The 126,384-nt window shown below is 47.3% G+C and overlaps 2 protein-coding genes across 3 annotated transcripts in view; both read right to left on the bottom strand.

Annotated features, from left to right (window-relative positions):
- LOC119396496 (protein FAM107B) overlaps positions 1-9,913 on the bottom strand; it is a 197,052-nt gene extending 187,139 nt beyond the window's left edge. Inside the window, exon 1 of the mRNA XM_037663742.2 lies at positions 9,524-9,913. The gene's annotated coding sequence lies outside the window, so the exon portion shown is untranslated. The remainder of the gene's footprint in view (positions 1-9,523) is intronic.
- A 22,948-nt stretch (positions 9,914-32,861) lies between these two features.
- LOC119396497 (intersectin-1) lies at positions 32,862-121,557 on the bottom strand. 2 transcript variants are annotated; one of them, XM_049417122.1, is made up of 39 exons: positions 121,320-121,557; positions 119,816-119,955; positions 119,041-119,104; positions 118,254-118,432; positions 117,399-117,534; positions 115,722-115,943; positions 111,285-111,454; positions 110,441-110,654; positions 109,146-109,257; positions 108,537-108,686; positions 107,084-107,224; positions 106,758-106,836; positions 106,529-106,665; positions 105,554-105,722; positions 103,554-103,666; positions 102,481-102,683; positions 101,266-101,416; positions 95,516-95,662; positions 94,748-94,809; positions 94,523-94,587; positions 93,700-93,887; positions 92,413-92,505; positions 88,544-88,585; positions 85,201-85,347; positions 84,204-84,330; positions 82,740-82,922; positions 59,184-59,311; positions 58,561-58,667; positions 57,896-57,968; positions 56,847-56,954; positions 56,651-56,749; positions 55,750-55,989; positions 55,024-55,164; positions 54,467-54,597; positions 53,597-53,673; positions 50,801-50,884; positions 49,031-49,108; positions 45,870-46,043; positions 32,862-38,381 (listed from the first exon to the last, which is right to left on the bottom strand). In XM_049417122.1, the coding sequence occupies exons 2-39, from the start codon at positions 119,910-119,912 to the stop codon at positions 38,233-38,235; spliced, it is 4,980 nt and encodes a 1,659-aa protein (XP_049273079.1). In that variant the 5' UTR covers positions 119,913-119,955; positions 121,320-121,557; the 3' UTR covers positions 32,862-38,232. The 2 variants fall into 2 exon arrangements, with proteins under 2 accessions (XP_049273079.1, XP_049273080.1); XM_049417123.1 differs by lacking the exon at positions 49,031-49,108.
- Positions 121,558-126,384: the final 4,827 nt, after the last annotated feature.

Raw genomic sequence — 126,384 nt, forward strand, 5'->3', positions numbered from 1 at the left:
CAAACAAGCAGATAGTGCACTCCTTTTGTACGATGCAAAATCGGGAATAAAAAAAAATATTGTTAGGTCGACTGGTAGAGTCACCATTCCGAAAAAAGCATCGGTCCCGGTTCGAACCCCGGACAGGGATAAATTTTTCCTGAACAGGGGAGGCTTTCTGTCTGAGCAATATTTATTAGCTCCCGGTTACATTCTTGCATCTCCGTCTTCCACCTCGATCTTGCATGCTTCCGCACAGATAATTTGCCAATTTCGTAAACTATCATAGGTCCCGACTACGACGTTTCTCGCGACCCACTGAGCAGTTCCGGGACTTGAAGCCCCGCAATTCGATTCGGTTACAGGGAAAATACACGTAATTTAATGCTCTCGCGAGCGCACGCTTTCTCCGCGCATCAGAGCACGAGATTGAGACGCCTGACAGCTGTATACGCAGCCAAGCTTCCTCGCCGCGTTTAGTTGACACACTTATAGCTCTAACGTCTATACTGTGACGCACCGCAATGGACCGGCGAAAATTGGTTGCCGTTGCGGCAAACAACGGCTCTTAGTGCGGGCAGGGGGGTGTCTCGGCCTATAAATGGAAGCGCGTATTAGGCGCGGTGCCGTATTATCGCCGGTGTTCAATTTCCTACCCTGCGAACGCGGCTGTATGAGAACCAAGTGGCACATACCGCTTGTGCAACGAGAGTTTGTTAAAGGCGTAATCGCACGGTCCGCGGTAGTTGTGATAATTTCCTCGACTCTTTCTATTTTTCTTAATTACACTTAACATTTTCCTTTCCATCGCTCGCTTTACGGGGTCCTTACGAGATATTTGTTAACCTCCAAAATTTTCATCGTATATCTCGGAATCGATGGATTGCAACCATTGGGCGTATATGTTCTCTCCAAGAGAACACAGCGATGAGCTGCCGATGGATTGCAACCACTGTACGTATGTTCTCTCCAAGAGAACACAGCGGTAAGCTGCCGGTCATGATTTGGTATTACCCGCCGTACGCGTACCAACCCATTTTAATTAATGCGCCTTCCCCCTTTCCTAATCACCGACGGAGTTGTCATAATCAACTGCGTAGTCATAACACTGCTCATTAAACATTTACGGGTCAAGTCCGACTGAGTCAAAGTCTGCCCCGTACTTTGACTCAGTCGGACTTGACCCGTCAATGTTTAATGAGCAGAGTCATGACTACGCAGGTTTTTCACGATAGTGGCGGCCGAAGGCCCCTGATGTTGCATTCAAACAATCGCTTACTTCCCATTTTCACTCCCGGACAGCAAGGGACCAAAGGCGGGCCATTTTGAGAAGCACGTTATTGCTTCATTTTCATTTTTTCGTGCATTATGAAGCATGTTTCCTTTTGGACTCGACCACAGGCGGTGGGAGACACCGCAGTGAAACTTTGGCCCCCTTAATGCGGAACTCTGTGCACGCATATGTGCTAGACGCATACTAGATTTGTCTTGGCACGCATTCCGGTTCATCTGGTAAGACGGAGCACCGCCAATGGCGGCAGCTGTTGAGCTACGAAGTAACAGTGGCAGGCCGTATAAGACAAGAGACAGAGTATTGGCACAAGGCGGCACGCGCGCTGCATGTTTACTACACACAGTCCGGGTTGCAAGAGCCACAAGAGCGGCTCCCTGTGCAAGTAAGTAAACACGGACAAGCAGCTTCTGCAGCCTCACGTACGGGACGCGGCTTCGTCAGATGCGGCGCGTGCTCTACGCCACATTGGGATGCGCTTTGCCGAAACGCGGCCCCAATTTCTTCCGTCGTTACTTCCTCAGCGCACGTTCCGACGCCGAAGCGCGCGTTGCGCCGCCTTTTAACCCGCTATTTCTCTGAATGAATGTTTTTTTCCTTCGTTGTCTGATAGGCCCGCTAGCCTTCCCTCGTCTACGCTGCCGAATCCGGGCTCTGTACGAAGTGCAAACACCTTCCATCGCCTATTCTCTCCTCCGGCTTCCCTCCTTGGACGTTGCACTACTGACGTAAGTGCCTTGTGCACGTTCAGTTAGGGCCGCTGCTTCTGGTTCTATGTTGCCGCAGCTCAAGAGGAGCATTGCTAAGCTAATCGGGAGCAAATTTTACAAAGCTGTTCGCAACTAATTGGTACAGGATACACAGCTGCAGTGGAGGTACAAATGAGGAAGCTTGTGGTGACATGTGGTGCAAAATACATCGGTCAAACAAGCGCATGTATAAGTGACCGCCTAAGAGAATAAAACGGTGCACGACGCAGGGATGGGCACCTGTAGATTCACTGCAATGACTGTGGTTGCTTACCCGTGTTTTCAAATTGCCGCATAACCAGCCACCTTAAAGATAGAAGCACGGGAGAGAGGGATTGTACAATCTACTGAGAAGAATATAGAGAAAATGGCTTTCGCTTTTGGGTCGTCTTAGGCAAGTGCATAAGGAATCCTGTGGCTCTTTATTTATTTATTATTTATTTATTTATTTATTTATTTATTTATTTATTTATTTATTTATTTATTTATTTATTTGCACTTCGCCCTCGCTAAACGCTTCCGCCGATGCCGTTAACGAAACCGCGATTTCGAGCTCAGCAGCGCACTGCCACGTCGATTTGTCTGCGACGGCGGTTTCAAATGTACACTACACACCAGCGCGAAGCTTTCAATAAAACAAACAGGCGCCCTTCCTTTCTTCTGCAGCGTCCTCTCCTTCCGGACGCGAGCACTGCCGTCATGCGCCCTAAACGAATCGTCCGCGCCACCGTGACCTCGACGCTCTCGCGTTTCCTCTCGGCATAATAGCCCCGATTCGCAAACTGAGACTCCGTTCGCGCCGGCCGAAGCGGCTGCTGCTAAATCGTTCGTACCTCCTCGAGACCGCATCCGTCATCGTACAGCCTGTTTCACATGCGAGCGACCGAGCGGCGGGGCCCGCGGCGATCGAGCGGCAGCAGGACGCTCGGACGCGGCTTCGTTTCACATGCACCGCTTTTGCGCGGCGCGCGCCTCTGCGAAGCGCAGTGATGGTTGTGGGAAGCGCCCGTTATCCGCGGGTTTCCTTTCTCCGGGCTCGCTTGTTTTGGTGCGCTTAGGTTGCAAGTTTCACCAGCCTTCTACTTCGGTGATCGATTTTCACGCGCCTAGACCTTGAATGATGAAAATGTGCAGTGTATCAGAGTGCAATTAAACAACTTCAGTAGTCACGTTTATTTCTGTTCCAGCTTTCTTTTTTTACCACGCAAGTCATGTTGCACGCACATACACTTGGCCATGGAAAAGCAAAAGAAAGAATTGGCTTTTGTGTTTTTAAGCTTTCACGGGGCTTTCGGTGGCTTTTGCTCTCGAATGCCGCGAGGCGTTGGTGCGCCGTCTGGGCCGGCAACCAGATGCAAGCGGCCCAGTCGACGATATTGTGTGTTTGTGAAGGAGCTCGTCCCTCTTTTTGCCCATGGGCATTCCAGTAAAGAGGCGGCGGCACTTGTCGTCATCGGGGTCCGTGACCATTCAAAAAAAGAAAACAGCAAACTTTTCGAACGTGCTGGGCCAGAGTGGTAAACAAGAAAAAACAGCAGCATGTGCTGCGAGCTACAAGTGCGGAGTGCCGTAGGGTCCCCCTGACCGGACCTATGTTGGTGCCACGATTCGATAAAAATGCAAAAGAACAAAATGACACGTGCAAACGATTTGTCTGCTTTGACGGAAGCGCCGTAGAGGACAACAAAAGGAAAAGAACGGCACTTCTACACTGCCAGCTCGTTGCTGCGGATGTCGTCTGCTAGCAAACCGAGTTCCTCCCGGCGCGCGCGCGCCCGTTCCTCAACTCCACCCCTGCAGTCACGTGCTCCGCACGTCAGTGCTCTCCCATTGGTTTATCATTGGTTGACCTTGGGCAGACGCGCTGCCGCTGCTGCCGCTAGCGAATTTTTCCAACTCCGGCGATTTCGATCGCTGGCGTTGCGAGCGTCCACTGGTCGCTCTGAAAAACCTGTTTTTGGGCTTCCGCGACGGCAGCCGCTCCGCTCTTGGAGCAAAATCGCTGCATGTGAAACAGGCTTACGGCACAGATATAACCCTCCGCGACACGCAGTGTCATCGACATTCTATGAATGCGTGAAATTTACACAATTTTATGCCAAAGATCTGGAGACCAAATTTAAAGGAAGCGGAAGGAAGGAAGACAGGAGAAAGAGGAAATGGAAAGAGGTTAACCGGTTTAGAATAACCGGTATGCTACCCTGCACAGGGGAAAGGGATGGGGGATATTGAAGTAGGAGTAAAGAGAGAGAGAGAGAAAGAGAGGGGGAGGACACACACAACGTCACAGACCGGCAGTCTTGTGCGGTATACGGCATCACTATCAGTCCACAGCCGCTCGCGCAAGCCTGTTGTCCTTACAAATTTTAACAATGCCTTCGTTGCTTTAATTCTCGATGACTTTTGGGGACGACATTCGAGGATAGTCGCTATAGCCACATCGGTCTGTGGTCAAGGCGAGCGATTGTGAGTGATCGTCTCTGCACAGCGTAGCGAGGACAGTCGCAGAAGATATGCCGCAAAGTTTCCTCAATACCCCAGACGTCGCAAAGACAGTCGGAAGTGGAAGTGTTAGAATAAATTATGGTTTAATTTACATAGATTAATTGCGATTACAACGTAAATAATGATCTAATTATTGTACAGTCAGTCATGGTACATTTCTTCATAAACAGAATTCAACGACGCGCTAACATTACATGAAATAGTTATCTGCTGGCAGCGAGCATTTCTAAAAAAAGGTAAAAAAAATATTTCCAAATTCCTGCCGAAACACCTCACGTCCAACGTGTAGACAAACACGGTACTGCCTTCATCAAAGCGATAGTGTGCAGAAAAGTATTTCAACCAGAAGTGATATAAAGGAACTTTAGGCAACAAGAATGCTTAGTTTACCATTAGCTCAGTGTTCGTCGTCTCCTCCTTGGCAACAGTGCACAGAAATGGCAAAAGTAAGTCGCGTCTCCAAATGAGGACGCCGTGTCGCAAAGGACCGACGCTCGCGCCCGCATCGGCAGATCACCGCATATTCAGGCGAGGCGCAGCCATTGCGCTTCGGACGTATAAGACCGCTCCTCAAGGTTCTCCACAGTACGCACCATTCGTCCACAGATATAGAACCCACAAGTAAACCTGCTTGTTCGCGATCTCGTACCTGTATAATTGAGCACTTCCATTACATCAATGTACGCCCGCTTCTTTCCTCATGTACAACTTCCTATTTTCTTTCTTTAATATTCAAACCTATTCATGATAGAGTGTTCAGCACACGGTAATCGGCCGTCTCGCTTCGTAGGTGAGAACATAGCTTTAGCCTAGAATTATCAGCGACGTATTTGATGCAGCGCAAATAGCTTTGCACATAAGGGTGGCTGCATTGGTTGACAAGGTGTGGTTGGATCAGTATGCAAATCACCAGTTTGCGCGAGGCAGGAAGCACTGTCTAGTCGGAGCACACGATTTGGGAACTTATAGATAGAGGAGGAGGAGGAGAAGAAGAAAAACGGAAAGACAGGGAGGTTAGCCAGTTCTCAGACCGGCTGGCTACCCTGTGCTGGGGAAAGGGGAAGGGGGAGTGAAAGATGATAGAAAAGGGATGTTACAAAAAGAAGAAAAAAAAAGAACAATAGTACGATAAACGACACTGCTTAAAGTCTGTCTATGAGATTAGTTTTGCGCAAAAAGCGCAATAACGCTTTCAAAGCTTTCCGTGCCGAGGATGGTTTCGGCCAGTGTCCTAAGATCTTTTCCTCCGACAGTTGACGATTGTCAAGTCTATTTAACGCTTTGGACAGTTCTTCTCTTTGTGCACTGAAGCGAGGACACTCACAGAGAAGATGGGCGATTGTCTCCTCGCAGCTACAGTTATCACATGTCGGGCTGCTGGCCATTCCAATTCGAAATGAGTAGGCCTTCGTGAAGGCCACCCCGAGCCACAGGCGGCACAGGAGCGTCTCCTCAGCTCTAGTTATTCCCGACGGAAGACGGAGCTGTAGATTCGGGTCCAAGTTGTGAAGACGGGCGTTGGTAAATTCCGTCGAGTTCCACTGTGCCAGTGTCAGTTCACGTGCATGGGAACGAAGCCTTGTTGCGGCGTCCGTTCTTGACAGCGGTATAGCTGCACAATGGAGAGCATCATGGGCAGATCGGGCAGCCTCATCAGCACGGTCATTTCCGTAGATACCGCAATGGCCCGGTATCCACTGATAGATTAGGCTGTGGCGCTTCTCAATGGCGCGGTGATGAAGCAGTCTTATGTCAACGACTAACTGTTCATTTGGTCCATGACGATATGGGGACATAATGCACTGGAGCGCTGCTTTGGAGTCAGAGAAGACTGACCATGCCTGTGGCGTTTCTTCCACTACGAACTCTAGAGCAGCACGGATGGCGGTGAGTTCTGCAGCCGTCGATGATGTCAAGTGCGACGTCTTGAACTTTATGGTGACGGATTTCTCGGGTATGACCACTGCCCCTGCTGAGCTTGTAGGAGAAACTGAACCGTCAGTATAAATGTGAAGGCGTCCACTGTGTTTTTCATGCAGAAACAATAGAGTGGCTTGCTGTAGGGCCAGATATGACGAGTGTTTTTTCTTTTGTATACCGGGAATGGTTATCAGAGCTTCCAGTGGATGTTCCAGCGATGCTTCAACTGTATACTGCACTTTTCCTCGGCTTCATGCGCTACAGTTTACCTGTACTGGGCAGGACCCGAAGAACAAACTTACGCGTACTCCAGTCGATTCAAGCTCAAGCACTGGGGATATGCCTTGGGCTTCCCAGATGCGCGTCCTCAGCGGGAACTTATAGATAGATATAGGTACTGCCCACAGGAAGGAGGTATTTGCTGTGCGGTATATAGTGCCTGTCTAATGAGGAAGAGGAGGTGATGACGATTGTGGTGGTGAGGAGGAGAAGGAGGGATCTGACTCTTTCCAATGAAACTAAGAAACACTGACCGGGCCCCTTTAGTACACTCACAGTGAGAGGCGGCTCAGGACCCAATACACCTCACACATACTGACAGAACATCTATAATTATGTTTCCATCACCATCGCTACGACAGTTGTGGTCGACAGACATTCACATTGGTGAACGCTCCATCCTGGAACGACACTTTCGACATTAGATTATAATGAACGCGATTGTTGCAGCAAGAGACTCTATTAGCACATTTTAGAAACACTTACAACAATAATTTACCAGCACTGACTGTACTACTCGTATCAAGCATCCATACGTACGACCCTGTATTTTCCCGAAAACGGTGGCTTTTTCTAGGTCCTTTCTATGAAATGCGACGTGAAACATTATATAAACCGACTGAAACACGAACGACCACACAAGCTCATTCACGGATGTACACACGATCAAGTGCATCTATATTGGACAGGGCGTTGCGTGAAACTGCTTTCCTATAAAAATAAACACGGAGAAGATAATTTCTACAATGTCTCAGCCATATCGGAGATCACGTCGCAGATCAAAGACCGTTCTCCAAACAAGGCACGGTTGCTGAACTCGGGCTATATCTCGCTCACTTCTACGCAGGTCCTCCTCAATTGATTCTTTCGTTCCGAAAAGGCCTCGCACTTATGAATAGCGGGCGCACGACATCCGCAATCGTAGTCGTAGCAATGAATGCGAGCGTGCCGCTGCGTCAAGCATTGGGTACTGTGTACGAATGTCCCCTCACAGGCGGCAATTTGCAGCAAGCACTACGACTAGATGCATCCCGCGGGGCTGTGTTTATGCCCAATTTGATACGAGTGGTGGGATGTGCCCCGCGTTGATGACCCGAAAAAATAAACGTTGTTGCTGGAAGTATACCCTTGCGTTTATGCGTGCGCGTGCACACAAAGCCCGTAGGCGGATTCACAATATCGCGGTGTGCTAGGACTGTCCTATATACACTTTTCCCCTGCTCAAACCCTGGCACTAGGACGCGAGATCTTTTTTTTTTCTTTTATTGTTCGATGTGGTGGCATCGTTCCTGCCGATGTCCAGGCAAATTACAACTGTTTGGAAAAATCAATACTTCGAAAAGAAAAAAATTGTACAGGTCTAGTCGACTCCATGGGAGCCACTTATACATAAAGACGCTCTTTTCTCAGATCGCTTCCCCATACGCTCTAAAAGTAACTTAATGTAGTTGAAAAATTTAGATCAAAACCGTCTTGATTGAATTAAAATTTTTTGAGCATCGGAGTGTTCGTGGTCCTCCTCTTTGTGTATGGGTACGTTGCCGTTTCAAAGTGTCTTACTGTGTCATTAAAACGCTCATCCGAGCGCCAGTAAATTTAATATTATAGAGTCTTTTAGCAAGTTACGGAAATACGCTGCTCCTTTCTCGCTCGTTGTTCTTCTGACGCTCCCAATTCCAGTGAAGGCACCCAAATACCACAAATGCATTTTTTTTTCAAAAATTACCATGAGTTTGTCACGCCTCATTGTTGCCTCTCAGTCTACGCATTGTTAAGGAACCTGTCGTTCGGGGGACGCACTGTCATTGGAACTCGGAACGGCTAAAGCACAACGAGCGAGAAAGAAGGAGCGGTGTACAGTAATACCGTACCGTTTTTCCGTAACTTGTTAATAGACTCTTTTATCATTGATAGTACACATTGGTGCAATAATCATCATTAGTCACCATTCCTTTTTCAAAAAGAAAAAGACACGGATCATCATATGCTAGATGTTCCAAGTATGCTCGATTAAATTCTTGTAAGCAATTGCCAGAGTGCGCCGTAGCCTAATCCAACGAGCCGGAATCCGCGAAAGAGGATCGGGCTTATTGGTGCAACGGGCGAAACGGTTCTAATAACGCACCACCTGGCCCGATCCCGCGGTCACGGGACGGGCGCTCATGAGCGAAGGAACTTCCAAGGTCCTGTCGGCCTTGTTTCTGTCCGTTTAAAGTTTTGGGCCAGCTTGGCCACGGCTTCAAACAGCGCACACTTTCCGCAATATTTACTGGAGCGGAGAAAGAGCTTCGTGCATCCCCGACCGTGGGTATATAAAGCGAACACCCCGAAAAATTCGAGCCTATCCGCTTCCCGCGCGAGAGGCTCACTTTCCTAATCTGAAAGGAGTCGTTCCGCCAAGAAAAAAAAAATAAAAGAAGACGAAACGAGAAGCGCGGAAAACAATCGCATGCCCTTTTACGGCGCTTTATAATACGCTCCGGGAACCTCAAGGAGCATGAGCCCCAGGAACAAAGCGATTTCGAGCGAGAATACGCGAGAGGTCCATGCGGCGATGAAAGAACGATAACCAGAGGAGTAAAAGAAGAAGACGAACGGCCTCATGAGGAATAAGAAAAGAAAGAAACGTACACAAGAAACAAAAAAGACAAACACGCTTAGCCACGAGGCAGTCAGTGGCCGCGTCGGAGGCGTGCAGAGGGCGGCCTCATGAGCGGGCCGCGCAATCAGGAAGACAGACGGATCGCGCTGAGACTGCTGGCCAGGCACGCTGCAGCCTCCCTGTGTGTGTATACCTTACCTGTCGTCTTCCCGGCCAAGGAGCCAGCGGAGAGCGGGAGCCAGGTTTGTCCGTCGGCGCCGACGCGCAGCTTGTAATCCCGGCAAGATCACCTCCTCCCCCGTCGTCGTCGTCAAAGGAGCAGACGTCGGCGGTGCAAGGCCGACGTCGAGGGAAGGCTCGTCAGGAAGCAACAACGGGCCGATGCCGTCTGCCTCCCTTGTTTGCTTTAGAAGCTTCAGTGCCGGTAGTGGCTGGGCAGGCGAGCGAGCGCCTTGTAACGGGACCGGCTGCTCGGAGAAGACGCTGCGGACAATGACGGTTCTTCCTCCTACTGAAGCAGTATCAGTCGTCCAAAGCGGGCACCGCTGCTGGACTGACGTCGACAGTGCAGCAGTATGTCGGGATTGGCGTCTTAGGCGCGAGACTCACTTGGTCCGGTAGTTGGGGACAGCGGTTGTGAACCGTTTTGTTGGCCGGTTTCCGCGTGTACTTGCGACGAAACTTCTTTTGATGAACGATGGCCGGCTATTTATAATGTCTCCTCTTCCCGTCGATGACAGTTACAGAGCGGCAGTCACAGTAAACAAGGCGTCTCGTTGGACCACGCACGGATAGAAGCAAGTGACTGTATCGTTTAATTTAGGCGTTCCACGCTCGAACTTCTTGAGCCGTTGAAAAATTTGGACACTTTCAATCCAATTATGGAGCGCCCGAAGACCTTTCGATACGGGGTTGTTTCGGACTGCGCTTCGATTGCTTGACCACAGTTCACACACCGGTAGTGTCCAGAGACGTCGTGGCTGTACCGACCAGAAGGTTCGGCGAAAGGCGATTTTGGTCAAAAATCGTGCCGACACACACAGTCAGTACAGTTTCGCCCACACTCTAAGAACACACGCGCACTCGAGGTCAGCAATGAAGCCAGACAAATGTGCTCCCCTGACAATAACACTGCCGGCACGGTGTAAGTCTGTTTCCCTAATTGCACGAATAACACTCACTCGTATTCACGGATGTGGCTCTTCCCTATCGCCGAAGAGGTGTTCTAGCCGAAAGTGCACGGCGATACCACTTGCGAAGGAGCACTGTCCGCTTGGAACGGTTCCTACGGGTCGCCGGTCCGCGCGGAATCATTCGACGAAATCCCGTCGCTGTCGCGTCGCAGGTGCCGGGCGCCCGATGTTCAACACTCAACGTCGCAACCTTCAGTCGATCCCCAAACTCCGAAGGATACCACCACTGTTGAAGGAACCACGTCGAGCTCACACCGACACGCACAACGTGACGCTATACCTTATCGGCGTGACCCGACTCGATTGGATGCTGGCTCATCGAGCGCTGAGCGAGCAAGACCTGCCGCAGACCTGCTGCCCGGCTGACTGGCACTGGGAGCACGAGCGCGTAACCGAAAGGAACGAGTACACCGCTGCGATGGGCCGGACTGGCCGGGAGAGGAGGGTCGGACGTTAACGTCGCTCCGTGTGCTTCTTTTTTCCGCCGCCGCGAGCGAGGATGGGGAAGGGAACCGCTGGAGGGATGCGCCAGACGAACAGGCCTCGCTCCGGCGCCCATCTAGCGGGTATGCATGGCTAGTGGCCGGCCGCTGGCCCGCGCACGACCGCTGTGTGTGCGTGGGTCGTGTATGTATATGTACGCGTACTGCGTGTGTTTGCATATGTTACGTACGTGTGTGAGCAAAGAGTTGCCTTTTGGACGCCTGCGTGTGTACCAGTACTTGTGGGATAAGTATGTGCGTGCGTATCTACACGGCGTGTGTAGCTTATGTCGTCTGTATGTGCCTGGGTTGCCTATTCATTCACATTCATTCATACATTGCAGTAGCGTAGCCAGAAATTTTTTCGAGGGAGGGGGAGGGGGTTTATCCATAGTTTATGTATGTTCATGCGCGCGTTTATATATATATATATATATATATATATATATATATATATATATACACACACACACGCAAAATTGAAAAATATCCTCCCCAACCCCCCTGGCTACGCCACTCATTCATTGTACTGTTGGCAAATCCTCGTTGTTAAAGGGCCCCTAAACCACTCCGAGTTCAAAGACGAGAGGTTTATTGCTCGCCTCTATACCATTCCTACAGGCGCTCTCTCCTTCTCGCCACTTATTTCTTCATAAAACACGTGGACAATGTTAGCGATAAGCGTTCAGCCTATGATGATTTCGCGCTTTTCGGCTACAAGCTGTTATCTGCGCTTTCGCAGTCGAAAACGCTCAAAACAAAGTGAAATCAGTTGATCGCGCGCGACAGTAATGCGAGACAATTAAGGATGAACGGGCGCGTGACTGCATTGGCAGAGCGCGGTAGGAGACAATTCACAACCGATATCCTTCATATATGGACCAATCGGGAGCTTATTTCCTCATAAAGTCACGTGAACAGGCTGCTGGCGTCACGAATTGTGCCGAACTTCGGGAAACGCCGGGACAGAATAACGAACTTGTTCTTTGTATTTTCAGAGGTTGTCTCGGGACCCTTTAATCCCAAAAATGGCCTTCAGGACTTGATCAACGGAAACTTCAGGGCTCGAATTCGGTAACCAGGGAAAGTCAGCGCTCAGATACCCCAAAATACATTTATGTATAAATAAGAAAATTTCAACTGATCATGCCGTCAGTCATCCTCGATTTGAATAATTGCACTGCGACTGCAATACAATCGGAACAGCGCATATGACATTTCATGAAGTACTGTACTGGGCTATGGTTTGACTTAGTGAGTAAAGGCTAATTTCGTTCTTTCAGATAAATGCAGTATAAGCCGGTGCAAGTCGGTAGTGCACAGTATCGGTGACGTATTATTATTATACAGGTAACGGGCGTTTGATGAGTCGGTGACGCTTTCGCAAGTGTTTTATACCATCCTGCTGTTGCCTTACATAGAACGCAATACCAATGAATGAATGAATGAATGAATGAATGAATGAATGAATGAATGAATGAATGAATGAATGAATGAATGAATAAAGTTGGAGGATATCTACATGATAGCAATCTATAAGCAGCATCGGTAAAGTATACGAGATGGGGCTGCTGACGCATAAAGCGTTCCACATTTGGCAAAACGATCACCAAGTTCGTATTTAGCCACCATCAGAGACGACATGCCATGCCAACTTTTCGCGATAATGTTAAAACGGGTGTTTTCTGCATGATCGCTTCATTACTGCTTCAATGATTCCCTTCAAGAGAGGACGTTCAACTGTCCACGCGTTGACAAAATTTACAGCGCCGCATGCGTTGGAGGCCGGATTCGTAGACGCGGCTTCCCTGTAAAGCTTTAGCCGATCAGTCAGGAGTGCACTTGTTGCATGTTGTTGTTGTTGTTGTACCAGTCAGTCACTGTCGGCTCATGGTTACCCCATTAGTACACGAACGCCGGTGAGATAAGCCTCAGAGGCCACTGACTGCTGGGCTAGATGGTTGTTCAGAATCAGTATGTATTCATTTTCCAAACACGTTTGTTGGGGGTCCTCCAGGCGGAAAAGCTGCGACATGCAACTTGAATGTGCATGAAGGCCCTCACGTATTATCAGTGCGTTATCATTTCATGGCATCGGTCATGAGTTATCATTTAAACGACAACGCACTGATTGAGACAGACGCACGCGAAAATAGCGCGGAGCGCAAAGACGGACGCTTATAAACGTCATCATCTATAAGTTAGGTGCTCTTCAAGCGTGGATATAATAAGAGTGTCTCGCAACAGTGTCCGGCGAACGATCTATATACAGACACCCGCGAAGTGACTTCAAAACTTTCCACAAAAGCTGTCTACCGGTTCCGGAAAGCAAGACGTCGCTCGTGCCGGACTTCCGCGGGACAATTGCACTGCGCGAGACGGCGAAAGTGATGAGGGAGGCCTTTTTCCATTCAAGGGAACACTCCTCCGGTACAAACTGCTTTCAATGACGGCGGGGGTAGGGGAAGCCGGCAGATGGGTGTGCACGAAGCGGTCTCGAGATAGGCTGCTGCCTCCGCTACTGTTGTCTAAAAAAAAAAAAAAGAAAGGAAACGGATAAAAAACGGAGGCTTCGTCTGTAAAAATCGCCGCTCTTCTATTCCGGCCCCAGCCGCCGACTCGGAGGAGGAATCCTTTCCCCATGAATAGCAGGGATGCCGCCGCCCAATCTACTCGCTGCCGCGGAGCTGCCGGCCGTTCCATCCTTCATGCGTTCTTTGGGCTTGAAGCTGGCAGCCGCGGTAGCCGAGCGGTAGGTAGGAGCATCGCATCCGCCGCGTCGCTTCCTAGTCCTCTCTGTGCGTGCTCGGCGGCTAAGCTCTGCTGCACGCCTTACTTTATGTTTTTCGCGGAGAATGCCCTGCGAACACGGAAGAAAGGGAAGCGGCAATGCACGCCGCGCGGCTCTGACTGCTTGCTACTGCCTTACCTGCAGCCACTACAGTCGCATCATCAGCAAGCGAGAACGGAGGCCTCCGGGCATTATATCTTCACTCCCCCCCGACTCTTCTAGCTCTTCGAAAAAAAAAAAAACAAAAAACGAAAAGACATATATACCTTCTTTCTCGCAATCTTGAAATCCTTTCCAGCGGCGCACTTGAACCTCGTCGAGAAGATTAAAATAGCCTCGCTGACAGCTCTCCGCATGTAGCAAAACAAGGAAAAACAAAAACAACACGATAACTGCGCTACCTGCAAGTGATTCGAAACTTGATGGTGCCTGGTGTGTGCGCGAGGCGTATCTGTATCGAAGCCGGTTGCGGTGGTAAGCAGTGCGGCGACCCCGAATGCTTCGATGAGATATTTCGTTGCGCAATGGATCGCTCGCAGCGGCGACGGTCGTTACGGCGTGTTCGAATGAAATGGGTGAAAACGTCGTGGGCGCTGCCAAAGCTGCAATAAAACGACGCAGGCGCCTCCAGCCTATGCTGTTCCACTGGTATCGGTGGTGCTTCGGGCGGTTTAAATGGGTAGCGACACGAATATTCTCAGTTGTCGCTTTCTTTTTTTTATTTTTTGGCGTCAAATGAAAGTCCAAACCCTGAAAAGGCGAGAAAATGTAGTGTTGAAGGGCCCCCAAACCACTCCGAGTTCAAAGACGAGAGAGTGGTTTCTTTCACGCCTTCACTACCCTTCCTACAGGCGCCATCTCCTCCATGCCACTTATCTCTTCATAAAACACGTGACAATATCAGCACTAAGCGTTGCGCCTATCAGGATTTCGCACTTTTCGGCTACACGCTGTTACCTCCTCTTGCGCACTCGAAAACCCGCAAAACGAAGGGAAATCAGTTAATCGAGCACGATAGTCATGCGAGACAAGACAGAACTGGCGTGCGACTGCATGGCAAAGCAGACTAGGAGACAATTCACAACTGATTCACAACTCGTACATGAACCAATCGAGAGCTCATTTCCTCATGACGTCCCGTGAACAGAGTGCTGGCGTCACGAATTGTGCTGAAAGGACGGGAAACGCCAGGAGAGGATGGGACGCTCGTTCTTCGTATTTTCAGAGGCTGTTTAGGGTCTCTTTAAACGTGAGTGCGCCCTGAAAAATGAATTACAACGTGTTTTTGAAAGCTAGTCTCGGTTTCTATTGTACCCTCGTCACGTGCTCGCGTGAGATATTGTGACGTTTCCACGGCCGCACCGCTCCGTGGCTTTGTTGGTGGCGCACAAGTGGTCATTTTGTATGTTTTGGTATTTGAAGTTATCACAACTATCCATACTGGTGCGTGAAGACACCAGGATTGATACAGTAGCCTGCCGTCACGCTAGTGTCGGTGTCAGAAGGTGCGTCATGCGAAAATTGACATTAATGTCAAAATGAAATCTGCATACAGGAGATTTGTATAGCGGAGTGAACTAAGCTTCGAAAAATGGTGTCAATTTCCTTTTAATTGCGGCACTGAGCTTGATACAGGCCCTGAATGCTCAGAACAGTAAAGAACGCACATACACCTCTCCAACATTCATTTCAGCATGGTTGATGATAGAGATTACAGCAGTGCACAGGTCGGGCCGGGATGGGCTCGGGCAATTGTCGGATCGTAGGTCACCGCAAAAGTCGGCCTGTGCAGTGCTATCCCCTACAGTGTGCTTCATTCCTGTTGAATATCACGGCGTACACTATATGACGAATATCTCTGCTTCGTCTCGGTACCAATGTCATCTGATACAAGCCGCCTTACGCAACATTACGCAACCTTACGCAAGCCGCCTTACGCAACAGCTCGCGTGATGGTAAGTGATCCATTAGGCTAGTAAGCCTGGTAGACCACCACGGTGGTTTAGTGGTTCTGATCCGAAGGACGTGGGTTCGGCCCCGGCCGCGGCGGTCGCATTTCGATGGAGACGAAATGCTATATGCCCGTGTATTTATGTCATGTCAGTGCACGTTCCATGTGGACGAAATTTCCGCAGCCCTCCTCTACGGCGTGCCTCGAAATCATATCGTGGTTTAAACCCGGAAATTATTATCAGTAGTAAACCTAGCAGGCACGCTTCCAAGGAAGCATCATGCAATGACTACTCAGATTTTTGGAAGTTGCAGCAGTTTACAAATAAATTTGATATCTCTCCCTTGCTGCTGGAAGTCACTGTCCCGTAGTAAACTTAAAACGGTTTATAAATAACGATGATCATATCAGCAACAGCCCGCACAGAGCTTCGTCGCACCTTCAGAAGCCATCGGCTTAGAGACCTTTCCATCGGAGGGAGGAAATTAATTTCTCCCTTTACGGTTGAACTGGAGCACAAAGGCTGACGTCGCTGCCCCGGCGGTGCATTTCTGGGGGGTCACGCATATTCACAACATCTCAGAGGAGATTACGGCGGCGTCCAGGAAGCTCTCGTTTGCAAATGTCATAAACCGCTGAAGAGTGCCTGCCCGCACACACCGCTTCGGTAGCAGACCAGCGCCGTGTATATACAAACCGGCAGAAAACAAAGCGTTCTTCCTGTTACGTCGCGTCCTTAATTGCAAGCGGGACAGATAGAAGGGGGCACCGGGAGAGGAGGAAGGACAAGTTATTCGTCGTTTAAGAAGAAACACGGTGACCCTCGTTCGGAGGTGCCGCATGGTGCTCGCAGGACGCTGGCAGCTGCGCGGTATTATACCATGCGATGCTGCGCCGCTGTAATAGCGGGTCACTTGACCAGCGGTACGCATCCCCCCCTCTCTCTCTCTTCTCTAGAACCGGCGGCGCACCCGTAATTGGCCCTGACCTAGAGAACACGGCGTGTCCACTAAAACTAAAGGGGGGGGGGGGGCGGTTGGAGGCCCGAACAGGAAGGCATTTATACGGTGTGGCCCACGCCGTTCACCGCGTGTATACACGCCAACATGCAGACAGCCAGGCACTCGGTGGCACACTCCGATGACCTTCATATATCAAAGAGCGCACCCCCTTCCAGCCGGCTCCTCCCCCCGTGCCTCTTTTCTCTTTGGGCTCCCAGTCCGCCGGCCCGCTAGAAAGAACATCCAGGAAGTTGTCCCTGGCGAAGCGGATGATACGCACGGGACCATCCCACTCCGACGTTGCCGGCATCCGATGCGCGCCCGGTTCCCATTCTCTGATCTGTTTAGCTCGCGTGCTGTACTTTTTTTCTTTCTCGTATTCTTCTCGACGGCGTGTAAGACAATGAGCCTATAAAGGTCGCGGCTCTCTTTTTGGGGCCCGGCCTGCCGGCCGGTCGGCGCTCTATAACGTGCGCGGGATCGCCTCTTGTTGCATCACATTGTGGTTCTCACCGCCGTTGATAACGACGAAACCGCTACATACACTCTGCACGCGTGAAAGGTGCACATCTGGAAGGCGCGTACAATGCAGGGACGAACATGATTTGTGGTCCGCTGGCAACGAGCGGCGGCAGAGGGCTGGAGCAAGCCGTATAACCATGGCGGCGCGAGGCCTTGAAAAGAAGTTTTCACGAGCTGACCCGTTGTGCGCCTGATAAGAAAAGATCGTACATAACGCATCGCGCCCTGACGCAGCGCAGGAGCTAGCCATTGCGAAGCGGCAGGGGGCCTGAATAATATTGGGAGCTCTGCAGAGAGATGGGAAAGATAGTGACTGCATTCTGAGCAGTATAGGGCAGTTACTCGGGTTAGCACGGCAGTGGAGTACGGTTATTACGAGCTCCCAAAGGTCACGAGTTCGAACCCGGCCACGGCGGTCGAATTTAGATGGTGGCGAAATTCTAGGGGCCCGTGTACTTAGATTTAACTGCACGATAAGGAACCTCAAGTGGTCGAAATTTCTAGAGCCCTTCACTGCGGCGTCGTGATTTTGGCTCCAGATATTACGAACTCGGATACAACAAAATACGACCTATATGGAAATATAGGCATATTTTGTTTGCGCATTACGGGAAAAAGCTGCATTTATGCAGCTTTTTTTCCGTCATACTCAACCACAAATGCTCATTTTTTCTTGCACTACGTGGTTAAATAACCCAAACCCAATCATACTAGTAACGAGCTTGACGTGGGATTGTTTCGAACACTGAACTGTGATCGTGTGACCAAAAGATCCCACAATGGTAGCTCAGCAGTTGGTAGCTCAAAGGATCGCGCCGCTAAACTCGAGGGCGGAGGTTCGATTGCCGGCTACGACGTCTTCTTTATACGATGGTGACGAAATCCAAGAACACGCTCGTACTTATAGACTCAGCTGTGCGTGAAAGAGTCCCAAATGATCAAACTTAATACGGAGTCCTCCGCTACAGATTGCCTCATAATCATATCGTGATTTATAGCACGTAGAACCCCCTATAATTACATTACATTACACTAAGACCAATAGAGATTCCCGCATGCCGCGTTGGTTGTGCTCGCAAGTTATCGTAGAGCGAGAGAGAAGCGTTCCGTGGTGTGGGCAAATAAAAATGCGCATCCTGATTGTCTGTTCAAGCGCATTTCACGTAAAATTAACTTCTGTGAGTGCGCAAACCACGGCGCCGTCATTGTCAATATAATGTCAACATATTTCCCCGTTAATATGAGAAGGAGAATATCGCGACCAGACCGCGTGAGACATTTCTTGCTGCGCAGTTGCGTGTCTTGTCGAGCGCATTTCTTATTTGATAGGTGTAACGATAATACTAATTGTTGGGATTTGACGTCCCAAAACCACGATATGATTATGAGGGACGTCGTCGAGGAGGACTCCGGAAATTTCGACCACCTGGTGTTCTTTAACGTGCATCTAAATATAAGTACGCGGGCCTCAAGCATTTTCGCCTCCATCGTAAATGCGGCCGCCGCAGCCGGGATTCGATCCCGTGACCTTCGGGTGGCGTAACGATACTAGTTGAGGGGAAGACCATGCCTACTTCCCTCCCCTCCCACCAATCCTTCGGTCCACCCGTACCTCAGACCAGTGGGAAGGCACACTTCGCGACGGCGCACCCGAGGTCTGTCGGGCGCTCGTCCGGCGGGCCCGGTCTATCGCAGAGGTCGTCATAGGAGTCCCGGAACCCTCCCTGTTTTCCTTGCACTTCAATAAAGAAATGTTTTCATCATCATCGTCTTAAGTGCCAGAATGGTCACGTGACCCGACTCTGCTCCTGCGTGACGCCGGACGGCGAAGGGTTGACTTAGAACACTGTTAAAGGGGCAGGCTTTTTTCCAAGATCGATCCCCAGAGCAGTTCGCCGCGCCCTTGCACCACGCCTGGCGCTCGGAGGCTGCAGAGTATCAGCAGCAATGGCCAACCGGCGGATGGTTCGGGGTAGCTTATGTCGCACAGAGGCCCAGCGCCCCAGGAGACACGCTACCTCGCGCGCGGACTGGTTACGAAACGTTTTTCAGTGAACGTGCAGTGCGCACAGATTAACACGCAACATCGAAACTTCGAGCATAACGACTGGTATGCGCAATTGCTCGAGATAGCCGCGTCAGGTTGGCCGCTAAACCGAAATGGCCGAATATGGCCATATTCGGTTAATCGAATATGGTCATATTAAGATGATATTTAGTTAATCGGCCATATTCAGATAACCGAATATGACCGCTGAAGGTAACGATAGCTCTGATGTGAGCGTTAGAGGTAAAAAATAATAATAATTGTTGGCGTTTAACATCCCAAAACCACATGATTATGAGGGACGCCGTGATAGAGGGCTCCGAAGATTTCGACCCCCTGGGATTCTTTAACGTGCACTTAAATCTAAGTACGCGGGCCTCAAGCATTTTTGTCTCGATCGAAAATGCGGCCGCCGAGGCCGGGATTCGATACCGCGACCTTCGGGTCAGCAGTCGGTCGAGCACCATAACCACTACAGACCACCATGGCGGGTGAGGTAAAGTTGCGCCTTTATGACATGAACTGAAGATGGTAGTAACTAAAGTACGCGCAACACTTAGCCCTAAATTGTCACGTTCTCAATCCGTGAGCACAGTACATAAGCTCTGTGTGGCTCCTCTCTTTACTTCACTCGTGGCTCGCTGACAGCACACAACACACGCCAATGGGAGTCACCGCTCCGTCTCAAACGATCAGGCTATACGCCGTCACACACACACACACACCTCCCTCAACAACGGCGGCCGCTCGGAGGACTCGCCGTTCTCACGGGCTCCGGCGCAGGCGCGTACAGCAGCGGCACAGATTACGTCGGAGAGACAATGCAGCACACGTCATCAACCGTCGCCCGCAACGGGGGCGTCGGACGATCAGCCCATAGATGCATACTTACAACGGGTTTTGGGCGGCACGCTTTGCCTGCTGCTACACGATGCAGAGCAAGACGGAAGGCCATCCGTTTCGCGAACAAGGCGTGCTGACGGCTGCCCCCCCCCCCTCCCCCCTCCCTTCTACATCTAGTTTCCCCCGCCGCTACTAGTCGCTGGTTTGCCGGCCTGTCCTTCAAAGACGCAATGAGCCGATTGTGATGACTGTGGCCAGCGAGGCCTTCTTTCGGTACTGCGCTGCGTCTTGGATACCATCCATTGTTCCAAGGTCAGCATATACCGTTGCAAGTCATTCAGGGGGCGAGATATGAGGATAGGAGGGAGGGGGAATGCGTTTTGCCCGCTATATACGCATGCACTTTTTCGAGAGGACCAGAAGGGAGTCCCAGAGGATGCTTTGTCATCGCTTACGGCAATGGGCCCAAGCAGTACTGCATATAGCACCGGTTTACGGCCGTTTACGGCCGTTTACGAACGAATGGGAATGATGGCGTTGCGCAAAGGGGCGGATAAAATCTTGGACACGACAAGTGACCTGTACGTACTACAACATCAGTGAAGAGTTGTACTATATATAGTACAACTCGTCTCCCATACGTGTGCAGAAAGTTATACGCTCCCGGCAGCCCGAATGATGTTAAGACGCCCAGTAAAGCGTCGAACTGAAAAAAAAAAAGAAAAATCGTTTCCACGAAGTTCAAGCGTTACACCGTCCACCTCGGCAAGTGCGAAGTGCTTCGGTAGCTTCTTAAAGAGAATCGAATAGCCGAATTCATATAGTAATACGGTGGATATTGAAGTAAACAAAAAGAAAGGAGCAGAGGCTCCTTACGAAAGCTCCGTGTAGGTGCAATTCAGCGTTTGGCGTTACTCGAGGCGGGTAACCCAAATGACTGATTTATGGAATTGGCAACTGATAGTATATACTGAAGCATCTTTTGATACTGATTGAAGTACACTTGCCAACCAAAGACAGAGGGGTGGTCACTACAAACATCTTAACTATGGAAAAGCGTTCACGTCGGTCAAAAAGAAAAAAAAAAGAGAGAAAGTGTCCGTATGCCTTTCTGAAGGATTCGCACAAAGAAGAGAAAAGGCAACCACGGAAACGTGACGCCAGGTATGGACGACGCGTGATGAACCATTTAAGAATGACCCGCAGATGCTATGCATCCACTAAATAAACAAGGGAAATGCATGCTCTCGAGCACATAGAAGCTGCACACCTTTGCCCAAGGACGAAAAGATACAAAAAGTGTGGTTGTTCGCTGGCCTCGTTGCTCTACTGCCGTGAAGCTCAGACCGAAGTGCCCGGTAGTGCACCTGTGGAAGCTAATGTATTCTCAATAGTGTGTACTCAGTTCGCCTCATTATAGTCCTGAGATATAGCGTGTCACGTTCACACAGCGGGGACTTCGCAACGAAAGGGAGCTTCATATTCTGTTCGTAACGGATGTCAAGAACTCTAAGCTATGGTCCTGGGGCAGGAGTTGCAGAGGTGCGCTATGTCACGAAAAAGGACTACCGTATTTTCCGCGGTCCTTATCGCCTCCGATTGTAACGCGCAGGTAATTTTACATCACGAGAACCTAGTAGTGTTACCCTATCTAACTTACTGAAAGAAAAACAAAATTATGTCAACTTGGCACTAGTGGTGCCAAGCCTAAAGGAAGTTGGGAGCTGGGCGGCCTTCTTTGTTTCTCTTTATCTTTCTTTCTTCATCTTTCTTATTTTTCTCTCTTCTCTATTTTTTTCTTTGTCTTCTTCGTCTCTGTTTATTTATATCTCTTTCGCTCTCTATATATTTCACTACATTTCTCGCTTCTTTTACATTTCTACCATTTCTCTCTCTCTCTCTATCTATTTATCGATTCCTCTTTCTTTCTATCTCTTTTTGTCTATATATTTCTTTTTTACTCTGATTCTCTCTCTTTCTGTCTTTCTTCCCTTTCTTTCTCTCTTTCTCCTCCCTTGTATGCTCTGCTTTACTATCTCCCCTCCTCCTCACCACCTTGTTATACAATACTACACAAGGCTATGTTATGCTCTGCTAGCATGCCTGGATAGCCGAGTGGTTACGATGCTCTCCTTCGGATCGCGGGTACGTGGGTTGCCTCATCAAGAAATTTTTCACAGCCAAGCTGTATACCTCTCGTTGGTCGGAAAATTTCGTGGCGTAAACACAAAACGCCAGGTTAAAGGGCCCCTAAACCACCAACAGATGCTCGCGTGCTCCTCGGCTATCAGATGCGCGCGCTCCTTGCGTTTTCACCTCGGTCGCTGAGAAAGGGCATTCGGAGAGGTGGACAGACGAGCCGACGAACGCGCTCGCTGTCGACTCGTGCACAACTGTAAAGCCACAACTAAATTTCGACGTCTGGGTGGTTTAGGGGCCCTTTAATAATTGAAGGCAAACGACATATCTTTCTTTGCGATCAGACATACAGCATAGAGCTCAGTATTCGTTTCAATAAAGAAAACCACAAAACGAGCATCAAAACCGCATGATGGATGATAAGGCGTCTGTGAACAACGGGAACACCATCCGACGCGTTCCCGGTAAAGATTAGGTTGCAGCTGCTTTGCACTTAACACGAGGGTCTTGAACGACGTCAAACACGGCACTTCCTTCTCCCCGCGCGTGTTTTCCGCTTTCGTATATAAAAGGAAGAACCATCTAGCAAATCATTCAGTTTATTCTAAGACTGCCATGGGTAGACCACGGAAATTAAAGACACCAGAAGAACAGCGTGCATACAATGCTCGACGAAAGAAACAAATTCGTCTTGCTGCAAATGGTCGCGGAACCAATCACGGTCTACCCCAGCGACCACAAAATGACTATCACTACCATTACTCTAATGTAATAAAGCATAACCCCCCCCCCTACAGCATGTGGTGTTTGATAGAACTTCGCTGGACATTCACGTTCGCAAGGCGTGATGGCAGCCAATCTTTTCGCTAAAAAATTATCTTTCTATCTCTTTCTTTTACTGCACTCGTTCTCTCACTTATAAGGGCTATTGCATTCCACGCAGGACAAATAGGCGCACGTGTTCTGCGAGCGAAGCAGAACATGATGAAGATAGCACGTGCCGATTCACGATGATGATAGTTTTCTGTTCGCGGATTCCAACCGACGGCGGGCATAAAGAGTTCTGCTGTTAAAAACCCATTCTCCACTCGGCCAATGCCCTGTACTGGGTATGAGCTATTGCCAAAGTACAAGAAGAAGAAGACCCACGTGCGCAATGTACACGTGCCCCAAAAGTAAAACGGAGCACGCGAGCTGTGGCCAAACTCGGGAAAACTGCGTGCCCTATCAGGAGTTGCGCTGCAGATATCGAGAGTGCGTCGGCACATCTGGCTGACCCATCCCTATATTCTCATGTTCGCCTTATCGCCGGCTCGAGCGAAGCCGCGCTGCTACCACCACGGCTCGTCAGGGGCAAAAGTGGTGGCATTCCTGGCGAAGCAGAAAGCGCACGCGTCCGAAGTTTTCTTCACGACGCGGGCAAACAAATGCATAAAGCGTTCAAGGCGCCCCTGACGAGCAGTGATGGTAGCAGCGCGGCTTCGCTCGAGTCGGCGATAAGGCGAACATGAGAATATAGGGATGGGTCAGCCAGATGTGCTGACGCACTCTCGATATCTGCAGCACATCTGCTGATAGAGCGCACTGGCATGCAGGTTTGCCGAGTTGGGCCACAGCTCGTGTGCTCCGTATTACTTTTGGGGCATCTGTACTTATCTTCAGTGCTTCGGCTCTAGGCTTCAGCTACAGGAAAGCTTTTGATGCCGTTTGTAGTTACCTTCATAAAACAAAACGAATACGACTTTAAATTCCTACTTGTACAAGCAGTCTTATAGTAAAGATTTAGTTAAAAACAAAAGCGGTGTTATTTTTTTATTTCATTATTCTAATTGCTACTCGGTATAACGATTTAAGTGTCTGATCTGAACGTCCAAATAAACAATTACTGCACTCTTTCCTTTTTACGTAGGTTTCTTTTTTCTGTTTGTCAAAAATCAATACCCAAAGTACTTTTTTAAAATATCGACGCATCTCCACGAAGTGAATCATGACGAGTGGGCGAAGCTCTGGGTATGTGGGTATGGTGTGCGTGAGTAGCCGTACGTTACCCGAGCGTTGCCCCATATAATGTATATTGAGTGACATAAGTGACATAACGAGTCGACGACAAAGCTCGGTCATAAAGTCCATAATGTGTACGCTTAAGTCGCCGACTAGTATAAAGGGTCTGTGCTTGTAGGTGTCTTACATTGTTCTGTCACAATTATGATTGCTGTTCGTCTATTGTAAACCTTTTTTATTCACAGACACACATATGTTTCGACTATAGCAATGGTTTTCTGTATACCGAGACAGCGGACAGTGAGAGTCGACGACAAAGCTAGGTCATAAGGTCCATAACGTGTACGTTGAAGTCGCCGACTAGTACAAAGAGCTCGTGCTTATAGGCATTTTATATTGTTTTGTCACAATTATGAGTTATATTAGCTCGTTAAACCTGATGTTTCGATTTTACACGGTGCTGTGCCGTGCGCACGGACGCCAAAGCCTCGGCCTTAATGTGCTTCACCCCTAAAAATTCATATAATCAATTCTTGGCCGATCCCCCAATGTAGGTAGGTATGAGCCATGGTAGAGGGCACAACAACAACAGCTGTGCGCGTTCTGCGAGCGCGCGCAGCTGTGAACAAGACACGGCCATGCCACTATGCGCTTATGCGCCATCGTTCGAATTTTGAGAGGGTGGTTTCGACACCTGCAATGTCCCGTAGCCTCCGCAACGGTGGCCGTCCCTCCGCGAGGGGTCGCCCATCGAACCCCTCTCACGAAGCTGAGGCTCGTCGCCTTCACCGCCGCCTTCCTCGTCGTGGCCATGGTTGCCCTAACCTTGCTCCTGATAGCCGTGATGAGCGTGCCGCGGATGGCCGAAAAAACCCTGGGCTGGCGACCTCTGTACAGAATCGAGGCTCTCGTCGCAAGGATCAACATGCTAAGCAGGCTAGTGCAGAGCCACACCACACTCGTGTGCACCGTGGGCGCCGGCGTCGTCGTCCAGAGGAAGACCTACCCTCCTGACGGCGTCTGCCACTACACCGTGTTCACCCACGTCGCGTACGACCAGCGGGCCGACGACTTCCGAGCACTCGGTGCAGCGTCGACGTCGCAGGGGGCAACGAGCTGGCGAAATTTCCTCAGGGAGGCGTCCGGCTGTAGACGGACGCGACTGCTACCGTCGCACGGCGACTGGGAGGCGTTCGTAAGCGACCTCGAGCCGTCACGGGCGCGCCGTCTCAACGCCAGCCTCGTCCGCCACCGTCTGCACGGCCTGGCGCTCTTCCACGTCCGCCTGAGGCCGTCGCAGCTTCCGGTCGTCGCGAGAGCCTTGAGGCTGCTGGCAGAGCACAACCCCGGCATGTTCATCGCCCTCGGCGTCAGTTTCGAGGGCGTAAACGACGCGAACGCCTTGAGAGCGTTCCCTCCGGGCGTGTTGGACAGAGCCGTGACGCCACTGTCCCTTCTGGTGCTGGAGACGCACGTGCCGCCGCTGGACCACAGAGGTCGCTGCCGTGCGACCCTCCCGTCGATAACGGATGTCGACGAATACGAGGGCCACATGCGGCTCTCGCTCAGCGGCGCCGTTAGGATCCTCGGCCAGCACCCGGACCTGAGGCACGTGGCTGGCACGCCCGGGCTGGCCGGCTGTTTCTCGATGTTCCTCGGCGCGCTCGTCTTCAACACGAGCGGCCACGAAGCGAAGCTCGGCGCGGCCTGCACGTCTTGGTCCACTGACAAAGTTAGCGAGGTACGAGATGATCAACTCGACGAAAAAGATAGCCTATAAGCGTGTGCTATATACGCGGTAGAACTCATGGAGCGTCTAGGTCGCCGATAGTGTGCCTCAATGCGCAACTTAGATAGACTTGGATGGTGGTGCCATCCGCACCTACTCTACAAATGAGACGTGTAATCTGTCTGAGTATACATTCTGTTTATATTGTAGGATATGTGAGGTACAGTGCTTTGATTCGACGTCCGTTTGTCAGTACGCGAGTACGACGGCGATACAGACTCGAAGGAGGCACCGGTGAAATCTCGCACGTGTCACGGCGTCTCATCATCGCAGGTCTGCGAGCACCCGAGCGTGCGCTTGGACGAGCGGGCGGTCGCGGCGTACGGCCAAGACGGACAGCGCTTCTTCAGCTTCGAGAGCGTGCGCTTGCTGGTGCCGAAGCTAACCCCGCTATTGAACGGGACGCTTCAGAGCGACCGCACTCCCTGTCTGGCGCTCTACAACATCGAGCTGGACTGCCGCGTCTGTACGCAGTGCATTTCCGAGCGCTACCCGCAAATGGTCGGGGTGGTCCACGATCTCCTCGCACGCCACCTGCGCTCCTTCAACCGCGACACGTAGGGGGCCCGGGGTGTTTGGGAGCGCTTCTTTCGTTCGTCGTCGCAATTGAAGCTCATAATTGTCACGTTCGTTTATCACGTGCGTAATCACGCGGCAATTTTTGTTTTCATTGTTTCGGAAGGCGCCCATAAGCATAATATATATGGGCGTGTCCGCTCGTTTTATTGTCCGTAACGATTTTTTTATTGATATCAATATGCATATCAATATGCTGCAATGTGCAAAGAGTAGGTATACTTAATCTTTGTACCTTCAATCAAAATTTCGTTCGGCAAGAAACGTTTCAAATTTAAAACTCTAGCTCATTTATACGTAGCATCATGGACTATACCTCCACAGCTGTGTCGATTCCTTTACTACGCAATAAAACGGCGTGAGCTTTAAATACGAAGCATATTCTATCTATCTATCTATCTATCTATCTATCTATCTATCTATCTATCTATCTATCTATCTATCTATCTATCTATCTATCTATCTATCTATCTAATCTATCTATCTATCTATCTATCTATCTATCTATCTATCTATCTATCTATGTATGTATGTATGTATGTATGTATGTATGTATGTATGTATGTATGTATGTATGTATGTATGTATGTATGTATGTATGTATGTATGTATGTATGTATGTATGTATGTATGTATGCATGCATGCATGCATGCATGCATGCATGCATCACTGGCGTAGCCAGGAGCCCCAATTTTTCAAGTTTGCATGTGTATATGTATGTACACGCACACATACAAACGCACGCGCTAACATACATAAAGTATGGTTGAACCTCCCCTCCACCTCCCCTCCAAGAAAAAAAATTCTGGCTACGCTACTGCTATCTTTCTGTGTATTTCATCATATCACTCGTTGCCCTGCTGTCTTGTTGCCAGCCATCGACGTTGTCATCGTCCTCGGCTCAAACAGCGCTGCTTTTTTTTCTTGTTTACTACACGTGGTGGTCGGCTTGGAATAACTCTGCAACATTTCTTTTTCGTCTTTTTTATTTCGCTTTAGATCTAACGCCGCAGCCACCGGTGGGAATCGAACCCACGCGTTCGTGCTCGTCGGCACCGCTTGCGCATGCACCGAGAAGCTATGAAGATTAAGCTGCTGGTTTTTTTTTCTTTATTTTCACACATTACCAACCTTTCCCCAACCGTCGCTGCCCATATTTTAATTTTTCTTTTTTGCCGAGGGAGCTATGCACGAGCGCGTGAAATGGGGCGCAGTTTTTCGCAAGAGTGGCAATCCCGCGCTCCCGCTCTGCTCGTTAGCTGCTGCTCCAAGCGCGCACACAGTAAAGATTCCGCGTTAACATGCGCAGTTCCCGCAGCGTCTTCCTGGACAAACGCCCTCCTCACTTCACTTCCAATGGAAGTACTTTGTCCATCTTTCAGTTCCCGACATTGTAAAGGCAAAAAAAAAAAAGCATGCCCGGCGAAGTTCCCACAGCGACCGAGAAGTCCGGGCCAATGGCCACGAGGTAGCAGGAACGGCGAAAAGCTCTGCTCTACGTACGCCGCGCTTTTCACACACGCACTACAGGTTGTGCGGCCAGTCTATGCGTACGCACAAAGTCGCGCCCTTCTTTCTTTCGCACCAGCGTCGATAGGTAGGTGAACGATGCACACACGGTCGACGAACGAGAATTTGTGTGAGAGGACCTGGGTCGGTCCAACAAGACGGCTTTTCTTTACGCGACCCAGAAGAGTTGCGTTCTCACGCTTTGGAGACAAAAGAGCGCAGTTGCTGACGTGCAACAACTCGCCGACTGTACGGTATATGCACGACGTCGTTTGAAATATACGCGAACCCTGCGCGGAGGAAGCTTCAGCAGATGGGATCCCAGGAACGAACGAAACCTTTTCGGGTAGACACTTCGGGCTCACACCCTCGGGCACGAGGCAAGATTGGTTTGGGGCCCTGTTCTTTTTTTAACCTTCTATACTTTACACCGCTTTTTTTTTTCGTTTTTCGAGAAGGGAAGTTCGTTTCCTGAAAACAACAAGGACGGGAGTGTCGCCGTCGAACCGTGTCGGTACTTGCAGAAAATAGCCTACGGCGGTCTGTTCTTCGCTGACTATATACGTATATACACTACATACCACAGTGTATCTTTGAATATGAAGAGAAAGAGAGCATACCGCAAATGAATTTGCATTCTATGGTTACAGTATACATGTTTTACAGTGACACAGAAGAACATAATATAATTGTAGGGGTTTCACGTCCAAAATCCACGATATGATTATAATATCGACCGCCTGGGGTTCTTCAATTTGCACCTGAATCGAAGCACACGGGCCTCTAGCACTTTGTCTCCATCGGCGAAATGCGGTCGCCGCGGCCGGTATTCAATCCCGCGACCTTCGGGTCAGCAGTAGAGCGCCACAACCATCAGTGGCGTAGGCAGAAATTTTTTTCTGGGGGGGCAGGGGGGGGGGGTAGGGGGGGCACCTCCTTGACTCAACTTTGGATCTGGGCAGCTAAATGGGTTCGAGTGTCATTTTGTGCTCAGTATCCCACAGAAGAAAAATATTGGGGGGTGGGGGGGAGGGGGCACGGGCCCGGTGTGACCCCCCCCCCCCCCCCCGGTACGCCACTGATAACCATTCCACCGCGGTGGGTGAGACAGACGAACGGCGGGGAGGCTAACCACAAAAAATATAATTTAGTACCGAAAAGTAAATCGACGCACAGAATTGAGGCGGCACACGTCCCTATTCAAAGACATGTAGTAGACTGCAGACAGAGATGTAGCTCCGACGCCTTATCTGATCCTGCAGATACAGACGTATTTGCTTCTTAAGACTTCAGAACGGAACAATGATCTGGAGCACAAAGTCCGCATAAGTTATGCAAACAGATCGGTGGCACTCTACTTCCTCAAGGAACATTTCCAGTTTGTTATTTACTGCATTGCACAGTTATTGTGACGCATTGCAATTGCTACAAGCGACACTAGACCAGGGAAGATTGAAACCGCTCGGTTTCGGTATAGGCCGATTGCCCCATATTGTGCGAGTGGCATTACTCGAGACATTACTCGAGTACAAGCAAGATAATTAGCATTTTGTCGCGTCTGCCCGTAGTACATGACCACGGAATGGGCTGTGCCAGTTTTTTTTTTTTTTTAGTCGCTCTGTTGCGATCGCTTTATTGACGATCACTGGATGCTGACGGAAACGCCTTTGACTCGAGCACATCGCGAGCAAACTGCACGAAGCCATACTGAAGACAGGCAGACGCTTCCGCACGTTCGAGACCCGCGTTGTGGGGGAGAGAGACGGCTCACGACCGCGGCCGTCCACTGCAGGTTTTGAGTGACAGCTCCGGCACGACCTGTACACAAATACGTGCTCGGACAAAGAAACGAGAGCATGCCCGGCTCGAGTCATAAATCACAATCTGCGATGGACGGAACAGCTCGCTCGATGATGGGCGGCACTTTGGCCAACGGAGGTTCGTGCACCTGTCTGCCTCTCCTCTCTGCAATCCACTTCCGTCGATCTTCTGATGTTTTCATCATAGCGCCCTGAACGAATTTGCGCGCGTATCTTACGCGAATGTTTGAAGTGCGCGTCGAATGCAACGGAGCGAAAAGTAAGGCACTTCACCAGGGCTCATCGTGTGCAGAAAGCGCAGTGGGAGGTGCCTTACAAATATCGCGCATGCTATTCAGTTGCATGTCAACAAAAGATCTGTTGAAAACAGATTGCCAACGAAAAAAAAAACGTGCGAATAATTATGAAGACTTTTGCAAGGGGTGAGGAGAACACGTGAATTAGGTGCTGAACGCTTTACATGGGCTGTTCGCTGTTCAGAGCTGCTATATCTGCCAGGACTTGCACGCACGTTTCACTCGTCACCTGCGAGGCCTGGCCCAGGGCGACCACCTGAGCTAAGACGCTGGTCGCACGGCGCTCAGCACTGGTTCCTCCTGGACGTTGAGACAGGTCTACACTTTTTCAATTGTTTAGTTTAGCTTATGAAGTAGTGCTCGATATACTTCGTGCGCGCGCGCACGCACGCACGCACGAAAGGACAATATAATTCCGACACGACTCGGGCGTCAAAGGTATAATTAAAGGAGCGCACGCATACATGGCGGGTGTATGTACATGTGTACAGGGTCGACCACTGTCAGAGGGAACACGAGAGCGCGTGCTCTTTTTAACTGTGGTCGACCCTGTACAGCCGGAGACAAGAGTTTACGTCACGTGATCACCCCTACAAATGTGAATTTTTACTCTGTTAATACGTGACGCTCCCAATTTAACGAATGCCTGCATAAACAATACTGCAAGCTGAGACTCCCGATTAGCGCCCATGATTCCAGGCAATTGTGGGCTCAGAGTATTCTTTTTTTTTTTTTTCGCAAATATCATGTCCCGTAAAGCTTTGTTTGCTGGGTGTACTACATGTGAGTATAGCCCAACATGGCAGCCGAAAGTGCAATGTTGGGCTATACACCCACCACCGGCTAACAACGGCCTGCTCACGCGCCGTTGTTAGCCGGTGGCACGAAACAAGCTTCGCTGAAAACAAAAAGTAGGCAAAACGCGCAAAAGTCGCACAAAGAACAGGTGGAGAGAGACAATGAAAGATGCACGCTAATAAAGCGCTCACAACGGCGTTGTGTTAGGAAAACAATAGCGCCTCCGGAAAACGTGCACGCGGAGGTGAACTAGGCTGAAACCTCGATTTTTTTTTTTCCTCAGCATAAGAAACATAGGTCTCGTTAATACTGTGCAGCAGTGCAGAAACGGGATTGCGTGAATTTATGCGCTCATCAACTAGCGTATACTTCATAGTATATAATTCCGAATTCATGGACTGATCGTATGAGTGGTAACATTTGTTAACATTGGCCCCCGGGGCGGGAAATCAAGGTTGTGCTTATAATATGCATAGGATTAGCAAAGTGCCTTCAAGTTAAAGGATGGGAAACATGTGTAGCTATCTTCCATGGTATCTTCACTGGTATACATAGGTGCGCGCAGTGTCCTCCGTTAGGGGGAGCACATATCAAAGCAGCGATTCAGGTGCGGGGCACACTTGGCGCCATCTTGGCGCCCACTTCGATGACTAGGGGGCGGGGGAAGGTATCCCCCCCCCCCACATACACACACACACGCGCACGCCTATAACGGTATCATTCTGGCTTCCAGTGTACTGCGCAGTACTAACGCTATACGGAGTAGCCTCTAGTCCATGCATGCAGGCAAAGGGTGTAGGCCTCGCAGGAAACCATCGTACACGCCAAAGCGGCTTGAAGCAGTGACGCTTAGCTGTATGTACGGCGTGCACAGCCGGAGAAGGGCGCTATGCTGCGGGGCCGAAACAAAGGCGGATCAAGGCCCGTTTAATTCCTCCCAACGCGGCGGGGACGTGATAAAGAGGACGTCGACGCCAGCCCGGTGCGGCCTGCGCCGGCGTCAGCCGAAAGCAACCGCAGGCGCTTCTGGTCTGACACCGCCCCGGCATAATACAATACAACCTCGTCGACAAGCGTTGACCTGCTGACGCGCCAGGTCGCGCGTCAACCGGATGGTGGCGGTTACTATACCGACAGCGGCATTTCCGGCGTGACTTGGTCGTCGTGATTGAATTCGGGACGTCTCTGATGCGACCGAAACGGTGGCGCACGTGCGGTCAGGAGTCCGGTCTTTCGGCACATTGACCATGCAGTAACGAATCCCGCCGAAACATAGACTGGCTTGTGGGGCGTGGTAAGGTATCTGCCTAACTGCACACGCTACATGGGTTGTGAGGGTGCGGTTTTAATATATGGCAGCCTTACCGAACCATAGTTGTGATGGATTGCGAGGCTGTTTAAGGATAGACGTACGTTTTGCGTCGCAGGCGTCAAAACAAAATGTGGAACGGCCACAGTTGACCAAGCGATGTTGCATAAGGTACGAGAACTTTGATCTGACCAGCACGGGGTTTGACGGAGGACAGAGAATTAATCCCGACATGTTTTCTACTAAGACCACCGCTTATGCAGGGCTGAAACTACAAGCTTGAGGGCACGCAGACGGAAAGAGAAAGAATGCTCTTATAAAAGGCAAAAATGTTTTTTTGAAACCACGTGCGTGAGCGCTTATGGGTTACTCTGCATTGGAGCAGGCAACGGAAAAGAGTAACACGAACGAACGCACACACACGCGCGCACACACACACGACATGTAAACTACAAAAAACGACAGCGATACGCAACAAGAGCCACGTTTTATTTCTCATTTACATAAAGACTTTGGTCCAAAGGTCACGTAGTCATCCACGTGACCGAAACCCATCATCAGCTTTTTCCTTAAATCGCTTTATTCAAGGTCACTTTGGAAATCACCTTGCATAGCTTCACTGTACGCGACTGGTACTGAACAATCAAGTAACAGAAAACGAACAAGGCGCTTGCGGAACGAAACGAACGAAAAAATAAAATAAAGTAAACGTTTGTGTATACTACGAGATGAGAGAGCAAAACACATGCGTACAAAACAAACACATTATGATGTGCAGTGAAATTCCATGACATGCCAACAAAAGTGAGATTATAGCACAAACGAAGACATCGAAATAACGCACGAAACCTCCGTAAGAGTTTATACATAATGGACTGAAAATGAAGCGATAGTGCCAACCATGCACTCGCAGCGTTAAAGGCATCTAAACATGTGTTTGAGCAGCATGTTCGTGAAAGATCGTAAACAAGATAAAAAAGAAAAAAAAACAGCACACGGCCACACACACAAGTAATAGAAGACATTGCCATCTTCTACACAAATCTCAGGATGGCACAATAAAACAGGAATCACCCACTTCGATCCTCACTTAAAAATCCAAGCATTGTTGTTCTTTTTCACAATAATACCTGACAACAGCGTCACAAGGCGTACTCGAAAGTGTCTGCGTATGAGTGGCGGATCATTTTAGCATGCAACATACAGCTCACTTGCGAATACAACGCCACCTGTATATTACACGCCGCTTACTGGTGTACTGTTCGGGTTGCGCAAAAGGCCGATTTTCATGAACATTTCTGACCACTGTTAGCGAAACATACAGATAGCGCCAACTACGCCGGACTTTAAAGACTTTATAATGCAAACAATGCCTAGCTATAAAAAAAATATAACTGAATTAAAATCATATTTGGATTGTGTTGCACTTAGTGGCGCTGTCACCACACCAGTGAACGCGCGTCTCGCTTTCTGACCTCTGACTAGGTTCTCAGGGTCCAAAAAAAAAAAAAAAAAACTTGTCAATAGTTTACAGACCACGACGTTAGAGAAAACATTGAATTTCCCTGCAATTTCTCATTATATTAGGTCCAACTGCACAGTACATGTTGTCAGCACGTTCACGAACAGGCCAGAAATCTAAGTTGAAGGCTGCCTGCCGAAGCAGCGGGAATATTAATCGTTTTCGTGTGTCTCGTGATCCCTAAACTTTTGACGGTGACTGAATGCTACGGAAAGCCTTCGTTTTCTGTCGTTCCATGTCATGAGGACCGATCTGTCGCACGAGATTACGAAAGAACTGCTTAATAGTTGCACAAAAAGAAAGTGCACACTAGCTGAACGCAGGACAGAGAATAGACACGAATTTACTAACTGTACCAGGCGTTGCACTGTGCACACGATAAAAACAGGTTTCTCTACAACACAATGTCTCCTGTATCTTTAAACAAAAAACGAACTACAGACGAACAGTTCACAAGAAGTAATTATATAATTCTTTCCTTTCATGCTTCTATGAAGTAATTAACGTTACATAACGATACAACGAAAGTATAACACTTGTGAGAAAGATGTGATAAATTCGCGATATTCTCTGCAGCAGTCATGGGAATGCCTCTTAAAGGACTAGTATTTGTGTCGTCACTGAGCTGCACCCTTCGTGCCCCCGTCGGGGAATGCAACGGACAACTCACGCGGCTAGACAATAGGTCGCTCCAGACACTGCAAAATACTGAACAAAAACACCGGACAGAAAAGCAAATGAAACAAAATAAGGTGACGTCATCGTGTCGTAGTGCCATCTTGCTATCGTCGAATAAGTACGTCAGTGCATTTTATCCCATATAGCACCGGCAATACGACGACTCCATTAGCAGGTACAACATAGAAGTTCCAATAACCCCGTGACACGCTCGCTAAAGCGTGGTCACGTGGGGTGTGACGCACTCGTGCGCTCCAGTACGCTTAGATGCACCAATGGGCCAGAGGCCCAGCTTGAAAATCATGTCGCACGTATAAAGATGTGTTCGTCGCCGACCGGCGTACTCCCAGTTATGTTAGTTCGCGCTCTCGTCCTTTGACTGGTGTCCGTTATAACGAAAGACTCTTTTGTACGAAGTGGACCGAGAACGCCAACATAGAACATCCGTTCGTAAGTCAGCACGATCTTGCGAGCGCCGCGTTGAAGGAGCGGCAGCTTTTCTAACGCACAATGTTTAACAAGTGAGTTATGTGGCTTTTAGATTACATCATTCATTGTCGCTGTTATACTGTTTTATGCTGTTATAACGTACATCTTTTTTTTTTTTGTGCTGCTTCTTGACATTCAGGCGTCCTTACCTTCAAACCGCGAAGCAAACCAACACTCGTTCAACAATTTTCGCGAACAGCGGCACCTGCATCACACACTTTCGGAGCTACATTCTATCTACATTCACATTTCTACGTTGTCGTTAAACTACAAAGGCGTCTCGTTCTATAGATATCTCATGCCGTTACACAATAGCTGGCTGAATCATCGCAATCGCACCCGTTCACGAGCGGCGCCTCAGTTGTGCGTGCAAGGCAGTTTTCTACAGTGACTTCCAGTGGGTCGCAGCTATACATACAGGCAACGAGCGAAAGCTGGCACGGCTTTACAGCAAATGCCTCGCCGCTTAAAGTGAACAGAAAACACCTTTGGGCAGGTCCCACCTTTCACCACCTTTGAAGCACCTTTGAAACACCTATGTTGAAACACCCTTGACCTTTGGGCAGGCCTCACGGGTGGTCCAGTTCAGGCCCCGTCACCGGAGATGGCCAGCGGGTTAATGTAGGGTACAATGAGCATGAAATACAAACAGAACTCGGAACGTGAGTTTGCCTTCTTCAGATTAAATGTTCCCAACGTTCAAAGGCTTACGATGAGAAGTTCACTTCCTGCAAAAAACGTGCCAGCTTCCTTACACGGAAGTACACATTAGCCGCCTGTAGACAGAAAATAAGAGTGCAGCCCAACGTAACTGTCAGCCAGAACATGCGTAACAAAGCTTCATAGTTTTCTCCCTGAAATGAACACTGCTATTGTGATACTGCGCAGACTTTAGAAGCTCATAAATGAATTATTACTCCTAGAGTCTGCCAGCGCTTGCAAATGCAGTAATGCCACAGGATCAGAATGAGCGCTCAAGTGACGGTCGCGGCACATTGGCTGAGGCACCACACCGCTCTGGAACCACGTTACGCTGAAGAGATTCGCTAAGCTATTACACCTCGACCTATACACACACCGTACGCCGAAAATGGTCAAGTGTGCTGTGCTCAAGTGTAGAAAGCAAGTTGCCTGCTTCCCTGGTTACGTTAGGCACTGGATTCGTGCGCTACACCAAACTAATGACACTACGACGCAGGTACAGACGCCCTCGGGCCGCTTGCTATCTGAAACTCCCTACGGCCTTGGAGAGCTTTATACGTCACCTAGCGCAGTTTAGCTAATATAGATGATTGAATAACCGGATATGACCGCGTCCACGCGGAGACTCCCGATTTCACACCCGTATCAAAAGAAAAAAAAAAAACCGATGCGGGCACCCTGTAGAGAGCAGATTGCGCGTTGGTCGAACGTAGCCGCCGCTGAACAGTGCCGACTCGCTCATGCGTGGCATTCACCCCAGTGCCTCAACAAAAACAAACGTCGCTCCGTTCGGTTCTCACTGATCATAGAACCGAGAGGCTTGTTCACCAATGCTACCCAACGCAGCACGTGCCTCCTGTGCTGTGCTGTGTTAGAGTGCGTTGCAATGTTTTCCAATCACGGATACCGTCGTCGCCGGTACCTGGGCTGCTGTTCACTCCCGTAGAACCACGTCCCGAGCCGGTTTAATTTAAGAATTTCTCTCTGTCTCTCAACTTTTACTTTCTTTCGACATTCTCCTCAACAGTCCCCAAGTGTAGGGCAGCGTACCAGAGTTGACCTTTTCATTAATTATTTTTCTCTGCATTTCCCCTATCATCTGTCTCTCCCTCTTTTAATTCAATTATTTTCCTTTATCACCCACCGTTCACGAGATGCCGATATTGATAGTAACATGACCGAAGCGCCGATTTCAGCGACACAAAGCGTGAAAAGCAATAAGAAGCGTTGGAACACAGTCCTTACATTGTTATTCCAGCAGCAGAACTCTGCTCTGAAGAAGCAAGTCGCTGGTTCGAATCCGCACCTTCTACAGGGCACGTAACGTCGTTTATTACGGATCAGATCCCTGCTTACTTATCCTGTACCATTCAGGAAATTCAGATTCTTCAGGGCACGACGGCTGCGACGGATATGGTTGGCGAACGCGCAGGAATGCGAGGTTGGGTCACAGTGACCGCCTTGAATATGGTCCGCAAGTGTACACGTAACGGACAGGTGACATGGGAATGACGCTTCCCTGACAAAAGCGCCAGCGCGTGCCAACCCTGAGGTTATATTACGACTTCCAACAAAACGTTGAATAACTTAAAGGGGCAATGACACGAAAAGTTTTCAGCTGTCGTCATTTTTTTTCTTTGCGTCAACTGAAAGGTCAAGCCCTCAAAGCCTAGAAAATGTACTGGTAAGCGAGAAGGCGCCCTCAAAAATGAATTACAGCATGTTTTTAAAAGTTACTTTCGGTTCATACCGCACCCTGATGTCACGACACGGCATGAGCTTCCTTCTCGTCACGTGCTCGCGAAAGATATCATGACGTTTCCACGGCCGCTTCGCTCCGTGGCTCCGCTGGTGATGCACAAGCGGGCATTTTGTATGTTTCGGTACGTGACGTCATAAAGACTAGCTATACTGGTGAGTGAAGTCATCAGAATTGATAATGTAGCCTGACGTCACGCTAGTGTCGATTTCAGTAGGTGTGCAAATAGAAAACTGGCTTTAACGTCAAAATAAAGTATCAGCATTTCCCGAGCTTCGAACTTGCTCAGAGCCGTCTGTGTACAAAGGAGATTCGCATGGCTGAGTAAAGTCAGCTTCGAAAATTTGTGTCAGTGCTCCTTTAAAGCTTTTACATTACGTACTATACCCCTGCCGGCAACTTACTTTCAGCTACGTAGCATCCCAGTGAACAAACTCTCGCTTTAGACTTAGGCTGGAAGACACGCCGTGACTTCGCGAAGAGCTCGCGAAATCGCGCGCAAAAAGGGAGCGTTGTTCGCAGCAACATTACGGGAAGAGACGATTACCCGCGGGCGCGCAACACGCCGGCCGTCGGTACAGGGTGCCCGCACGCTGAAGCTGGCGCCGCGCTCGTACATTGAAAAACAATGGGCCCCGTGGCAAGAAGGGGCACGACGGGCGATGCCGGAAGCGGAAAGAGGCACGTCGTCACGACTCGAATATGTGTAGGTCCAGCCGGATGACCACTTCGCCCTGGTCCACCTCGTAGAGCCGCAGCTGCTTGGTGATGGGACCCCGCGTCTGCCGGGTCTCCTGGACGATGTCCCACACGCGCACCTCGGTGCGGCCGAGGAAGTCTAAACGGTACATGGGATAGAGAGGACGAAGACGAAGGGGAAATGTTAGGTATGTGTGTAAATGAGGACAATTCGCGTTCACTTGTTTTACACGATAGAGTGAAACAAGAACTACGCTTTGTGGATCTCACTTGTTATGTGTCATTGCGTTTCATTACAGGTTTGGAGGTAGAGTACTGACTACATTGGAAGAGCAAAGAGAAACCAGCACGCATGAAGGTTTGACTAGTTGGTGTCTTGCATAGCTAATGAATGAATAAGCACGACAGGATACAAACAAAATAGACAGGCCCAGTGCCATATAAAATGTCTATTTGCGGGGAGTAGTATTGAAATACGTATATAGAAATATTAAATATGTATAGCCTTCTGTTTCCGTATGCACCGCAAGCGTTATCACAAAATGCCACACAAAGCCACGCACAAATAAGTCAAAGTCAACCTGTCCAATGTCAGTTGAAGTTTACGAAACCTCCGCAAACGACTGCACTTCGTATCACCCGAGCGCGGTAAAGAGTGGTGTGCGATTTGCATGTACTTTTTAAGCAAAAAGCAATTATATACCCGAAGACCTATAGACGTTTCAGATATATAACTACTTATTATGCAGGTACGATTTCTGGAAAGAGGGTAAACGCCAATTTTAGAGGCCAAATAAAACCTTTTACAGAATGCGATTGACAGCAGACGAATAAATGTAATTCATTTCAATCTTAATACATATTAATGAAATGTGGTGCTCTCCTGCGAACTCATGGCGATAGCCATCACGAAAACGTAATTCTCGAGAGCTAAGTAGAGGCGCGTAATGTTAATGCCATAAGCAGCCTTCATATTTTTGGTGAACAGAAATCGCGCCCCGGAAGCACTGTCACGAACCTACGCTGTCGCATCCTCCACACCATGAGCTGTATCGCAAAAATCAACGCGGCAAACACAGGCGCCCGAGTGATGGCAAATTTGTTAAGGCGCTACTTTCACACCTGGCAGCGGACTCGCACATAGCCAGCAAAACAGCGCGCTAACTGTCGGCGCCATGACGCGACAGTCAGAAAAACAGAACAAAAAGAATGATAAGTTAGGATACAGCGGGGAAACCAGATAACGCTAAGGATGATAAGGACAGACAAAAGTAACGAAAACACGCCGCGCGCGGAAACACGTCGCGCATCCTGTAACGACTGCTCCTGCCTACATCGCCGCAGAGCTGCAGCCGTCTGCGCAACATCTCGCGCCCCTGCGCGACAACGCGCGAGTGATTTGTCGCTTCACTGCATTACACGGACGCATTGCGGGCGCGGGAAACGTATGCTCCAGGCACCGGCGTATTCACCGTCGACGCGCCGCGGTTTGCCGCTCGGTGGAAATAAGGGGACCAGACACACCGCGTACGTTTCTCCCACTTCCCAACTTTACGTGCACGTAAACACAGCCGTTCTATACCCTCCCCTCACCCTCACTCTCCTTGCTTCCTTTCATAGCGGACGTGCGTCCTAGTTGCATCATAACGCGGGGGTCGCGAGCTGCTAACACGGCCCGACCATGCATTTTCTCACGCTCTCTTTCCTTTGTAAGCGCGTTGTTCTGTCGTCGGCGTCGTCGCTGTCAGCCGTTATTCACGGTACAGAAATGAAAGACCGTGCCTGAACAATGTTACAGATGCCGCTGGCGTGGCGCCGTTACCACGACCAGGATCAGCGTGTGACGGTGATCCTGGTCACACGGTGGAGACATAAAAGGAAAGAATGATAATAATATCTAGGGTTCCACGTGCCAAAATCACGATATTATTATGAGGCATGTGATAGTAGAGGGCTCCGGAAATTTCGACCATCTGGTGTTCTTTAACATGCAATGACATCGGACAGTACACGAGCCTCTATAGCATTTCGCCACCATCGAAATACGACCGCCGCGGCCGGCAACGAACCCGCGACCGTCGGGTCAGCAGTTAAAGGGACACTAAAAGCAAATATTAAGTCGACGTTGATTGTTGAAATAGCAGCCCAGAAACCTCATACCGCTGCTTTTGTGCCAAGGAAGTGCTTATTTTGAAATAAAATCACGTTTTTAGTGGTCCGCATCGCATTAGCGCGCTTCAAATCTCCCGCCTGAAAATACGACTCTCATACGTCACTGCTGCCGTGCCCAACGTTGCCCGCTTTTACTGCGCGGCCGCCGACACTAGTAGAAGCCGAGCGGAAGTAGCGGGACCCACAGTAGCAACAACGGCGCTGCGGCAAAGACTTGCTCGGATGGGCACATCCAAAGCCGTCACCAAGTTGCGGTTGGTCTCGTAATCCTCAGTACGAAAGTGCAGCGAGCACACACGCAGAGGTTTTGACTGTTTAGCACACTGGCGCAATGGCATGACACTAAGCCACTTCGAGCGTAAGGGTTCATTCCGCGGCACCCAGTGAAAAGACACACCGGTTTCCTTGCTGCAGCACTGGCGTTGTGCACCATTCGGGCATCCGGCAATATCACGCGCATGCGGCATTTTGTCGAACTTTCTATCAGAGCGACTTTCACGAGCGCGCAAAACACGCACGGCAGTACGCGATCCCGAAACTATCACTGAGACGGGCGAGGCACAGTTCGGCGAAAACGGAACCTTGGAACCACGCGCGCCGTTCCCCATGGCAACGCCATGGAGGTTTTGTTTTCCATGAATCAAGCGGAAACGAACAAACAGCATTTTATTACGTCTTTTGATGCTCGGAATGTTCTTTTTTTACTGCTGCTAGTTTGATTACTAGTGATTTATTGTAGGCCGACTTCCCTACGTCATCGGGATCACTTCGAAAATGTCCCACTCGTGGCGCTCATCATGTGATACATTTAGCTTAATTTCTCGGTAAGTAGGGCACTGCTGTTGATAATATTGCCGTTTTAGAAGCTGTCATACATTGGACTTTCACTCTGACATAAATTGTTATTTGCCTTTAGTGTCCCTTTAAGACACCGTACCAACTGTACCACCGAGGCGGACGATGGAAAGAAAGAAAGAAAGAAAGAAAGAAAGAAAGAAAGAAAGAAAGAAAGAAAGAAAGAAAGAAAGAAAGAAAGAAAGAAAGAAAGAAAGAAAGAAAGAAAGAAAGAAAGAAAGAAAGAAAGAAAGAAAGAAAGAAAGAAAGAAAGAAAGAAAGAAAGAAAGAAAGAAAGAAAGAAAGACATCACTGAGCCTAACACCTGCCAACATGAGCCAATGCTGCAGAGCTGGCAGCATGCGAATAAACACGGTAGGCCAGGTGAAGTCTCTCCGCTCTTCGCGAATCCGGGAGTGTGCACTAAAAAAGTCACAGTTTCGCCGCAAGGGCGAAGCAATGAATGCGATAGCAAGAAACTAATGCTATACGAAGTGAGGCTCGTCAATGGATACTCTCAGTTTGAACAGCGCTCCTGTTGCAAAGGCGGCCGAAGCAGCGAAGGAAACTAGCGTGCTTCAAGTGTCGAGCTGTGACACTTGATAGCTCGCGCTCATCGTCTGTTTGTTCGTTTAGCGGCGTCCCTTGAGCTCGAGTGACTATCCTACGCTCCGTAACATGAGCGCGGACACCACGATGAAAGCTTGAAACAACCCTCTTCCCCTCACCACCAGAAAACCGCGCGAGCAGACAGCGGAAGGGCAAGGTTCTCCCTCCGCAAATATAAGAAGCGAGCGAGCTCGCCGACGACTTTTAAATGCGCCCGTCGTGCTCCTAGCGCCATCTCGCTGATAATGAAGAAACGCTTATAAGTGCCGGCCGTCTCTGAGTCCGTCCTGCGGTAAAGGGTATGTATATAACGCTCGCCGTTAGCTACGTAGAGGATCTGCGTTTCGTGGCGTAGCGGTTAGCGCCACTCGCTGCGGAGCAAGAGGTCCCTGGTTCGATTCCGCGCTTCGGAAACATTTTTTTCTGAATTATTTTTCTTTGTGGCTTTTATATATATATATATATATATATATATATATATATATTGTAAGGAAGAAGAGACAGAGACAGCACCCTAGCTGCAGGCCGGCTGTTCTATTCTTCTCAGCTTCGTCCTTCTCCTCGTCTCCATTGACGCCCGATGTCTCTGGAGGCGGTCTAGGTGACTCTTCGGGAGCCGTGGTTGTGATGTCCAGCGCACGTTTCTTCATGACTGATATTCCGTCAGCAGGCATTGGGAATAGCGACGGGGAAACTTTCATGCGCTCGTCCCGGGAAACCTTCTCGCTGAATGCCTGCGTGTTGGACACATTGCACTCCATCGCGTCAAACCGTTGATGGTCTGTAGTCAGGTACTGCGAGCCTTTTCCTTTCAGAACGGCTGCTCTCAACATTACACACAGGCATGTCCTGGAATCTTCCAGATGGGTGCATCGGGTAAACGTGGTCGCCACTACATTCTTGGTCTCATTGAAAGCAAGGTGGCCATCTGCGCATTCGGGCAATGAATGCGCTTGAAGTTGCGGATGAGTTAGCTCAGATGGCTCTTCGCACACATTAGTAATGGTCTTCGATTCGTCCGGCTTCTGGACAAACAGCGTGCCGAGTCCAAGAGGAGCCGTCACGTCCGGGTCACCAAGGGAAGATGAGTTTGGGGCACGCGTTACCAAGTGCTGTGGAGAGAATGTTGTCTCGACTTGTCGTGGTGGTAAGCTGCACTGTACAGTAGCAGCCACGAGGTGGTGCCCCTTCAGAGCTCCATCCTCGGTAGCGGTGAGGTTTGACTGGGTGGTGGCAGCGAGGTGGTAGTCGATCGGCCCAAAGGCAGCTATGAGCCTGGTGCTCCACTCGTCCCAGGATTGCTGCCTCACGCCTTCGTACTTGTGCCACGCCGCGGCACCTTCCCGAAGGCGGTCTACCGCCATGGACCATTTCTGCGCCTCCGTCCAGGCTTCGCGATCTCCCAGGGCGTTGACGGTTGCCACCCATTTTTCGGCGTCGTCCTGGAAGCCGCGGAACTCCGGTAGTACGAAGGTAGCCTGGGATGGTGATACGGCAGGCGCGAAACGGCAGAGTGTGTGCGCGAAGTCACCAAGTTGGATAGAGACCTGGCTGAGGGTAGACCGGAGCTCTCTACGTTGCTCAGGCGAGCTGGCCTCGAGGTCTAGCGAGGTGGCCACATCCAACATGGCGTTGATGGCTGTCAGTGCCGGAATGATGAGAGGAAACAGCGCAGAACTCGACGCTGTCAAGGCGTTGGCCGTGACGCGGAGTCGCGCAATGGTACGCCGCAGGTGCGCGGCGCTCTCCGATGGTTCGCGTGCGGAGCCAGTCATGTCGGACCAGTAGGCGGTGGTGGTTGGGCCTACGACGGCGGGCTGCTGGTCCGAAGGAGCTCGTACCGCATCCCAAAGCGACTCAGGTGCCGATGGAGCCCTGAATGAGAGGATGTCGCCAGAATGTAGTGGCGACCACGTTTACCCGATGCACCCATCTGGAAGATTCCAGGACATGCCTGTGTGTAATGTTGAGAGCAGCCGTTCTGAAAGGAAAAGGCTCGCAGTACCTGACTACAGACCATCAACGGTTTGACGCGATGGAGTGCAATGTGTCCAACACGCAGGCATTCAGCGAGAAGGTTTCCCGGGACGAGGGAAAGGAGGAGAGCGAGCGCCCCCTTGACAGCGTGGAGGATTCGGCAGTAGAAGGGAACATTTCAATTCCCACAAAACCGCAGAAGGTTCCTGACGAATGTCCTGACCTTCTTCCCGGTGTTTACAAGCATGGGGTTTTAACCGAAAAGAAACGCCGAGACACCTTGCCAGCTACGGTGCCGCCTCGGATGCTGTTTCGGCATCCGTCCCCGGGCATGCCACATCCGCCGTTACCTCCGAGACAAAGCCAAAGCCGGCCGCCGGAAGCATGTTTTTTGCGATTTAGCCAGGGTCGTCCACCAGACCCACGAGCCAAGAAGGCAGATGCACCAGCCAAGTCAAAGCGTGGCCGATACCGGCCACCGCGATGCAGCCAAAGCCGCCCACCAGAGACACTTTCGGCAGTTCCGCGCGCTCGCAGTCATGGCCGAGTGTGAGGACGAAGATCGACACCGGGGCTCTGGCGCGCGTGGACAGCTAGCGGGTAGAGGGAGAGGAAGAAGAGGTTCAGATTAGAACAGCTTGCCCGAGAAACGGGTGTTGTCTCTGTCTGGTTCTTCACAATATATATATATACATACTTATACATATACGGTGCATGACGGCGACGGCAAAATTCAGCCGAGACTGTCCATATAATTGCTATCGCAATAATAACTAAAATATGTTCTCGCATAACAAAACAGAAAAAAAATAGCGGAATTCACCTCGACCTTTTTCCTTTACGCTCCACATTTTTTCTCGTCAACTCTCCCTTCCTGCGAGTACGTGCGGCTGCGTCCGTAGATGGGAGATGATTTCGCGCGTCGGGACACGGGACCGTAAAAAAAAAATTTTTTTTTACATTTTATATGCGAGAACGGCACAGTGCGTGGAATATATGCGACGCGTTCGCGTAAAGCCACAGAAGGCACATAAAGCCGCATAACACGTATATAGTAAAAAAGCGGTACAAGTGACGCGGTTATGTGATTCGCGTATATGCACGGGGGATTACGCACTCAAAACGGCGCGTGGCCTGTCGCTACGGCGACGTTATAAGAACAAGAAAAGAAGGCTATATATATATATATATATATATATATATATATATATATATATATATATATATATATATATATATATATATATATATATATATATATATATATATATATATAAAGCAATAAGCTAGCGAAGACCTTCACGTCATGAATTCTGCCGTTCTATATACACACACACTCGGGGGGGGGAGGGGGGAGGAGTTGGTACACACACATAATAACAAAAATGGAAGCAGGATACTTGGGAATGTTTAAGCATGGCATAAGCAGGGCAGTCTTGGCTTCCTTATTCTATCTATTCTCTCGTATTACAACCTGCCCCGTTTCCAAGCGTACGGGATCCTTTTCACTTCTCGTTAACCCCTCCGCCTTTCCCCTCTCCTCCGTTTGTCTCTCTCTCTCTCTGCCTACGGTACAGATAAAATGGTAGCTTGGGCTAGTTGGTGATTCAATATCGACATGTTTGCACAGCGCAACAGAACGAGGGCAGAGGAGAGGACACAACACAGGCGCTGATTTCAACCAAGCTTTACTAGCGAAACCTGGCAGAAATCTATCGACAAGATACGACCATGAAATGAGTAGAACCTGCGCACGATAGTTTGTGCATGATATCACACAAACTATCGTGCGCAGGTTATACTCATTTCATGTTCATATGATGACATGACATGACAAGAACTTTATTGGAGTCCTGAGGAACTCAAATCTGGGGATGTCTCACATATTTCTGCTGGCTTCGCTAATAAATTTTAGTTGAAGTCAGCGCCTGTGTTATGTCCCCCCCTCTGTCCTCGTTCAATTTGTGCTTTGCAAACTCCACTGTACAGATACCGCATGCGCAACCTCTACGCCATACGCAGTGTATGCGCTCACCGTTGGGCGAGAAGAGCTCCCGGTTGAAGACGGTGAGGCAGAGGACGTCCCTACGCAGGTCCCTGACCAGGAACTGCATGGAGCTGTTCCACTGCGGGCTGCTCGTGGCCGTCTCGACGTGCGTCTTGTGCTCCTGGCAGGCCATGCTCACCTCGCAGTACGGGTCGCACTGGCCTGTCGTCGTCAAGTCGCCGGTGGGAGACGCGCGGAACAAGAGGCACACAATAAAGGACTCCGACGGAGCCAAGTCCGAAGCTCCCGAAAACTGTACACTCATTACAGCGCGACACAATGAACCTCGAACACTGATAGGATAAACGTTATCCAGGATTTCAGGTCAGGTACAGACGGATTGAGACGCGACATCATTTTTTCCGAATCATTATTCGACATCATTTTTATCACGGGCAAGTGCCCGTGATAACCGTGTCACGTTGCTGCAAATCTGGCTGCTAAAGGTGAGGTAGGCTCTGATGTAAGTCTTGGAGTCAGAATTACGCCGATATGACACGAACTGTACACAGTGGAAACGAAAGTACGTGCATTACTTAGCCCTAAATTTTCGCGTTTCAATCCGTGAGTACTGTACGCATCACATCCCCTCATGGCGGCGCCTACAACGCCGTCAACTCTCCAACCTCATCGGATATTCCAGCTCGAACTAGCGACTATATTAAAGGGGTACTGACACAAAATTTCGCGGCCGAGATAGCCTGCTGGATCGATTTCCGTGTACGTGCGTGTACCATCTGCGAAATATCGACAGCGAATAAAGCTTGGAAGGTATTTTATATGAATATTGAAGTTCGCGTGCGCGATCCAGCATTATAGGGCGCACCTATCGCATTGACACCCTCGGAGGTGACCCGAGGTGACCCCCCTACTTCCCATACGTAACCGTTGTAGCCGGTACAACAAGTTGTGATGACGTCGTAGCCGCCATTTTTGTTTTGACGCGCTCGCCGCTGCGCTGTTGGTGTCTCAAGGAAATCGTCGCCAACAGACGACGATGAGGAGAAGGACGACAACGAGGACGATGATGGCGACGTCATCGCGCAGCACGTGCGGCAAGCGTGCGAATGCGAGGAGACGACGCGAACAGCGCGGAAGTGCGTCACACTTCTGTGTGCTGACGTGATCGAGCGCTGCAGCCGCTAGGTGGTGATAGTTGCACCCGGAGGCTTGTCGTTTTTGAAACCGAAACTGACACTGGTCGGTAATGAGGAGCCTGTAATTAATTATCTGTCGCGCGCTGCAGCAAACGATGTGCCGTGTTATGACTAACAGGCCCCCAGCAACACATTGCAGCAAAAAAACGCGAGGCCAAAGTTTTTGTGTCAGTACCCCTTTAAGATTTCTAACACAGCAGAAGCGTCTAGCACTCGTCGATATAACCTCACAATAACAATAATACGATGAAAACACAAACAACTAAAACAATGGCGCGTGGCAGCGTTATCTTCAAAGACCAAATTTTTAAAAATTTATTTCAGACGAAGGCCAATTCAAATTTCAGTTCCTCGCGCGGGTCACAGTGTTGGTGGCGCAGCGTTACATCACTAACTACAAGATATATTCGCGTGTTTAGCGGGCCTATACCTTATCGCGGAATACGGAATACTATTCCGTTTTCTCCGTGTCGTCACGCTTCGCGCCGCCGGTGTTGCCCATATCGGGGGCCCTGACGTATTTCGAAATGGCCAAACAGGAACGACCAACACGGTATAGTATTTCGCATTCCCTGGTACGGTATAGGCCCCTAGGAACGTCTGCATACAGATAAACTTATCGAAGCTCGCAATAAGTTGCATACTTAGTTTCATTACAATGTAAAGTGGTCCTTTCTTTTCTTTTTTTTTGTACAGGAAGGATACCGTAGATCCAAATAAGATGCTGTTATTTCATGAAGTCACGGGCAGTTGGTGCGATGACTCTGAGGCCACAGTTTTCGGTGCGTCTTATCATATACGTCCTACAAATGTAGCTATCCCGACCTCCAACACATATAGTGAGCTCAAGGTATCCTGCCCGGTTTTCTTGAGCAAGTCGCAAAAATTTGGTAAATTTAACCATACCGTCCTATGTAAGCCCTCTTACAACGTCGTCACTCTAATTATAATAATCAAACTTATATAACGCTTAATTAGCTCACAGTACATCTCCCTAGTTAATTATCCACTGCCACATAACTGTTTTTTTTTTAAATATAAAGTGACACATGGACCGTTACAGTTCAATAAAAAAAAATATTGCACATATGGGTAAAAAAACAGCATTATCACTGTAGATCACAAATACAATTCGGGGAAACACTTTCACCATTTCGTGCCTGAGCATGGACAAAACGACGTGACAACGGTCAACATTCGCATGCGCAGTGCGGTTAGTACCTGCCATGCAACACGCAAGCACCATTCAGCAAGCAAACACAACCAAACACCAATTCTTGCGCAGGCAAACAACGAATGAAACACACTCGGTACTTGCTGATAGCAACGCGCCATGATGCACAAACTAAAAAAAAAAGTAAAAAGCCTCAACGTCTGCTTATGTCTTTTGCGCTTTTACTTTGCGCGTCGCATTATGCAAATGTATGCACACGTCAAACCGTGCTTGTAACTTAATCTTACTGATCAACCAAAAATACCCTTGCGTGAAAAGGATCAGAGGATATTATAGATACGAAACCTGTATTATTCATAACTTTGCGAGCCACGTCGGCAACAGGAAAACCATTTCAGATGCCGTATCTATAAGAAATCTTTACTGGATCAGGACAGTTACATCACTGGGGGACCTCATAATCCACGCATCTAAATGCATAGAGTTTTTCAGCAATGAAAACTGACAGATACAAACGATATATCTAAGTAAATGAGCGCGGAAACACGAATACGTTTTGCAATGCTTTCATTACTATGTGCGAAATAATTCGACTCCGCCGTTGTCTTGATTACTTTATTATTTATTTTTTATTTACTCCTACCTCCCCCCCCCCCCCCCGGGAAAGAAAAAAAAAACACTTATACGCATTACAAACGCATCCAACCAACTGTTCTGTAACTTCATAAACGGTCCGGAACTTGTCATTTTTCACTCTGGGCCTGTCACTACATACATGCCAAGTTAGATTGTTTTCCGTTGCACAGGTGACTTCGTACCTTGGACGTCCTTCACGTTGAGATCACATGCTTGCACTACGACTAGCTTTAATTGGCCGACAGCTGGTCGCCGGGTCACTGTGGACGACGAGGACGTCACATGCAAGCGCGCGCACGCATACGCGACACGTTAGTCATCGCGCACACCACACGCCGCCATGCACAAGCAAACACGCACCAACTGGTTCAGAGAGCCGCCACGCCCGTCAAAGCAGCCAGCGTGTACAGTCGCCGACATTATAAACGAGAACGCACAACGGATTTCAAGGTACGTAAGCGTCAGTTTTTGACTCTCATATACTTAGTCCTACATAGTAAAAATGCGCAGATTCACATCCTACATTAGAACGATAGACCCGCCGCGGTAGTCTTAGTTTTGGTACCCGACTGCTGACCCGAAGACCACGGGATCGAATCCCGGCCGCGGCGCCCGCATTCCGATGGAGACAAAATGCCAGAGGACCGTTTGCTTAGATTTACACGTTAAAGAACCCCAGGTGGTATAAATTTCCGAAGCCCTTCACTACGGCGCCTATCATAATCATATCGTGGTTTTGGGACGCAAAACCCCAACAATCATTACAGCGATAACGAAAGTAACTGCTCAGGTAATTCGTGAATAGCGCTATAATAATGAACTCTTCGAAAGGAGCACCAACTGCGCATGCACAGAAGTGCCCCGGAAGGACAGATCGTGGTGTATACAATGGCCCCAGTACTAATTACTGTGCTAATTTTAATCGCAAATCATCATTAAAGACGACGAGGAACGGAGTGTAGCAGGACTGTAAATATTTTTGTCCATTTCTTGTTTATCGTCAATGATGTAATGGTGAAATGCGAGTGGAGAAAGCGAACTGCCTTCTCCATTACGTTTCTGGAAAGCCACTTCAATACGCAGATGCGCCGGACATACGCTTTCAAAAGAGCTTTGTAGCAAGATGGCCAAACAAAAGCGCTTTCTTTCATTTACTTAAGTTCATCGCCTACAAAATCAAGGTTAACTTAAAGTGAGCAGCTTTAGTCCCATCACCTCGATTACAATCCGCTGCATTACCATAACAAAAGAAAGCAATCCGTTCGCGCTCGCAAATGACGGCGACTGCACACGTATACACTCCAAAAGGAAACAACAGAGATGCAGCGCTGGAAACTCTTTTGCAGGTGTAACCGTAGATTCGTCCCTTATTCTACTCCATTTTGAGAGTAATCGCAATTCTCAACAGAGTATACGTTCGCTCTAGCACAGTGCTCAACTACTGAACCATCTGAACGTATGTACGACATACATAGCGGTATAGGCTCAGAGCACTAGAAAGCAACGTTCGTAAGGTGAAGTCGTTTTTAGGAGGTTCAGTTATTCAATGCTGCGTTATTGCGCACCCCTTAGAGGACGAGGACAGAACTGCACAGACACAAGAGCAAACTTTCAACTGGATTTATCCATGTACAGCAAGGGCCCGTTATTCATGCCGGATCAAGTTTGCAGCTGCTGCCGTTTGGGCGAATGTAGAGCGAACGTTTACTCCAACGAGGGAGTACGACAACTTTCTCAAAGAGGAGCAAGAACCTGAGACAGAGAGTTTCTTCGTGCTTTCATAGAGGATCGCAAGAGGCGGCGACGCCCGCGAAAACGTGAACGTGCTGTTAGTGCCCACACGCCCGCAGGACCAGAAGACAAATGCAGGACGACGACGACGCATGCGCGGCTGGCTTGCTTTTCGCACACGTGGAAGACAGGCACCGGCTGCGTACACGGGGCGTCCTTACCGTGCGCCGCTCCGCTTCTCAGGTTGCGGCCTTCGACAACGACAACTAGCAGGCGGCCGACGCCGCTCAGCTTCTGTGATTTGGCTGCAGCAGCGGTGCGCAAAGGGAGGACAAACAAGGTGGATAGATGAGAAGAGGGTCTGATGACAGCACGCCAAAGGCCGCACTGCGGTCAGTTCACAAATGGTTCGTCGAAATTCACCTTCAAGAACGAGACACGTGAGTAGGAATAACTCCGTACTTACCGGACTGAAGTGGCAGACGAGCGTGTGTGTTAAACACCGTTTAGTCCTTCGGTTTCCGCAGACTATTTTTTAACTTAAATTGCACGAACTCGACGCCAGGTCGAGCTGATTTGTACGGGTGTCAAACGGTGAACCTTCAATCGAGATCGAGCCCGACAGGGATCGCATTTCTCGGTCGCGATTGACTAATTTGCGCAAGATGCAAAGGGAGCCAAATGCGGCCGGGAAATTCGATCCAAATCGGCCTCGATTGCGATCGAAAATGGCCGTAGGACAACCGGTATTCGCCCGACCCTAAATACCAAGTTCAACATCGAAGGCGTTTACATGAACCCGGCAGAAGCGGATTGAGTGAAATCGAGTTGAAATTTGCCCGCAAATTCATGTCAACACTTTCAAAACGCACCAAGAGAAGCCTCAGTGCATCACCCGTTAATAATCACTGCAAATTGTTGCGTTTGTAGCAGTACATATTTTGCTGACTATTATGAATTCGCGAAGCCACAGCGCCGTTTCAATGTTTAAGGACGATGAGTACGAAGATCCACGTCCTAGCCACCATTACCATGTTTGTCGAAACACAATGATTGCAGCTCTCACATGCACTATAGCGCGTAGACACAGCCAAATGACGAATACGGGCTTGATGCAAAGATCAACCCCAGTGTAAAAATACATTCTGCAGGATACAATGTCAAAGTGCAAGCTTCTACGATCGTCTGAACTAGGAATTAAGTATACAAATCTGTAACTCCGCAACAAAAACGGATATCGCGGATCTGCAAGTTCTGTTTATTCCTACTGTCGAGTTGTATATTGTCGAATACACACCTTGATCCTTCCGTCTTTTGTTCTTTAGATTTTAAACAATTCCTGCAAAAACAATTGATAAACTGAATAATATGTGCTGCCTAAACTCGGAAAATTTCACTTTTGTGTTTTTCAGTAGAACAAATTTAATCAACTCCGGCGCAGTGGATGTCGAGAAAAATGAGTTCCCCCATGCATGAAGATGGGAGCTCCCGATGTAATAAGCCACCCCTCCGATCGTACAGTCATGAGAAATATGAGAGGGAAACACTGAAATTACCTTTTAAAGGTCGTAGCGGCTAAACGAAGTTGGCAAGCGCGAAAGTTTTCATGACACTAAATGCTCAAGCGGAAAGTATATCTCTTGCAATTCAACATGCCACGTTCATATCGGTACATTACAAGTAACTGTTGATTAAACACGAATTCGGCGTTCCCTTTCACATTGTTCACGGCTGTACCACTTGGAGAGCTTCTGAATTCAGCGTCAGCAAGGAAAGTGACACGGTCCCTTACGCATTTGCGCAAGACGACTCCAAAACGAGAGCCGCCATCTTCTTCTCAGTCGACTGTATTGACAGCCCCGCCCCCCAGCGTTTGCAGAGCCTCCGGGATCGGCCCACCTTTGCCTAAGCGAGGATGTAATTTCATATATTGAATAACAGGGCCCCGCCACGGTGGTCTAGTGGTTATGGCACTCGACTGCTGACCTGACGGTCGCGGGATCGAATCCCGGCCGCGGCGGCTGCGTTTTCGATGGAGGTGAAAATGTCTGAGGCCCGTGTACTTAGATTTAGGTGCACGTTAAAGAACCCCAGGTGGTCGAAATTTCAGGAGCCCTCCACTACGGCGTCTCTCATAATCATATCGTGGTTTTGGGACGTTAAACCCCAGATATTATTATTATTGAATAACAGAGAGCTAATCTGCTTGGTATGAATTCATGCTTAAAGACTGGGCGTGCAAACACGGACACAACAGAGAAGTCAAGACACCACAAACGCCGGCGTTTATGGTGTATTTACTTCCCTCTTGTGTCCACGTTTGCACGCCCAGTCTTTAAGCATGACGATGTCATGTCGTGGCCTCATCATTCGACGTCACGTTATGTGACGTAATAAATTTTGGCGACCTGTGACGTCATAATGACGCCGTATGGTGACGTCATCGCGTGACGATATTTTGCACCACTCGAGTTGGTGCCGACGTTACCGACGGTCACTTTTCGCGTTTGATGAGGCATCTAAGGCTTTCGCCTTGATCAACCAGAGGCGCCCGCGTGTCACTCGCGCAACTCAACGACTCTAAAACGATCCTAGCGCTCCAAACCCATCGTGACTTAACCCACGACTCGTGACTCGAAAATAAGCGTTCTCTAGCTCCTTCGTTCGCGCTCGTTTCAATCGGATATAGACTCGCGCGACGTCGAAAGCTTACGCGTAAGTGTGCATAAGGTTGCGCATAAAGACGTGAGAACCGCGACAGCTGAACAAACATACATTTACCCCCCCCCCCTTTTTTTTCTTTTAATGCCTTCCTCTTTCTTCGGAGCGCACGATGGCAGCTATAACGACCTCGTCACGTCATCTGTTACACAATGACACACTTCCGCTACACGATGCGCGGTCTACGAGCGATTCAGACAAGTCACGAATAGAAAAGAAGCGAAAAGATAAACAGGGCTAGACTCAACACGAAGGAGGACGGGGCGGAAGGGCTGGGTAGAGCGTCGTGTGTTTACCTGAGACCTTCATCTTCTTGGCCTCCGTGTTGCGGTAGTTGTGCGCCGCTTCTTTGATCTTCTTGACCCACAGTAGCCTGCGCCAACAATGCAGACGACCATGCATGCGCGCGCGCGCACACACACACGCGAAGACACATGTGCAAACACACGCGGCAGCACACACACATTATATACACACGCGACGTCGCTTCCAGGAAAGGACAGGAGGGCGAAACTATTCCGGTTCCTTCTTAGTTTCCACTCGTAAATCGGGAAGATGTCTTCGTACTATATGCCAGCCCGAACATCGTAACGCCTTTCCCACCTAAACGTAACTGCCTCACATAAAACAAATTTCTGGTGTTTCCTGCACAAGGCCGTCTTTTAGCGACCATTCATAAGTTTGTCACTGGCACGCGACGCTGTTCAGCTGTGGGTTAAACATGGTAACTTGTGTAGAGGCGCACACTTTCTCATTTTTATAGTTTAGCGGAGTTCTTTAGCCCAGAAATAACGGCAAATTATGGCATATTACCATTTTTTAATGACAAATAGTGTCAATTACCTTAACGAGTGTTCAAATGCGCGCACTCATCAAAGTGAAAGGGCGAGTGTACCCACGGGGACAAGAGTACGCTGCGGGGAAGTGCAGCCACTGAACTACAATGCTCCGCCGCAGAAGAGGCGCAGTAAGCACCTAGCGTTTCCATGAGATAAACAGCGGGGACCAGCCGCGAGAACCGTCGCATGTAAGATGACGCGGCCAGTGGCCACCAGAGTTACTGCACATACGGGAGCATATAGTAACCCTTAGGGAGCATTTAGATTAACTCTATCGGTCACCACCTATGGGCGACGTGCGCGGAGGTGAGGAGGAGGTCGGCGTACTTCTCGTTGGCGTTGGCCGCTCGAAACACGCTTCGGGGGGCGTCGGGCACCGATATCTGGAAGGTGTCGTCCGACGGGCTGCCCGCTCCGTCCGAGCAGTCTTCCACCAGCACCGTGTTCAGGAACAGGGGCTGTTTAGCGAAGAAACGAAATAAAGAAAAAGAAGTGTGATTAACATCTTTTTTTTTTACAGGGTGTACACTCAACCAACGTGCATTAGCTTAAGTGAACGAGGCGAAGTTGACTTTGATCATAACTTGATAAAGCCGTAGCCCTTTCCCGCCCTACGAGGCTACTGACGTCTAAAGCACCAACATCCGTAGCTAAACAAAAACCACGGAGCAAACAAGACTCAACGAGACAACAGTACATGCACGGCCGCGGAACAAGCATCCTTCGCTCATTCTGCAAGTCTACGTCTCCTTCGTCGTCGCGCATACTCACATAGTGATCCTGGCTAACGTGCGTCTAATAGGATGAAATGCTGCTCTACCACAATAACTAACACTGACTATTCTGCACAGTGCCAAAAAAACAGAGTGGCGAGTGTGACCCACCTGCTTGTAGAGCTTGTAAGATGCGTTCATCGCCTTGTCGGACATGAAGACGTTGGTGACTCTGCCGACGTCGCGCATCGGCTGCGCCAGCAGCAGAAAATCGTTGAACAGGAAGCCCACCAGCTCCTTGCCGCTTTTCACCTGCATGCGAAGAACCTTGCGTTGGTTATTACGTATAAGTGTGCTCGCTAGGGACCTGCGGGCCTCACAACGGTGTTCAGTATGTGCAAGCCCAACAAGAGCTACCCGGCGCGGTGGTCTAGGGGTTATGGTGCTCGAGTGCTAGAGGCTTTCGAGCATCATAAGATGGAGGCAAACAGAGCCATATATATACGCTTCGGCTCTGGAGGCAAAATGTTAGAGGCCCGTGTGCTTAGATTTAGGTGCACGTTAAAGAACGTGCACCTAAATAAAAAAGAGGCCCGTGTGCTTAGATTTAGGTGCACGTTAAAGAACGTGCACCTAAATAAAAACAAGTCTGTTTCACAGCACGGCACTGAAGCCACTGTGTATGAGGCTATCTTTTGGTGCACCGTCATCAATTACCCACATGCTGCTCTGGTATTGATTGGATTATAACAGATATACTAAGAAAGAACCATCTGAGCTTGAACAGACAAAGCTGGAAACAGGAAAAAGGAGGCAACTAAATATAGTAACTCGTTATGTCCGCAGGTGCACGCTTACTTAACTCTTGGCGTACGCCTTACATTCACGTGTGCGTACCTTGGTGAGCGATCCCGAGTGTAGGAACTTCCTGGATCCGAGGATGTTAGTGAGCGAGTTGAAGACGAGTCTCTCGGAGATTCCGTTGCACTGGATGTGAGACTGCGCCCACTCCAGATGGTCGGCGTTCTCGCGCTCCTTGACCGCCTCGTTGATCTGGCTGCACAGCTGCTCGGCCTTCTCCAGCGCCTCGTCCAGGTAGCCGCGGTCCGGGTGACTCGCGTCGGTGTACTCACGGATCTGTGCAGCGCACCCGTGGTTACGCACGCACGCTTACATTCGCAGTGAACTCAAGAGGTGGCGCGCAAAGCATGTGACACGTCGAGTTATTGTATATGCTAGCTTTAGGTAGCAGAGTTGCGCATCTGTCTTCCTAATGCCACCGGTAACCATGCGTTGCGGAGAAGCTGACGCTTGGGCCAATTTTTGTATTTCTCGACGCCGCCGCTGCAGCGAACCGGACTGACAGTAGTCATCGACAGTCAGGAAGTTAATAACCCGTCTTCGGCACGCCAAAGATGTCGATCGACGACACGGTAGGCATGTCGCATGCAAAAACGGTGTGCGGGATCACCGCATAGCTGCTATCTTTCACTTCTGGTAAATTACAGCGTGTACAGTAACTCTAGTGACACGCCTTCATCTTCAAAACATTTTAGCGCGGCAAAACGCGGGACAAAATAAACAACAGTACAAAGCGCCTCGTCCTGTTGCTTATTGTGTCCCATCTTTCGTTACTCTTAATAAGTTTGACGATGAACCCTACATTGAGCAGAACGTTACGGTTTAGCTGGGTACTCCGTTAAAGAATCACGCTTACACGCGAGATATCCTCGCCCGCGATACTACACGTAATAAAGTATCTTATTTCGCATGCGGATAGTGACAGCTCCTGATGTACCTTCTTGATCATGAGAGGATACTTGGTCATCCTCTGCATGGGCTTGAGCAGGAAACTGGTGAACGGCATGCCTCGCGTTCGCGGGTTCTTGCAGAACTCCTGGACACGAAAGAAGCAAGCCAGCAAGCGTTCCAGCAAGTCCCACAGCGTATACCGTGTTCCATAGGGCAAAAAAAAAAAAAAGACAAACGCGTACCCTGGTGAATGCCTTGAAGCGAGGGTCGTTCTCCGACCGCTGCTGAATGAACGCCATGGACCGTACCTGGCAGCTGCAGAACCTCACGTATGGAGTCAAGTAGGGCAGCTACGTATGTGATAATAATCATCTTTATTAGATTAACAAACGTTTTTGCAAGAAAGTAAATGAGTCAGCAGTTTAAAACAGGTTTGAATGAGCATGACGGGAACGCGTACTGCCCTCCTTTTTAGTGTAGGGCCCTCTTTCATTAACCTTCTAACACACAAAAACTGGAACAATGCCACATGTAGCCTGCAGTGAGTCTGATCGCCGGGAGATGGGCACGGGAACCCTAAACATCAGTTAGCCGAGTCCTAGGCGCGCTCATTGTGGCCTAGCTAGTTTTGACAGATAATGTACTCGCCTGACCTGCTTCAGTGTGCTAGATCTCGCGCTGTGATTGACATAGCAACAACGGTAACTTCGCAGCCTTTGTACCTGCATCGTCATCAACTCAGCGAAGACAGCGCACAACAAAATGCTGAGCTGTGAGCAGTTCGAAGCCCGAACTGCCACATGCACGTTCTGCCTTATGAGCCTTATGAGCCACGGAATACAAACATACATGCTTCAAGATCAAATAAAGAGGGAAGCGAAGTATACCGTAGGCACGGCCATTCGGTATATTCATAGCTTCGAGCAATTTAGATGACCTCTTATGGTGACCACAAGTTATAAAGAAAAGAATGCGCATACAGGTTTGCGACCGATCGCGTTGTTGTTCTCAAGCACTACACTGCTGGGATGTAACAAGACCCTCCGTCATTCCACCCCATTTTTAACATTCCACCTGCGCATACAGACAGGTTGAAGAACAGTGAAATTAACTGATTTTACTAGGCAGAAATGAAATAAACACTGGGCACGAGAATGAAAACGTTCGTTACGAACAAACGCTCGTATAAAAGGGGTGCGAAATAAGCGCAAATGTCCAACGCCCACTATAATTAAAACACACACACACGCACACACACATGGCCTACTGAAAGTCAAGCACTGTCACTCACGCTTTCGCAGAGAATGTCCCCGATCATTTCGATGACGCCATCTTCGCTCATGCGCTGACGCACTCTGAACGACCTGGAACGCAATAGAATGTGAATGAGAACTACACCTAAAAGGGAATCGTTGGGAGCACTTGTGCCAATGCGAAACAGCTGGCGCGTCACCGCGAACGCCACGCGGAAAGGTCAATCACCCGTTCGTGCGCGGGTCAAGGTTTTTGAATTTGATGACCCTCGTTGCATTGCATTCAGTAGGCTAAATAAAGCTCTCGCTATCACATCGAGCAGAAGGTATCAGCGGTATATACTCTTTCTATTTCTTTCGTTTGAATGGTTGTGGAGAGCATACGGAGCAGCCCAGACAGTGGTGTAGACAAGTATACAGAGTGGCGATTCTTTGTTTGTGTGGACGAGCGAAGACATGACCTCCACAAGTTCGTTCGCGGGAAGCGACGAAACGAGTGTTACTGACCGTCTCACATCGAGATCAAGAATGTCATTACGGCACGCACGAGGCGGCAAATAACATGAACGACTAACGCCCCCCACCACTCACACGCACACCCCTGTCCACGCCTTCCTCCAGGGCGGAGTGAAAGAAACGAGACGGGGACGGGGAGGGGGTACATGTCGCGGTACAACAAAATGGTCGTTTGGTCGAGTCTCACTTGAGCATCTTGGTGTTGCTCATGATAAGCTCGGGCCAGTTCACGAAGATGAGCTTCACCTCCTCGTCGGTCAAGAGCGACGACTGTTTCATGGGCCGGTAGAACACCTGCAGCGAGACGGAGAAAGTGCAAGGCCGCTGACGACAATGATGACTCGCCCGAAGCGTATCGACAAGACCTCTGCTTACAAGCGCCCAGACAACCATCAGGGGGCGCGCTTGTATAAGACACGTTTCACGGGGCCAAATGGGCATAGGAGCCGGCTAGAGCCTGAGAGTGTTGTCTCAGCACAGTTTCTGATGGTACATATACGGCTTTATGGAGAAAGCGCGCGTACAAGAAGCGAATGACCCTAGCTCCTTTTCTACACACAAGGGTAAAACACCGACTCGCCGGCAGCAGAAGAGGCATAGGACGCCCGATGCGCGCGTACCTGCAAGAATCCGCGATGCAGCGTGCACGCGCACAGATTTGCTTGAGAGGGTGTGTTCCAAGTTTACACGTTCACCTGCACCTTTTAAGCATTTATTTCGCAGAATAAACCCCATAATCAGTTATAAGGTGCGATTTTCCGTGCGTAAGGATGTGAAATCAAGATGTGGCGTTGAAGACACCGCACGTACCTCTTTGACGAGGATCAGGTCCTTGACGTAGTTCTCCTCCGTGGAGATGAGCTCGTAGATGTGACCCTGACGTTTCTTCTCTCGGGTGCTGAGCGAAGCGCTGAAAAGAATCTCCTGCAAGCTGCCACCTGCAGTGATGGAAGCGAAATTTTTATTTTTGGAGCAGATTCTGGAGCAGAAAAAATGCTCGTTTGGAGCAGCAATTGGTGTTTTCGGAGCAGATGGGAAATAGTCCAAACGACTCCTAGAGTATAAAGCATCAAGCAACTAATAAATATTAATATTTATTATTAAGCATATTGCACATAAAATAATCACTTCAAATTGCAAGAACCAAATAATTAAGCAGATGGATGCTCATTGAACACAAAGTAAGATGAGCAACATATGCTTAAAATACCAGTACTTGTGGCAGAAATTATATAAAAGTGATAAAGCTGAGCACCAAATTACAAAAGTAATCGGTACGAGTTCAATATGTTATTTTCATATTTCGCCAAAATAGCCAGCATTGAATATATCAAAAATAAAATAAGCTAAGTGAGCCATACGCTTAAAATGCCAGTTATTGTGGCATAAATGAGGTCAAAGCTGATAAAGTGGTAAATGTAATCAGTCTCACATCAAAGTCGTCACAGCAGCAGATAGTAATCAGCGTGATATCGAACTAATCTCACACACATTTCACCTAAATAGCCTGCTTGTCTGGTACAAATACACAACTAAATCACACACATATATATATATATATATATATATATATATATATATATATATATATATATATATATATATATATATATATATATATATATATATTGCCAATGCCAGTACATGCACCATTGTCAATATTCTAGTATACGACTAGTATACATGCTGCATGCTATATGATAGTATACAGCTTGTTTTTGTTTTCTTTTATGCTCACTGGATGGTCAAACGGTTAAAGTTCACTGTTTTCAGTTTCCCAGCGTCACTTTGGAGCAGGTTCGGAGCAGTTACTAACAAATATTACACTTTGGAGCAGCATGGAACAGCATTTTTCTTTTGGAGCAGTTTGGAGCAGCACTTCCATCACTGCGCCTGGGACGGGCGAGGGACAGTTAAAAAGGTTTATTTTAAGCAGAGACACCCCACAGGGGAATTGTCGGATAGTGTGCTAAAACATTACTCGCAATTCCCTCATTTAACCAACTTATTGCAACAACAGCCGACATTAGCCATTATTTAGCCACCATAAGTTAACACCAACCATGATTTGGTCAACACTACCGAACATTTACCAGTGCTGACAGCTTGCAAATGAATGTGGTAGGTTAGGTGATGGTATGGTATGCGAGTAAATACGCGACACAACACTACAGCGAAAATACGGTAGGTCACGACTACTGTTCTCTGTTACGCTCACAAACACAAACACACACACACACACACACACGCACGCACACACACACACGCACGCACGCACGCACGCACGCACGCACGCACCTAATCACTTCAACGTCAGACTACAAGAGCTTGGGATTGTTAAATATGGCAGTGATGTGCCCGTAGAAAACACGGCGTCAAAACCAACAGCAGTGCTGCACGTCGTGCGCGAACATGACTCCGTCTTGATTGCCACCTGAACATACGTTCGTGAAAGGAGCAGAGTTGCGCCTATCCTTTCCTTGCGCCGCTACGCGCAGCGTGGTACAAGATAACGTGAAATGTTCCACCGCACTATTAATGAATGAATGAATGAATGAATGAATGAATGAATGAATGAATGAATGAATGAATGAATGAATGAATGTTTGCTGAGGATATGGGCCTCGGGCGAAAAGCTGCAAGGTATAGCTTGAGGAGTGAACGCGGCAACTTTACGGACGCGACGGCGGGATGCGACATCGTCGTGAAGGTGAAATGAACTTTATTTGGTTCTGGAGAACTCCAATCAGACAACCCCCGAAAAGGGGGGGGGGGTCCGCCGAAGTTGTTGGCCGCGCCCACGCCGGTACTGGAAGACCGTGGCCCTCCGCCCGTCCGCAGGCCTCCTGGACTGCCGAGTCCGCGTTCCGCTCCATGGTCACCAGGTGCAGCTATGGTTACTACCCATGCTCCACTTGAACTGTATGTGTACTTACTGCATATGTTACGTAGGGAGCGCCGTAGGTGTAGCCGAGCGGTGGCGCCACCATATCAGCATACGAGGCGGATGCGCTTGCACCAGCGTGCTTAGTTTGGCTATGGTAATTTGACTGCTACGCGCGCGGAGAGTGACTTTATTGCATTGCTTTTGCTCAAAATGGCGGACCTAAGCCCGACTTAGCTCTCTTTGGGAGCATATGCGGGAACACTATCGCCAGCATACGTAGCGAGCCACAGCAGGCGAGTCGGAGAAACAATCTCTTCAACGACAACGAGCGCTAACTGCAGCAGCTCTGGAGGGTGTGCTCCTCCTCAGTTGTCCTCGAGTTGCCACTTTTAGAGGCATCGATCATCGTGAACTGCAAGGGACGAAGCGCCCGCTTTTGCCACGGCCGCGCAGCCCGACACGGAATTGGCGCGGCGGTCCCTTTCTTGTGACCGCCGAGGACTGTATAACGGCCAATTGGTGGGAATTGAGTTCAAACGGCGCCAACAGGGCGGAGAGGGGACGCGGCTTAGAGCGAACGCGTGACCCCGAGGTTGAAGATTAAGTCCTGCGGTGTCGTGTACACAAAAGCGGGGCAAAAGAAATCACATATACGCGAAGGCCCACGACAAAGCGAAAGCTTGCCACTATCCGAGCAGACTCCAGGACTTCCCGTATGACGTGTCCCAAGCTGGATCCCATGGTTGCAAAAAAGAGAACCCCTGTCTCCATCGCGCGGCTGAGTCCTGCATATCTCATTGCTAGTGGCGAACTGTACACCGGCTGCAACAACGAGAGGTCGTGCACTGCCGCAAGAAAGAGGTAAGCCACGTGCGTTAGAAGGCTCATGCATTTTGCGCGAGCACTACCTAAGAAAGAAATTATAGGTTTTTTCGTCTATGCCATGCGGCACTTGTCGGTGCAACTTCACTGATTCAGCTTTCCAACGAGAGAAGCCGAACGCTTAAAAAGAAAAGAGAAAGAACGGAAAGAAATCAAGGATTGTCCGCACCGCCGTATACGGAAGAAGCGCATAGTCATCCAGGACAACATGTACTCTTTTGAGACTTTCTTTAGCTTTGTGGGCGTGTATAGGTGTGTGTGTGTGTGGGGTGGGGGCGGGGCGCCCCTTTAACTAGCACATCATCTTCGCACTGGGTACTGGTCGTAACGGCCTCAGTGGAAGGCGGTGAAGCTTCGCCCACTTCGCCCCCCCCCCCCCCCTCGTTCCTAGTGGAGAACCACGGGCACCTCTACGGTTGCCCTACATTTTTTCTAACTCTTCACAGAGCACTTCGAGCACATCCCAACTTTCATCTTTATGTATGTACAGAATACAAGAATACACCTTTCGTGAATACACTAAAGAAATCGAATGCGCTATAGATGCCGAGTGGTACCGGTGCGGCGCGACCGGTGACAATTTGACAGCACTAGAGTCACTACTGTCTGTAGTTCTGTGATGAGGCAAAAAAAAAAAAGAAAAACGCTAGTGTGCCATAATATTTAGGAGCGCGACAGAACCCCACGTGGTCACAATAAACCCAGAGTCCTCAACTATGTTGCTTTGGGAAGTAAAACTGCAAGTTTGCATGCCGCTATCTCATGACCCCCTATGGCAGCGCGGTCTGGGTACTTTTTACCACCCATGTGTATCTGGTTCCGTGAAACATGTCTTACCGTGAAGCGTTCAAGAATCGGTAAGACAGAAAAATACTGGTGGCTACGCCATTGTATACGTATAGTTCCTGCGCCATATAACGCGTAACTACAGTGAAACCTCGGTGATACGATCACAGCTCATACGAATTTCGGGTTGATACGAATTATTTGTTGGTCCCGGCCAAGGCCCATTGGCTTGCAGTGTAATGGATCACGGTTGTTGCGAACCGATTTTCATCCAGCGACGTTTGATACGAACGTACGCTGCCGCCCAGGTACGAAGAGGTGCTGTCCGCGCTGTCGCGGAAGACGCGCCAATCACGTGCGAGCGCGGGAACGCAAACATGGGCATGCGCGCCGCACCGCCAAATCTTCAGAATGACGATGTAATGAAAACACTTTTTTTTTTGCACTCAGAATAAACCTTCAGAGACGCGTCACGGCCTCCGAGATCGCGTGCGCGAATCATTGAGGCTCTTATGTGCCTCCGTGTGCCTTCGCGTTTAGATTACAGAGGACATTAGCGCCATGCTTTTTTTATAACGTGTCGACGCGGGCTGCTGTCGTTGTACTGTGTTTACACGCGCCTGCCTCGTGCATCAGACATTTTATGTAAGGTGGACGAGGACCGAAAGAAGGAGAGGACGGTCTTGGCAATGGAATCAGGCCTCACAACGTCAACATGCGCGACCGTTGAGGTCACACTTGTGCGGGTACGGCCGTAAATCTCCCAAAAAACATCCCCAACACCTACGCGATAACAAAATCATAACACAGGACCGTGGTTGTGTAATTTTGTGGCGTTGATCCATCGCGTCAAAGCGCTTCTTTTGTGACTTTCGCTGCAGTACTCCGGTGTCATGCAAAAAAGAATACTAAAATTTGGAAGGGGCTACTGCTGTCGCGGGTCACAGCGCACCTGGTTCATTAATTAAAAACGCGCGTACGAGCCGTATATTTACTATTTCCGACATCTAAAAACTTAACTGACAACCATTGAGGGTTCTTCCTGACGTTGCTGCGGCCCTGAAGAACAATAAATGAAAATGTACGCCAGTTTTGTTTTGTCGCATGCTCATTTTCCATGCTTTCTGGTGATAAGAATTTCGGATGATACGAATATTTTTGGTTGTCCCGTGAGATTCGTATCGCCAAGCTTTCACTGTAGTATACGCACACAGCTTCCGAGATACCGCGCATCCCGCGGTGTCGTGCACTTTTATACCACCCTTTCCGCCTAACTAACCTTGCAGAGTTGAGAAGCACGCAGCTTAGTATAGAGGACGGCGAATAAGACGCCCGACAAGCGCTCACCGCCCTGTCTCAAGTTGTGCGCTTCTAAACAAATAAAAAAAATCGGCCAACAGCTGCAGGCATTACAGAAAAAGTTGGTGTTCAATTGGCAAGCTGAACTGTCATTTTTTCTTTAGCTCTACTTTTCTCGGTACAGAACCAGAAAACGTTCTTGTCCGTGCTTTTGGCCTTGAAGCTAAGCCTCTTGGCACGTACGTCGTCATAGCAACGGACATGCGCAGTGACGGTTTGTTCTGCTCTCCCGCGCACTCCTCTCGGTCGTTCGGCGAGAGCCGCGAGCCGGCGGGCGCGCGCGCCTCGAGACCTCATTCCCGCAGTACTCGCTGCTATCGCTCGACAAGCTTGGTTTAACAGCGTTGAACCAGGGCATTTTCTTTGTGCTAGTCATCTTTATTGACAAGCCGTGTCCGTCCTTGACCAGACGCTGCCTAAATCTATGATGACACAGGTGCGGAACTTTCTATGCCGTTGCCACCATCCATCGCATTTGAGTTGTCTTCCGAAGACCAGAGACCAAGTGTTCTAGATAGACATGTGCGCCGGACCCAAAATCACCGGCGGCGACGCGCCGGTGTTTCCACCTCCGGCGGCGGCGCGTGAACGGCGCGGGGTTCATCGGACCGGCGGCGGCGCGGCGCGGAGGGGGGGGGGGGGGGCGAAGCAGTGAATGCGTAAGTACACGCCGTAATGTTACATGAACGAGGGCTAGCAGCTAACTCTTTTTGCTCCGACCTCACTTACCTCTACAAAACGCTGGTGAATGGCAATACGGCCGCTCCCGGGAGAGAAGCGGTTTTCGGTCAGTTTGTCGTATCAGTGGTCCGAGAGTGAGATCGCAGCGCTCACAACGCTCACAGCGCGTAGAAGGTATACGAGCCGTTCGCTGGGGGATGTCTGCCGAAATAGCGCGCGTGCCAGCGCTCTCGACCGTGCCCTTATAGTCGAAGTTCACAGTTGCTGCTCGAGTTACGCAGTACCTCTCCCCTGACATCCCTTCCTGCTCCTTCGCCCAGCAAATGACGGGCGACGCGTTTCCTTCTGCTTGGGGAGCAATCGACGGCAGGCCTCACATGTGGGTTGAAGTTATTCCGTGTGACGGAGATGGCCAGCTTGTTTCATCTCTGCTTTGGCCATGTTCCTTGCGAACGCTTGCGAGCTTTTACTCGCCGGTGGAACATACAATGCGCGGAGCGAATTTATCGTTTTAGAGTTTATATGGAGCATGACGGCGACGGTGAAGACCTGTCCTGAGTGTCCATACTATTTCTAACGCAATAAAATTATACAAAAAAAAAAACCGTCGAAGCGGGTTCGCCTTTTACCTGGAAAGCTGCATCGTCTCAGCTCTAAATAGTGCGTCCGTTGGAGCAATCATATAATCCGGCGCCTTTTCCATTGGTTTCGTTCTCGCCTTCAATACCCTTCTTACAGGGGACATCTCTTCACCACTTATTTCTTCATGAAGCACGCGTACAATATGTCGGCACTAAGCGTTGAACCTATCATGATTTCGCGCTTGTCGGCTACAGTCTTGTTGTCTCTGCATGCGCGGTCGCAAACGCACAAAATGGAGCGAAATTAGTTAATCGCGCACGATAGTCGTGCGAGAAAAGCAAGAGCGGGTGGGCGGCTGCATAGCAAAGCAGTATTGGAGACAATTCACAACCGTTATTTCTCGTATATGGACCAGTCGAGAGTATGTACCCTGATGATGTCACGTGAATCACTGTTTTGGCATCACGAGGTGCACCAAAAGACAAGAAACGCCAAGAGAGATTAACGCGCTCGTTGTTTTTGTTTTTCATTGTATTTTAAGAGGCTATTAGGGGCCCTTTATAAAAACAGGGCGTGCAAACACGGACACAGGAGAGTAGTCAAGACACCAGAAACGCCACTAACTGAAAAATCAGACTGCGGCCGAACCGAAGGTAGAGACAAATATTTATCTGCGCATTCCCACGTAAGAGGCCACACCTATCAATCAAGTACGAGTAGTGGTCTACGTGAGAGATAGCTGTTCACTCTCTCGACTTTTCTCTCATGTCCGTGTTTCCACGTCATGTCTTTTTAACATGAATACCTACCAACTAGCTCAGCTATATTCTAAGTTTGCCATTCTCTTTACTTCTGTATTTATTTATCGATTTACTTGAGTAAGAATGAAAGCAAAAAGTGTACTAACGCACCGATATATATATATATATATATATATATATATATATATATTACTTATCTATTTTATTTATTTATGCACAGTGTACTAGGTCCAAGACTCCAAAATATGTACAGAGAAGCGAGTTGGATTAGTTGGTGCGTATTAACTGCGGACATATCTACTAGCGCAAAAACACACAAAGGACGAGGTAAAGACGGCAGACAGGACGCAGCGCTAAACAACCGATCATTTACTTCCACAAGAAACAGGAAATCATAAGCTGCGCAGGAGGCTGCGCCATCCGGAAGAAAACGTTCAAAAAACGCCCCCATAAGCGTCGCAGTGGTATACATGATTCCACTGTCGTGCGGAAAGTGCTACATTGGCCAGACGGCTCGTCGTTTAAACGACCGTCTGAGGGAACACCGGGCATCTGTCAGTGCTGTCGCTGCCGCTTGCCATCTTGCTGACCATTGCCAAAGGTGCACGTGCACAGCACAGTTTCACTGCGCTCGTGTGTTCAGGCGGTTGCGAGGTCAATCAGACAGAGATTTACGAGGCCTTCTGCATAAGAAAAGCGGGTGATCGGTGTGTAAGCGCACCGTCGCTCGCCCTCAGCAACAAGGAGTGCGCATACTCGGAACGTAATCTGCGCCTATAGAACCGTTGGACTAGTTATGACACGATTCATTAACGTATGGCATGTGAAGGAGAAAAACAGAAAAAAAGCAGTGACGTTTACGGGGGCGTTTTTGAATGTTTTCTTCCAGGTCGCGCAGCTTGTGATTTCCTGTTTCTTGTGGAAGTAAATGATCAGTTGAAGTTGAGCGCTGCGTCCTGTCTGCCGTCTTTACCTCGTCCTCTGTGTGTTTTTGCGCTAGTAGATATGTCCCAAGGATAAGCTAACCAGCGAGTTGGGTCGTCGCCCTTTAAGGCTGGAGGACGCGGCAGCGTTAAGGTCAGGAAATACTCGTGATATTTATGGAGAAGAAAAAGATACAACTTCTGGGGAACTATTCTCGATACGTTCATCCAAAGGAGATGTCCACAGTCCATTTCAGCAGAGCGCATTCAGTGATTCGAAAAAGCGGTGAGCCGTGATGTCACCTCCCTCTTGACCACGTCGCCGCACCGAACCCGCCAGCACATTCCTAGCGCAAGAAGAGAGTGGACGAAATGCACAGAAACAGGAACTTTTCAGGTCTGAATTTGCATATGAATGTGTGCCAGATGTTTGAGAACGATGCAGGGAATGCGTACCGGCCTTACAGCTGCGTTAGACGAGCGGCCGCATTAAACCTGAAACGATGGCTAACACAATCAAAAGACATGTGCTCCGAAAAACGGATCTCTGAGGGCTGCGTTCGTTGCATTGAAGCGCATTCCGTCCCTATCATTTGTTTCGAGAGTGTTTGAAAGCTTCGTGATGTCATCATGGCGCTGCAGAACAAGAACCGGAAACAGCGGGCGCGCTTCTCGCCAAACTTCCGCTATTCAGCGGCCGCTGAAATGGACAGTTCATTACATGGAAACATCGAGGAGAACTCCTCCGGCGAAGTACTGTATTTCATTTCCAGATTCTCCATTTGAATTAAAAGAAAACACTAACGGCGGCGCGCCGCAATTATTGTGCGGCGGCGGCGGCGGCGTGATCTCTCTTCGGACTTCGGCGGCGGCGCGAGCGGCGTGACCAAAAACAGGCGGCGGCGGCGGCGCGGCGGCGCCATATTTTGGCGGCGCCTACTAGGGCCTACGTAGTTCCTAAACGGTAAAAATGAAGCGCACTGTACTCCGAGGAGGCCATAGAGTTAACATGTCAAGTTTGAGGAAATTTAGTTGCGCCAATGGCGCCAAAATGCCATAAACACACTTTGAAATTCGTGACGTCACGCGTGGAGATTTTGGCGCGACATTTAAAAAATGAAACCTTGAACTTCATTTTCTCCTTTATTAATGCACCTATGATGGTTAAATTAACGACATTATAGTTCTCAAAGTACAATTCATCAATCTAACCCGATTCATTGTTTCTCTTTAGTGTCTCTTTTCTCAATTTACTGGTTATGTCAATCTAGAAATTTTAATTGGTGTTTGCCACCCGTCTACTGCCTCCATTTTTAGTGGAGCAGCGGTGAGTAATGGGATCTGCCAATTTCTGTAGCACATACCCGTTCATGAAGATAAGTTTTTTGTGGTCATCAGTTTCACGTGGACCCTTAAAGAAAAAGTTGACTCTCGCAAGTTTTTTCACTCGTACTGCAATCCGCCTTTTTCATTTTCCTTTGCTGCCCTCTGCCGTTGTGGTAGGGGTTTGTTAGGGACCGGGACAACCGGTATTGCCAGAAGCAAAGCCTCCGAGATGGTGAGACGTTTCGCGACATTTCCGCTAGGGGATAGCGCAAGCGTACGCGCGGCGTCGTCGTGAAAAAGGCGGATTGTAAAGGTTTGTACGTGAACTGTCTGAAACTAGGTTTTTAATATTTCAGTGAAGTTTGCCTTTTGAGGCAACCCTCTTGGCAAAAGCAGCACATTTTTCGATTTCATGCAACTTATACACCAGTCCAGCTCTACTACATAATGAACTTGTATATAACGTATTAACGGTTATAGCGTAGTAAATGAAAAATAGTCTTGTCATAGTGTTACGAATATATGTTCACAACGAATTTTCGGATAAAACGAGGCTATTTTCTTGTCAGATGTGCCTTCGTTATAATGAGGTTTGAGTGTATAACGCTACCTTCCTTAATTTATTGCCGAAGAAAAGAAGAGAGGACACATTGACAAGAGCTATGCATATTGACTTGTACACTCCTTTCCCGATAGTTGGCGGTGGCAGAACTGGCTTAACACAACAAGTTCTGAAGGCAAGAAAATTCCCCATTTGGGCTGGGTATATTCAGGCAAAAGGTTGGAATTCAGGAAAACAGATGCAGTGTGTGTGTGTGGATGGAGAAGATCAATGGTAAATGATCTTCAGTAGAAGCCTTCTTTTTTTTGCACTGAACTCGAGACTACTAAAAAGCAATTGCTGTGTGAATATAGAACAAGGTCGTGCCAAAGAGAAAATGCAAACTAATGTTGAAAGGATATACATAAAATTATTTCACATTTTTGGTAATCAGCATAATGATAGATACAAGAAATGAGAGCTGTTACCAACATGTCCGTTTGTTCACCCTTGCGAGTCATATATCACACTGTTGCAGCAAATATGCATGACTATGCAGACTACAAACGTTATGTCGTCCTGTTAAAACACATAGCTACATTCCAACATTCGTGCCAATAAAAGTGTTGCTTCCTAACTTTATTCATATTTTTCATAGACTTTTTTCGCTGTGGAACTGGTTTCGAACTCGTACAGTGCGCAATTGCAGATGCAAAGGTTTCGCACACATAAGCGAGGGTTTTATTGACTGTAACATGCTCAATGAAGATGCTTACTTGAGTGCACATGTTGTGGAATGATTACAGAAATGAGGCAATTTGAAAGCCATAAATGCACAACTTCACAACTCACAGGTGCCTTCTAAGCTGGAAAGTACCTTCCTCTACAATGTCTCATCATAAAATGAAATGTAAACAAGAACAACACCTTCAATGTATTGCTACTTCAAAACAATATGGCTGGCCATTCATTATTCTACAGTTCTGAAAAGTGCTGTTCGAGCTACAATAATGTCACAAGCACTTGTGAAAGTTAAAGTAAAAAGGGGTGTGCTACTTCGCTTTTACAGTGTTTCAACTGATGTTGACAGTAAATCAGTGAACACAGGAACCGATAGCTTAAGTGGCTATTGCCAAAATTAGTATTCACACCCCTGTACAGCACAAACAGTCACTCAAGCTAATGAAACAATGTGAAGCCGCTCTGTACAGTAGCCATCCACTTCACACAAGTGGTAGCCAGATCTTTTCTAGAAAACAGGCATTACGTTGAAGGAAGGCATTTCATTATTTCAACAATATACAGGTACACAACGACACAGGCTGGGCTTCATTTTCACATTGCTCTTGTATGCTATCAATAACTTGAGCCATCACGAAAACTGTTTGGCAACTGACCAGATGGGTCTGCCAGAAGCGCCCCCACAAGCATGCGGGAAAGTATTAATGAATGTCAGGCTTTCAACAATGCCAAATGTTTAGCGAGTTACATGCGCCTTGGTAGCTCAGGGATGGAACAGCAGTAGTTTTCAAAATATGCAACAGCAGGTCATGGCAGAGAAATAATAAATCAACAAGCGAGAAAATAACAAGAGTTGTTATGCTGCTACGAAGATAAGCCAGTTTCTATCACAAGTGTTCCATGTCACTATAGCACTATTTGTGGTTGGAACAGCCAAAGCGTTTCCGCCCCACATTTTGGCGAATAACGAAAATTCCTGACAGGGGCAACTTACTTTTCAAGGTTCCTAGCAGCACGGTCACAGTGGTTGCTTACAATACTAAAATGCATCAGGGCTCAAAGCAAAGGTAGGCCTATTCAGATGGCAATTTGCATTGTTAATATAACCGATGGGTTCCCACGTCTCTCAATAGGGCTATCATGAGTGACCGCTTAGCAGCGGAGGCTCTAGTTTTCTTTAATCCATTTTAGCGCACAAGGCTCCTTGCTTTTTGCCTTCACTGGAACGTGGCAACTACAGCTGGGAATCAAACTTGCAATATTGTGTCCAGCAGGTGCTACCGTTGCTGCACCATTTTGCACCATGCACCGAACTTTCATCCCTGTGTTCAGATGGTACTAAGGCTGCTGCACTGCAAAGCACTGTCTTCGCTTTGCATATTCGTAGAAAAGTGCACTGCAGCATGCAGATGTTGCATCTAATGGCAAATAGAGGCACTGCTGTCAAATGTTGACAATGTCACACCTGTTCCTGAATGGCCAGCAAGAAGGCAGAATATTATGGGCCCGCAGTACAAATGAAGAATTGTACTATAGTTGGATACAAGTTAAGAAGTCTGCAGAGGCCCCACCCAGATGACCGAAACGCGGCAGCCAATCACCTCCGCGTCTAAAGAAATAGTCCCGCTCATGCATACGGCAACGTTCTCCGAAGGTGCGATCACCGGCTGTCCAGCTCATGACATTTGAGGAGGAAATGCCGCGGACTTCTAAAGCTGTATCTGACTATAGCTGATGCAAATGGTTGACACAAAGCTGCCATTTCTGACCTTAAACACAACTGTCACTTCCTGTGCCAACATTAGCCACATCCCAACTTTCCTTGCTAGTTCCAAAATCTATGCCCCAGACCCCACAAACAAACGTATGGGGATATACTCATGATTTAGCCGTAGCATACACGATAGCATCGATACACATATCGACGCATTGTGTTGTACAGCGCATGCCAGCTGACACGTCCAAGCCATTCTTTTTACTGAAGCTTACGGGTGTTGCCAACACTACATGCATGTTCTACAACACCTAGGTGCAATTATGCCTTCTACATAGGCTGGGTTGTCCGATTCGCCTCCAGTCACGCCACTGATAAAGCAGTCATGTGAAAGTACAGCAGAAATACAGGGGTGGGAAATGAGTGTTACTCGTGTAGTACACTTGCAAATGAGCACAATTCAGGCGTTTCACAGGGATTCGAGGGGTGACAAAAAAGAGTCACACCGGAAGAAATTTATTAAACGTCTCTATGCAGCTCAAATAAGACAAATGGGAGAAAAAATAAAAGCAACAAAACAGTGTCCAACCAACCCACTTACTTACATATCTACAAAAAGACATCTCCACAATTCCAACAGTAACCTTGCACAGAAGTAACCGCTCTGGCCTAGGCTCAGAGATACAAAAGAAGCAACCTGCATTAACATCATCATAGTACCACCTGGTCGAAGAAGCTTCTTTCATTTGTATATATATATTTTTTTGATTAGCAGACACACATCTCCACGGCTAGTACACTAGGAAAGCCAACGCACATATGAAACAGGTGACGCGATTGTGAAGCTACACCAACACTTTCAGATACAGTTCATTATTATGCGACCCCGGCAAGGGCAATTGCTTGAGGACAGCACACGGCTAAAGCCCTAGTTAAAACTGCTTGCACACAAATAAATACGAGGGTTGAGTGAACAGCGATGGAAGTCGGGTATAATCCACAGAGGAGTGTATTGGAGTGCTTAGAAGTGAACAGAGTACGCATAGTACGTGTAGGGCCTGTCTCACAGGTAGAGGACCACAACAAGAGCCCCTGGAATCTACTACTGGCATTGAAGTAATTGTTAGTTTGAAGAAGAGAGCGAGAACCAGGTCATGCAACAGTGGAGGAGTGCTCTCACAGTCTAACGTCAATGCTGGAAGCAGAGTTGCGTGCACTGACAAAATGCTACTAGTGGTGTGAAAGTAACTGACAGTTATGCAAAAGAAAAACAAATTGTGTCGAGATAAAAGCCTAATTAAAACCGAGTGACGTGACGACCAGTCAAGTCACAGCACAACCTGCAAGGAAGTTTCAAGTAGTATAACGCGTTAGAGTGTTAGGGGCTGTCAGGGTTTGTCTCAGGACTGGCATCACAAACAAACGAGGCAGCAGAGTACAGCATTAGAAGAAAAAGAGAGTAATTAAGTTACGTTATTGTAAAATACATAAAAAAAAAGAGTTGTGAAAAAAGAACAAAGGCACAGAACTAGCAATACAGTCAGTCAGATCATGCTTGAAAGTTAGGCGTGAAATGAGACAAAGAAATGCACATTTAAAATCATTATTATGCGAACTTAAACTGCGCTCGGGACGAGACACAGGAATAGAAGTAGACAGGATGAACACACGCTCCTTGAGTTTAAAATCAGTTTCTCTTTTTTCCTTCCCCGTAAAAAATGAGACATGAAAAGACGTATAACATGTAACAACGAATGTCCCTCTCTTAACAGCAGATGTATACAGTAAATGCAAAACGATGTGTGCAGAAGAGCAGTCGTAAGAAAAGTTTCGGCATGCATCGGCTGCAAAACAAGAGACAAGCAAAGCAAGCAAGAAAGTGGGGGGCCGTGAACAGCTACTGGAGATTCTAAGAATCGCGCACAGCTCCCCCGCATGAGTCAAGCTCCATCGGGCAACACAAGCAGCCATCCGCGGTAAATCTTCAACGAAGCTTTCGGGCAACAAACGCGCAAAAAAATAATCCACTCTATAAACAGCAACTATGAAAACAACAATGAGGGGAGGGAAAAAAAAAAAATGTAGGAACGCTGCTGCCTCGCAACAAAAACAACTCACGGGTGTGTCTGTACAGGCGTTCAGAGTCAAAAAGTTTCTGCAGCACTGACACGTTAAAAAAAAAAAAAAAAAGAAAGAAGTGAGGAGAAATGGTGAGCACAAAGAGCAGTTCCCCCTTTTCGGCGGAGAGATGCGAGGAGGAGAGATTCGGAGCACACGTAACGTCTCGAAATGAAGAAGATGAGAAACAGAGGAACGAGCGATGTGTGTGTTTTGAAGGAGTAGGAAGAGGAGGAGTAGTAGGTTCCAGGAGCCGGCTCATTGCGCTTCCCTTCTCTCCCTCTTTCTCTCAAGTTTCGTCAACGGGACATCCTGCGGAGAGACACAAAACACTAGTGTTACCCCCGCGCTGTCAGGGCAGGTGGATTTTTTTTTTTAAAGCCAATAAAAATATACTCTGTACAGTCAAGAGCACCCTGAGAAGCAAAAACAGCTACAATTTTATGCAAAAGCTGCAGCTACTATTAGTACTGCCTAGGCTAGGTCCCGTACTTAGTAAAAACTTCAAGAATAGGGGAGAGCAATGATTCTTGGGAAGTTATATATGATCATTACAAGACTGAAATTGCTTGCGAATAATGTGGAGTGCATAAACCGAAGAAAGCGCGAATTGTTAACTCGAGCCGTGCATGTTTTGCCATTACGAGCCTGTATGTCCTCAAGCAATGCCGTATCCTTTAACAAGCAAAAACAAAAGTCTTCAATACCTAGGCGTCTCAACCTTCCGCACATTTTGCAACACACAAAATGTGACAGCGTAGAACGCAATGAAAAAGCAAGATGTACAGTACTCACGGCCTGAAGTGCGACATCATTTTTTACGTATAGCAATTGCCATGAGCAGTTGCTCGTGATCACTGCGTCATGATCGCTGCAAATCTGGCCGCTAACAGTAATGCCGACTCTGATGCAAGTAAAAATTGTGCCAATGTGACGTGAACTGTCGACGATAGAAATGAAAGTATGAGCGTTACCTAGCCCTAAATTTTCGCGTTTCAAGTCGTGAGTAATGCAAACAAAAAGGTCTTTTGTCTGAAAATGAGGCCCGAAGGTCTATTAACAGTCTATTGTAGCCGAGCCAGTTAGGAGCCAATATGCAAAGATCAAATCATTGTGGAGAAGAAAAGAGCCTGTACCACAACACACAAATCTGCATTTTCTTGCAAGTGGGCTGTTGAATACACATGGCAATCTATGGGACAGATAAATTTGTCTCTTGGCTGCCATTAAGAAATTTATGTATAGGTCGCTTAATGTGTATCACAGATACTTTCATACGTAGCAAAACAGCCATTTGGGCTAGTTGGTAACGGTTCATATCTTAAAGCAAATAGGCGCACTATGGGAACAAGGACAAAAGGAAGGAACCGACGACACAAAGCGCACACTCGCAACTGAAGGTTTATTGAAAGAGTACACATAAATACGTTACAAAAAAAGGGGCACGTGGTGCAATTTTCCTCGCCGAAACAAAACTAAACAAGATGAGTATCCCCTTAACAGATTATGAAGGCGCATGCGTCTATACACAAAGGAAGTTCGAAGAAAACCGGACTAAAGAAAATTCAAACTGCGTGGGGAGGGGGGGCGGAGGAGAGGGGAGGGCAGACAAGTTTAATGCAGTGTGTTGATCAAATATGAATATTCTATCTCTGTTATGGCGATAGAAGGGTGGCTGACGCATCTATCCCCGCATCTCTTTATGTGAAAAGCTTCAATTAGTTCGCGCGTGGTTTTATCTCGATGCCTAGATAGAACCATCGCGTCAACGAGAAAAGGTGAGCATCCGCACGTGGTGCAGTGCTGGGACAAGTGGGCACCCTCCCCTGACGCCACGGCTCTGTTGTGCTCCTGGAGGCGGATATTTAAGCAACGGCCAGTTTGGCCAACGTATACACGGCCACATGACAGTGGTATGAGGTACACGACACATGTTGCGCATTGAACAAAAGGCGAGGTGTGTTTAACCTGGCACTTCTTATTTTCTATGCACTTCGCTTTTGCTGCTATCCTTCTGTCTATTCTACCGCAAACTTTATTGAGTTTATTTGGAGCCGAAAAAAACAACTTGTACATCGAAACGATTAGCCACGTTTTTTAAACCATGGGACATTTTATGTATGTACGGGATCACTGTGGGTTTCGACGTGCGCAGCTTTTCATTTGCTTTTTCTCGTGCCTCCCAACCTGATTTAACGCATTTCAATAGCTTCTGGGTCACTTTGCGTGTGACTGTCTGCGGGAAACCAGCTTCTTTTAGCCTTTGTAGTTGGTGGCCGAAACTTGTCGTTATCTTGTCGGGACACGTTTTGGTTAGCGCTGCTCGCAAGCAGGACGCCTGCGATTCCCATTTTCACAATTTTCGAATGTCCTGAATTAAAGTTCAGTATCGGCTTCTTTGAACGGGGAAAGTACGACCAGCATACATGGTTACCCCCAGCCGTCAGCCTTAAATCTAAAAACTGTAATTGTTTGTCTTTCGGTAGTTCTACAGTGAAACTTAACCCGCGACCGTATTCTTTAAACAGGTTCAAAACATCAGAAACCTTCTGTTCCAAACACCCAGGATTGACGAACACGAGAAAATCATCTACATATCTAACATTCTTTGTTGCTGCCGCTCCCAAATTTTCATTAATTTTTTTGTCGATTCCGCCCAGATAAATGCTACTGAGGACAGGGGCAACTTTAGATCCGATGCAAACACCTGTTTTTTGTCGGTAGAATTTGCCTTTCCATTGCACAAAGGTGGATTGTAAGTAAACGGACAATATTTCCAAAAAGGTGCTCACCGACAGACCACAGGAGTTACGGAACTTGATCTCGTCATTTTCATTAGTAATGCATAACCGGACACTTTTTAACAGGTCGTCGAAAGGCATTGAGTAGTAAAGATCTTCTACGTCTATGCTGAAGAACTGGCATGCGCCTGGGTTGGACAATTTTAAAAAACTTACAAGTTCATCTGAGTTCGGGATGTTGAAGGGGTCACACACCGACAAGTCCTGTAGATGCATTTGTAGAAAAACGGAAACTTCACGCTGCCAGGTGTTTCTTTCTGTCACAATTGCACGGAAAGGGATCCCGGGCTTGTGAGTCTTTGCCACGAAGAAGATCTGCAGGTTGAGGTTCTCCGACTTTTTTACTGCTGTAGCAAGTTTTTCCAGATGGTGCTCTTGCAACAGGGCCAATGCTCGCTTTTTTACCTTCTGAGGCTTGACGTCCACAGGAACGAAGTTTTTTGTGACGGCTTGCATCGCTTTTTGTGAGAAGGCGGTCTCAGGGGCCACGACGAAGAAGCCTTCTTTATCGGAAGTCATCAAATGCAAATCATTGTTTACGGCATAGCTGACTAGGCCTTTGACATTTAGGGTTCGTCTTCGGGTATCCTGTGACCTTGCGACTACGCCCACAGCTTCTGTGATGAACCTTGGGCGGTCCTCCTCCGACACGCGCCATGACACAGACCTGGACATGGCTAATTTCTCCGGTGGACTGAGCACGGGCTCACAGCAGAACTTCGGTCCTAGTTGAAGAATTTTCTCGTGTTGGGCAGGAACATTTTTGTTTCCGAGGAAGACCACATTCGCCTCCGTGGCCTTGGCTTTCTTCCGTGTAGGCAACGTGGGGCGTACACTGTTCCACAACCACTCGGTGAGTTGTTTTGAAACCTTGCACCATTCGAGATACGCCTTATTATTCTCTTATTACAAAGACGGTTCATACAGAAAGGCGTATCTCGAATGGTGCAAGGTTTCAAAACAACTCACCGAGTGGTTGTGGAACAGTGTACGCCCCACGTTGCCTACACGGAAGAAAGCCAAGGCCACGGAGGCGAATGTGGTCTTCCTCGGAAACAAAAATGTTCCTGCCCAACACGAGAAAATTCTTCAACTAGGACCGAAGTTCTGCTGTGAGCCCGTGCTCAGTCCACCGGAGAAATTAGCCATGTCCAGGTCTGTGTCATGGCGCGTGTCGGAGGAGGACCGCCCAAGGTTCATCACAGAAGCTGTGGGCGTAGTCGCAAGGTCACAGGATACCCGAAGACGAACCCTAAATGTCAAAGGCCTAGTCAGCTATGCCGTAAACAATGATTTGCATTTGATGACTTCCGATAAAGAAGGCTTCTTCGTCGTGGCCCCTGAGACCGCCTTCTCACAAAAAGCGATGCAAGCCGTCACAAAAAACTTCGTTCCTGTGGACGTCAAGCCTCAGAAGGTAAAAAAGCGAGCATTGGCCCTGTTGCAAGAGCACCATCTGGAAAAACTTGCTACAGCAGTAAAAAAGTCGGAGAACCTCAACCTGCAGATCTTCTTCGTGGCAAAGACTCACAAGCCCGGGATCCCTTTCCGTGCAATTGTGACAGAAAGAAACACCTGGCAGCGTGAAGTTTCCGTTTTTCTACAAATGCATCTACAGGACTTGTCGGTGTGTGACCCCTTCAACATCCCGAACTCAGATGAACTTGTAAGTTTTTTAAAATTGTCCAACCCAGGCGCATGCCAGTTCTTCAGCATAGACGTAGAAGATCTTTACTACTCAATGCCTTTCGACGACCTGTTAAAAAGTGTCCGGTTATGCATTACTAATGAAAATGACGAGATCAAGTTCCGTAACTCCTGTGGTCTGTCGGTGAGCACCTTTTTGGAAATATTGTCCGTTTACTTACAATCCACCTTTGTGCAATGGAAAGGCAAATTCTACCGACAAAAAACAGGTGTTTGCATCGGATCTAAAGTTGCCCCTGTCCTCAGTAGCATTTATCTGGGCGGAATCGACAAAAAAATTAATGAAAATTTGGGAGCGGCAGCAACAAAGATTGTTAGATATGTAGATGATTTTCTCGTGTTCGTCAATCCTGGGTGTTTGGAACAGAAGGTTTCTGATGTTTTGAAACTGTTTAAAGAATACGGTCGCGGGTTAAGTTTCACTGTAGAACTACCGAAAGACAAACAATTACAGTTTTAGATTTAAGGCTGACGGCTGGGGGTAACCATGTATGCTGGTCGTACTTTCCCCGTTCAAAGAAGCCGATACTGAACTTTAATTCAGGACATTCGAAAATTGTGAAAATGGGAATCGCAGCGTCCTGCTTGCGAGCAGCGCTAACCAAAACGTGTCCCGACAAGATAACGACAAGTTTCGGCCACCAACTACAAAGGCTAAAAGAAGCTGGTTTCCCGCAGACAGTCACACGCAAAGTGACCCAGAAGCTATTGAAATGCGTTAAATCAGGTTGGGAGGCACGAGAAAAAAGCAAATGAAAAGCTGCGCACGTCGAAACCCACAGTGATCCCGTACATACATAAAATGTCCCATGGTTTAAAAAACGTGGCTAATCGTTTCGATGTACAAGTTGCTTTTTCGGCTCCAAATAAACTCAATAAAGTTTGCGGTAGAATAGACAGAAGGATAGCAGCAAAAGCGAAGTGCATAGAAAATAAGAAGTGCCAGGTTAAACACACCTCGCCTTTTGTTCAATGCGCAACATGTGTCGTGTACCTCATACCACTGTCATGTGGCCGTGTATACGTTGGCCAAACTGGCCGTTGCTTAAATATCCGCCTCCAGGAGCACAACAGAGCCGTGGCGTCAGGGGAGGGTGCCCACTTGTCCCAGCACTGCACCACGTGCGGATGCTCACCTTTTCTCGTTGACGCGATGGTTCTATCTAGGCATCGAGATAAAACCACGCGCGAACTAATTGAAGCTTTTCACATAAAGAGATGCGGGGATAGATGCGTCAGCCACCCTTCTATCGCCATAACAGAGATAGAATATTCATATTTGATCAACACACTGCATTAAACTTGTCTGCCCTCCCCTCTCCTCCGCCCCCCCTCCCCACGCAGTTTGAATTTTCTTTAGTCCGGTTTTCTTCGAACTTCCTTTGTGTATAGACGCATGCGCCTTCATAATCTGTTAAGGGGATACTCATCTTGTTTAGTTTTGTTTCGGCGAGGAAAATTGCACCACGTGCCCCTTTTTTTGTAACGTATTTATGTGTACTCTTTCAATAAACCTTCAGTTGCGAGTGTGCGCTTTGTGTCGTCGGTTCCTTCCTTTTGTCCTTGTTCCCATAGTGCGCCTATTTGCTTTAAGATATGATACTTTCATACACCTATTACATTAACAATCAACAGTCTTGTTCCAACAGCAAGTAAAATTACAACAAACATTTAGTGAAAACTCTTTCTGCATCACAGAACAATCACTTGCAAGTGGGCTGAACTTCACTGCACAAACTAATGCTGTCCCAGCTTTGTGCTTGGTGCACAAATGACAAATGTACTTTTCTTTTCTTTATTTTAACCAATAATCTGTAGTTATACAACACAGAAGCAAACATGAAATTAAAATTTAAGCACACCGATCCTTCACAGTGACCTAGATTCAGCAAGTTCTGGGACCCACCATGTACGATTGATGGAGCCCATAAGGCTCTTCTAGTTCAACAAAATTTCAAAAGCCGGCACCTGCTGCAACGGCTTCACAGCTATGGCCTTTTGCTTATGAACATGAGGTCACGGGTTCGATATCCAACTGTGGTAGCTGCATTCCCATGGGAATAAAACGCAAAAACACTCGTGTGCCCATGTTTTGCAGACACGTTAAATGACCCCTAATAGACAAAACAGATCTGGTGTACTGCACTGCATGATATATTAAATAAAGCCCTTATATTGATTCGACATGTTAAAACAACTCAAATCGATTCGTCAAAGCGCGTGATGACTGGAATACATCACCCACTCAAGCATAGCACCTCAGAGAAAAAATGTCAAGCTCCCTGTCAAGTGTCAGCTATTCTTTTGGCTCAAACATATCACGAGTAAAAATTTCACGGAGAGGAAACGTGACGCTTGTATGTAGGTTGCACCTTTACAACTGCAGAGAAATCTGAGAGCGTGCAAAAAAAAAAAAAAAAAAGTGTCCCATAGCTTACAAAAGTGAAGGTGAGTGTACGATGCACGTTTGTTCTGTTAATTGCCTAAGCTCAACGCTTTCCTTATGCTGGAGAGAAGCGCAACTTATGTTGAATTCCAATGGCAGAGTCTGAGCAAGTTTTACTGCTCCTTTTGTAGCAAGTTTGTGCAAATTACAAAGTAAGTGCACAAGTCACCTGTTTCAAAGAGAGTCTGAGTGGATTCGCTGCAGCACTCCATTCGTGGAGCAGAAAAAGTTGCTCCGTGAAAAAAAAACAGAATCGACCTCCAGAACTCTCCGTGATGCCTTTCCTTCAGCTGCACTCGTACTGCTTCATGGTGCTGTTGTAGCCGTGACTGTGGTAATCGTGAACGGTATCGACAAACCTGCAGAGCTTGCAGCATTGCTTCTGCTACTCAATAGTGACAATTCCCATTTGGAAAGCTCAAGTTCCAATGTGTGTGATGAATCAATTACAGACAACGATTCAGACAAGTGCATTTAAGAGTAGGCATTCAAAAGGATCCTCAGCCACTGTCGGGCAGTTGGAACTCTAGTGGCAGGGCTGTGTTCCAATTGTGGATTAGGAGGCATTTACACTAAAGATGAGAGCTCACTCGTAAAGTTTCGGCTGCTCTCAATCCGCCAGTGGAATTCAAAATTAGCAACTGGTTTCCCACCAAGCTCAGCCTGCCATTACTTTTGCACTCCCTTACATATGTGAAACCAAGGTGAGTGTGGGAACGTTAATTCAAAATTAGATATTTACAAAATCAGGTGAAGTCACCAGTGACTTCTTTCAGTGTCAGATTTCTTTGGGCCACCTTGATTCTTGGGACTTGCTTGTGCCACTTGTATGCACACCACTGAACTAACGTGTCACAGCAGCCAAAATGTTGCACACCAAATGGTGTATTGCTAGATTTTGTTCAGGACTGATCGCATCGCACAAAGTTGCAAAGATGGCAGGTGTGGACAACGTTGCCACATTACGATTATAGAACATGCCAAACTTTCATCAGCGGGGCAATTCTTTGCCTTCTGAGACACACTACAGGTGCTGCAAAAAAAAAAATTTGCTGATTGAGTGCTAAGCCAGAACTTCTGGCACAGGTAACCAATGGTGCAGCCACAGTTAAGTCTAGTCATAAGGTGTGGCAGGCAGCCTGCTCGCCATATTCAGAAACTGGGCACTGTGTTCGGCAATGTGCATGTTGCGGTGCTCGACGCAACATGCATTGGAAGGCAAATACTTGAGAATGCCCAAAAAATAGGTCAGCATGTACACCTATACGTAGTATACAGCGGCCTCAGATTGTGTATGGGAAGTTCAAAGAATTAGCACAACACAGCCCAACCTCACAGAGTCGCAGATCAAAATAACACGCAATATCTGCACTTAGCAGATATTATACATTACCTTTGTCTATTGTCTATGCAAACAAAACACACAACCACACATTGACAGTGTGGTTGTGTGTGTGTATCTTTTTTACACATGCAATGAGACAATATGCACACAGGCAGCTCACCAAATGTTACTGCAATATGGGCTTTGGACAAAGACTAGGACTAAGAAGCAGAATGTCATGTCCACAAACCAAGTCCACCTAGTTACTACCAGCACAAAAGTAACAGTGCTACAGTTTGAGCTAACAGAAAAGTAACCATATTGTACTGTTACACTTCCAAGCTTCAACAATGATACCTGTTACAGTTACTGTCAATCAGGTGGCAACACCATTATTCTTTTGTTACTGCAAGAATCATAATTAAGAGGTCACAAATGCAAACTATATGTGTTATATAAATTTATATCTATAACGAGATAAAGTTGTCTTCCAGTGATAACCATGTGCATCAGCGTTTCTTTCACTTTATTTTTATCTGTAAAATGTCATTATGTGATAGATATGACAATATGCATTTTATAGTAAGTGCAACAGAGTAACATTGCTAATTTTGCGTAAAAAGTACCAATGCTACAGTTACTGGAACAAAATGTAATGAGTTACATATAGAACTTGCCTGAAGAAGCAACCACTCACACACATTGGTACTAAATTTCAACCGACCCTGATCACTGCCCTCTGAACACCAACAGCAAAAGTAAGTCAAAATGCCGAGTGCCAACTCACATTTGTCAACCGGCCTGTCCAGGGGTTCGACGTAGTTGGCCGGGAAGAGGCCGACTCGACCCGCAATCTCCCCTTTCCACCAGGAGGCATCTTCCTTGCTCAGCACAACCAGGACGTCACCTTTCTGGAAGGACAACTCATCGTCCTGCTGCCCGATGAACGGAAACAGGGCCCGCACTTGTTCTGCCGGAGGTGAGAGAGCGAACGGCGGTCAATTGTCGGCTAGTCTTTCGTGCTTCTTCACGCAGTAATCGCGCCGAGTACGTATAACACCCACACGCAATCGGCCCTCTTCATGAAATTATTTGCGTACAGGCTTTAACACAATACGAGACACCACATACATTTTATGGCTATTTAAAACATAGAATGCCAGTCAGTGCTTTCCAAATTTGTCAAGGCTCCATCTCGGTAAAAAAGCATCACTGACAATAATGGGAACACAATGCAAGGGCCTGTTCTGAATGTTAGAAGTCAGCATTACCTATTCTGATATCTAATTCACTTAATACACTAACCCCAGTTATCCTTAGTGTTGAACCCCTTTACAAGAGACACCACTGTGCCCAACATTGAAACAGGGGTTGATCAAAAAATGAGAACACCGCACCCTGCTTATAAGAGACACCTCATATAAGGGACAAGAACTACTCCCAGGTGTGTGTCTCTTATAAAGGGGTTTAGCTTTATATACTAGGATTGTAAACTGGGCTAGTTTGTACTGATCCATCAAAGAGGCACAAAATTGACACATGCACTAAGGAGATGAAGACAAAACAAGTGGTGACTAGCCAATGAAATCTTTTATTACATTAACAAATATACCGCACCCTTGTAAGGCTTGCATCCTTAAGTTTTTCCGTATTATTTATGCAAAAGAAGTCATTTCAGAAAATATCTAAACATGGGCTGCATCCACATTTCTAAGCGCACACCTCATTACTTTCGAAAGCCAGCACTCCCTGAGCAACGCTGGCATAATTCACAGAGCCGTAACGGTCTTCTCCAGCCTGTTCATTGCCCCAACAGTTGACAGTCAACAGTGACAGTCAACAAATTCACTTTGAATTCATTGCGACTTGCCTGTCTTGCTTTACATTAATGAGTGCATTTGAGCAGAGCAAAAGAGTTGCATCACAGCTGATGTAACTTGCCCAGCCTGTTCTTGTGGCGAGCAAACGCCAAAGTTCACTCGTCACAAAGACAAGTCTGGAAAGGACAGTCTAGATGCTATTATGGTAGTTCATTCTACCTGACCCGCAGCCTTGGGCCCAAGATGTCTGCCCTCTGCAACGATGAAAATTGTGGTCTACAGAAACTTGGCTGTTTTTAGGCCTCGCAAGGATTTATTAATGGCTATTTCAAAGTAAAATCTGCTATGATACTTTTTTAATTGAGTGCCAACTAAAGTTAACAGCTTGTTCTTAGCAGTTATAAACTTAAAACAAAGAAAGGAGTACTAACCTCCACGGGTGCTGGACCCAAATGCTGCAGGAACGGGAGAGTTTCGGCTGCTGCTTGTGCCACTTCCACCCAGAACTTTTACGTAAGTAGCAGGGAACCATCCAGTTTGCCGCTTCTTCCCTTTAACCTACCCATAAAAGAAAAGAAAAGAAGAAGAAGATGTTTTCAGAAATATGCCAGCTGCTTATCCACACCAGCCACAGCATAAAGCAACATAAAACAAGAATTACTGACATACTAAAAGAAGATGTTCACACGACATCTCTGACCCGGATGCTCTCCCTTTGTTTTTTTTTGCAGCTTTACATTTTATACGATGCACTACACAAATTGCAGATATGGAAACTGCAATATCATTAATACTTGCAATAAGTAGTACTTGTAATGACAAGAAGCTGCAAGAACTGCAAATATGTCCTGCATGTGTGAGAATGCTTTCTGCAGTTTGCAGCCACACTGAAGTGGGAACCATTCAGCACTCAGCATTGCTACCAGCTACAGAAAGCAAAGCAAGGATGGGAACGATGCAACACTCAAATTAAATTTTGGACGTTTTGCTTCCCACTCGTATATCCGCATGTGCACCTCCTATTGCCTGACTTGCAAGGGCAGCAAAAGACTATGCACAAGTGTTCTTTCCGAGTGTTTCATGCCAAGCACGTAATCCTCACCAATTACTCTGCATGCATTTTTGTCTGCTTATGGGAACCCTACTTGGAAGCACAAGAAAAAATGTTGACTTCAATTTTGAGGTCTTATGAACCAAGACCTTGATACAATTATGAGGCACATCGTAGTGGCTGATTCCGTAATAACTTTGACCACCTGAGGATTTTTGAAGTACACCTAAGTCAATGTGCACTGGTGATTTTGAATTTCACCTCCATATCAAAATGTGGCTGCGATGGATGTTAATTGAACACTGCATATATTAGTTACCAGGCTACCATGGAGGTATCAGAGAGAGGAAGACCTCCTGAAAGAAAAATAGCCTCACCTGTAGTTCTCCTTCCCACCAGCCACTGTCCGTCTTCTTTCGCACTTGAATGAGTTGGCCTTTCTCCAACGTCAGCTGCTCTGGCCCGGTCGCCTTGTAAGGTGCTATGACTGACACGATTTCTGGCTTCTTGATAATCTTGGAGTTCTGTAGGTTTGGAAAAAATAAAGCTTAAGCTACTTGTGCCCGAGCACAGCAAGAGCTTTGGAAAGCAAAAAGATCCGAATCTCAAGCCAGAGTACTGGAGTAAATGCACGCAATTACCAACTTCAACCCTTTAACAACCATGCCCAAGTTGTATACTGTTTTTTACCAGCACTGGAAAGGACAAGCGAGCCATACTCATCCATACCACAGCTGCTTTGCTTCTTTCAAACTCAGTTCTCATAGTGCATTTGTCTTGGTAATTACTAATTAGCATATTCTTTAATGTTTTCGATTAATTTTGGCATCATCTGTTTCAATAATATTGCACAAGCAGCGGCTCAGCCAAAAACATTTTTTGGGGATGGGAGGGGGGTCTGATGCTGACCTCCCTTTTTATGAATGTTTGTGTGTGTTAGTACGTGTGCGCATGTTTATACATATACAAAATATAAAAATTTAAGGGGGGGGAGGTGGGATGTTTGAACTCCCAGAAATCCACCCCTCCTCCCCTTGGCTACATCTGGTGCAACATATGTGCCGAGGGAACAACCTTTTTTTTCCAGAAAACATTTATTTGGAGTGATAAAAAAGCATTTAGGTAACATATTTGCAATACATAATGTGTATGTAATATCAAGTACAATTAAACATGCAAGAATTTTCTGGAAAAAAGAACACAACAAAATTTTTTCTGTACATTTATTTACAATAAGACTTCAGAGTTGAGGCGCTAAGTACCCACGGCTAAATAAAACGCAATCTCACTCTTGCTCAAGTTGATGCCACGAGAACTCAAAGAATGGTATCACTTTCACTCGTCAGCTCTTTTCTTATCTGCCTGTCAGCGACATTTGCCACTTCCGGGTGATCGCGCACAACCACTGACGACATTGTTGAATAAAGGATGTTATCAGATAAGAACAGCAGGTCAGACTTGGCTACCTGCCCTCATCTCCAACCAAGGCTGAAGTTCAATATTAGATCATATGATTTAATAGACGCCCACTTGGCTACTTTATCACTCTCGCAACTCCCTCAGAGCAAGAACCTTGCATTACGGAGCAGCGGTGTGCCGTTGGATGTCCCAAAGGTAAGCACTAAATTATACAAGCAGTGATGAAGATTACAGAAACACTGAAGTAAAACATTAAATCTGCTCAGACTGAAATTATTTGAGAATTTCATTGCTGTTAACATTACAATCGTGTATTGATTATAAAAAGAGAAAATGAGGGTCAGGTTTGGTATGGTTTATGTGCGAGTGAAAGTCTGCAAAGGCAGCCGACGATCGCGGCTCAAGCGGACAGATAACGCGCCGGCCATCTTCCTTCGCGTGAAAGGCCCACGGGGATCTCTGGACGGGGGCTGCGTGGCGCTGGCTGGGACTGTGTACTTTGAGCGTCCCGACGTGGTCGCACGTGCCCTATCTCGACAGGGATTAGCAGATGGCTCATACCTTTGTATGTGCCGTGTTCTCATCGCTCAGTTTGCGTTGAAGTGATGACAGCACAAAGGTCGCCTTGCTGGCTACAGCGGCCGCGCTTCCTTACACTAGCATTCCGTTGAGTTACACCAGGTAGGATACTAAAGAAGTTAGCTGCCAGCCTTACTTTGTGTAATGTTCCAATCTGTTGCTATCACAAATTGGAATGTTAGACATTCCCTGCCCTTGCAGTGAAACAGTGACTATTTCTTCTAAGAATAAAACGGAAATGCACAAGTAGCATTTCGCTCAGTCTTATTATGCAGTGCAATAATAATGCAGTAGAAATGGACCAGTGGCATTTATTATCAGTGGTTCAATACTAGCCACAATTAAAATAAGACATTGCAACATCAGTAGAATGTTTCTACATAGCCACAGACTATGTTTCAACATTTACCTCAATTTCTCGCTTAGTGGAGCTATGTTCTAGACAAATGACACCTTAGACATTTTTAAAAATTAATGTACCACTTTCGCTTAACTTAATATTTGTCTTTGTGCACCATAACCAATTAACAGAAGCAGTAATACTATTGTTTACGAGGCACAGAAGAGTACTCAATTTGTAATCTTAATGGCCAATTAAAAACAAAAATTCAATGTCTCTTATAGTGCTGTTTAATGAGCTACATGCATGTGAAGACATCGTACTACAAAGCACTGAAAAAAAGAAGTGTCAATGTAACTATCGTGGCCACAGTACAGCATGGATTAAGCTATGAAATATTTGAACAAAAGGATTCGGAAGGCAACAGTTATTGCTCCCAAGAACTGCAATGAACCTCCACTGTGAATGAAAAAGGTATGTAACATTTGTTCACTGTTATAAGGTAAGTCAGTGCTTCCAGAACTTGGCTACTTCAAGACCCACCAAAAATAAAAGCTACAGCAATGCAGACTTGTACCTTTTCTTTCAGTAGCATCTTTATCTCCGAGTGCATGGGAAGTACTCCAACAGTACAACCTCAACAACAATCAATTCTGCTGCCGTCCTTGAGGTTGGGGAGTTTGATTCCCACGAGTGTGTATACATTTCAAAGGGGGTGAGATTCAACAATGCACACATGCGCATGTGTTTAAGAAAATGGTAAGATACCTCCCATCGCTAATAATGTGGGGCACTTCACATCAACATCTTCCACAGCCCCAGCACTGCTTTGGCACCATTAAACTTCCCAAATCAAGAACAATCCAAACTACAATCGAAGAGTAAATGAGACTATCTAACTATAGGAAAAAAAATTATGCAAATGTCACCACAACTATATTTGTAGGACTGCTACAAAGATTTGTCAACATTTGTCGACAACAACAAAGAAAATGAAGAAGAAGAAGAAGAAAGGAAATTTTTGACAAACAGGAGTGTAAGTCCGAATGCCACCACTGCCATTTTCTGATCGAGTTTCACTGCTAAGTGCATACTACTGCTTTCATCAGCAGCATGCTCGCCTGTTGCTGATGTATTCTTGCAAGCTATTTTGCAACACTTCAACCGAAAGCAACCTAATTCTGCTGGATGGCTCGTCCATGACATGCAGTTAAAGTACATCTAGAAGTTTACATCACCCTTTATACCATCTCCAATCCCTCTGTCCTCTCCAGTCTTCTTGCCAGAAGGAACATTCCCAACAAACATGCAATATAGTACGAAAAGCACCAAGGTAAGTGACATAAGGACAACAGACAGTGCAAGAAGGAGTTGATATTTACCTTCACCTTACCGTCACTTTGTGGAGTTTCTGGTCTTGCTGGCTGTAACAGTAAAGCAGAAAGAAAGTTGCGAGATCCTATAGGAGGCAAGTATGTGCAGAGCATAGTAACCTTACAGATGCATCTAAAGAAAGGCCACAGCAAAAACAGTTAAACTTTCGAAGGCTGTGCAGTGCAGCATAATGAACGTAACACAGCCGTTATCTGAAGAAAACGTTCCCAAAACTACAGATCAATTGTACAACCGCATTCACGCCATTTTGGTTCAAAAATTCACAAGCCACCATCACGAGAAGGCACTTCAAGTGAATAAATTGTAAGAGATCAATCCAGAAAACAGGAACACGAAAAGATAAAGAGGATGTGTGCTAGGCAGCAATAAAATACAGAAAGTGCAGAATTTCAACTCGTTCGGTAGGGCTCATATTTCAACGCACTCTTTAAACCTTTGGAGAGTGTGGTTTTGGAACACCAGACTGCTTCAGGAGCGTCAACTAAACAGCCCAGTGTAGCTCTGGCTACACATATTGCGGACAAATGAAACATTGATGGGTAAGTACTAACTGAAATGTACCTTCCGAGTAATAATGCAACACTAATTTTTTTTACAGTTATGTAACTGTTCAAAACTAGCAGAGAGATGGCCAGAAGGCCTGTTTAAAACAGCCAGTTAGTTCTCCAGCACATTTTATAGTGAGTAATGTTTTTCTTTTAAGGAGTGTTTCACAGATTAACATAAAATTTAGCAGGCTCTAGTGGATTTTGAAGGTTGTTCTAGAATAAAGCATTGCAAGAAGAAAATGTGTGCCAGAGTCCTAAATTGTTGCATTTTAGAGAAACATAATTGAATTTAAGTGGCACTATGTCCTTCCCTACCAATTTTTTAAAAAATGTGCAGTCATATAAACTAGTATCGCAATCACAAGTGACATTGTGCTATTAGGAAATGCCCGTTTATTACAAATGCCCGATATCCTAATTCTATCATGAGAACTTCCTAGCAAATCTTTAGTGCATTCCCTAAAATTTCTAGCAGATTCCAGCAAACTTGAAATACAGTAGACTAATTAAACGGAACCTGAAGGGACCAGGAAAGTGTGTTCCATTTAACAGGAATTCCGTTTACTGAGAGAACAGGAATGCAGAATCCAAGTATAAAACCAATCATATTGCGGGCAGTTGTTCTGTTTAAGCTACAGTTCCGTTTAGTGAGAGTCTACTGTATTTTGCCAGAGTGTTTATAATAAACAATTAGAATACTGCCAAATGTTTCTTATACAGCCTCTACATGCGGTCACAGCACTCTGTCTCGTGTCTTCCTTGTGTTTAGATTCGTTTGTGCTGTTTTTACCTATGAACTCTACATGGAATGCTGCCATGGAAAGGATGCTGAATAAATAGGGAAATATGTAGAAAGAAAGCATTATGTGTGATGCAAGAGACTTTTGTGTTCGTGAAGGGTCTCCCTTCTTCCTTCCACCATGATTGGGACTGTAGGTTCCCTGACTGTACCAGTTGAAAATGCATGTACCAAGCCAACTCAAATGGAAAGCTGTGTGTGAAAGTCTGCAAACTATGTCTATGCACAGCAAGCCACCTCAATCTCTACACAAGCCTGCTTTGTTAGTTGCCATGCCACCTTAAAGCTGTATGCTGGATCAATATATTCAAGGGGTAGATCACTTTCAGCAGATGGCGACTGGATAACCTAGAGGGTTAGCCTATCATTCGGGAATACACTAAAACCTTGATATAACGAACACGGATATAACGAAATATCGGTTATAACGAAATAAATGAGGAATAGTCTTGCAATACATACAGTGTTAGGAATATACGTTTATAACGAATTTTCGGATATAACGAAGTTATTTTCGTGGAGGCTGTAACTTTGTTATAATGAGGTTTGAGTGTAGTCTATACTGTTACCAGTTATGCCCGATTCTGTTTGGTGTGACCAAAAAAAATTACTGACACCTAAGCAGAGTCAGCTGTACTGCGAAGCTTTTAACAAGGCCAAATCAGAGAAGCTGTTGTGCTGAGCTTGTGCATTAATTAAGTTGTGGTTGGTTACAATTTTGGTGACCAAGAGAAGTTCTATTCCTGCATGTGAAGCGGCATCTACAGTGTCTGTGTGAATGTGATTGTTCAAACTGCACTAATGCAAATAAAGTTGGTATGCTATATCTCCAGACAAACTGCCTGATTCTAATATTCTTCTGAAAAGAGATTCAACATTACTTTGGAGGTCAACATGGAAGCCTTCAGAGTTTTCAAAATTGACATTCTTTACAAAAAAGCATGCAGCAAATACCTACTGCAATAAAATGTTGCGATCAAACATTAATGAGTGAAATAACGGTTAAAACAAACTTGACACATGAGGTTAGCACAGTATAACCTCAATCAAACCTGATAGTAGGCTGAATACCCATGGAACATCCCAGTGCAGCAACTTTATTAGCATAAGGAACAGACATGCAGCATTACCTAACAAAACATCTCTTGCTTACTTAGTTCATACAACTGTCAAGATAAATGCCACATGACAACTATTAACGATATTCAAAATCAGGAGCATTAGTTTAATTACACACAGTGTACTAGATACACCATCAAAGTTTTTATGTTAAACAATGGAAATATAAGTTGGAATCGTAGAGAAGCAGCACTGCAAAATATTAGCATCAGTAATGTTGAAAAGAAGTCATGTTGCAACAGTCATTGGCAAAAAAAAAACAAAAACAAAGGTAACACTAGCAGTAACAATCAGCGCTGCAAAGTGTTCAAGTGCTAACGCAACACAAACAATACAGTATTAAGCATAGCAGCTGCCAACCAAAATATGTACTTTAAGGGCATGCAAAAGGAACACACAAAAAGAAAAAGAACAGCCACACCATACAACGAGAATTAAAGCATTAGAAAAACCCAAAACATTAGTATAACACAGAAACAAGGGTAAAATAGCCTGCCCTGCATAAGCAGAAACACGCGGAAAAAAAGAAAAATGACCCAAGGCTACCACAAAGCAGTTTTTGACGGACTTGTTAGAATTTGGGGCAAGGGGTTTGACCGATATGAAAGGGAATGCTGGATCTGTGCTAAATGCTTGCTGGCTCTTGCTTTTACGTGAACTGAAAGGGAACCACTAGGAGAATACATCAATGCAAAAACTGCTTGGCAGACTTCAGCAGGAGACTTCCTCATAACTGAAAGGTCGGCCTTTCTGTAAGGCAAACTGCCAAGACGATGGTGACGCATCTAATTTAAAACATGCGCACGCGCACACAGTTCCAAGCATTTCATGTGCTGGAATGTGTATAGATGCAATTTGTCTGGAGCCATGTGCTACAACCTAATGTTAGCGTGTACAGTTCACATTAAGTGTTCAAGTGAATGGTGACCAGTGCTGTCAATAGTTTGGCAGGTCTGCAATGTGGCTGAAGAACAAATGTAAATTAAGCAATGATAACCTAGGTAAACTTCAGCTTAAATTTCCATGTTCCCTTTCATATCAGACTAAAATGTATGCAAAGATCCACTTTTAAAGTTAACACCTTTATGATGAAGAAGTGGCTCATAGAATCTACTAACTATAAATATATGCACAAGACACTGGTCTATGGGTCATTGTGTAATGCAAAAGCAATAATCGGTGACACACAATTAACTGTGTTTGCCTTAAAAGTGGATCGTACTATACATTAGAAGAACGCAACTGTCTCGCACAATGCGCTCTCCATCAACAGCAGAAGGGTTAAGGGCTGCTCCATCAAGCCGCAGTTGCGTGCAATGCAGCAGCTGCACAGTGGAAGCGGGAGGAGCAGAGTCAAGCAGCCATGGGCTCAAAAGGCCAAAAGATCTACCTCCGCTCCAGTGAAGCCCAAATCTTCATTGGTCGGCAATGTGGAAGTTGCGTTCAGAGGAATTTCATCAGCAGCAGACGCTGCTTTCTCCTCCTTCAACGAAAAGGACAACAAGAAAAACAAGGTTGGCCCACGCCAGCAGGGGGGGGGCACACCACGTGGGCGAGGCGAGCCGTTGTCCTAAACACTCTGGGATAGAAATTTCAAACGCGGACTCATCCCTCTAAAGTACAGCGATGATTTGCCCACTGGTAGAAACATCAAAGATAACTCCACACTGCCATTATTCAATCTTTATGGGTCTGAAACATTGGGAGAATTGCAACCTGCCATATTGTTCTGATGTGCAGCATGAGAGGGTTACTGATCACCGTGGCATAAAAATCAGAAGCACTTCACTGCTTCGCATAGATATAGCATTTGTGTGAAGTCTTGTACAGAAGAGGTTGCTCTGGTAGCAAGGGTAGTGTTAATTCTGTTTTGTAGCTAATCATTATCATCAATCACAAGCTAATTAATGCAGCTTAAGTTTATGCCAAGTGCTTAATTACTAACTGCAACTGGGCTCATGTTATTCGGCATACTGCTGCTGTAATTCCCCCATTACAGTTCATGTTGGTTTGAATGGTAATGCGCTATGCACCATTCCCATGAAAAACATTGAAGAGTTGAATGTCTGATGCTCATTGTAAGACTGTTCTGGAGCAGGATTCTGTCCTTAGGAATTACAATTTGGCAAAACAAACCATGAAAAAAGATAGATTATAGTATTTCTGCTCAATATGGCAAATCAGTTTTGCAGAAGTCTGCGAGAGGAAGGAGAGTTTCATGAAAGGCAAAGATTTTCCCTGTCACACATTTATACTGAGTAAGTGACCACTTTTTAACACCTTTCTGATAGACCTCACTGTCTTAAGAAAAAAAAAGAGAAAGAGTTAACCGTACAATGAAGCGATCATATCTTGCAAAGTTAGAAAGCTAGAATAGCTCAAGCTCAGTCATGTCGTGGCCACGTATAAGAAAGGTCCAACATAATCTCTTTCGGGCAAAGCTTAGAAAGCACTAACTTTCAAGAAACGAGTGTTTACAGACCTGGGAACAATGAAGTATTGCTGCCAGCCAAAACCAAGATTGCTGTATACATTGCTAACGTTTTCCAGTGTTAACAACGCCCTGGAAGTTTATAAACCTCATAAAACTAGTTTCTGTTCAATCTGCACAGTTAAATTTTAACGTTTATCATATGTCAGTAACAGCCGGTTATGCAAGAGCAAAGTGCTGTCCTACCTTGACCTCTGGCTCGTAAAGGCGTACGTAGTTGCTAGGAAAGATTCCCGTCTGGCCAGCCAGCGTCCCCGTCCACCATTCGCCTTCCTTCTTGCTAACGCTAATCACGTCGCCAGCGTTGAAGCTCAAGTCACCCGGCTCCTGAGACTGGTACGCATACAGGGCAACATACTTCTCCTCGGTCGTAACTGTTAGAAAAGAGAGAGGAGAAACATTTATCACAACTGCAAGAAGGCAGCAAAGCTTTAATGAACACACACTGGCTGCATGAGAAGCTACACTCACAGACGCATGTAGAAGCCTTGTATGGTACTGCAGTAATTAAACTGGTGGGGTTTCACAAACTAAAGCAGCAGCACGGGCTACCAGGAGGGATTCCCATGATTCCACCCACTGAAGTGAGAAACGGAGATTGCGCAAGAAAACACATCTAACAAACACATCAGTGAGAAATATCTCAAGATATCTCTCACTGATGTATTTGTTTGAAGGAGACTGCTGCATAGCTGAAAACCTACATAAAAAGGCTGGTAGACGACTGTCATTCAGAAAGTGGAAGCAATTTAGAGACGATCTTCCAAGCTGCGTCATAGCTATCAAGCAGCTCGTTATCACAGATAATTTTCAGCACATGTGCAAGTTACATACTAAGACTAACTAGTGCTTAATTTCTGTAAGTGGGCCTCACTACTTCAGCAAGAGAAACTTCACTAGAAGAGCCATTCACAGCTGCCATTAAATGATACATAATGTAGTCTGGTTCACAGCTATGTGCTTCAGGCCTCCTGACGTAGCAGAAAAAAAGGTCGAGCTAGTAACTGACCTGGGAAGTCAGCTGGAGGTTCGGGAGGCACATCTCCGTATTCTTGTAAGTCCGAAACCTGGTTGCTGAAAAAAATAATTCGTATTTGAGCCACGCATACTATAAGACAGCAGTGAAACTTGTCAAATCTTAAGTCTGGTCATCATGCAACAGCAACTTAGCCTGACTACTCAACTTCCCCATTGGTTTTTAACACTGGGTACAATTAATTTCCCAGTCACTCACTTGTTGAATGTCTTCACAGGGCCCAAGATGAGTCTGACATAAGACTTTGGAAACCAGCCCAGCTGAAAGATGGAATGATAAGTTGAATGTACAGACAGAATAAAGTTAAGCATTCGCTGTATAATTAACATGCACAACATTTGGCAGCATTAGAATGAACAGGGCTGTAACGCTGCAACGACAACATTTCCCCTGCCATTAATAGAAATTTGTATAAGTAAAACCTGACATGTTCTAGCCTATTGAACTATATGAAAGTTGATCCGATAAAACACTTTCTTACTGATATCATCCATGCCTAAAAACGAATATTGGATATATTCAAGCAGGTTGTGATCTTGCTATGTTATTATGAGGTCCGGATACAAAATTGCACTGGCACCATACATGGCCAGCTGAGTTTTGTTAATGAGAGTGTTACTTATAAGTTTTCTGAGCTGAAATTTGTTGTCAGTGAAAAATACGTATCTGTACAACACGATCATACAACCAGCACCATCTACATGAAGAAATCAGCGAAAATATCTTAGCTCTGTTCACTGTAACAGATACAAGCAACATGTTAAGCATGGTAATGTTAGATTAGGTACTATGTAATCGGGCAAATGGATTCAGTTCAGAATGTGCCCATCCGCCTCATAACAAACCAAGTGCCGATGCTGTTGTAGCATAGTTGCTACCACTTACACTGTATCTAGCTAACCAATAACCTAATCTAACCTATAAGCCTTCACTGAAAGGCCCTGCGCAGTCAAGTGAGACACTTGCCTTTCCTTGGAACTCGCCGTACCACCACATGTCTTGCTGCTCCTTGACTGCAATGACGTCACCCTTGTTGAAGGTGAGATGATTTTCCTTCTTCGCTCGCCATGGAAACAGCGCTTGTGCCTGCAAGCCCTGTGGGGCAGCTTGTCCCTGGAATTAAGTGCAATGACACAAGTTCAGAACTCTTCATGGAACAAACCCAGAGGCTGCACTGCTTCACGGAGTGAAGTGGAAGCGAAAGACCCCGCATTGAAGACTACAATTCATAGTAGTACACTCAAACCTCATTATAACAAAGTAGCATCTGACAGGAAAATAAGTTCGTTATATCCGAGAATTCGTTATAAACATACATTCGTAACACTGTATATATGACAAGACTATTCTTCATTTACTTTGTTATAACCAATCATTCAATATATCCGTGCTCTTCATATCGAGGTTTGAGTGTAGTACAGTAAAAGCTCGTTAATTCGACTCTCGTTAATTCGAAAAATCGGTTAATTCGGACACGTCATCTGGTCCCTGAAAAATATACTCGTCACTCTATGAGACTGGGCGCTCGTTATTTCGGACAGATTTGACCGCAAATTGGATAATTCGGCGGCTTTCGGGCCGCTGGCGAGGCTCGAAAACGAAAAAAGAACAATTCAGAACAAAAATGAAGCTCAAACGCAGCATCGCCACGGACATCAATTATCGACTTGGCTTGACTTGAGACTGGTTGAACGGCTTTTCTTCACGTGTGGGTTTGGCGGTGCCATTTTGTTGCTTTGTTCCCGTTGGTGTGCTGCATCGTTGATCACCGTTTTATCGAGGAACAATTCAGTACGGCTCCTTTAGCTTGATCGTTGCTGGTGCTTTTGTGCTGACTTCTCGTGTGACTGCACTCTCCGCCGATGGCAACGCCGGCGAAGCGGCCCAAATACGAGGCCAAGGACCAAAGTAGAAATTTTGCGTGCTCTGAATAATGGGCTCTCCCGACAAGAAGTAATGAAAGGGGATCCTTGTATCGGCGGCAAAAGAAGCAAGGAACGAGTAACCGTACTTTTAGCCGCCAACGTGACGGGAACAGGGTGCTTGCCGCTTCTCGTTATCGGAAAGGCTCAAAAGTCACGCTGCTTTAAGAACATCAACAATCTTCCCGTGGATTGCCGCGCCAACCGAAAAGCGTGGAAGACTGGTGAAACATTTGCGGACACTGCAGACAGCATGCGAGCTGCTGAGCACCTTGAAGGGCTCAGAAAAATTGTGTCCGCGCGAATATCTGCTCGAAAACAGACAAGCATCCGCGATTATTTTGTTAAGTAAAGGTATGTTGAAAAAACTCCTGCATTTATTGTGTTTATTTCGACCATTCGATAATTCGGACATTCGGTTAATTCGGACATTTTTTCCGGTCCCTAGAAATCCGAATTAACGAGCTTTTACTCCTTCTTCGCTCACCATGGCAACAGCACTTGTGCCTGCAAGCCCTGTGGGGCAGCTTGTCCCTGGAATTAAGCGCAAGGACTCAAGTTCAGAAGAACTCTTCATGGAACGAACCCAGAAGCTGCACTGCTTCACGGAGTAGAGTGGAAGCGAAAGACCCCGCATTGAAGACTACAATTCATAGTAGTACACTCAAATCTCATTATAACAAAGTAGCATCTGACAGGAAAATAGGTTCGTTATATCCGAGAATTCGTTATAAACGTGCATTCGTAACACTGTATATATGACAAGACTATTCTTCATTTACTTTGTTATAACCAATCATTCGTTATATCCGTGCTCTTCATATCGAGGTTTGAGTGTAGTACTGATACCCACAAATTCTTTTGTGCCTTGAAAACTACCGTATTTATTCAAATCTAAGCCGATGTTCTTTTAGAAAAAACGATGTGCGAAAGTGGGGGGGGAGGTGTCGGCTTAGATTCAAGTACAATGACTAAGGTTTTTTTTTTCTGGCCTTGCGAATTTCGGGGGTCAGCTTAGAATTGGGGCTGGCCTAGATTAGAGTAAATACAGTAGTCAGCTTGACCACAGCGTTGGGCACCTATCTTGAAATTTCGATGGCATCAATCGTGCATAAAGTAACACTACAACACTTCATGAACAAGGTAATAAAATGTTTACATTTGATAGATGATGATGCCATGTACACAAAAGCCAATTATTCCACTGCATGAGCAGAAAGGCCAATACGCTCCATGAGAGACTGTTCTCTCTCTCTTTACCTCTCCTGTTGGTTTCAGAGAACCCTCCGTTATGCCTTCGTCAATGACATCATAGACCACATGACAGCCAAGTGACTAATGCTGCACGTTTGGCTTATTTGTAGTTCATTGTGATGTTCGTCGGTGTAGCACATACAGGATTGACACAGCTCAGAGGAACTGCGCCTGGGCCTGTACGATGGCAACAACTACCACGTGCATATGTCATCTGCTTACCGTATATTTCTGATTATAAGTCGACCCCCCAACTTGCAACCTCTTCTAGGGAAAAGAAAAAAGTTGACTCCGAACACAGCCTCATGCTGTGGCCATAGCTCACCAATAAGTTTTTCAGAAGAGGGAGTGATGCAAAGAAACATTTATTTGCCGGTGAAACTTTGCTTACGACTCGGCATCGCTTGAGAGAAGAACGCAGTCACGGTCATTGCCATCGTGTGAGCCACTGCTGCTGCTCGCCGTTGGAACGGGTGCCGGTGGTACTGAGATGCCGCACGTGGAAAACGCTGCATGGACCATGTCAGTTGGCAGTCCATACCAGCATCGTTGAACTCGGTTTGCGGGATGCACATATCCTTCATGACAGTACGTGGTTTTGCTTCAATATCATCGTAGCAAACACTCAGGCTCTTGCTTCTCTGGTCGTGAACCCAATCTCGAACCGCCTCAACGGCAGGGTATCGTCCAGACTTCGGTCCGCGAAAGGAACGGCGTGTAGCAGCGCATGTGAGGATCTTGGTCCTTTGTTTTCTCCATTACCTCACGCACTTTTCCGACACATCGAACTTGCGCCCTGCTTCAACGTTGCTTTCCGACTCTGCATAGAGGATCGCTTGCCTCTTGAAAGCAGCGCTGTAATGTTGCCGGTGCAGCCACGACGCATCAGCTTTCTTTCGATAGCTGCAACATCTGGCAGCAAGTCGCCGATCTCGTCGTGCGCAAGCAAACCGCCGAATGTGGTCGACGTAGCACAACACGTCCGCGTAAGTCGGAACGGACGCGCTAGCCTCTGCAGCGTCGTCCATCTCTTCCTCGTCGGAAGTTCCCGCAGTGTCGGGACGCAGAGTTTCGATAATGTCATCCAGCGACACTTCACTGCACACTGCAACGTTGTCGTCGGCACCAACATAGTCCGCGAAAGATCCAGGCAGCTCCAGGCTGCCGAACTCTGGTTCGTCGTCAACAGGCACTGCAGCTTCACTGGTAGAACAAGCACCACTTCTATTAAAGCCGCAGTGCCTGAAGGAGTTGGCGATGGTTTCTGGCGTGACTGCGTCTCATGCACTAGCAATGTAGTGCATTGCATCAAGCACAGAAAGCTTCTTATCCAACTGCTTGTGTTCCATGCCCGCCAGCTGACGCTGCACCAGAAACTTCCGATATTTCTGTTTCATGCACTTGATGACGCCAGCGTCAAGTGGCTGCAGCTGGCTAGCGCAATTGGGGGGCAGAAATACAACTTTCACATTTCTCAAATGCGACATATCTGATGGATGGCATGGCGCATTGTCAAGCAGAAGAAGAATCTTTCTGTTCTTAGCCCCCATTTTGGAGTCCAGCTGCTGCAGATATGTAGAAAACATAGCAGCCGTCATCCAGGCTTTCCGGTTGAACATGTACTGGCACGGCAGCCTTTTCAAATTCTTGAAGAATTGCGGCTTCTCAAACTTGCCAATCACGAGGGCAGGAAGCTTTCCAGAGCCGTCTTCATTAGCGCAAAGCAATACGGTAAGACGCTCTTGGCTTCGCTTACCCCCGTGACAGCTCTCTCCTTTGAATGACAATGTCTGTTCTGGCTGCATATTATAAAATAATCCAGTTTCGTCCGCGTTGAACGCGTTGGACGGCTTGTATTCCCGTATCAATTCCGGCAGCAATGCAGTCCACTTTTCTACAGTGTCAGAGCTGACTGACGCGCTCTCTCCACAGCAGTGGCTGTACACAACTCCACTGCGTTTTTTAAAGCGATCCAACCAGCCATTGGAGGCTTTAAAGTCGTCAATGCCGCAGCGCAATGCAACTGTCTCAGCCTTCTCCTTCAAAATTGCGCCATCCACAGCAATTCCTGAACTGCGGGCCTGACGCAACCACTCAACGAGGGCCTTCTCCATCGCAGCATATTTGCCATCTTTCGTGGCCTTCCTGTTCAGGCCGAACTTTGCCGCATTTAGTAGGATGCTGTCCTCCTTCGCGAGGATCGTTTTCAGCGACGACTCGGAAATGTTCAGGTCGCGGGCAATGCTGGCCTTTGTTGCTCCGTTCCGCTTCTCCGCCTCCTCGATTATGCGAAGCTTTTCTCCGAGCGTCAGCGGTTTTCGGTTCCGCGACATTGCAAGACGCAGCACTCGCAACCGAGAATTCGAAAGCTTCCTCGCACACCAATGTCCGAACACAGAAAATTTTGCACGTGGACACAGCAGCTGCGACGCAGCACAACCAACTGATAAGGCAAACACGTGAAGGAATGGCTGAATGGCAGCACGGCAGTAGGCCTATTCGATTTGCAAGCTTCGACCAATCGCGAGCGGCTAAAACGCCCCAGCCCTCTGGTAGCTAGACAGCGGCGAGTTCCGGTTCCCGCGGCTGTCGCAAACGTTGGCTCAACAATCGCCGTTCAATACGTCCGGTATAACGACACGAAATCTAGTGAAAGTTATCGCATACTAGAAAGCGAGCTCGAAATTATCTGCCATGTTATCTGCTCACAACGGTCACTACAAAACCACCCAAAAGAAGAGAGAGAGAGAAAAAAAAAAGGCGACAACGGAAGTGCGCAGTGCAATGCGACAAAACGAATGCGCTCCGGCTGACTCCGGCCAACGTTGGCTCTGGCTAGCTATGGCCGACCGCGTGTCGAAAAATTGAAGAGGCCCTGTGGTGGCAGCGCGGATACGAACTCGGTTCCTCGGTTTCCCGACTTTTTTCGCCTGGCCGCAGTGTGTTTGCGTGCCAGCCCGCGTCATCGTAGGTCTTTTTTTTTCTCAGCCAGTCCAGCGAAGCGTCGTACGAGGCGGGGCCGGCGTAAACTTGCGTCGTACAATTGAGGTTTTTAATACATTATTCCTATGGGGGTTTTGCCGGGACCAAGCCAATTCGTCGTAAAACGCGGGTCGTCGCAGGGGGGGACGTATAATCGAAGTTCCACTGTATGTATAAAAGACAACGCATTCCGCCGATGATCAGATTAGTCGACGCCTGATGTCTGTGCTCACCACTATCATTGTACAGCGAGTATTGCTTGAACAGTTAAACTCCTTCATAAGAGACACTTGGGTATGAGAGACACCAGTGTGCTTACATTGAAGTAGGCGTTGATCAAAAAACGAGAACATGGTACCCTGCTTACAAGAGAGACCTCACTTAAGACACAAGAACTGCTCCCCAGCGCATGTCTCTTACAAAGAGGTTCAGCTCTACTTTGAGTTTGTCTTTTAGTGGGCACAAGTTAGCCCAATAAAGAGTTTTCACCTGTACCAGCTTGTGTTTTGCATACCTCATCGTCACAACCAAGTGACAATCGGAGTACTGTCGACTCACCTCGCCAGGTACAGGAGACGTGGTGTCCACACTGGGTGCCCCCCGGGGCAGCTGGGTAAAGCAGGAGTTCTCCGAGGGCTGCAGAACATCGGGCGCCGCCACTTCGTCCAGTGCCGGCTCGCGACCATTCTCCGGGGCCTCGGAAATTCCTCTGCACGCAGAATTTGAAATTACTACACATAGTGCTGTAAAGGTAGACTTCCAAAGAGCCCACACCGATTACTGTGCTTGAGAGTGCAAACGGAAACACGTTGAAGTTACCTGTATTTAATGTTTAATGCCTCAGAAGTTCACATCGTCATGTATACAAACTCCCACAGCTCAGGCTCATGTGCGCAGAAGAAACAAAGACAATTTTATAAAAAATGCGTGCCTATTGCGCAAGACTGTGAGTAGACAAGTTACAAGCATCGTCCTACAGACTGTGCAGCAAGACAAGAAATTAGAGAAGGGGACATATGTATCCTATTTTGCCACACAGTTCGTAAAAAGATGCATCTGTACTAGCTTTACCAGGAGCATGTCTGTGAAAAAAGTCCCATGCAGCTAGCAAACAGAACATACTACACTCAAACCTCATTATAACAAAGTCACATCTGCCACGAAAATAACTTTGTTATATCCGAAAATTCGTTATAAACGATTATTTTTAACACTGTAGCTATGACAAGACTATTTTTCATTTATTTCGTCATAACCGATAATTCGTTATATCCGTGTTCGTTATATCGAGGTTTGAGTGTATACTGACATGTTGCTGATTCTCTCTTAGCCTTTTCGAAAAATCTTTTCTCAGGAATGTTTGAAGTCACCTGCAATAATCACGCCTTTCAAAAAAAAAAAAAAAATGATGGTCACATTGTGACAGCGCATGAGAGACAAGATTGATGGTAGTGCTAGTCAGTATGCAGTGAAATGTTAGATAATGTTAGCTTGACATTCACTGCTCAGACCGCACAGTGCTCATGCTGACAGTGGAATGCAAAATGCTGCCCACGCCCCGCCATTCAGAACATTAATCATACTGTTGATGGTGCGTCAACTTTGCCTTGCAGTTTTTGCAGCTAAACACACTCTGCAGTCATGGAGACCCTCAAGCCCACTGCACCGCGACAGTGGTGCCAACAGCGTGAATTAGCCTTGAGCACCTCGTACAGTTGTTATCACATCTAAGACAATTGCCCATGCGTGAAAACAGCAGCAAGTAAGGCTCACTCCAGGGTCATCTTCATCTCGGTTCCCACGATGTGTACAGTCTCTGCTGCGGCAGCCGCTGCGGCCCCCTGGTTGTTGCCCGCAGGAAAACCGCCGGTGGGCGAGGTGACCACCTTCTCGACGTAGGACTCTGGAAACCAGCCTGTCTTGCCCTGCAGCTCTCCCCCAAGCCAACCCGGTTCCCCGTGCTGGTTCTCCTGCACCTGGAACCGGAAACATGACAAGGCATGATACTTAACCATGTTCCAGGATAATTTGCATGATACCAATCAGCAGCGCAACCAGAACAAGAACGGAGCAAAGACAGATGCTATCTGCGTGTACAGTACTAATTTGAACATTTTTCTAAGAAACATGCAGCGGGGAGCAGTTCTTGCCCCTTATACGAGATGTCTCTTATAAGCACGGTACAGTGTTCTCATTTTCTGATTAACACCTATTTGGATGTAGGCACACTGGTGTCTCTTATACCCAATTATCTGTTACATCAGTGCCTCTTATAAAGGGGTTCAACGGTATTATCTTTTCTCTGTCCCCTTTGTGCTTGCATTGCTCAGTGTACCATGGATCATAACCAACTAGCCCATCAATGTGTGTTGCCATTTTCATGCCTTAGTGCCCATTACAACATCACCACAACCCTGAAAAGTATAAATATGATGTAGGCACGAAACAATCCTCAAATTAGTTGTTCCGTCACCCTCGGCACTCTGATAATTCATACTCATGGTACATTCTAAAGCAGCAAGTATTCGACAATTTTTAAGAGCTGACCATATTACACATCACACTGAGGAGTACAGTGACAGTATAGCCACTACAACACCAAAAGGAATGGCCAATATTTTCAAAACGAGGCCACAGGCTTAGGCAGTGATATACTCAAGCATATTACACATCACACTGAGGAGTACAGTGACAGTATAGCCACTACAACACCAAAAGGAATGGCCAATATTTTCAAAACGAGGCCACAGGCTTAGGCAGTGATATACTCAAGCCAGCTCAACTGTTCAACTGCAACATTAGCAACACTAGCAACACTGCTGTGAGATGCCACCCATACTACTCACCATGATAATGTCTCCCGGCATTATGGAAAGCTCATCAGCGTTTCGTGCCTCAAATGCGTATAGTGCTCTGTATTTTACAAGACCAGAGGAAGGCTCAGGTTGAGTGCTTTCACCTGAAACACAAATGTGGGCACAAGACCCCATAAATGACAATCGATGAAATTGATGAGCAAACAAACATTTGGCAGAAACTATCGAAGGATGGCACTCAAGGTAAAGCAATTAGAGGTGTGCACGGGCTCCGGGTAGCCCGAAAGCCCAAGCCCGAGCCGGCCCGCGGGCCGGGCTCGGGCGGGCCGACGTATTTTCACCTCGGGCCCGGGCCGGGCTCGGGCTACTTGTAGTTTTATCGGGCCGGGCTCGAGCGCGGCGCAAAGCCCGACTCAAGCCCGAAATATAGAGAATGAGCGGGAATTGTTTTCCAGCACGCATACAGCACCTTTTCCGCGACCGCGCTTTACTGCTTTTCCTTTCCATTCGCTACTTTAAACAAAAGGGGAGCAGGTAAAGCACTGCCTCTGTTGCACTCCGACAAACAGAGAAGTAACACCACCTGAGCGGCGCTACGAGACTGTTTGCGTTAGATTTAAGGCCAAATCCCTTATGAGTGAAAATGCACGCGACAGCGACCCGACGTAGATCGCCTTCGTGCAAGCTGACGCTTGCATGGGCATTCATGTGACGGCTTTGGCGAGCGAACACCAGTGTTGCTGGCATGAGGCCATCTACTTGTAATTTGTAATCTGTGTAGCAGAGACTGCTCGTCGTGTGTCGTTTGATCATATTTGATATGCTCAATAAAATGCCAAATTACCAGAAAACGATGTTTTGTTTTCGCAGCAAACCTTCAAAAAGCCGGGCCGGGCTGGGCCCGAGATTGTGTTTTCGTAAGTCGGGCCGGGCTGGGCAGGCTCGCAGCCCTTTGCCGTCGGGCTCGGGCGGGCCTTCGACAATGTCAGCGGGCCCGGGCTGGGCTCGGGCTCGGAAATACAGCCCGTGCACAGCTCTAAAAGCAATATCGTGTGTTGGTAGGTGTGCCACAATATGCTTCTTTTAGAAGTTATATTGGCAAGCTCTAGCGGCAAATGTTATGAGACATGTGAATGCAGTGCCTCTAGAATCAGGCCACATGAAGAAACGCATTGAATTCTCCTATGTCATGCTATTACATTGAACTCTGACCAAAAATGATGAAACCTTTGTATAGATGTTTTTTGCACCCATACTTAACGATAGAAATTCTGAGTTCGGCGAATCAAAAGGCGATAGAATAAGAAAAGTGGCAAGAAAAAGCGATTTTACAACACGATTGCAAATTATGGCCTCCACCTAAGAGAGTGCTTCAAATGCTACAACACGTCCTTAATTGCCGAGAGCCTCAGAGAAGATGAAAAATTTTCTAAAATAAATGCGTTAACTTTCACTCGTTGAAAGGGACACTAATTTGAAACAATAAATCAGTTTAGACTGTCAAATTTTACTCTGAAAACTCTAATGTCGTTAATTTCACCGTCACAAGTCTAATCATAGAGGAACAAATCAATGTCAAAGTCATTTTTAAATTTTTGCGCTGAAATCTCCGCGTGAGATGTTACAGATTTCAAAGCGCATTTTTCATATTTTTGCCACACTGGCCCAATTAAATTTCCTGAAAATTGGTATGTAAACTCTCTGACTGCTACAAAGGAGAGTGAACTTCATTTACTGATTACGAACAACGTAGGTCCTAGTGGACACTGCCAAAACCTATGACGTTGCGACGTTTGGTGCGGAGACTTCAAAGTGGTGTCACCACCCGCATTTTTTTTTGCGCGTTTTCTCGCTTGCCAAGCGTCTTCTTGCGGAAAGCGTGGTGATCTTGGTATTGTGAAAGAGTAATTCACTAATATGAGAAAAATCGGTTTCCTTTTTAGTGTCCCTTTAACCAATCACTTTCTCTGCACGCAGCTGGAAATGTGTGAAATGCTTCCAAAGGATTAATAGTGCACAGGACGGCATACCTGGCCACGAATCAGCAGATGCAAAGTCCGAGTTGTCGTTCCAAGTGTCTAACGTTATGGAACTGTTCTTCTGCTTCTTTAGGGCTATAACTTGTTGCTTCTTTTGAGTGAAGTCCCGCATCAGTGCCTCGTTCTGCTGCACGAGGTCTGCTAACCTATCTTTCAACTCCTGTAAAATAAGAGGTAACAGTATTGAATTTTCTTTTACCAAGAAACACCCCTTACGGCAGTCACAAGCTCTTGCTTTCAATGGCCATTGAAATTCGCGGGCCTGATTGGCTCTTTTTGAGTGAGCTTGCAGAAGTGAACCAATGAAGCACGCAGAGTTCAACAATCATTGAATTCAATAGCCCTTGAAAAGTGCACATCTGACTAGAGTACTACAAGTACTCTTACACCATGTCACAATCCCAGGCCACATTTGTAGACTCGATTTTAAAAAATTGAATTGCAACGTCCAGCACAAAATGGCGCAGTTACCATTGCATGGCTTCATACTACACAAACTCCAGACTTAGCGGGTTAAACTGTCTCTCACTTTGTGGCAATCTGAAAAACGCTCGACGCTGCAGAGTTGGTATTTTTAAGTTGCGCTGGAATGGATACAGCTGCACAAGTAGTACCTTAAAACGTTCACCCTCCTCAAAAGCATCATGTGTGATATGTCTGCACACCTTCCCACCCCCGCAAGTCAGAAATGGTGACATACCGACAGGTTTTTGAACAGACGGCTGCACATGGTGTTCAAACTAAACTTTCCCACTCTCGATCGTACCACTTGGATACAAGGGTTCATATCTAGTAAGTCGCTAAATCACGACAACAGTCTATGAGGTTAAGGCAAGGAATGACAAGCAAGACAGACAACAATAATTTCTATGCCACAGAAATATGCTCTGAGGGGGTCCAAGTGTACTTAGAAGTGTATACAGCTCTAGATCTAGGAGAGTTGTTGCTATAAACAGCATTCCTCACCTTCAGCTGAGCATTGTTGTTGTCGACATCTTGTTGCTTGAGCTCCGTTTCCTTCTTGAGGCTGGCTAACGTTGATCTCAACATGTTTAAGCTGATCTCTTTATTCCCACAGCTGTTCATTGCGAGAGAGTAATTAGCTGGAAGTACAGGGAAAAAGAAGTCACTGCATTAAACACTTGTACGTGAAGCGATGTTCCAGGTTAGTGAAAGCTGAAGGACTTTTACTCACTGTTGGCTCCGACTGTTTTCAATCGGCCTTGGTGGCTAAGTTTCTCTTGATTCAAGAGAAGCATTTTGTCGCTGATTTCCTAAGGAAATGATACGGGGACTGTTTTATTAGACGTGCATGTAGCATGCAGCTGCTGCACAAAGAAGCATGGCTCTGCCCATCAAGGCTCTACGTTAAAGACAATTTTGATGGCGTACCAAAATTTGTGCCACTTTAACAAAATGCACTAGTATTCCACGAAACTTCTTACGGGCACACAGGACAATTTCAGCTTTGAAAACCAACATTACAAAGCACCAACAGGAGTAAGTGAATCTCAAACTTGCCTTCAGTTCCAGCCTCGCTTCGTTGAGCTCCCTCATTTTAGTGTCCCTCTCCACCCTCATCTCGTCGATGCAGGCTTTCATCTCTGCAACACCTTTCTTGGTGTCTGCCAGTTTCTGATTGGCCTCGTTAATTTTGTTCTCCTGCAAAACAACGAAGCTACCAAGTTGGCGCAAACTAATCATTGTACACAAATGAAGTCCACACGAAATTAGTTCATTTCTTATCCTTAAAGATGGTCAACAGTGCCCCATAAAAGAGCCAAAGAATAGATTTCACGAGCTTAGAGAACTTTTAGTGAACAGTAGCATAAACCTAAAGATACACTTAGAAATTTGAGACATTACACTGAACTATCAACTGAAATGCAATTTTCGGCAGGGTAAAGTGATATGATAGTTTTCATTCTTTTCTAGTAGTCAACCAGTAACTACAAAACTAACAAAAATGAAGTGGTGAGAGATTACTATCTCTCCAAACTAATTTATTGGTCCTGTTTAATATCCCTTCAATTTCCTCATTTCCCACTGACAGCAGTAGCAGCAGTAGTAGACTTGATTGAGAGTGATAGAAGTTTTAATGGTATAAGTGGGAGAGGCTTAGGCCACGGCTCTCGAAGCTCTTTACTGACCCGGTAGCCGCCACTGCTCATTCTAGCTAGAGTTGAACAATGCAGCTTCCCAGTGGGATAAGCTAACTAGAGAAAAGACTGCCAAGTGGCAGGGGCTACAGATGCCTGAACCTCCTACAAAAGTAGTACCCCACACAATAATATAACAACACATGCCCAGTTTTCAAGGCAAACACTTTAACATATCCCTTTCTGACACACATTGTAACTGACCGACTATAAATGCGTGAAATTTACACAATTTGATGCCAAGGTTCTAGAGACCAAATTTAAACGAAGTGAGAGTGTTAGAATAACTATAGTGTATTTTACAGCAATTATTTGAAATTACAACGAAAATATTTATCTAATTATTGCACATTCAGTCACGCTATGTTTCTTCATAAACCGAATTCAAGGACACACTCAAACTACACACGATAGTTATTTTCTGGCAGCGAGCATGCCTAAAAAGGTAAAAAAAAAGTATCTTCCAATTCCTGCTGAAACGTCCAGCATCCAATGTCTCATTAAACAAAGTACTGCCTTTGCCAAAGTGATTGTGTGTAACAAAGTATTTCAACCAGAAGTGATACAAAGGAAATTTAGGCAACAAGAATGCTTTATTCACCATTAGCTCAGTGTTTGTGATCTCTTCCTTGGCAATACTGCACAGAAACGGCAAAAGTAAGTCACGTCTCCAAATGAGGTCGCCGTGTCGCAAAGGGCCATACCACAGTACTTGGACGTGAAAACATAGTCTGGAGGGATTCTTTTGACAATATTTCCCAATGCTGCATTCTGCACATATTTCTTATAGGCCTGCAATGGTAGTGTGCACTCACCACTTGTTCAATCTGTAGTGCGAGTGCTTTCCTGTGCCCTTTGAGGCGGCTGACGTTCTCCTGCTCCCGCTGCTTCTGGGAGAGCAACTCCTGCATCCGCTGCTTCTCCCACTCTAACTGCCGTTGCCGCTCCATCTCTCGCCGAGCAGCCTGGTCCGAGAAGAGAACGATCGGCAGCAGAGAAGTGTAATTTACATCAGACTGCAACTAAGTCTATCCGTTAGGCAAGGTGGTAATTAGATATGATATCAGATACTAGCGCAGAATCAAATGGGACACAAAAGGGTAGACAATGAACCTACAAGATATTGTAATAGATGTTACAACAGCTACTACAGACTACATCAGACAAAAATGCCCTTTTTCTTTGCATACATACACAGTTATGTTGCATTTATCTAGTTACGACTGGTCTTCAATTTGGCTTGAAGCAATGCAGAGCCTTCTCAGGACTGGTACAAGAGAAAGCCTGCCAAAACTGAACATTCAGCGGCTCCCAAAGCAATTGGGGGACCTACATGACCGGAGTTTCAGCAAATTTCTTCAATAAACTGCCATCACAGAGTTCAGTGTAAAACTTGGTCTGCGAGAAAAGACAAAGCAACGAACCTCTCTTTGTTCCAGTGCTTTCCTTCTCTGTTCCTCCTTCTCCTGTTCAATCTCTCGTTGCCGGGCCAGCTGCTTTTCGAGTTCCAGCTGACGACGCCTCTCTTGTTCTTGCCTGTAAGAGCCAGAGTGGAAATGGAACACAGGAACTGCAGCATTTTCTGCGAGTGAACTGTTCACGACAACAAAAACCTGTGATGCAGCAAGGAGTAAGTGTGGAATAGTTTGTTGAAGCCTGCTACTTTTTGAGTGTGCAAGAACTAGGATGCAGAGAAGCAAATGAAGACACAACTCTAACTGGGACAACACTGTGCCTTTGTATCCTTTCCTGTATGTACTGCAAAAACGCTGTCTTATGTTCAAGTTATTTCATTGAGCTGCCTAAAAACCTTGTGGGATGTTAAATAATAGGAACAACACCGAATAATAAAAAATTAACACATTTTTGCAACAGCTAAAAGTAAAAAGAGGCGCATGAATATAAAGTCATTTAAAGCACTGCACTTGGTAATGAAAAGAGAAACGGTAATTAAAAGTTGGAAATCTACGCAAGGAGGAAGGGTTGATGAAAAAACTTTGTTGACCTATAGTATTGAATAGGCGCAAGGGCAAATATTCGAGCGCTTTGAATATTCGAACGGATATTACAGTATTCGATATTCACTTCAACACGAATTTAAAATTTCCGAAATTCAGAAGTACTATTTGGAACGAATGAATAGATGTATATTTTATCACATGTAACCCCCTGAATAGGTGGTTTCACTGCAACATGGGCCTGCTATGCCGTGAAACCACACTTCAATGTTAAATGCACATTTTACCTACACTTGGATTATTTTTTTAAAAGTTTATAAGCATGTTAAAGGAACTTATATGCACTAAGTGTAGAAAATTTTAACCCGGAACATATTTTACCGGTTATAACTTGCACCCTACTACTATTCAATGTTGCTTCCACTACACTTCGAACCAAAACAGTGACTTTCAGACAAGCCTAGTTCTATTTCTTAAAAATATTGTGCAAGTAAGTTTAGTCATGACAAATATGCTAATTTTTCTTTATAATATGTGATATATACAATACAAACTATTAAATTCGAAATTATTCAACCAAGTCATCATTTTCTTTGAACCTCAAATTTCCTATTCGCCCATCCCTAGTAGTGAAATTTGGCAGGCAGACTCAAAATTGCTATAAGTAGAAAAATATGCAGTTTCATTATGATGCCTTGCGTAGTTTTCAAATTACACTATGTTATCTAACAGGTGCTAACTTGCAAGCAGTGGTGGCCTACCGTATGCGCTCTCTCTTTTCCTGCTCCTCACGTTCCTTGCGTTCCCTCTCCTGCTGCTCCTTACGCTGGCTCTCGAGCAGCGCTTGTCGCCGCTTTTCCAGCTCCGCCTGGCCCTTTTCGAAGTTGGCTCGCCGCTTGTCCTCAAAGGTGGCCATGTTCTTGTCGTCAAGAGTCACCTCACCTGGCAGTGCACCCAGCAACTCCGGCACGGGGCCTGAAGTCAAGTAAAAAGTCACCTTGCCCTGTCAGGAAAATGGGGGCAAGCGAAGCTTGATGGTGTACGTGCCTGACGTACTACTTTTTCTTTCTTTCTCTCGACTGCATTGCGCAATGCTCCATCCTAACTACTGCCTTCCTCCATGCCGGGATTGGACCTTCATCCATGTGCTCAGCAGCGCAACACTTCAGTTGCTACGGGCAATAACAATGGCCATGTGTTCATATCCAGGCAACAATGAAATGTGGCAATATGAAATGACAAGTCACCTTGATAAAAGATCAGAATAACATATCAGAAACGGCTGATCGCAAACAAGCCCATGATTGAGTGCGTGTCAATTACTGGAAAATGGTGCATAGAAATATGCATGTGACCAGCACACCTTCAAGGGCCGCATATCTGTACGCTCGCTGGCACTGCCATTTTTCGTGTACACCACCGCCACTGAAATTTGCAAGTTATAAAAGCTTCAATTAATAATTCAGAATGAAATCGTGGGGTGTAACTGCCAAGACCCACTCATGGCTTAGGCGGGATGTCGTAGTTTGGGGGGATGGGGAGAGTTCGATGTAATTTCAACCTCCCGAGGTTCTCTAAAGTGGACCAAAATCAAAGCACCCGCACCTGTGGACTGGACGCTGTCTGACCGCTTGCGTCGGTATGACGGCGGTATCAGGTCCAGAGGAAGCTTGGCTGGCAATGCGTCCCCTGCTTTCACGCAGTCCACGAGGTGCATCGCAAGAACAAACTCCTCGCATGTTAGTCTCCCGTCAGAGTCGATGTCTGACAGGTTCCTGCGTAGACAACAAAAGTGAAGGGCCAGGTTTATGTAGCGTGGCAACAGCATTGCAAAGTGGTGATTTCGAGCATGTAAGTAAATCAGTGGCAATAAAAGACATATTAAGGGGGGACATGGGTCTTGAAAAATTATTTTAAATCCTTTATCGACTGAGATGAAACTTGCCGAGTTAATGTATACTACAGTAAAAGCTCGTTAATTCGGATTTCTAGGGACCGGAAAAAATGTCCGAATTAACCGAATGTCCGAATTATCGAATGGTCAAAATAAACACAATAAATGCAGGAGTTTTTTCAACATACCTTTACTTAACAAAAAAATCGCGGATGCTTGTCTGTTTTCGAGCAGATATTCGCGCGGACACAATTTTTCTGAGCCCTTCCAGGTGCTCAGCAGCTCGCATGCTGTCTGCAGTGTTCGCAGATGTTTCACCCGTCTTCCACGCTTTTCGGTTGGCGCGGTAATCCACGGGAAGATTGTTGATGTTCTTAAGGGGGGACGCGGCTTTCGTATCGCGAAAAATGGCAAAAAAATCGATTTTTTGAAAATCACATTTTCAGTTTCTGTAGCCCTTTTTATATCCGATTCCAAAATATCTTCACCGAAAACCGCGTAGAAGTGCTATAAAAAAATTGTTGCGCCTGCCGAGGTGGCGAAAATTATTGGGGAAATCGCAAAAAAACACTGATTTTCAAAAAATCATAGCTCCGCAACGACGCCACCGGGCGCCGATATCTTGGGCTCATCGGAAAGCGCATTTCTCCGTCTTCAAATTCCCCGCCGCAGCTGGCTCCTCCCTTTGAAAACAAGCGCACAAAAAGCAAATGTTCGAAGGTCGTTTCGAGCCCTCCGATTGGCCGCGTCCGCCATGTTGCCCCAGCGCGCCTCGCCATTGGTCCGATGCTCGCTTCGGGAGATCGTCGTCTGCAGTTCGTGCGTCTCGAGCTCACGGCTGTCGAAAGAAGTCGCGCTACTTCGTTGCGTGTTCGCAATCGCTCTGTGTTCACGGCTCGACGATAACTTTGAACAAGAACTACGTTTTAGTTTGGAGCTACTAGCGGAAGCTCGGTGGGATTACGATGGCGCGCCGCACTCGTAGCGAACATCGCAAACGCGCGTCTCGGACCGACTTTCTAGCGTTGACTCGTCGGATCCGTGGTTGGAGGTTCTGCTTATGCGCACTTCGGACGTCGTGACGAAGATGATCGCAGGACGACTATTTGTACTCGCGACCACGCATTACGTACTTTGAAACATCGGGCACCGCGGCCGGCGCGTCTACTGCTCGGAGTCGTCACTAGGCCTAACTCCGCTCACGGCGTCGGCACGCGAGACGAACCTCGAACTTTGCGGGCAAGAGCAACGCGTTAGCGGATTCGCGGCAGTGTGCTTCTTCGCAAGGAACGAAGCGCTTCCCCCGCCGGCTTCTCGGTACAGCGGATGGTCATTTTACGCATCGGCAGCGGACCCCACGGCCAAGCTCGTCGCGCAGCGGGCACGCGTCGGCGTCCCGAAATGCGAGGCCAAACACGTTGCGCGCCTATTTTTCGTCGCCGCACCTAGGCATATTGCGCATCGTCACCGAATGCCGCCACCCAGCACATCGCGTGCCGACTTCCCGGACTATGCGGCCGAGCACTTAGAGGTGAAATAAGCACTGTTGATGCAATTTAGGCGCGCTTGGAGCCGTGCGTGGTATCGCCGTAAGCGCTCATGAATCATCTGAAAAAATAAAAGCCTCGCAGAAGACCGTGTCCGCGACCGGGTGAATGATGAAGCGCATCGCAGGCGAGGTTTACAAATTAGCTTGACGAGTGAAACAGGGAGATGAATTCATATCTGCCCAGTTCGCGTCTTGAATAAACTGCTAAGGAATTCCTATTCCACCAATGTCTTGGCCATAACTGCATGTTATTTAGGAGGAAGTGATAGGTTGCCATGATGAGAGCCGCTTTTACTATCCTATAAAAATGATTCAATGATCAATTGCAATCAAGACTGTTAATTATGTTAATGAGAGCATGAATACAAGAAAGCTGGCAAATCATCATAGTACATGACCTACTTGAATTACAATATCTTGTTTTTTGTCATGTCTATTACACCACTTCATAACTTCATTTAAAATTCATGCTACATGTTCTTTGTATATCAGAAAAGGATTTTACGAAAAAAGAAAGAAAACAAAGGCACAACCGATGAAAGGCCACATGTGCAGGAGGTCCAACCTTATAAAACACCTTAAAGATCACAATCTTCTTGTGTTTAGAGAAGCAAGGCACCTCAAACTAAAGACAGGGCACTCAAGAAAGTGCACATTACGAAGGACTCAAAAGATTACGACCCCAGTGCCTTTTGATGAAGTAATATCGTGGTACAACTTTAAAAAGCCGTTTTCTCAAAACGACTTTTCTTGCTTCCTGCTTCGCTTGTTCCGCTGATTTCTCACTGACCGCTGGGTCTATTTCAGTTCCGTTTTTTGTTCTATATTCCTTGAAGCACAGTTCAGGGCGTGACATTCTTGCTTTTTCAGTATGGCATTTTGATAATTAGCTATTTGACGAGTTGCACAAAGCCTTGATGCCTGTTGCGCAGTCACCTCATGAAAAATGAAAACTAAAAAAAATTTTGTTGCAAATAAAAAAATCTAAGAATGTCACGCCCGCAATCAGACATCTTGGAATGCATAGCACTTTGAACGAGTTTCCTCTCGCATTTTTTAAGCGAGTCAGACTCGGAACAAGAGCAGAAGGTGAAATATATTGTAAATCAAAAAGCTGTAAAGATATATTTATGAAATTTCTACAGTAGCATTAAAACAACATTTCAAATAAGTGTGCCAATTTTCATCAAAATCCATGAAGAAATAAGAAAGTTGGTACCGAAAGCCACGTCCCCCCTTAAAGCAGCGTGACTTTTGAGCCTTTCCGATAACGAGAAGCGGCAAGCACCCTGTTCCCGTCACGTTGGCGGCTAAAAGTACGGTTACTCGTTCCTTGCTTCTTTTGCCGCCGATACAAGGATCCCCTTTCATTACTTCTTGTCGGGAGAGCCCATTATTCAGAGCACGCAAAATTTCTACTTTGGTGAAGTCCTTGGCCTCGTATTTGGGCCGCTTCGCCGGCGTTGCCATCGGCGGAGAGTGCAGTCACACGAGAAGTCAGCACAAAAGCACCAGCAACGATCAAGCTAAAGGAGCCGTACTGAATTGTTCCTCGATAAAACGGTGATCAACGATGCAGCACACCAACGGGAACAAAGCAACAAAATGGCACCGCCAAACCCACACGTGAAGAAAAGCCGTTCAACCAGTCTCAAGTCAAGCCAAGTCGATAATTGATGTCCGTGGCGATGCTGCGTTTGAGCTTCATTTTTGTTCCGAATTGTTCTTTTTTCGTTTTCGAGCCTCGCCAGCGGCCCGAAAGCCGCCGAATTATCCAATTTGCGGTCAAATCTGTCCGAAATAACGAGCGCCCAGTCTCATAGAGTGACGAGTATATTTTGCAGGGACCAGATGACGTGTCTGAATTAACCGATTTTCCGAATTAACGAGAGTCGAATTAACGAGCTTTTACTGTATTTGTGTGGGCAAGCATGTCAAGCTGAATCACAAATGTTCAATGCAGCGTAACTTTTGTACAAATGGGTTTAGAACTTACGTTCTTGTTTTCTTGCATACAGTTCTGATTCCAGATTATTCTGATATGCAGATTTACTTTGTAACTGTCTCAGTCTAGGCAAACGATAGCTCCCGAAACGGCACATGGAATGAATGATATTTAAGAACAACACATTGTACTAGAAAAACAATTGCATATTTGAAATCAGCACACATATTTACATAAACTAGGCAAGTTTCACCTAAACTGATAAAGAGTTCAAAGACAAAAATTTTCAAGCACAGTGTCCTCCTAAATGATGTTCACTCTCAACTGTCAAATAATCTTACTTCTTTTCTTTGTGTTCAGCCACAAGTGGATCTGGAGAGAATCTACACAGGCTGAGATATCGAAGCCTGCTACAATCTATGATGCAAATTTATTATTTTAATTTCAATTTCTAGCTCCACAACACACTCACTGTCCCCCGTGCAGCTTTACTTTTTAACGCGACAGTGTTAAAAAGCTCGTTTTCTTCCTCTTTACACCTTGCATGTACAAGAAAGAAATTGGAATGTGCATCATCCCTCGAATACTGCATTGGAAAACCTTCGAACAGTTCTTTTTTTTTTTTGTCGCACATCGTATAACCAAACAACTCACCAAATCTGGGCAAGAACAGGCTGAGGCAAGGCTGATTGGAGTAGAATGGTGCGAGCTTGGCCGCCACCTAGAAAACCACTACGGCTTCGGTCATGCGAGTTGAAAAGCTGGGTGTATTTGAGTTTTGAAGGCTGAGGCACAGCCCACTCTGTCAGTACAGGCGGCGTGGAGGCAGCGGGTGGTGGAAAGGCAGGCGCTGGTGGCTTGGGTGGAATGCCGACACTGCAAGGAACCACACAGAAAAAGACTTGATAGTGCTCCACAGACCGTCACTGTTCTTGGCACGCGACTTCAGTTCTTCACGTAATGTGCAGTGCTGAAAATGTGACGAGAAGCAAACCAGAAAGCGGGAATGAGGGAGGAGGGCCTTGTCATGTGAACATGCTATGCTCAAGAAAGAGGCATTTCATACTCCAGTAAAAGCTCCTTAATTTGGATTTCACGGGATCGAAAAAAGTGTCCGAATTAATTAAGCGAATTCCAAATTATTGAAAGTATCAAGATAACAATCAAATGTCTGTTACGCCAATACACTTTAATTTTCTTGATGAATACGTAAATTCTGTACTTACTTTGCACAAGAGCGGTCTAAAAGCCGTAATTTTCACCACTCATGGACATGTTCCCAATGTGACTGCGGTTCAAGAGCTCCCTGTCAAAACTAACCAGAAACGTGCTAACCCAAAATATAGTTACCCTTGTTACCATACAGTTTGCGCTGATGACGATAATGATGCAGACTGCACCATCTTGGTTCGGCTGTCCGCAAACGACGTTTTCGCTGCTTTGCGTCGCACACTTGCAGCGATTCGCGCTCGACACGCTCCGATCGACCGGACTAACGAGAGTAATAATAATAATAATAATATCTGGGGTTTAACGTCCCAAAACCACCATATGATTATGAGAGACGCCGTAGTGGAGGGCTCCGGAAATTTTGACCACCTGGGGTTCTTTAACGTGCACCTAAATCTAAGTACACGGGCCTCAAACATTTTCGCCTCCGAACTAACGAGAGTTTGATGCCACTGAACAATACATATGCTTGCCGGGACCAGATAAAGCGTCCGAATAATCCAATTTAACTGTAGTTAGTTTTGTTGTAGGTAGGTGGTGCGAACATCAGAAGACCTAACATGCTGTTAGTGAGCCACTGCATACGTGTTTTAAAACAAGAGGCCGATGGGGAGTCTAGCAATTGGTACAATCGAATGCAGCAAGCAAGTTCTTGGACAATGAATTTAAAACTTTTCTGCAAATGTCAGCAAAAATTGCCGAAAATAGGATACACTCAAACCTCGATATCACGAAGTAAATAAAGAATAGTCTTGTCATAAATACAGTGCTACAAATAAACGTTTATAACGAATTATCGGATATAATTAAGTTATTTTCGTGGCAGATGTGACTTCGTTATAATGAGGTTTGAGTGTACAATGTTGTTGAAGCGCGTTTTAACAGTTCTGGTGACCAATGCTAAACATTCAGAGACATTCTGGTTCAGAGAGACTGATGCAGTGCTGCACAGTAACATTTTCTTGAGCGAGTTGGTACTTGCTAAATGTTGTGATTTGTAGTGCAAAACTCGATAAGAAAAGAGTCTTTCTGTTCGAGTTTCATGCTACGAGTCATGTCGTTCAACGAATGCAATGCTGTTATGACGACAGAAGAACCCACCCTGGAAGAATGCCCAGCGGTGATGGATGGGGGGTGCCGGCCAGGGTTGGAGGAGAGGGCGCCATGGGAAAGGCAGGACCTGGGACAGGAGCCACCGGGTTGACTAGAGGTTGAGCCACAGGTGAACCCACGGACTCTGCAAACAGAAAGGGCCGGGATTCAAGAATGGGCCACCAGTCTGTGCAATTCTAATGCGGTTAGCATTCTAATGCAATTTAGCAGGGGGCACAGTACACTCTCACATGAACAGGGGCGTAGCCTAAGGGGGGGGGGGGGGGGTTGGGGGGGTTCAAACCCCCCCGAAATTTTTCAGTTTTGCTTGCGTATATATACACACGCACATACAAACGCAAGCACGAACATACATAAAGTATGGTTGAACCCCCGCCGAAAAAAATTTCTGGCTACGCCCTTGCACATAAACAGTAATCACCACACACCGACATTCTTGTGGATGACACCTTTGACGCGGATTTGCAATTGCTGGAAACTAGACCTGCAACTTGTATTCACTGTTCTGCTGAGCTATCGTGGCAGGTAAGGCAAACTAGATGCCCAGTGTTTCGACAGATACTTCAGCACTCCCACAGAGTGATGCTCAGCTGAGGCCTTGTATATTGGCTGTGCCTCGGGTTTGGCTGAATGTCAATGCGCTAAGCTACTAATGGTCTCAAACCTGTATGTAGTAGTTTAAGCCCATAAGACAAGTTCAAGCTCTGCTTTGCGGCTAAAATCCCTTTGGGCTAACAACAAGCAAACCGAAATTCCAGCAGCTACTGCATTGAACTAGATCGGCGCTACCTTACAAGAGTGCCAAGAACTACAGGGGGAGGAGCATGGCTTGAATGTGCGCACCGAGTGGGGGCCCAAAGGCAGCGGCAAAGTTTGCAGTGGGGAATGTCGTCGGCGACCGTAGAGTAGCCGGTAGAGTTGCTGGCAGTTCGATGCCTTTCAGCTTCATCTGAATGAGGTGCAGGGCCACAGCAAACTCGTGCTGGTTTATCCTGCCATCTGCATCCATGTCCGCTAAGGACCTGTACAAGAGAGCAACAAACTCAAAATGCAGTTCACCAATGGATTCGCACAAGATGGCTTGTTTTCTCGCAGATAAGAGGAAGGGCAACTTTAAGATGTGCTAGTGATGCTACCAAGATTCTTTTGATATGTTAGAGCTCGTGACAATATGCTTCTCTTCTGCACTGGATCCACTGTGATTACATACATTATGAACACACATCAGCAGTTCTAAGCATTAAGTCCTATAAAGTGCTCTGGGTAGGAGGTTATACTATTAGCACACAACACAACTGTAAACTCGCTCAAAGCGTGTTGTAAATGAAATATGTATTGCACCAAATCCAAAGCTAAGACACAAAGCAAACGAACCCCCGTATGTGAGAGGTGGCTGATTTAGAGATGAAGGGCAATACACCATAAATACTTAGTACCATAGTATCTATCTGCTATTTATTGAACACATTAAGAAGAGATGTTCTTCAGCAAGATGTTTATCAATCCCAAGACTGTATTAAGAACGGAACATGGTGCAAAGCTTTAGGCAGATATTGATTCAAACCATGGTTGAATGTTGTCATTATAATTCGTATTCCAGTACTTCATTTTTAAACAGCAGCCTACTTACCATACTTTGGCAAGAACTGCAGGTGGTAAGCCCGACTGGAGGAACAACTTCTTGGCTTGTTCACCTATAGTGGAGAGTGAAGTGAGTTGACAACATCCATATCGTACTCTAGCATCATCAAATTCTGAAGGCCACTGACTATATTGTTTCACATTTTATACCTAGCAGGCAGGACTTAATACTAAGGCAAGTAAAGCATCCTCACTGCTGGAATCTACGACTCGCCAAAATTTTTAGCCATGTGTGAAAGAAAGGTACAGATGTGCACAGTGTAATTTGATGTAACCTTGTCTCACATGCTTTGTAAGTGATGTATTCATTGCAAGAACGGCAAGGCATATCTGAAGCAATTTAGCAGTGAACGAAAGGAGTGACACATTCTAGCAACCAGCAGCCACCTTGCACCACTAGTGCTTGCACCCAAAACGGCATTTCATGTCAGAATTGTAACGGTGTCAAAATAACATACGTTTTCACATAATCTTACATCTACAAGTTCAAGTTGTCACACAAAAAGCAATAATTCCAGAAAAAACATCATATATCAAGAGCATCTGTGCTGTGAAACACGTAAATGAGACGTATGAACACACTTCTTGTGTAGCTTGCTGTGCGCTAGCTGCTAACTAGAAAATGAAGCAGAGATATAAGATGCATCAAGTTGTCAGTATGTACCAGCATTCTGACTGTATTGCCAAGGTTTAATGCACACAGAGATGACAACTCAACAAATTCGGCATCAGACGTTTAAGATTCTGCTTTTGATATGGGTCACCTGTTATAAATCCTCCCGTAGGCTGCATCTGACGAAACTGGGCGTCGAACTTCGCCCGAGATTCGGGCGGAATCACCCAGGGGTCGAAGCCTGCCATTGCGTCGCTGATGCAGTCAGCTCAACAAGGCAAAGGTCACATCCTGGAAGCAATAGTACGTACGTTTACTGCAATTGAATGCAGCGCACAACTATAAAAAAACACTGCAGGTTCCATTCTTCAGCCCACATGCTATTACAACAGTGCCACGCCTAAGGCTCCACCCTAAGGCACCCCTAAATTACTTATAAATTATACAACCAGTAAGATGACAAACATAACAGATTATTCGAGGAAAATGATTTAGGTGATCAACATAGATGAAGAAGTGGCTTATCATGAGCTAATGTTTTGATCCTGACACAGATGGCTTCTTGTCGAAGTGCGGCCTAGAAACATTCCTCGTTAGACAGCTGCTGATTAACCAGTGAAAAGGCAATGCCTTAAAACAAATTTGCTGTACTATAATGTATCAAACTCAAGTATTACCCAAACATTGCTTCTGTCATGCCCCACCAAATATTTTGCGAAACACACAGCATTATCTTTATAACTAGGGAGTGATAAAGAAGCAGTGGCAGTGCAGTGCCAAAGTGTGGCTCACACTTAAAGGCCTTTGCGCTTCACGCACCAATTTTCTTCAAGGTCACTACAGTCGCTCTCCTCTCTCAACGCTTCCTGCTCTTTTTATGCTTCATTTTTCTTTTTGGAACTTAGTTGCGGATCGCTGAAGCACTTCGTTTTTTCGTCCGTGTGAAACGCTACTTTAAGCAGGATCCAATATTGATATAAGGCGATCTGACGTTTCTAACCCAGAGTAAACACGAACTTCGCTATTACGCAATCACACACTAGGATCCACTTTCTTGCCCAAGCACAGAACCAGTCTCTTATTCATCTACAACACAACAATTCACAGCTAGCATAAGCAAACAGGAAAAGGGGTCACATCGATGAAATTGAGCGACGTCGGCGCACAGCGCGAACGTCAGACTATGAGGTGAACTAAATAATGTGCGTCACCTGGTCGCACCTTCCGCAAGCTACACACGTAGTTTACCGCGTTATTATAACTAGAACTTGCGTTACAAATGTTTACTTGGCGATTCGATGAGAACAGCTGCCGACTCTCAAACTCTCATAGCTACATCTGCCGGAAAAACTGACACGCATGGAGACTACGCGTCGTGAGTACGGATGCATCAGCGAAGCCGGCAAAATCGATCGTATTGAGAGACGCTCGTTTCTATCAGGGCATGGCAACTCACGCTTTCGATGACCTCATGCCCGATAGCTGTGAATCATGCGGGCAGTAGTGCAGTTATAGCTTCGTCGAAACCTTGCACGAAAACGCCCATATTTCGCGTGTGGTTTGTCGATCAGTCGGAACTAGGCTTAAGTTTGGTGGGATGCAAATGATGTTTGCGGGTCCCGAGCATTGCTTCGCGGCGAAAAGGCTCTGCTTACCGGGCCGAGTGGTGCCCTCCGTCAAAGCCACATCGCCCGGAGGCCAGGTAAACGTCCTCGCTGTAGACACATTTATCTGTGCTGTTATGAATGGATAAATTCTCACGTAACGCCGTCAAAAACACCGCCCATCAACTGATCCAGCCGGCGCCTCCACCAAATGGGTTTCGCAAATGCTGCCAGAATTCAATTTAGGACGTCTTATCGCTTCGAATTCACGTAGAAAAATTTTGTCACGCAAAAATATGGTTCAGGTAACGTGATGGCTTGACTGATACGAAACCAATGCGGCTTGTGCCGCCTGCGGCTATTTCGTCGAGAAGTCGCTTTCGGTTTTTATTTTACCGCGTCCGTTGCGGCGGCGGAGCAGCGGAGGCGGCGAGGTACGGCGGGAAATATTGCAATTGTCTTTATAATCTGAGAAGCTTTAAATTACGCGGATGATTTCCAAGAGAACAGGTTCTCCAAATAAAACATATGCGTGCCTGGCGTCTTCGTTTTACTGCCGTTACACAGAGAAATTGGGAAAAGGTGAATAGACAGCTAGAGAAGAAAAAAGAAGAGTAGGCAAAATAACAAAGAGACAGTTAGCAGCAGTTATTGAAGCGACAACAAGTGCCTTTTCCTATTTTTGACTGGTCATTTTCTCTCCGCATTTAGGATTTTATGCTCACGTTTATTGCAGAATCCTTAGTGGTGTAGTAATGGTCCTTTATCAATTGAACACCAATTAATTCCGCAGTGGTAGTGCAAAAGTTTATTCGTCGATCCTTGTGGTACAGTGAACTAGAATCTAGAACACTGTATACTTTTGCTACAGTGAACTAGAATCTATAACACTGTATACTTGTGCTACAGTGAACTAGAATCTATAACACTGTATACTTGTGCACTTCGCTCACGGCATGGCTGTAGCGAAGCCTTTAATGAGTAATGGGTTGCGCTTTCTATAGCCTGCTAGTGGGTGGTCCTCTTTGGCTCTTCGCGCTCGCGCTCTGAGTCCGTCTTTTTGCCTTGACTGTCGCCATTGCAGATCGTCGCCGACTACCGTCCAATAAACGCCTCAACAAATTGGTGGAGAGTGCTGTGCTCCTATTCGATGCCCCTGGAGCTGAGATCCCGTACCCTACCAACTACCATGCCTCAAGACGCTGCTCAGCAAACGTCTCCTTCCACAACGACCGCATGCCCCGGTGTCCCCCGCATACGCGACCCTCCTATCTTCACCGGCGCGGATGGGACCGATGTTGAGGACTGGCTTGCGATGTACGAGCGTGTGAGCGTACCAAACAAATGGGACGAGGCAGGCAAACTCAGCAACCTGGTTTTCTACCTCGCGGGTGTGGCGGGCCTGTGGTACAACCACCACACCACCGAGTTCCCCACGTGGTCTGCTTTCAAGACCGCCATCATCGATGTGTTTGGCCGCCCTGCAGTTCGTAAACTGCAAGCCGAACAACGGTTACGTGAACGAGCTCAGCAGACCGGTGAGTCTTTTACGAGCTACATAGAAGACGTCCTGGACTTGTGCAAGAAGGCTGACGCGGCCATGCCCGAGTCTGATAAGATCCGCCACGTTCTGAAAGGCATCGACGACGATGCCTTCACTATGCTGCTCGCCAAGAACCCTCGTACTGTGGCCGAGGTGATCACGCTCTGCCAAAGCTACGAGGAGCTGCGCCGGCAGCGGCTGATGACGCGTCGACCTCCATCCCGCGACGCCGATCTCGCTGGCTTGTCGGCCACGTCGGACCACTCCGTCTTACTCGCTGAGATCAAGTCCTTCGTGCGCGAGGAAATTGCCCGCCAGTTTTCTCTACTGGCCTTCGCTCACCCGCAGCACGTTGAACAGCCGTCGACCACACTGCTGCCTCCCCTACGCCGGGCAATCGAGCAAGAAATCGCGGAGGTCATGCCGGAATACCACCAGCCCCCTCCGGCGCCTGCGCCGCTCAGTTACGCGCAAGTTGTCGCCAGGCCGCCTCCAGCGCTCCCTGTGGTGCCCCCGCTAACTACGCCGGAGCCGTCGCCAGGCCTCAGGCCTTCGAAGCGAGTGTGCCGGCTGCGTACGCCGACGTCATCCATACGCCCCGATTGCAGACCACCATGCAGTCATATCAGCCGCCGCCCCGTCCCTCGCGTCCTGCGACGTGGATGGGACCTAGCCCGGCAAGCCGATGGCGCACTGCCGACAACCGCCCAATCTGCTTTGCGTGCGGTTGCGCCGGTCACGTCGCCCGCTATTGCAGCCGCATGCAGCCGCCTCGAGTCGGATCAACCGTCACCAACCAGTCCAGCCGCCTGTATTACGACCCGCCGCCGCCGCCTATGTCACCGACGTCACGCCCAGCTTCGTCTACCCGCCGTTCACCGTCCCCACGACGCCGATCACTGTCGCCGATGCGGCCTCGTCCGGTCGCACGAGACCAGGAAAACTAGTCGTCGCAGTCCAAGAGGCAAGGGCTGCGACGCTATCGAACTGCCAAAGCCCTCAGCGAAGCCCATCGAACGTAGTAGACGTGTTTGTAGATGGTGTGCGCACATCGGCCCTTGTAGACACTGGAGCTGCCGTATCCGTTATGGACGCTAAATTTAGCCGACTACTACGAAAAGTAACGACGCAACTTTCCGGGCTCTCCCTCCGTACAGCCAGCGCCCAAAGTATTCACCCGACAGCGGTGTGCACAGCCCGTGTCATGATTCAGGACGCTCTGTACGCCGTCGAATTCATCATAATTTGTTCATGCTCTCACGACGTCATCCTGGGATGGGATTTTCTCGCACGCCACGACGCCGTAATTCGGTGCGCACCAGCCGAAATAGAGCTCTCACCATTCCCAGATTTGACGCCGGCGGACAGCCTACCGGCTGCGACCAAGGTACTCGTCAAAGACGACACCACACTTCCTGCAAACTCGTCAACGGCTGTGTCAGTGTATTGCACCGGTCTCGCTGACACCGTTGCACTCCTTTCTCCATCTGGCCGCGTTTTCACTAGGAAAGGCTTGCTGGTGCCATTTGCGACCGTGCAAGTCACTCAGGGCGACACCGATATTTTTGTTACGAACCCATCCCCGTACATTGTTACGTTGGTGCGAGGGGAATGTCTCGGCAGAGCGGAAGCCCTCGAAGACGCACAAGTTATGGACGCATCGGGTGACACGCACTGCGCCAGCTCCCGTCCGCTCAATGCTGTTTCCACCACTGATTCGTCAATCGCTGATGTATTTGGTTCTTCGATTGCTGACAACCTTACATCGGTCCAGCGTTCCCAGCTTCTATGCCTGTTGGAAGAATTTCGTTCTTCGTTCGATGTCGCGCAAACTTCTCTCGGCCGCACGTCTGCTGTCACGCATCACATCGACACTGGCACCCAACCACCACTGCGGCAACGTCCATATCGCGTATCGCCAGCAGAGCGTCGTGTAATTAACGAGCAAGTCGAAGACATGCTTCGCCGCGATGTTATTCGACCCTCCAACAGCCCGTGGGCTTCTCCTGTCGTTCTCGTTGCGAAGAAGGACGGCTCTGTGCGGTTCTGTGTGGACTACCGACGACTCAATAAGATCACCCGTAAGGACGTTTATCCCCTACCTCGAATAGACGACGCCATCGACAGCCTGCAAGGAGCAGAATTTTTTTCATCGCTCGATTTGCGCTCAGGGTACTGGCAAGTCCCCATGGCTGATGACGCTCGACCGAAGACAGCGTTTGTCACACCCGACGGCTTGTACGAATTTAACGTCATGCCGTTTGGGCTGTGCAATGCGCCCGCGACCTTTGAGCGCATGATGGATACCGTTCTGCGCAACTTGAAGTGGCACACGTGTCTGTGCTACCTCGACGATGTCGTCGTTTTCGCCCCGGACTTCTCGACGCATCTTCTACGCCTGCGGCATGTTTTGACGCGTTTGAGCGAGGCCGGGCTACAACTGAATCTAAAGAAGTGCCGATTTGCAGCACGGCAGCTGACGATACTAGGATACGTCGTGTCCAAGGACGGAATTCTCCCTGATCCAGCCAAGCTTCGGGCCGTGACAGAGTTCCCCAAACCTACATCCGTCAAGGAACTGCGCAGTTTCGTAGGATTATGCTCCTACTTTCGGCGCTTTATCCGAAACTTCGCGACTATCATATCGCCGCTGACGAAGCTCCTTGGAGGTAACGGACCCCTAAGTTCGTGGTCGTCCGAGTGTGACGACGCGTTCGCAAAGCTCCGTCGTCTGTTGACGTCTCCTCCCATACTACGCCACTACGATCCTACGGCCCCAACGGAGGTACACACGGATGCCAGCGGTGTAGGCCTCGGCGCTGTCCTTGCGCAGCGCAAACCAGGGTTCCCCGAGTATGTCGTGGCATACGCAAGCCGTACACTTACCAGAGCCGAGAGCAATTACACGGTCACAGAAAAAGAGTGCCTGGCGATAATCTGGGCCCTTACAAAGTTTCGACCTTATTTGTATGGTCGCCCATTTGATGTCGTCACCGACCATCATGCACTGTGCTGGCTGTCGTCCCTGAAGGATCCCTCAGGCCGTCTCGCCCGCTGGGCACTTCGCCTGCAAGACTACGACATCCGAGTGCTGTACCGCAACGGACGCCAGCATGCTGACGCCGACGCCCTCTCGCGCTCTCCCTGCCTGACGACAATGCCCCCTGCTCAGTATCGCACATAGCTGTTGCTTCAATCGACGTTCACACCATCGCTACCGAACAGCGCAAGGATAAATGGATCACCTCGCTGATCGACTTGCTCACTGATCCGTCCGCAACACACATCCACTCGCGCGTTGCGTCGTCAAGCCCACCATTTCGCCATTCGCGACGCCCTACTGCACCGACGCAATTACGACGCCGACGGCCGCCAGTGGCTACTAGTGATACCCCGCAGTCTGCGTTCTGAAATATGCGAGGCCTTCCACTCTGACCCGCAATGCGCGCACTCTGGGGTATCCAAAACTTACCAGCGCATTCGACAACGGTACTTCTGGCGAGGGATGTACCGCTACGTGCAGAAGTTCGTTCGCTCCTGCCTCGATTGCCAACGCCGAAAACCTGCAACGCA

Source organism: Rhipicephalus sanguineus, chromosome 6 (assembly GCF_013339695.2).
Source record: "Rhipicephalus sanguineus isolate Rsan-2018 chromosome 6, BIME_Rsan_1.4, whole genome shotgun sequence".
Lineage (NCBI taxonomy): Eukaryota > Metazoa > Arthropoda > Arachnida > Ixodida > Ixodidae > Rhipicephalus > Rhipicephalus sanguineus.

Bases quoted from the DNA above. Each gene is read 5' to 3' on its own strand.
- LOC119396497 (XM_049417122.1), bottom strand. From the start codon at position 119,912: ATGGCAGGCTTCGACCCCTGGGTGATTCCGCCCGAATCTCGGGCGAAG. The intron at 55,165-55,749 runs GTACGCACACGT...CTTCGCATGCAG, and splicing joins ACTCGGGATCGCTCACCAAG to GTGAAAAGCGGCAAGGAGCT. The intron at 46,044-49,030 runs GTACGAAGTCAC...TGACGACGACAG, and splicing joins CAACGTGAAGGACGTCCAAG to GCCAGTGCGACCCGTACTGC.